Genomic DNA, 142,978 nt, shown 5'->3' on the forward strand with positions numbered 1-142,978 from the left:
TTAGGATGTTGAAATTCAGATCAGAACCAGTGGTTATAGATCTGTAGTCCTAAGAGCTCTGGAGTGAAGATGAGCACTGACCTCAAGTCTTTGCTCCTTAATACCAAATACCATTACTCTGTCTTTTCTTTATTTAGTTGGAGAAAGCTTTCTCGTCAGATTAAGTCAATTATGTTTTTAAACACTGTGTCCACTCTATTAGACACTCCTACCTCGTCAGTCCACTTTGTAGATGTAAAGTCAGAGACGATAGCTCATCTGTTGCTGCACAGTTTGTGTTGGTCATCCTCTAGTCCCTCATCAGTGGTGACAGGACGCTGCCCGCAGGACGCTGTTGGCTGGATATTTTTGGTTGGTGGACTATTCTCAGTCCAGCAGTGACACTGAGGTGTTTAAAAACTCTAGCAGCACCGCTGTGTCTGATCTACTCGTACCAGCGCAACACACACTAACACACTACCACCACATCAGTGTTACTGCAGTGCTAAGAATGATCCACCAACCAAATAGTACCTGCTCTGTGAGGGTCCATGGGGGTCCTGACCACTGAAGAACAGGGTAAAAGTGGGCTAACAAAGTATGCAGAGAAACAGATGGACTATAGTCTGTAATTGTAGAGCTATATATATATATATACATATATATATATATCGTGTTATCATGTACCAAAAATGGCCATTTCAACCTTTCAACCTCTCTTTATCCCTTAGAATTAAACAGGCAGTTTTTGTATCTGTGCTTTAAGACTGATACATGTAAATGAGCTCTGTTCTGATTGGCCCTGTATTGTGCCTCATTTAAAAAGCACGTAGAGAACACTCCTTAGAACTTCAGTATGAACAGGGCGGAGCTAAACCGCTGTAGGCTAAATAGGATCGGATATATGTAAGTGTGTTGTGGTGATATCGCTGAAACAATGAAATCAAAATAGTTTTCATATACAGACTGTGTGGACTGGAAAGTAAATTGTACATTGTATTTGAAAACTCTATTTCAAAGAAGCGAGGGAAATTCGGGCCCTTTAATTATGGGAAATGAATCCTGAGGATTGTGATCAGTGAGTGCAGACACTCTCTCTTTTTTGATTTTTGAAATAAATTACGTAAAAATCACCCAGAATTGTTCAACAACTAAGCACTACAAATTAGTGATCACATCAGAAAAAATAAATAAACAAAATTTCATAGTAGGGCTGCACAGTATATTGTTTGTTAGTTGTTACTGTGATACTGGCCTTTGCAATACTCATATCACTGTATTATGTAAATAAGACTAAAATCAAATGTTTTGTGTTATACTGACAGCAACCTAACTGAATCTGAGGTGATGCAGATGACGTAATTCCACAAATCTCTAAATCTGTTATAACATGCTTACTCGCATCCTACATTAGCGTGATTTTTCTGGTTTATAGACTTCTGATGATGAACTTCGAAAGTGGGAGGAACTTTTGAAAAACCTCGAGGTGTATGGTTTGGCGAATGCAGAAGAAACCCAAATGACTAACGATGACATCTTAGTGCAGCTGTAGACTGTCTTCAAATCCTGACTAGAGTGGAGAGAAGAGGTTACTCAAATGACAGAAATGACTGGTCAGATGAGGAGAACAAGTGAAAAGCTAAAGTTAGCCATGTAGCTACCTGGCTATCTAGATACCTTAATTCAGTTTGGTTCCTTTTCTCTGGCTGAAGGGGGAAAAGATCATTTTGTACTAAACAAAGACAATCATTTTCTGACAACTGAGGGGAGAGTAACAATACTGGTTCACGATGGTTGAATGATGTATTTGCGTGATGCATGCTGGGTATTGTATTGAGAGAACATTGACGAAAGAGAACATGAAAACAGGATAAAACAGATGGATTCTGTCAAACCGATAACGGAGAGGGAGATAATGCTTCACTACAAAACACTGCATGACACAAGAAGTAACATATAAAGTCTAGTTTGTGGCCTTAATGGCACTTTTAAATTATTTTAAGGTATGTGGAAATCGCAATATCCATCAGCACAGCCGCAATCGTGCAGCCCTGATTCTTGTCCTTCCCAACTGAGCTTAAATTTTTTCAGACACATTATAATACTGCAAGAGGTCTATTTGATCATGGAGCCCACTTGTGTAGAACATTTGTGGATCACCTGCCTCTGAAAGGGCCCAGTGTATTATATATGCTTCCAAAGAAGAAGCACAAGCACAAAAAAGTGCAAAAGGTGCAACGGTGATGGTGTTTGTGGGCCAACAATCCTTCAGGCAGTGCACAATAAGGCCTATTTAGGTTAAGCCAAAGTACTGGAGTGTTTTCAACTGAGGAAAATAGACTTCCTTGAGTGGTTCAGTCAATCCAGACTTAATCCCAATGAAAATCTATAGTATGACCACAAATTTGGTGTCCGTACTGGTTTCCCAGCTCAACACAGCTTGTTCAATTTGAATGACACTATCATGATGTACAAAGACAACAGAAGCTCTTAGTTTAAGTGTATTAACCTCAACTATTTGAAAGAAAAATGACACTACATTTTCTTATTTTCCATTACTTTATTTACATTTACATTTACAGTGTACTTTTCTGTGGATCTATGTGTAAAACAATGATTTCCATACTTCTACTGGGTGTAACCATGTAAATTGATAGTGTTTACTGGAAAACAGAAGTGATCAAAGGTTTGAGATGTTAAAAGTTAAATCAAAGCTGCTACATCAGGCAACAGAACCATAAAAACTACCAGGACTTAAGCAGCCCAAACATGCACACCCCCAAAAGGCGGTTCCTTAAAAACAAAGAGGGTGGGGAAACGTTTACAGAATGCAGTGCCTCATCTTGACTAAAATAGAAGTAAAAATTACCTAATGATCTGATTTGCAAGTACAAAAACAGTATGAAATGCCCATTTAGATTGAGTAGAGATACAAAGGAGAAGAGAAAACTGCCTATTTGCATTACATATGGTGAAGTAAACCAAAAACACCACCAGAGGGCGATATGTAGCCAAAAGTATATCTTGTGCTGTAATAATATAAATGTATTTTTGAAGACTTTTAAAGGCAGACAAAGTTTTTCTCTCTTTAAAATATATTTGTTGACTGTGTTTCTAACCATATGATGTCTTCAAACGCGCTATTTAACCAAATAGAAACAGAAAAAAATATATTTGCCATTCCATAAACCAGTTCCAGCACTATCCAAAACAACCACTAGATGGCAGCAGTACACCACAATGATTCAGTTTCACAATCTGAAAGTAACATAATGGACCCTAATTTTGGCAATGTGGGAATGATTAAAGAGGTACAAACGTCCTTCAAGTAAAAAGAAAAACATATTAAGATCTCCCAGTTAGATACAGTCATTTTCCCACAGTGTAAGTGCTCTTCACTGTGCTCTGTTACCGTACTTGGGTTTCAGTGTAGGAAGAAAAAGAAAAAAACAAGAGCACTGCAGCTTAAAGTAACTTAAAGATCCGAGCCGAAGTGTTTGATGCATAAATAACACAATATCAAGCATGTAGCTTTTTCACATTGGGGGTCTCACTCACTCCATCGAAAGCTGCACACTCTCCTGGGCCTGAGCCTGCTGGTGCTGCTGATCAAACTTTCTTGCTAAAAAAAAAATAAGAGCGGAAAGTTTTAGTACACTGAATAAAACCTTTAAGAAAGCGAAAGGTTACAGCACATCAGTACACTGATTTTCCCCTCAGTGGATTAGGGTGGTGCAGTGACTCACCAAGAGAATACATTTCCAGCTGTTGCCTTAGCCGAACTTTCTGCAAACTGTCGTAGAAGTTTGGCTCTGGTGTGGCTGCGACCGTGGGTGGCATTGTGAAGATGCGCATGATCTTCCTCTTATTCCTGCACAGAAATGAAAGAACTGAGTCACATGTTTTGCTGCCATGTATGTGCTGGCCAGCGCCACATTACGAACGTCAAGTAATACCTCCTGTTTGGATTGTTAACTCGCATAGCAGCCACAACACACCATGACAGATTATACAGGTTATATGCCACTAAAAAATACAAGCTATTATAGATTACAACTGACATAGGTTATAGATGCCTTTAGAGGTTATTTATTTGACATTACAGGTTATAAATTACATGCCATTATAAATTATAGCTGACATTATAGTAGAGCTGGGCATTTTTTATTTATTATTTATCATTATTGTAATAAGTTATGTTAAATTATGACACAGTGTATTTTGTTCTGAGCATATTATTTGTACTGTCTACTTAAAGAACACAGACCAACTGCATACTGCATTACAAAGGAAGCATAATTAAGCCTGTTTAAGTGGATTCTGTGCAGTGAACACTGAATAAAAATAATTGTAGGCCTACTCACAGATTTTCGATGCAAAGATAATACATATGCACACATTTTAAAACATAGGTGTCAGGTTTGTAATGCATATATATATATAGGAGCACTTTGTAGTTCTACAGTTACAGACTGTAGTCCATCTGTTTCTCTGCATACTTTGTTAGCCCCCTTTTACCCTGTTCTTCAGTGGTCAGGACCCCCATGGACCCTCACAGAGCAGGTACTATTTGGGTGGTGGATCATTCTCAGCACTGCAGCAACACTGACGTGGTGGTGGTGTGTTAGTGTGCGTTGTGCTGGTCTGAGTGGATCAGACACAGCAGTGCTGCTGGAGTTTTTAAACACTGTGTCCACTCACTGTCCACTCTATTAGACACTCCTACCTTGTCGGTCCTCCTTGTAGATGTAAAGTCAGAGACGATAGCTCATCTGCTGCTGCACAGTTTGTGTTGGTCATCCTCTAGTCCTTTATCAGTGGTGACAGGATGCTGTTGGCTGGATACTTTTGGTTGGTGGACTATTCTCAGTCCAGCAGTGACACCGAGGTGTTTAAAAACTCCAGCAGCACTGCTGTGTCTGATCCACTCAGACCAGCGCAACACACACTAACACACCACCACCACCACGGCAATAATACCTGCTCTGTGAGGGTCCATGGGGGTCCTGACAACTGAAGAACAGGGTAAAAGGGGGTAACAAAGAATGCAGAGAAACAGATGGACCACCTATGCACCTATATAGTAAGTGGAGCTGATAAATTGGACAGTGAGTGTAGAAACAAAGAGGTGGGTTTAATGTTATGGCTGAGGGGCGTGTATAGTACAGAATTCAGTTAAAGACTGCGTGTCATTATCAGTTACAGCGCTCAGGAGGGTTTCTATAACCGTTAAAATGATCAAATGTGGGTTCTTACTTTCTAGCGTACATCAGCAGCGCGAAGCTGACCAAAATAACTAGGAGGTAAACGTTGGTCGCTTCGTTCCAGGCTTCATGCACGGAATAATCTACGGATTCTTCATTCGCCATCACCCCGTAGCCGCCCATCACAACACAACACAACACAACACAACACAACACGGGCTCCTTTATGCGAACTGAAAGCCGAAATGAAGGACTGGGGCGATGTTTAAATGACCAACAGCTCCAAAACCAACACAAACCCGCTGCCCTCGCCCACACAGTCAACACAACAACACACAGCTCATTTCCTGCTGACGCTCCACCTTCGCTTTCTGTCAAAATAAAAGTCTAAATACGGAATGTAGCTACATTTCATAGTTTTATTTCAACTTACTGTACAACTGTACATTGGAATAGTGCAATACTAGTGTATGTTGTGTATATGTGTATATTCAGAGTCGGTGTTTATATATTTCTTTTTTCTTCTTATATATATAAATATATATATTTAAATTCTATAAGGGGGCTACGCACCTAAGATCTTCACTCACTTTCCACCTGTGTAAATGTGATGTGACAATAAAAGTGATTTGTTTTGATTTAAATACATTAACGTTGGAACATTTGAAACCCCTCCGCTGTCATCGCTTTTAAAAAGAGACCCCGGGCTTTTTGTGATTGACATCTAAAAATAGCTGTTAGCTTCTTTTGGCAATTTAGAATATACGATCTATTTTGAAATATGTATTTCCACAACAGCCCTATAATTTTTCCTTACTGTTATGTGTTTATTTTATTTTATTTAAATTGTGATCCTCCTTGAATGGATGTCCTTAGTTTATCTTTCTCCTTTCTAAATGTGACACTATTGTTGTCAGTGATTTTCTAACTTAATTTTAAAACGTCTGAACGTGTTTGAATGCGGTCATTTTTTTATATCATTATATGTTTTGATTAGCAAAAAACAATGTTTTTAATGTAATTGAATTTTTTGTTAATGTGGTCAAAAGAAAAGCACAAATTGTGCTAATTCAGACATGAAGGAGAAATTAAGAAAATTAAATAGTGTTATAAACATGTGGTTCTCTCAGTGGATGACAATCTAATTTAATTTAATTAAAACGTGGATTATTAATACGCTGTTATATTTTGCCCTGTTAATAACAGGAAGGAAAAAATGAAGAAGTTCATTGGTTAAACCAAGGGGGGCGTGGCAGAATTCTAATTGCTGATTGGCTGTGCTGTCACTGCAGGCGCGTAATGGTACAAAACACAGTGGATATAGTTCAGTAAACACAGTTTGTTTTGAGTCAAAAATGTCCTGTCAAGTTGTCGTGAGGACCATTCGTCCTCCTGTTGTGGGCCTTTTGGTAAGGAATGCATCAGGTTTTTTATTTCGAGCACGGCTAGATTTCAGTGTTCGTACAAGTTTTGTACGAGGCTAATTTTGGCTTCCTATTCAGCTTCTCGTTTGTTATGAGGCGCCAGTAAGTAACTACTGCACCATTTAAGGTGGAACGGAAAAATTGGAGCAAGAAGCTGTCGAATAAGCTCACTTCAGTTCTGTGTTTTTGTACCGTTTTGTTCTGCAATGAATTAAGCCAAGTAGCTGACTTGGACTTACATTAATTAACCTAAGCCTTAGAATACTTTGTATACCTGCCACATGATATTTTACTGCTACAGTAACTTTTTTAGATATAGTTTTTGTTATTTTTATGAGTTCTCAAATCTCTGAAACATGTGAGCAGCTCACCATCTAATAACCAAGCCAAAATGAGAAGGAGAAGGAAAGAGCAGAATCATTTGTTTGTGGATGAGAACTAATGCTTACACCTAAATGATGTTTTGATGTTTGGTCTTAAAATTATATATAATTAGATATATGATAATTCTAATGATGGACTGCAATTAAGGGAAAGCGATTATATCCATGCAGTTTTATTGCATAGATGTGGTGATAATAGGGCTGAAAATTTGTTTTTATATAGTTTTATATAGAAATCACAATTTAACACGAACTGCTTTTTAGATAATTGCCTGCATTATCAAAAACATTGTCTTAAGAGGAAAGTTAACCTTATAACACAGAGCTTGTGAACTGCCTGTAGATAAGACAGACCAATCAGATCCAGCCAAACATCCATGTGTTGTGACACCACAACCACAAGTTGCTGACAGTCTCACGCCCCAAGAAAAAGTGGATATTCTGGTCCTCTTGGCCAAAAAACAACAGGCACGAACCTTAATTTATAGCACATAATCACAATTTAAGTTCACTATTGGTCAGAAAAGTCACTGCAATTTATGATGCCCGCTTGTAACCCTCTCGCTCGTTTTCTCAATCTCATTCCCTCACTTATTACTTCACTAATGCGCATATAGCTCCTGTGTGTAGATATGAAGAGCCAAAATGTGCAAAATCCACAAAAACCACTGGAACAACTTATCCTTAGTATGGAGAAGGGCTGGCCTAAATGAACTCCTGTGGAAATGCTCATTTTCTGTCCAGTCCCCAATGATCAAGTGTGCCCCTTCAGCTCACTTGTGGAGATAAATATAGGCAGAGCACCAGGGCTGCAGTGTAAAAGTGATGCTTCATATCTATGACATTGAATGCGGCCTAGTGCAGGGATTCTCAAGCTTTACCACCTTACGGCCCACTTTTTTATCCAGGAAGCATGAAAGCCCCCCAGAAAAGCAATTTTCTGTGAAATATATTTTGAAATATGTTGGGAAATTTTGAACAATATGTGACGTGTATAAGTGAATATAAAATATCAACAGAATACCGATAAGTTAATTGGACTGTTTTCATCGTTTTTTTTTGTTTTTTTTTAGTTAGTTGAGTTGACAACTGAAACATCAGGGGGCATATATTTAGTTTTTAGAGGCAAGGGATAAAATAAAATTGACAAAGCTGCTTTTGTGCATTGTTTTTGCCAGGCTTGTATTAAAGGTGCAGCGTGTAAGATTTAGGCGGCTCTATTAGCAGAAATGGAATATAGTATACAAAACCATGTCTTCCTTAGTGTATAATCCCCTGTAACTATGAATCGTTGTGTTTTTGTTAGTTTAGAATGAGACCTTCTTATCTACGTAAGACCGCAATGTAGAGCTGCCGTGTTTCTACAGTAGCCCAGAATGGATAAACCAAATTCTGGCTCTAGAGTGCCTGTCATGGTTTTACATTGGAGCGGCAGCTTGAATTTGGTGGAAGACGTAGAAAGAAGAAGAATCAGTGATCGCTGCATGTGCTGGCCAACCATTTTGTGTTGTGAGACATTTGAGAACCTAAATTTTGACACAAGAAAAAGCAACGGAGGGAGAAGCGAAATGAAATTGCAGAAAACCTGACAGCCACCGTAGGTTCTTTGACACGCTTGGAAAGTATGGGGTATTCAGTTGGCTGCAATCTGCAGCCTCACCACTAGATGCCACTAAATCTTACATACTGCCCCTTTAATATTGATTACCATTTGAAAAAAAATCACAATATATTTTTTTTATTGTTAAGTGAATTTTTTATGCCATCACCGGCCCACTGCGGGCCACTGTTGCCACTCTGTATTGGCCTGCTTAGTGCCTCCCTGAGGTCTAGCTAAAAAAAAACACCAGACTTTGTTTAGCACTTAAGAGTGCTATAGTACAACATAATAGTGAGTAAATTTACTATTACGTGTAATGAGCTGTATGCTGCTGCAAACCCAAATATCTGTGTAGATACAAAGTTACTAAACTTTTTAGCAGTTGACCGGTCCCTCAGCTCTACTGTCAATTAATCTAATTCAATAAGGCCTTGTGGAATGAATGCATGTTCTTATTGTGATGTAAACACTAATGGCACATGATTACTGTTGGATCGTGAAGGATTCACTGATGCTGATGGCTAACAGTCCGTGTATGTGTGAACAGGTGCAGTCCTCTCTTCTGTTAAAGAAAGGTAGAGTGTGTCACAGGATGCCAGCCAGCCTCCGACACTACAGCAATGAAGAGGAGAGAATCAGCCGCTATCCAGTGCCTTACAGGAAAAACCTGCCGTATGATATCGTGGAGCTGATGGAGGAGGTCGAAACAAAGGTACACGTGTATGCAAAACATGTTGACCAAATGAGATATTTTGATGATTCTTTTACGTAAAAAGAAGTAAACACAGCAAACTATTAATTTTTTTTCTTTCTGCAAACATTAAAGCATAGTTATGCATTTGATTAATTGAAAAAAACTAATAATAAAATAGTAATTGTGGCATGTGCAAGTCAGTACTTAGCTACATGCAGATATCCCAGTAATTGTATCATGTACAAAAGTGTGGAGACCCTTCTAGTTGTTAGGTTTCAAAACTTACTTAATTTGTTAGGCCTATAAGAGCCCAGATCATAGAAAAGCAAATTTCCCTCTTTTTTTAAATAAAGGAATTTGAAGTAACATGTAAATATTGTTAAAATTTCCAAACATATGACTCCCCAGTCCATACAGTCCATTTTGAATTCACTGTTTGCGTGAAGTCACGACGACCAACTCATTTACATACATCCACCTTTTTCAGCCTATAGAACTTTAGCCCTGCTCATTAATGCCGAAGTGTTTCAGCTCCAAATGAAGCACAATAAAATATACAGCTTTTTGAATGATGCACAATACAGGACAGCCAATCAGAACAGATTTCATGTATCTTATATCGGTCTTAAAGACACTGTATCAAAAGCAGCCTGTTTAATGATATAATAATGATAAGATAAGGAGAAGTTAAAAATGGTCATGTGTAAATTAATTATGACCATTTTTGGTTCATAAAAACACAAATGTTATGAGCGGAACTTGAGGACTTGCTGGGACTGGTTAGGTATATCCAAACTTTCGCACATGCCACAATTACTATTTTTCATTTTCATTTAATATAAAGTAACTTTGCATTAACATTTGCTAAAAAATGTTCTGTTTTTTTTTTCTTTCATGTCAGAAATCAACTAAATATGTCATTTGTACCAAGCGTGCCCAAACATTTGCACATAATTGTATGGCATCAAATTAGCTTTTGCATCTGCTGACTGTATGTGTTTGTTTATCTGTGTATGCATTTATGTGTGTGTTCCAGCACTTTGTATGTATTGTCAGTATATCAGTGTTGAAAAGGCCAGTGCTACAGTATCATCTAGCAGACAGTTTACTGTGGCTTTTACAGGGTGGCTTCTTGCCCAACGTCTTCAAGGTCCTTGCTCATCGACCAGCAGAGTTCCGAGCCTTCTTCACTTATTATGACGCGCTCATGAACAAGGAGACTGGTAAGAGACTCAGTATTATTGAAAACTGAGAACATGAAAGGCCTTGTTTTCACTCGCCTGAATGCTGAACCGCTGCAGTGGAATAAGCCTTTGTGAAACTCAAGGAGTTTGTTTTTCATATTAAGGAAATATGGAGCATAATTCTGTCATTAGATACTGATTTGTTGAAAAACACGTCTCATTTCAAGTGTTTCTTGCAGGTGGTTTGTCAAAGGCAGATCGGGAATTGATCGTCGTTGCAACCAGTGCCCATAATCACTGTCTGTACTGTGTGGTATCCCACAGTGCACTGCACCGTATCTACTCTAAGAAACCCACACTAGCTGATCAGGTGAGTTCTTAAGGAAACGTTGCGGTGAAGTTTGCTCTTTAGCTTTGTAGTGAAGCTACAAGTAATGGAAGCTTATACCTTACTTATTAGCACAGTGCAAACTGCTTGCGAGTCTTTACGTACTTCCGTTAACCCAGACTAGTTGCTAAGTTATATCAAACTTAGTGAGTACTTCATTAGATACACCTACCTTGTATCTACACTCACTGTCCATTTTCTCAGCTCCACTTACTATATAGGTGCACTTTGTAGTTCTACAATTACAGACTGTAGTCCGGACCCCACAGGACCACCACAGAGCAGGTATTATTTGGGTGGTGGATCATTCTCAGCACTGCAGTAACACTGACGTGGTGGTGGTGTGTTAGTGTGTGTTGTGCTGGTACGAGTGGATCAGACACAGCAGTGCTGCTGGAGTTTTTAAACACTGTGTCCACTCAATGTCCACTCTATTAGACACTCCTACCTTGTTGGTCCATCTTGTAGATGTAAAGTCAGAGACGATAGCTCATCTGCTGCTGCACAGTCTGTGTTGGTCATCCTCTAGTCCTTTATCAGCGGTCACAGGACGCTGCCCACAGGACACTTTTGGCTGGATATTTTATGTTGGTGGACTATTCTCAGTCCAGCAGTGACACTGAGGTGTTTAAAAATGCACAGAGAAGCTGGTGAACAAGAAGCCAACTTCAGCTTCGTGACTTTTTAGTGTTTTTGAGTTTCTAGTTGCAGATTAAACATATCAGGAAACCAGCTGGAGTGATTTGTGAATGCAGTTCAGTCTCCAAATTAACTATGTTCAGCTTAAATCTTTCTCTTTGCCTTTTCATTAACTACTAGCTAGGCAAGACTGTTGTCTGTGTTGCTATGTGATCAGCAGTCTGCGCACCAACCTTCAGAGTTAAGGGGTGAATTAGCAGTTCTACATTAACTCCAGCATTTAAGACCATTTATTGTTAAACTGTGTTGAATGATCAGCAGAGCTTTATTTTACTGTAAAGGAGGATTATTTTATTTTTACCTACAAATCTAATTCTGCTGTGGAGCCACAACAGGGCAGTAAAAGAGCCGCATGCTGCCGACCCCTAGCCTTGCAGCTCCGGTGGAAAACTACAGAAGCGTTTCAGACACCTAACATGTTTCTACATTTGGGAAGAGGGGGAAATTCTGTAATCAGGTTTTCCACCAAACAGTCACTGTTAGATATTCCTGGTGTGGTGTTGCTAGTGAATGATTATGTCCTGTAGATGATTTATATGAATCTGGTTTATTCTTGTGTTGCAGGTGTCAGTAAACTACCAGGTTGCGGATCTTTCTTCGCGGGAGCGAGCCATGCTGGACTTTGCTCTGACCGTGTGTCGCAGTGAAACAGTGACAGACGAACACTTCACCTCGCTGGAGGCTCACGGCTTTGACCGAGAGGATATATGGGACATCGCTGCTATCGCTGCATTCTTCGCCATGTCCAACCGCCTGGCCCACCTCACAGACATGAGACCCAACACAGAGTTCTACAACATGGGCAGAGTGCCCCGAGAGAAACGGCCAAAACCAGACGAGCAGGACAGTGGGCCATAGGTACATCAGATCTGTCCGATCAGTCCAAATGCCGTCTTTTTTTGATTAGTAGTTCATTGAACAGTCAGTGAAACTGATTGGCCACAATGTCAACGAACTTTATGAAAGTTCTCAAAGAAAGACATATCAAGAAGCAAATAAAATTGGCTTAAATGCCATTATCAAAGATTTCTCTTAAAAAATATATAGTTATTTTCATATGTAGACAAATAACTTATCATGCAGTCTATTGATTACAGCCTTCAGTAGTTGCCAGATGTGTTTGAAATAGGCTTTAACTTTTAGGCTTTTCAGCTTAATCAACTCAGCACCTGAAGGTTACACTGAACAGGAGGAAAACACTAGCTTGTTGACCTACCTGCTAACTCTCACTCTGCCAAGTGGACGCCCCCAGTAGTGCTAACAGCGGCAGCGTCTAAATCACCGTTAGAAGTTACAATATAAGAGGGAGAGTCTAAATCAAGGATAATGTTATTGTAAGATTATGACTTTTTTTGATAATATAAAATTAGAAAGAGACTAACCATAATCTCAAAGGGCCCATAATCCAACATTTTTCTTGTATTTTATTTGTTTCCGTTGAGGTCCACTCATAACATTTGTGTGGTTTTAGTTACCAAAGATAGCCTGTTTATATGAATTTGAGCTGCTTTTGTTTCTGTGTCATTAAGACTGATATGTAAATAACTTGGCTGTCCTGTATTGTATTGTCCTGCAACGTGTTGGATCTTGTGACATCACAGAAACAGTGAATTCAAAACAGGCTGTTTTTGCAGCATGCATGGACTGGAGGAGTCAACAATACATTCGGTAACTTTAGTTTTATATATATATATATATATATATATATATGTATGTCTTTCAAAAAAGCTAGGGAAATTTGGTTTTCTATGATATGGGCCCTTTAGTAATAATAATAATAATAGTAATATAATAATGCATTTTACTCATATAGTGCTTTTGAAGGACTCAACGGCTGCGTTCACACAGCAGGTAAAAGTGGCCCAAATCTGATTTTCTCACTAAATCTGATTTTTTTTTGTTTGGCTGTTCACATTATCTTTTAAATGTGGTCTGTATGCGACATCAGTCTGAACAGATCAGCTCCTAAACTGAGCCGCATGCGCCTAAGAACAATGCTGCATATTGCTTCACGCGGCTCATCCAGAAGTAAACAATCACAACTGCCAATGAATGCCAGTCACTCTCGGAGCTTTCAGTTTCATCTTCACCAGCATCACAGGAGCCATCATAAAGCTTTATTAACTGACAGCTGGGCTCATCACCCAGAATGTGCTGGAGCTCGCCGTAAAAAGGCCTCGGTCACTTCTTTGGTTTGTGTCCTCGGATTCTTTAAACTTGGCTTTCAGACTTTTAACTGTTCTTTGACGCTGCAGAGTCGCTCTCCTACGACCGCGTTCAGCATTTCTTTCAAAATGTCTTCAAACGTGGAGGGTTTTGGATGAGTCTCTTCTAATTTTTTAGTACAGAAACATCAGCCTAAATGTTTGAGGTCTCAGCAGCGCACAATGATGATGAATATGGAGTTGGATTGACGTAAAAGTCGCATGAATTCCCATCTGGCTGTTCAGACTGAGTCGCATTGCCGCAGGTCAGATACAAATCGGATTTCAGTACCACATATAAAAGCATCTTAAATCGGAATTGAAAATGTCAGATTCAGTGTGTTTTTTTGCTGTTCGCACTGTAACAAAGATAACACATCTGTGTCACATATGAGGGGAAAAAAATCAAATTTGGGCCACTTTTACCTGCTGTGTAAACGTAGCCAAAGACGCTTACAAATTTTCAAAACACAAAACGATAGAGACAAACAAAAACAAACAAAACCATAGATTCACAAGCAAAAACATGACAAAACTTGGTAGAGAGCTAATAACTTTAACTTCTAGCTCTTAAACCCCTGAAGGTTTCCTTTTTTGAATCTCTTGTCTTACTTGGTAGAGTTAGAGCTGTGAATCTGCAGCCCCTTGCTGGGCAAATTGGACTGTGAAATGAGCATCAGTAGTGGTTGTGGTGGAAGGGGGGCCTAAAATCATGCTTCAAATAAAGATGCACTAAGCTTTTTTACGCTGATCTAGGACCAGCTGTCTTTATTCAAATCCTAGATATAATGCAATATCTTATGGCCCCAGTCTGAGGACCACGTTTAAAACAGTTGTTTTTTTTTTGTTTTTTTTTTTACTTGATAATTACTTGATGAGTTTAAGATCACTGTCATAAGAAAACCTTGTTCTGCTGAAATTACCAGTAACTACTGACCTTTTCTATGGGTCCATATTTCATAATAACAGTGTCACACAATGTAATAGACTATTGTTATTTTTAACAAGTGTGTTAAAATTTGTAATTAGACGACACTTAGAGTTTTAGCGGGGAAAATATAAAATGCCACATGTGGGATTTCCAGGGTCCTGCTGAGTAATCACAGATCCAAAAAATCAACATTTTCAACCTGCAGTATTTTGTGCAATATATTGTTGTGGTCTTTATAATCCTGGTTGGTTTTAAGGGATTAAGTGGTGAAGCATGCTTCACTTCTGCTGCCTTATTTTTCTTATCTTCGAGTAAAATTCTCAAACCAGACCTGTTTTCTCCTTTACATGAGCAGAATTGTGGGTTCAGAGATGGTGATGCTTCGTTTGACTGAGTGTTACATTTTTCCTTCAGTATGTATTGAAATCTTTCCTTGTCTAAACAGGAAAAGGCTACTTCAAACCAAGTGGTGTGTTAAAATAGCTGTGTATAAATATGTTTGGTCCATTTTGGAAAAGATCTTACTTGATATGATTGTTGACAAGAAAAGAATCTTAATCCGGTTGGATTAAGCCAGACAAATCTCATTAAAACAAAGCTGTAAGATAAGATTTCTTGTAGTTTCACCAGGAAATGTAGTGAGTAGTGTGGGCATAATGTCAGCAGAGGGAGACATACTGTTATGATGATCTTTTCACTGTCTGTGTAGAAAATAAAGTGCAGAGCAAAGTAACAAAGAGCAGTGTGTGTGTGTGATTCTGATCGCGTATGTAAGAAATATAAATAAAGATAATATTGAAACAGGTTTATTTGATTTTTTTATGTATATCTTAAATATTAAAGTGATTAATTTGTGGATTTAATATAATCATTGAATAAATATGTGTGATTATTACTGATTATAAGTCATGTTTACTTAATTGTATACATTAACGTGTCCCCTCATTCTGTATTGTACACACTGTAGTGGTCTAAAATCTGACCACTACCAAAAAATATTTTTGTTCTCATATATCTGCCTATTCAGCCTACAACAGTTTAGCCCAGCCCATTTTTAAATTACAGTAAGTGTAACTGCCTGGGCAGCATGACAGCAACTACTCTGAGACTTTGTCTACATAATACACAACAGAAAAAAACAGATAGTAATTAGTGAAGTTTAACACTGCAAACAGGCATTCTAAAGCCAATTATGTGTGCCAAAATAAAAGCCCTTTGACCGAAATGTTTGCAGTAACGGTATTGTCAAGGGATTTTTTTGTTCTCTGAGCTGCTGTGCACCCACATTACCCCCTGTGTGTGTGTGTGAGTGTGTGTGTGTGTGTGTGTGTGTGTGTGTGTGTGTGTGTGTGCGCGTAATCTACTCATAAGCCATGAAATAAGAGGCTTTTCCTGGAGCCTTAGTGTAAAAAAAAAATCAGGAAAAAGAAAATGTTGTCAAGTATATTATATTTTTTTTTGTTTACATAGTTACTCTGTAAATTAAAACATCCTGCTAAAATATGCAGAAACATGGGTTTAATATGATTATTTAATAAATAAGTACAATTACTTGATTATAGAGATTAAAATGAACATGTTCCCATATAACACTACATTGTTTTTTATCACAAACAAAACTGTTTTTAGATATTGATATTAGGTATAATAATAATAATAATAATAATAATAATAATAGTAACAAAAAAATAACATTAATAATTTTACTAGATTTATTATTTTACTAGAAAAGCTAATAGCACTTTTTGTAAAATTGTATTTCTCAAACATGAGAAAGGATTACATCATTCATCATTAAAATGCCTTTGCCTTAAAGATATTTCTGCACAATGAAATAAAGATGTAAACATAGTCATTTAGAGTGATTTGGTGTGAAATGCTCTGTTCTAAAACAGAATTGTTTCAGCAGTGGTGACTGGGACCACATAGCCGAAGAGTCGGAATGCCTAAGAGTCTCACAAGTTACTACACTCACTATGTCACCGATGCTTGAGATATTGTTTTATGATAGTAAATTACCAATGTTACATATGCAAACTCAGAATACACATTTAGATTCATTATCCATTTTACATAGTAAATAAAATGGCTATAATTGTATTGTAGACATGATTCTGGTTTTTATCACCATCGCTGTAAAGAAATCTACGCCTGTAAATTTCTCTACGATGAACCAATTTAGATCAAGCCACTCTGAATAATTCTGTTTACATCTCAAAGATGTAATTATGCATACATTTTGAAAAATGGTTGTAATCCCCCTTTTAACCATCTGCCTAACTGATGGCTTAAACAAGTTTTTGATTGATTGATTCTAGAATCCTCTGTAGAATTGAAGAGTCAACTTTGTTCCTGATCAGAGAGTGTTAAGATGCACAGTATGTGGCCTTTTTTCCTTTTCAAAGGTGGTTGAGATCCAGAACATCTCAAAAAAGAACCTTTCGAACTATTTGTATGCTTAAATGGTTCTTTGTATGGTGGAATGATTCTGACTGATAGAGAATGAGTTGTATGTGTTTCTTTTTTGGTTCTATACAGCACCAAATAGGATTTTGACATTGTAACTATAGCAGAATGCTTTTTGGTGCTATCTAGAACCATATGCAACCCAATCTCTATCAGTCTAAAGGACCATTTTACCATGCAAAGAACCATTTAAGCATGCATATGGTTCTTTGAGTGTTCCTGGTTCTATATAGAATCTTTGTCATTCTTTGTATTATTGCTTTATTATTTCACATCAAAACACTCTGAGACTTTGTTTATACCTCAGCTACTGAAATATGCAGATATCTATGTCTTCTATGAAAAAGTCATCCTGAGTGTATTATTACTTTATTATTTCACATCTCTGAGTTTCACGTTCTGAATGACTTTGTTTACATCTCAACTACTGAATTATGCAGAAGCTTTGACAATTGGGTGGAATTCCCCTTTAAAGTACAAAAAAACAGGCAAAAAAGGGTTTGTCTCAGTATTCTTGAATACTATACACTGTAGCTACCTTACTCCAGAGAACATGGCTTCACTGCCCCACACCCCAATGCTGGATCCCCTCTAGCAAAAGGGCAATTCCATTTCAGTTTCTCAAAAAAAAATGCAGAATTACATCACTAAGATGTAAACAAAGGGACTCAGGGTGGTTTGGTATGCTCTGTTCTACAGAAACTTTCTGAGTCATAAATGTTCACAGTGGTGGTGATAAGAAGCAGAATATATGAAATGTTTAATGTCTCTAAAATCCCCCACACAGAAAGTTATTACATAAAATGGCTAAGAATACACTGCCTGATACCTATGATGTTGTTTTACAACATCTCTGCAGCAAGGTTTTGGCCTGCAGTGTATATTTTAGAGGCATTTATGGCGGAGGGCTACATGCAGGGTGTTATAATGCAAAATAGTCTACTAAAGAAAATGTGTTTTTTCCAGATTTACTACTACAACATTATATAACAACTCAGAGACATATGTGTGGGTTCACCGGTGGCATTGGATAATAAATAAAATGGCTATGTTTACATTGCGATCCCTGGTTACTCTCAGTTGGTGGGTTTACACTCCTAAAAAAGATGAAGATGGTTCTTCAAGGGGTTATTTAGTAAAGACAGTGGTTCTATATAGAACCACAAACACTCAAAGAACCATTCATATGCTTAAATGGTTCTTTGCATGGTGGAATGAATCTGACTGATGGAGAATGTGGTGCATATGGTTCTTTTTTTTTAATTATTCTACAAAGCACCAAAAAGGGTTCCTCTGTTGTTATAAGTTTGACATCAAATAATAACAGAACCCTTTTTGGTGCTATATAGAACCATATGCAACACATTCTCCATCAATCAGAAGAACAATTTCACCATGCAAAGAACCATTAAGCATGGTTCTTTGAGTGTTCCTGGCTCTATATAGAATCTCTGTCATTCAGAATGTATTATTACTTTATTATTTCACATCAAAACACTCTGAATGGCTTTGTTTACATCTCAACTACTGAATTATGCGGACATTTTGAAAATTCTGTGGAATTCCCCTTTAGAGTAGCTGAGTTCACTCGCTGGAAAGGGGTGTCTGGACACTTTCGGACCTGTAGTGTGGAGACGAGGAGTATTTGTGATTAATGTCTGGTAAACGATGAAATATGACCAGTTTTTGATGGCGAAATCCACCGAAACGTCCAGTCACCGCTCCAGCGCTCCGAAGGCTTTCCCCGTGTTTATGTAACCGTCGCTCAGCAGTACAGAATGATGCGGTTGCTAGGCGACCGAGCCGTGTTGCCGTAGACTGGAGCGCTGCTCTCCGATTGGCTGCGGTTCCCTGAGCTGCTACAGGATTGGACGATCCTGAGTCAGTCAGAGCCTTTGTTTCCCTCTCGCTGTACGGTGGGGGAGGAGTCTATGCAGCAGAACGGACAGGCTGAGCTTCACTCCTCCCTCAGTCACATCAGCTTATCTACAATCACCTGCAATAATCCAGCGGACGGACCGACGGATGATCTGACCAGACGGGACGCTCGTGTCATTCACCAGCAGCTCCGGTGTGTGTGGGTGTCCGCAGAGGGTGAGCAGGTTCAGGAGAACATATTACTGTATACGTCAGTGTGTACATGACATGCCGTTCTTCGCTTGGAATTCCTTCTGCCCCATAAGGCTTTGCGGTGGACGGAGATGCTGATGGAGGAAGAATGGATGCTTCGCCGCGATCTGTTCACTCACACCATCACAGCGTCAGAGCTCGGCGGTGGGACTGAATGAAGAAGTCAGCAGCCAGAGATTTGAGCATTGCTGCCACAGCAACAATGTGACTGACTGAAGGAGGTGAGAAAGGAACATGTGCATGTATGAACGCATGTGCAGATGGGCATTTGTCTGATTCTCCTGATTTTACCATGGATTGTCATAGTATGGTAACCATGTGGGGGGCTAAACGTGGGTACTGTGGGGTCTCTAACGCTACCACTGTATTGAGATCATGGTCTAACCACTATTGCAATAGTATTTTGACCACAGTATTGCTACTACCCTTCACAGGCTTTCATGATAACGTGCTTTTACACTTGTGATGGCTTTACTTCACACGTTTTCCGCTTAGAAAATGATCTATAGCCTTATATAGCACAGTAATACTCTGTAATACATACACTACCAGTCAAATTTGAATATGCATAAAGTACATTATCCATATACCATATAGGAGCAGTTTTAGTTCTACAGTTACAGACTGTAGTCCATCTGTTTCTTTGCATACTTTGTAAGCCCCCTTTCACCCTGTTCTTCAATGGTCAGGACCCCCAAAGACCACCACAGAGCAGGAATTATTTCGTGATGGGTCATTCTCAGCACTGCAGTGACACTGATGTGGTTGTGTGTTGTGCTGGTACGAGTGGATCAGACACAGCAGTGCTGCTGGAGTTTTTAAACACCTCAGTGTCACTGCTGGACTGAGAATAGTCCACCAACCAAAAATATCCAGCCATCGTCTCTGACTTTACATCTACAAGGCGGTTATTTCACTATTATTCTAAAACGTTTAAAATAGTAAAAAATTAGGAAAGCCTTATGGCGTCTCCAAACTTTTGACTGGTAATGTATTTTGCATTTCTGTAGAAATTCCTGTTGTATAATTGTAGCTATTTTCCAAAAGCGTCCAGTGGTTCGGAGTCCATTGCTGTAACTCTCTCTTTTCCGTCAGGGTGTCTGCTGGCTTCAGCAAAGCAGTGTAATCCTCTTTAAACACTCCAGACACACTCTCCGGGATAGTTGATGGCCAGCGGACCAGACGACAGTCGTGCATGTGCGAGTCTGATCTGGGATTTTGGCTCATAATCTTCTGTTTATGTCTGATAAGGATTAGATTAGCTAATCTCAATCCTATGACCCCCCACCGTGTGTGTATGTGTGAGTGTGTGTGTATGGAGGGTTGATCTGTGATCATGCTGTGAGACTGACCCACATGTTTAAATAACTTGCTATATGCTGTTAGTAGATCCGCATGCATAGCTAATCTCTGTTGCTGTCTATCAAACCATAGTTTTTCACTAATGCCCCTTCACTTTCACAGGATTGGTTAAGCTGTAGACCCGCCCCCCATCCCACTCCAGAATGTTGAGCCCTGTTCTCTGTTCCGAGCTCTCGGCCCTGGAGCCGGAGTACACAGAGGGTAACGTACTTGTTTGTTTTATATATCATTGTGCTTGTTGTGTTTAAACTCTGCAAATATTGAACTCAACAGGGTTAAGATCTTGAAACTTCCAATGGAAAATTGTCTAGTTAGGAGTTTTTCTGCTGAATGTAAGCAAGCTCTCCCATTGGTTAGGCTTTCAGGAGCCGGACTGAAGGCCTTTCATGTTAGATTAACTACCAGCGTAATTAGGAAACGACACAGGATCTAACCAATCATGTTTAATTTATAGAGGGTGGGACCAGTATTGAGAGAAAAACATCACTCAAGGCCAGGGGTCGGAAACCTACATGTTAAGAATGGGCATTTTTTGTCCTTTCAACAATAATTAGTCCACCTTGGAAGCCACAACATTTTAAGTCCATTTCATTGAAGTAAAATTGTACCATCTTGGCTATACATATGTCGCAGTATGTGCTAATATCCTGGTATAAACCAAAAAATATAAATGAAAACATAGACTTACTTTGATCTACTTTAAGCTTTACGTGAGCTATAGCCGCTTTTCTCGCATCTTCGGCAGGAAACTTTTCCTCAAAATTAGAATAGTTGCTTCTTAAATGTCTCTTAACATTCAAGTTTTTACGAGGCTGAAGTCAGCTTCTCATTGGCCAGTTTCTTGTTTGAATTTTCCTGTTCCACCTTAAATTGTGCCTGAGGTGCCAGAATTTCCACCATTTAAGGTGGAATGGGAAAATTAGAGCAAGAATTAGACTTCAGCTTCGTGACTTTTTAGTGTTTGATAGTTTCTCGTTGTAGATTAAACGTATCAGGAAACCAGCGAGAGTGATTATAAATGCAATAGGTCTGTCGATTTGTCTCTAATTATCAATGTTTGTCTTAAATCTTTCTCTTCTTTGCCATGCTGTTAGCTACTAGCTTCGTGAGATTGTTGTCTGCGTTGCTGTGTGACCAGCAGTCTGCGAGGCAATCAAGGGTGAATCAGCATTTCAATTTTATCTGGGTACAGAACTGAACCACAGCTCTGCATTCACTTTTATTCTGGACAGCTAAACTGCTTGCATTTTCAGCGACACCCCCCCAAATTGTCTAGAGGTTGCTAAGGGAAGCAGTTTGTGTTGCTGTAATAAAAATGTAACATACCTAACATAACATTTCCTGTGCTCAACATCCTTTTTAAAGCTTCTCTTATATTAATATTTTTAGAAGTTGCAGTTATATAGTAATGAAAGCAGCACCCATACAATCCAGTTGTGTGCAATACTGCAAAATTTGTTAACAATCTGATTCCAAGTAAATACAAGGCCAGTATCGCAGATACCAATGCAGATACCGATACCTTTTACTTATAAACCAGCTTATGTACTTTCATGTAGGTGAGAGCAGTTTGTCATGATTTCTGAGCTGACTCTATCATCAATATGCTAAATCTGAACACATTGTCATTACCACTAAGTGATTTTGTGATTTTTGCTTTTCACTGTTAATTAGTTAATCATGTGCATGTAAAACCAAGGACAGCAAAGTTTTTAGGCAAATAAAAAATATTTTTTATTACTGTAATGAACATAATTTCCAGACATGAATTCTCCACAAAATTACTACTGAATGTGAAAAATGAATGTTTTAAAAGTTAAAATTTTCTTTCCTTTAGTCTGTGTTTTTTGTTCAGGAACAATTAAATAATAAGATAACTTAATCGCACAGACATGTCTACTTTTTGATGAAAGAAGAGCAGCGTATCGAACGTAGAGGAGAGAAGTATCGATCCCATAATGCTAGTCTCAATCTGATACCAATACCAACGTTGGTATCGATAGTATCGATATTTGGATCGATCCGCCCACCCCCAGTACAGTCCTTCACGGAGGGTTACACTTACTTCAGCCACCCACACTGTACCGAGCTCCAGTCTATCTCACGCAAACACGTTCAGGTGTGTCTGATCACTATTGAGGCCTGTTTCACAGTGGCAGTAGACCATTCATCATGTTGCCTTGCATACATTATCTCTTGTTTGTGGTGACACATTAGTAGTTACTCAGAAGATGAATAATCACCCCCACTAAGCCAACGTGACTGCCCAGATTTGATTAGCTCGAGTTTAGCTGAAAGCACATCTGGATGCTGGTTCTGGTTTTCTCTTAATTACAGTAACCATGACACTGTCCAAAGAGCACACGCGCACACACGCACGCGCACACACACGCACACGCTCAGTCGTCCCTGCAGGTTTGATGCGGTTTCAGCAGGATCTGAATGATGTTGATAGGACTTTTTTTTTGTATACAACAAAATGATTTGCAAGAAGAAGTGAGTGATATTTTATGAGACTTACAGCAGGTTTCTGTATGTGGTTGTCATACTGCATATGCCAGGTGACTGTACATGCCAATATTACATACTGTTGCTGTTATGTTATAATTGCTATATATATATATATATATATATATATATATATATATATAGTACAGTAATACTCTGTAATACATACACTACCAGTCGAAAGTTGTCCATTATCCATATAGGTGCACTTTGTAGTTCTACAATTACAGACTGTAGTCCATCTCTTTCTCTGCATATTTTGTTAGCCCCCTTTTCCCTGTTCTTCAGTGGTCAGGACCACCACAGGACCCTCACAGAGCAGGTACTATTTGGTGATGGGTCATTCTCAGCACAGCAGTGACACTGATGTGGTTATGTGTTAGTGTGTGTTGTGCTGGTATGAGTGGATCAGACACAGCAGTGTCTAGAGAACAACTAACACAAACTGTGCAGTGACAGATGTGCTATCGCCTCTGACTTTACATCTACAAGGCGGTTATTTCACTATTCTAAAATGTGTGAACAGTAAAAATACATACATACATATACATACATACATCATCTAAACCGCTTATCCTTCTGGGTTGCGGTGGGGTGCTGGAGCCTATCCCAGCTGTCATTGGGTGGAAGGCAGGATACACCCTGGACAGGTCGCCAGTCCATCGCAGGGCAAAAATGAAACATTAAATTAAAAATCTTAAGATAGTAAAGTGCCGTTACAGGAGAGAAGTGCAGCAGAGCTAACAGGGTTTTGAACTGAGCTGAAAGCTGCTCAAATAGGAACGTGTTCAGCCCAGATTTAAGAGTGTCCAGTGTCAGGGCTCTTGTAATTCTCTCTGTCTCCTGGTTCCATTTGAGAGCAGCACAGTAGCTAAACTCTGCTCCTCATGTTTAGTCTAGACTTACTGACTAGTTCTTAATGATCTGAGAGTTCTGTTCAGCTCATATCAATGTAGCATAGCAGATAAATATGCTGGTCCTACACCATTAAGCCATTTATAGATCAGTAATAGCATCAAAGTCTATTCTATAACAGAGAATGAGGGTGATCCCTTTCTTTTACTCCTAGTGAGACTTTGGCAGCTGCTTGATCAACTGAAGCTGTTTGATTTGATTTTACAAGGCTTTCTTATGACAGCGATGATATATTGAATGACCCAGACTAGCTATTTTACTGACAAGATGTCCAGACTTGATCCAGAGTTGTCTGCCTAGTTGCGTTGCTGCTGAAGGGCTTACTTTTGTGTCTGCTAGTATAAAGATATTGGTATTCTGTATACTTTGGTACAGTCGGTGTTTGATGCAGCACCCTTAAAAATCAGTGGTGACTATTTGAACTAGGCCTTCTGTTTAGGCCATAAATGTTAAAACAGGTCAAATACAAGGAAAAACACCTCTGTGTTAATGATAATTTCTGCTAGAAGCCCTACAGTGTTCTAGTAGTATGTTAGCACTAAGCTAGCAGTAAAACATTAACGTTCTAGAATAAACCCAGACCCAAACAGAAGGCCTTTTTCTCACAAAATTGTTCCCACCCTTCAGAAATTAAAGTATCATATACTGATTTCATTGTCAGTTGTTAATTATGTTAGTAGTTAATTTAAAATATAAGGCCTTCTGTGCAGCTCCTGAATTCCTAACCAATGGGAGAGCTCACCTTTACTAGAGACCGCTGAGAAAAAATCCTGATTGGGCACTTTTAAGAATTTAACCCTTTTTTACCAGCCAAAACTTAACAATGCATTTAATATAATACTTGCAGAGTTTAAGTACAACAAGCATGATTATTTTATTATATGAATTGGTTTTAGGCTACGTAGACGGCTACATTCATAGGCATGTATGTCATGCCGTAAACACTGGTATGGAGCTACCGTTGCACAGTAAATTGTTTTTGGATGTTCATTCTATCCCTGATTCAGCTGATGTCATCTCTGCGGTGGAGTTCAGCCAATCAGGAGAGTTCCTGGCCACAGGCGACAAGGGCGGGAGAGTGGTCATTTTCCAGAGAGAACCTCTGGTATGACAACAGTGGTGCAAAATGTGTCCCAGTACATTGTCAGTTTGTTACTGTACTAAACAGCAACTTGCTCGGAAACCTGTGTTACATATGTTTTTAGTGTCTCTCTCTCTCTCTCTCTCTCTTTCTTTCAGGGGGAGTATAACGTGTACAGTACGTTTCAGAGCCATGAGCCAGAGTTTGACTATCTGAAGAGTTTGGAGATTGAGGAGAAGATCAATAAGATCCGTTGGTTACCTCAGCTTAATTCCGCCCACTTCCTCCTCACCACCAATGGTGATGCTTTGTTTTGATAAATCAGAGCCACCTACGCTTCAAAAACTGTGCTTCTGCTTATCCACACGAATTATTACACATTTAACTGGATGTGCAGTGCTGGTCAAAAGCTTGGACACACCTGATTGAATGTATGTTTTTCATTTTCTCAAAGACATTTTGATCTAAAAGCTCATCATTACAGGGTCTGTATCATCAAGAACCCATTTTAATCGCTTTTTTACGTGAGACATTGATGTAGAATGTAAACATTGTTAAAGTATCAGAGTGTACTGTTCACTCCCCAGTCCATATATGGAAACTCAGCTGTTTAACAACCCATTTTGAATCCAGTGTTTTTGTGATGTAACAAAAGCCAATGCATTTACATATATCTGGTGATTCAGCCTGCGGCAGTTTAGCCCCACCTGTTTATGCTCAAGTCATAAGGAGTTTTTCAGCCTGGACTGCTTTTTGAATGAGACAGTACAGGGCAGCCAATAAGAACAGAGATCATTTACATATATCAGCCTTAAAGGCACAGTAACAGAAACAGCCTGTTTAATTGTAGGAGGTAAAAATGCTCAAAATGTACAAAATAAATAAATAAATAGTTTTAGTAGTTTTCGTGCATAAAACAGGACCTCAGGGCCAAAAAAATACATTAAAAAATATAGGATATAGGCCAGGGGTCGGCAACCCAAACATTAAGAAGAGCCATTTTGTCAAGTTTCAACAAAAATCTAACCACCTTGGGAGCCACAACATTTCATGTCTATTTAATTGAAGTTACGTTTCACCACCTTGGCTGTTTATATGTCTCAGTATGTATTAATGTCCTAGTATAGACTAAAAATATATAAGGAAAACGCAGACTTACTCTGCTCTGCTTTAAGCTTTAGCTCAGCTATAGCCGCTTTTCTCGCATATCTGGCAGGAAACCTTCCCACAAAAATAGAACAGTTTCTTGTAAAATGTCTCTCGACTTTTTATGAGGCTGAAGTCGCTTCATATTTTCCTGTTTCACTTTAAATGGTGCCCGAGGCGCCGGAATGTAGCTAACTATGTAGCTAACTGTTGCACCATTTAAGGTGGAATGAGAAAATTCAAACAGGTAGCTGGCGAGCGAGAAGCTGACTTTAACTTCGCGACTTTGTAGCGTTTTTGAGTTTCTCGTTGCAGATTAAACGTATCAGGAAACCAGCTGGAGTGATTATAAATGCAAATAAGTCTATTTGTCTCCAAATTATCGATGTTCGCCTTAAATCTTTCTCTTTGCCTTTTCGTTAGCTACTAGCTAGGCGAGACTGTTGTCTGTGTTGCTATGGTGACCAGCAGTCTGTGCACCAACCTTCAGGGTTAAAGGGTGAATTAGCAGTTCTACATTAACTCCAGTGTTTAAGACCATTTATTGTTAAACTGTGTTGAACGATCAGCAGAGCTTTATTTTACTGTAAAGGAGGATTATTTTATTATTACATGCAAATCTAATTCAGCTGTGGAGCCACAACAGGGCCACATGTTGCCGACGCCTGACATAGGCCCTCTAAATGATTGAAATCGTTTCTGAGATACTCAGAAATAGTGAAGTCCATGCCTTTGTATGGATTTATTATCAAAAAATTTACATTTAATAAAACATTTTAAAATGATCTCCCAACAAGCAGTTTTGTGAGGGGCTTCTTCAGCAGCCCATGCGGCTCCTCATGCAGCTGCTAGAGAGAACACAGCCAATGTGCAAAGCTCCATCAAGGCAGATTTGTTAGTGAGAAGAATAGTAAGAAGGTCCTTCCGGAACTCGTGTCCAAACTCTTGACAGAACTGTGTCTTTGTAAGGATGAAGTTCTACCTAATGTGTAAGTGTATGTGTGTGTTTTCAGACAAGACCATCAAGCTGTGGAAAGTGAGCGAGAGAGACAAGCGGCCTGAAGGCTACAACCTGAAAGATGAAGAGGGCCGAATGAAGGACATTTCTAAAATCACTTCTCTTCAGGTGTGTGTGTGATCACAGTAACAGTTATGAGATAATCACACTGCTCTACACTGTACACTGCTGTTCAGACGTTTGGAATCACTTATTATAACATTGACATTGTTAAAGTTTTAAAGTGTACCGTTCGCTCCTCGGTCCATACATGGAGGCCCAACTGTTAAACGACCCATGTTTAATCCAGTGTTTTTGTGAAAGCCTACAGCAGTTTAGCCACACCCATTCATTTTGAAGTTACAAAGAGTGTTTCAGCCCAGACTGCTTTTGGAATAGAGCACAATGCAGGGCAGCCAATCAGACAAGGTCATTTACATATATCAGTCTTAAAAGGGAAAGTAACAGAACACTCTGATCGATTCTGTGGGATAAAGAGAGGTTGGAAAATTGTCATGTAAAAATAAAATACAACTGGTTTTGGTACATAAAACCACACAAACGTCATAAGTTGACCTCGAGGGGGAAAAAATACATGAAAATGTAGGATATGAGTCTTTCAACCGTATTCAATAATAGTTTAGACAGTGTGCATCGAGATGTGAACTAGACACCAAAATGAAAACAGATGGTTTATTCACAATTTAAAGTATTTTGGGAATGACAAAAAGATATGACAGTAAATATACACAAAATAAACTGTACTTGTCAATTTGTAGTATTTGAAATACAATAACTGTGAGTAGATATTTGATCATTCATTCATTTTTGTTATTTTTTAGAAATATTAGCTTTATTTTAGATTCGTTTTATACATGTATGTGCAACACAACAGGTTTCATATTATTAAAAACATTTGAACACTAGTAGTTATGTGTATGTTTCTGTGTGCTGCTGTAGGTCCCAGTGCTGCGGCCGATGGATCTGCTGGTGGAGGCGTCTCTGCGGCGCGTGTTTGCGAACGCTCATGCCTATCACATCAACTCCATCAGCATAAACAGTGACTGTGAGACGTACCTGTCAGCTGATGACCTGAGGATCAACCTGTGGAATCTCGACATCACAGACCGCAGCTTCAGTATCCTACACAGTCCAGTGTGAGTGAGAGTGTGTTGGTTTTTGTACATCATGTAGGACCAGACTGTCCTGACTTTGTAAAAGCTAACCTGCAGGAACAACTAAACATAAATCAGTAGCCATAAGTAAAGGCAGTAGATAAGTAGACAAATCTTTTTAAAGCCATTTTCTTAAAACCGACCACAATAAAAACACTGTGCTATGATACCCAGTACCACACTGGATGAATTAGACTGTGGACAGCAGTCCAGTGTGTAATTTTCTGTTAAATGTATGTACTAAATACTTTATGTAGTACTCTATGGTCGTTTTTACTGGAAATTAAATGGGTGGGTGGTCTCTGACTTTTGCACAGCATTGTATGTTGCGTATGTGTGTGTCTCTGGGTTTCCTTTAACACATCTCTCAGATATAGTGGATCTAAAGCCAGAGAACATGGAGGAGCTCAGTGAGGTGATCACAGTGGCAGAATTCCACCCTCACCACTGCCACCTGATGGCCTTCAGCAGCAGCACAGGCACCACACGCCTCTGTGACATGAGGTCCCGCGCGCTGTGTGACCAGCATGCGAAATGTGAGTGTTGCACTCTAACATGCGACTTCCATCACTTAAGGGGTGAAAATATCCAGTCCAGTGGCCCATTGATAGAGTGGAGAGTCACTGATCAGTGACTCTCCACTCTATCATTGATGATTATCACTGAGCAGATAAGCTACAGTCAGAAATTGTAAACTGGTAGGTGTTTCTGATAAAATGGCCAGTGAGAGTAGGTGCAAAGTATTAAACAGCTAACTGAACATTGTTTGAGGACCATTTGAGTCATGTGGTCTAGGAAAGGTGGATAAAAACAGTTCCAAAACCAGTTTTTGTTGATTTAGTGATGCATACTTTCAGAACTGCAAACTGCCCCAGTCAGCAAATCCTGTAGGCGTCATGTGTTTTGTTAAAACAACAACTGTAAAACCAACAAAACTGGGTTTGTTAAAAGGTGCAGTGGTTTCTCTAAGGCCTAGTAAACACCAGTAATGGACAGATGTCATTTCTTAAACTCTGTATTACTGTGTCCTTGGAGGCTGGAGGTTTAAAGCATGTTTGTGTTTCAATCCAAACCAAATTGCTGTGTTATTTTGAAATCTGCCACTAGATGTCACTATAACTGTGCTTTAATTGGGGTTAACATCAAGCTTGCTAGACGTTTGCTGAGGTTAAAGGGTAAATTTAGCTGGTTTTTTAAAAACTCTATATAATTTAATTGTTGAGATGTAAACAAAGTCATTCAGAGTGGTGACATTTATAGACGTGGATTTCTTTACAGTGGCGGTGATAGGAACCAGGGGTCGTAAACACAAACATAGCCATAGTATTTGCTGTCCACCTTTACAACCACCTTTGAGTTTTCATAGGTAATGCTGATCTGAGAAAATAGGTTTTTCTCCTTTTTCTCTTACAGCACCCACCATCACTGGCTTTTAGAAAATATGTTTCAGGCCAAAACCTTCTCAAAACTATTATACAACAGTGTCTCAGGCACCAGGCAGTGCAATCATAACCATTTCATGTAGTAACTTTCTGTGAGGGAGCTTTTAGAGGCATTAAATGTCTTGGATGTCTGGTTTCTGTCACCATCTCTGTTAATTGTGTGATTTCTCAGAACTGTTGCAGATTTAAATGAGTTTAAGGGGACATCACCAAATTCTCGGAATGGGTCGTTGGGAAGGTGCTCAGTTAGACTGGAAAAAACACACGGCCTTTAAAGGCTTACTGCTGTTATAAAAGGCTGACAAAATACAATGATTAAATGCACCAATGTTCACTATGTAGTTTCATTCATTATTATTAATAAACTCGATAAACATTTTTTCCACCAAGCAGTGTGATTAACAGTAAGCTATGGTTGCCAAGCAGCATAAAGAGCCATAACTTCATGATGAATGGCTTCGAATGTTTCTCAGCCAGTCAGAACTGAAATTATCTGTTTTATAACTTGTATTTTATTCAGTATAATTTATTTTATTCAGTAGTATCAAAAATTTAGAATAGTTGCTTGCAGTGCATTGTTTGTTTTCGATGGGCTGATTCTAGTTTTAATGTTGATCTATTTTAAAAGGCCCATATCCTACCTTTTTTTTATGTTTTCAGATTTGTTCCATCTGAGGTCTGCTTTTGACATTTGTGTGGTTTTATGTACCAAAAACAGTCACAATTAATTTTTACATGAAAGATTTTCAACCTCTCTTTATTCCTAAGAATCAAACAGGCTTTTTTAATACTGTACCCTTATGTAATTGAGCTCTGTTCTGATTGACTGTACAATATTGTGTCTTGTTCAAAAGGCATTCGGGCTGAAATCCTCCTTATAACAGCATGAATAAGTCTGGCGTAACTGCTTTAGACTGAATAGATCAATTTCTAAACAGGCTGTTTTTTTTCACAACTTAGTTTTTCCATATAGATTGTATGAACTGGGGAGTGAATGGTACATTGTTATACTTTAAAAGTGTTTACATGCTGCATCAAACACCTTTATTTCAACAAAGCAAAGAAAATGTGGTTTTCCATGACACGAGCTTTAAAGTCCATTTTCAGTTCAGCTGCCTCAGCGCTAATCTCTGCAAAATGTGCCTCTGTGCATTTTCGTCAGCCAGGGTTTGTTGTAAATAATTCAATGTGACTTTAAATGCATCTGTTTCGGGGGCTGCTGTGTGTGTGTGTCTGTGTGTGTGTGTGTGTGTGTGTGTGTTTGTGTGTGTTGTATCTCAGTGTTTGAGGAGGCCGTGGATCCTGCCAATCGATCGTTCTTCTCTGAGATCATTTCATCTGTGTCGGATGTGAAGTTCAGTCACAGTGGACGCTACCTGCTGACCAGAGACTACCTCAGTGCTAAAGTGTGGGACCTCAACATGGAGAACAAACCAGTCGAGACATACCAGGTCTCAGTTACTCACACACTAACACTTACACATTTGTGTTTTGAAGTGAATCACAGGTAATCTTTTTTTGTGTGTGTGTGTGTGTGTGTGTGTGTGTGTTTACAGGTCCATGATTACTTGCGCTCCAAACTGTGCACGCTTTACGAAAGCGACTGCATCTTTGATAAGTTTGAATGTGCCTGGAACGGAACAGACAGGTCAGAACTTGATATTTCATTTCTAACGTTTAATAATAATAATGCTGCACTCATCAACTTACATGAGCTGAAGAACTGACACATACTATTCACTCCAAACAGCTGGTAATAAAACTGTAACTGCCAGTTGTTAGTGTTTCATGGTCAGCAGTTAGCAAATATATCATGTGACCAGATTGGTCAACTGTGTTCAAGTGGAATCATAAAGCATTGGCTGGTCATTTGTCACAACTCATAAATTTGGGTTATGTGCCTGAGCTGTTCAAAGGCAACATCCTTGTGGAAACTCATCAGACGGCTCTAAGCTTGCAAATCATAATTACAGAGTCTTTGCTTTAAGTGCTTTGTAGCTGTGAACACTGTCGGCAGGTTAGCTAGCCTGATCATCCCCTACTGTAAAATCTACATAACACAAGCAGTTACAGTTGAAAGCCTAAGCGTGATTTCTGAAAGTTACACTTAGGAAACAGACGTATTACCTGCCATCCTTTCCTCCACCAGGATAACAGGATAAATGTTAATAACAAAAAGGAAAATTGGGCAACAAATTGTATAATGTGCATTGGAATAAGGCATGTATAGTCTGGGATTAAATACTTATTCATTTATTTACCTTGTAACTTTTAACTTTTGCTTTTGACTAAGCATGTAGTGTAAAATTGCAGATAAGTTGCCGATCTTGAGTCTCATGTTGGGTGAAATGGGGTGAAAATTGGAAACCTCCTCTGGTTCAAACAACACAAAACTGTATTGAATTTAAAAGTGTTCGCAACAGTTTACCAGAGTTTTTAGTGACTGTCACAACTTAGCCCTTCCAGACTTTGGGGGTGCAAAATACTTTTAAAAAAGGTGATACTTTATTTTGAGTGGCCTTTTTAGGTGAAACCAACATTTTTTCTTAGTAACATGTCAAAAACGTAAGAGGGTAAGGGTTAGGTTGTGAGCTGAGGTTAAGGTTAGGGTTAGGATTAGGGCCAGGGTGAAGGTTAGGGCTGGGCTTTGGGTTGAGGTTAAGGTTAGGGTTAGTATTAGGGCCATTTATGATGTAAAAAGTTACATTTTTGGAGGTTTTGTTCAGACAGTGATGATATGCAGTCATCTGCATTGAGTTAAACATACTGAAAAAATGAAACGTAAAAAATTTAAGTATAAAATGTGCCATAACTTTTGCACAGACATTTTATATTTTGTATTTTACTTTTTTCCAATATGCTGAATTCAGCGAATAACCAGTAATTGTGCACTAAAATGCTTATATTTTTCCTTAGAAAATCAACAAAACGTATTTGACCAAGTGCCCAAATGTTTGCATATCACTGTATAACAGATTTCAGTGTAAAATATAATAAATATAATCAAATATATTGCATTGAAAATGTATTTCTTTATTTTTAAATGTTAACTTCGTTCACACTGTGAATATTGATTTATGTATCATAACTCAGAGCTCATGTGCAACCTTTAGGTCAAAACTTGCATGTACGAAAATCCCGAGGATAGCATCGGTCCAGATGTTTCCTTCTACTCATCGCTCTCTCTCTCTCTCTCCCTCTCCCTCTCCCTCTCTCCCTCTCTCTCAGTGTAATCATGACAGGTGCATATAATAATTTCTTCCGGATGTTCGACCGGGCCAGCAGGCGGGACGTGACTCTGGAGGCCAGTCGGGAGGTATGTAAGCGCCGGGCCGTGCTCCGGCCCCGCCGTGTGTGTGTGGGGAGGAAGAAGAGGGAGAGTGATGTCAGCGTGGACAGTCTGGACTTCCGAAAGAAAATCCTCCACACCGCCTGGCACCCTACGGACAACATCATCGCCATCGCGGCCAGCAACAACCTCTACATCTTTCAGGACAGGCACAGCCACCACGGGCACCACGCAGGACACCGACTAGAACAAGACAGGCCCCCACAATTACAGGACGCTCCTCCTCAGTGAAATGACCCGCCACTTAATGAGAAGACTCCCCTGTACCTACAGGACACGCCTTATCCATGAACAAACATGCCGACTTTGTCTTTATGACTTGGGGCTCTTCACTTGTGATGGGGCATGCCAACCAAAATGGGATGGGCTTTTGTTTTGTTTTGTTTTTATTTTTTCTTTTCTGTTTATTTTGTCAGACCCCAGGTACGTTAGCAAGTCACTATGATTTGTGCTTTTTCTTTGTAATATTTTGTGCAAGTGTTCAGTATGAATACATTATTAATACACTCATCATCCACTTAGGAACAACTACTTTGACTTCCACTTACTGGCCACTTTATGAGATTCACTTACCTTATAGGTCCACTATATACAGTACTGTGCAAAAATTAGAGACCACCCTTTCATTTGATTAACTTTCAGTCAAGATGACTATTAAGTACAAGGTGTCAGGAAAAGACAGAAAACATATTGTTGCTGTTGTCTGAAGAAAACCTTGTATCTCCACAATGGTGACTTTACAGGAGAAGAAAAAACATACTTTACTTCTAATGTAAGTCTATGGAACCAGACATTTTTCCAAGTCATTTTTGGTCATTTATTTTGGTCCATTCTTCATGAAATTTACACACAATATAAAGGGCAGCAGGCATTTTTAAATTATGTCACAAACTGAAACACAACAAAAATGGTTTTCTTCCGATAGCAGCGACATGTTTAACAGAAAATCACACAGAAGAACAACTACATATATTTTTTTTCAGTATTTACTGTGATCGTTTTTTACCTTTATTACAACTTATGTTCTTTTCAGGAGGTTTGCTTTCAGTTTATCAAAGAAATCTGCAGGGATATTTTTCCACACCTCCAAAGTTCAGTCTTAGAGGTTTTGTTTGCATTTTCTGCTTCTCACCAGCCCTGCAATGGACTGGCGACCTGTCCAGGGTGTTTTCTGCCTTCTGCCCAGTGACCACTGGGATAGGCTCCAGCACCCCCGCAACCCAGAGGGATAAGCAGCTTAGATAATGTGTGTGTGTGCTTCTCACCATCCAAGCGGTCCCAAATTTAGACTCATCAATCCATAAAGCCTTTTGAAATATCCAGTTTTGGTCTGTTTTAGTGCAAATGTTCTTTTTGATCTAGTAATGGCTTCTTGACAGCTACACATCCTTTCAGACCCACAGTGTTTAGTTGTCTTCTCACAGATGGACAGAAACACGTGGATTTTTTCAGATCTGAAGCAGAGTGGAGTTTGATTTTCTCTTACCTCTTAAAGATGAAAGCACAGTTTTGGTGGTCCGTCAGGTCTTGGAGGTGATTATTAGGAGTCTTATTTTCTTTTTTTTTATCATTTTTTGATTTTCTTGACTTTCCCCTTCCTTATGCAAGTGGATTATCTTATCTAATCTCTTATGAAATATACCCTTTTAGCCATTTTAGATGCAAATCTGAAGGGGGCCTGCTTTGGGAACCTTTAGTTGAGAAGACAAATTAAATACTGATCAAAAGGGTGGTCTCGCACTTTTGCACAGTGTTGTCCTGCACAGTTTGCCAGCCACCCTGTGCATCTCAGGTCAGTTCCTGTTCCACAGGACTGCTGTTGCCCAGATATTATTGGGGTGTTGCACCACTCTCAGCACAGCAGTGACATGGTAGTGACAGCATGTGGTGCTGGTGACGGGCGCAGCAGTCCGCCACCCAAAATATCCAGCCTAGAGGGACTCTATGGTCAGAAACTGGCCATTGATAAAGGATGGCTAACACAAACTCAACAGATGCAACAACAGGTGAACCTACACGGTTGGTGTTTCTAATAAAGTGGCCAGTGAGTGTACAAACACAACATAAATACTTCATTATAAATACACATGAGCCTAATGCCCTAATAATGTAATGCTGGATATTATAACTATGGTTATGATTGGGAATGTATCTCCTTGCTTCAGCTCTCTCGCATGTGATGTAATACAAGGAGACTCTAGTTACCCAGGAAAGAAAAAAAACTCACTGGCTGCCCGTCAGTGTCTGAATCACTATTGCATGTTTACACTACTATTTTTCATTAAAGGGGCTCATTAACTGATAGTGGTAATTGATTCATAATGGCGAAGATGAATGTAAATGAGTCGGACCCTTTATTTCGTCTGAACAGTTTCCACTGTCTGTTGGCTCTACTCAGGTTTTGCGTCTCGATGGGCCTGGGCAGGTGCGCTCAGGAGACATCTTCCTGATATCAGATATGATATCAAAAACTCAAGTAATACAATCGTCCGGACAGAAAGCTGAACGAGGATCGTTGTTTTAAAGGGAGATCCAGAATCTCTGTATTTTCAAGGACATTTTTTCAGCATGACAGATTGTTGCTGTGCTTTGGTCTGCTGATTTGATGTTATATGAAAGTGTCCACAAGAGGGTATCTGTGGTGATTTCTTTAAGTGTTAACTCTGGAATCTACTGTAAACTGATGGAAATGTCAATAAAGACAGTAATTTACTAAACATCACAGCTGCTCATTAAGCTGCAGGCTTAACAATGTTTCTTCATATTTCTTGAGAAAAGTGAACAAATGTTTATTTTCATACTGGCAAAGACCTAGATGTGGGAGGAAGGTCATACGTTTGGGTGCTCCTGGTCAATTGATATGTTTTGTTGGTTTTCTATATGAAAGGTTAACAAATCCTCTACATATGTATTTGGAAAACAAACATAAATTGTTCTGTTTGATTTTTTCTTGCAGTGTTGAATGAATAGAATCTTTGCATTAAAACTTGCAGGAAAAATTCCATATTTACTGTGTTCTCAGAAGAGGAGGTGCTAACTTATTTACACTTAACAAATCAACAAAACATGTAAATTACCAGAGGTGTTACATTAGGTTATATTAAACATGAGGCTAAACAGCTTAAAGAAATCGTGTTATCTTGCAGTACCGCCTACATCAGGGGTGTCAAGCTCAACTACTAAAAGTGTTTTTATATTTAAGCCATCTGTTTTTATTTTATTTCTAGTTAACACGTTGCCATGACCCCAAATGGTCATTGTTTATTCAAAATGCCGAAACTACAGCAGCAAAAAATAGGCACTGAATACTTGAACGATTCAAAAATAATTAATAGTAATATTAATAAAATAATAATATTAACAGGTATATTTTGGTTTTTCCATCTGAATTTACATGAACAAATCATAAGGCAAATTATTCAGTAACTATGAAATAAATGTAATTTTTTATTTATTTTATTTTTTTTTGTAAAAGCTCCCCTCAGATTAACAGAACATGTGTTTTATGATCACACATATTGCTATATGCTTACAATTTACTGCTGAAAGCCAGAAATCTTAGATGCTCTTTGTATTTTATTAATAAAAATAATTTTTACAGAGCAGATCACTGAAGAGACGCCATCTGTTTATAGTTTATAGCCCAGATTTGTGGAAAAATGGGTCGACTTTCAGAAGACAAAAAAATTGTGAGTTCAGCTTCTTTTATTATAAGGGTTTAAAATTACATTACCCATCTATTTGACTGGAAACAAGGCAGTTACAGCTCTCATATGACACTCACCCTTTGAATGAAGCTTATGAAATATGAAAGTTATGAAGAATATGACGAAGTGCGAGTTTTGGAACCACCGGTGGACTCAAGGAGTTTAAAAGGTTAAAATAAAAACATTTAGACCTCTTTAAATGTCCCCAGTGTACCGTAGGTCCATTTGCTGGAACTAGACACCTGGCACCTTTTTTTGTTTTGTTTTGTGGTGTTGTCCCACAGATCGTTGTTGGGGAGGGGGTGGGAGCACACATTACGTTGCAGAGCATGCTGGGAACTGTAGTGCAGCTCATGATGAAATGGGCTAATGCTAATAGGAAGTTAAAATGTTTTTGCGGCCGAATAGGATTGTGCCACGGGCCTGCATGCCTTGTGTTTGACGCATGGGGCCTACAGGAATCAGTTTTGAGCAAGTAACTTTGAAGCGTTTTTAACAAAATTATATGATCGTAATGATAAATTAAAAAAAACATTTTTATTAGCAGTACTAGCAATAGTTAGGTACTACTACTTACGTATTGTATCCGTCTGTATAGCAGCACATGTATAGTTGTATTGCTACTTGCATGTTAGCTTAGGGCTAAAACAGCAAGATTCAAAAAGATTCATCTGATTTCAAAATGATTTATTTCACTTGTAAATCATTACAGAACAATGCAGTAAACTGTAAATGGTTTAAGTGAGCATAAAGTTTATTATGTAATTTTATAAGTGCTCAATATGAACCTCCTCCAGCTGTACAGACAACATCAACACCATAGTCAAATTCATCCCATACTCGATTGAGCATGTCGGGTGTCGCTGCACTCATGGCTCTTTCAGTGCGATTTCAGAGATCCTCCAGTGTTGTGGAACCAACGACGAATGATCTGAACTGCTGGAGGTTCACTGCCCACGAAAATCACGTCACCCAGTTATGACGGATTCACTCTTATTGGAGAACGCTTTCTGCTCAGGGGTCGCATCTCCTCTCAGACTGAAGGGGAGCCATCTTCTGGTGACGGTCAGAAACTCTGTGACCCCCTCTTTCAATCGGATTGTGATTGGTTCCTAGGCGCCACACGGTTGTAAAAATATGGCGCTTTGAAATCGGATGAATCTTTTTGAATCACCCTGTATATCAGCTTGTAGCGAGAGCGTTAGATCTGGACACTAAAAAGCACAACTTTTGTTTCATATACTGTACTTTTGCCGAATGCTCTAATAAACTGAAAATGAAAACATGAACATATTAACGTAAAGCACATTTCAGCTGATTGTATTTATTGCTCTATAAAAATGCACCTATTAAATTTTCAATTTTGTGAATCTTCACACCTCAAAAAGTAGCAGTATTATTTTTAATACTTTGATATAATTTTTTTTCTTTATATCATGATATCATTATGACAACAATGCAAAATATTGTGATATACTCCACACTCCTCCAAAAACAGACTGTCATTTAATTTGGACTTTTTATTTCATTTAAAATAATTCATACAAATGCATACAGTCACAAACATTTCTTTTTGGATTCTGTTTAACAAAAAATAATGATATCTCATAGTATATATAGTATGTATATTGCTAGCCTACCACTTTACCAGGAAGGAAACTATGTAGGCGATGGAGCGCTGCAACTACCCCAGCAGCTTAGAGCTGCCTCATAAAACACGGTACAATCAAGTCACACAGAAACAGGCAAGCATGACGCCAGCTTTTCACAAGACAACTTTTTTTTTTCCGTTCAATAACAAACGGAACAATTTTTTTTTTTTTTTTACCTTCAAACACATAAGGTAGTACATGCTAAGTTAACAAACAAGAACAGAAAATAATACAAAATAAAAACATTGAATATACTTTTTGAAAGTACTGTACTAAATTAGACTACAAAAAGACACATGGGTACAAAAAACAATGCACTATGTGGTTTAATTCAAAAGGGAAGGAGGGGGGAAAATAATTTTCCTGAGAGGGTGTGCAAAAAGGGCCTCTTTCGGGGCTTTTAAAATCAAAAACAACAAACAAAAACAGAAAAAAAACTAATATAATTTTGTAATATCTATTAGTTGGTTGGGTACCTCCCTTTATGCTGTTTTTCTTTTTTTCTTTTCTACAAACCATTGATCATATTCTAAAAACTGTACACAAACAGGTTACATTCATAACTACAGTTGTATTTTTTTTGTTTTTTTTTAACAATGAAACCCATTGGACACAGAAAAACAGATAAAATCGCCCACTGCACTTGGACAGACTACAATCTAAACCAGCAGGGAGAAGGTTAAAGGTTGCTTTGTTTCAAATTCACAAGATTTTCTCCTTTTTCTTGTTTCCACATAGGATATTTCCCAAAAAAAGAGAAAAATAAAAAGAGAGAGAGAGAGAGAGAGAGAGAGAGAGAGAGAGAGAGAGAGAGAGAGAGAGAGACAGAGGGGTGAAAGAGTGAGAGAGCGAGCACAATCCACCACCTTCAGTTCAAATGGTCGGCTACTTCAGACAGAAAGTCGTGGTTGTGTTTTTTCGTGGCTGGTTCTGAGCCGGGGAGCCTGTTCCGCTCCTCTTCTTTGGGGTAAAGAAGGACCAGGAGAGTTCTCTAGTGGTGCGGAGAGCGCCGACACAGCGCGGCTACAACTGCTCGTTGGGGTGCTGCTCCCTGTCAGGCTCGACTTTGCCCGTCTGGCCCGGGGACGGGGCGTGGGGCGGGTGTGCTACGGGGGGCAGGCTGTGAGTTATGGGCACGGCGCTTGGCACAATTCCCTCCACTGGAGGTGGAAGACCCCCAGAGGGCAGGCTCACTACACCTGGGGGGTACCTGCAAACCCAGACAGCGGGGGCGGGGGATGGGGTGGGAGGAGAAGCATACATTTTTACATTCAATTTTCCATTTTCCAACTTCCGTATTTAAACAGGCTGTTTTCATTACTAATGTAGCACATCAGCCTAAGACTTTTATACATGTTCTGTTGATTTGCTAAGTGAAAATAAGCTAAAACTTAACCTAATTAAAACATAAAATACAGCACAGGCCATAAATAAATAAAATAAAAATTAAAAAAAACTTTTATAACAAATAAATAATAAAGAAAAAGAAAAAATGTCTGTTTTATTGGCTCTTTAGATTTTCATCAAAAATCACCAAATCACTCATCACCAATCGAATTGCCTCAATAAAAAACGGACAGAAATGTTTTGTGAGTTAATGTTAAATCGTGCGCACCTGTATGCTCCGTTGAGCTCGGGGTGAATAGCAGGGTCCATACCGGCCCAGTGTGTGGTCTGTGTGAGGAACTCCTTATTCACACAGTTCTTTAGGCTGTCTGGAATACGACCTGCAGGCAGAAAATGGCCCTGTTATACTGACTGTCCAGCACACCATGATTTATCCAAGCCCAGTATTTTCTGCAGAAATACATATTTTTCTGAAAGTGATATTTAATTTTCTCACTCATTATTCAGTAATAAAATGACGATCATTTGTAATGCGTCCGAAGTTGGCAATTCAACTGCATCTATATTCACCATGACTAATTCTAACGTTCAAAAATCTATTAATATTATTATAGTAGTAGTAGTAGTAGTAGTAGATATTATATATATATATATATATAAAATAAAACAATAATATTGGCTTATATTGTGTAAACAGTTTTAATAGTTATTCCAGTTACATTTGTGTATTCAGTGTTTAAATAATAGTACCAAAATAGTCAAATTGTCGTGAAAAGTTTTCTAAAAAAAAAATCATATTTACTTTATTCTCAATACATAACTAATCAATAACACTGTAATCAATTACTCCACTATTATTCAGATGAAAAGAATTGCACAATAGCACTGAAATCATATTTACCCGTACTATGGAAAAACGGAAAATTTGGGTAAAGCTAAATTATTACGCTAAAATATTTACGTCATTGCCTTTACCGCATTCACAACCCAGTATAAATAATTATTTGACTAAAATGTAATCCAGATAGTCCCAGTTCTCTACATACATACCATTTTATAAATGTTTGTGTATAGGCCTCAGCAGATATGTATATAAAAATATTTAGGGGTGGGCAATATGACAGTATTTTATCAGTATTTTTTTTTTTTACTGTGATACACAAAATGCTTCTTTGAGCATATCACTGATATGGTCTGTAATTAAAGAACACCCACCAGCTGCATGTTTTATTATAAAGAGAGCACAATTAGCCTTGTTTAACTAGATTTAGTGCAGCAGAGTATGTGAAATAATAGTTATAATCATTGTATTCAGTGTTTTTGATAGTGTCTGATAGTGTCTGATAGCGGTTTTCAGGGTTTCTGATAGTTTTGAAATGTGACAGTACAAGCACATTTTGTCTGTGCGTCAGAGTATCGTGATGGGTATCATGTATCGTGAAAGCATCGCGATATCCGTTTTTTTCCCCCTATATTGCCCACCCCTAGTTGGATATCAGCATCAGTCCACAATTCCCACATCGGTGCACCCCTACTGGACAGGGCAGCAGGTCTCTGCTTTACCGGTAATGGCTCTGCGGATCTCCCGAGCCGCTTCCTCTCTCATCTCGATGGAAGCCTGCTCACTGTACCAGGCAGCGTGGGGGGTGCAAATCAGATTTGGGGCATCTTTAAGCGGACCCTGGCTGAAACTAAAACATACGCAGCCGTGTGTTTAATACTTTACTGTGTGAAAATGGAAAATCTGCAAATCAAATTTACACAGTTACCCCAAATACTGTCAAAGCATGCATTCTGCAGAGCTCACCTAAAGGGTTTCTGTCCCTGTCTCACACAAACACACTCACCTAAAGGGCTCTGTCTCGTGGACGTCCAGAGCTGCCCCCCGTATTCTTCCCTCCTTCAGTGCCTGAGCCAGAGCTTTCTCATCTACCAGCCCTCCTCGCGCAGTGTTGACCAGGAATGCACCCTGACGCATCTACAACACAGGTCAAACGGTTCACACTAAATACAAATGCATGACAAATCATGAAGTTGCTGACAGCATGTACCTGCATGCACCCATCATTGTAATACTGAAGCATGTTGATGCCTGTGCAAGTGCACTTCCTGTTTGATTAGCTGTTGTTTGTGTAACTCTGTGCTTATACATATGGTGAGGTGTTTTTGCCTTTATTATAGCTTCTATTCTTTTCAGTAGTCTTGCTTTCAGTTCCAAATGAATCTGCAGGGATATTTTCCCACATTTCCAAAGTTCAGTCTTAGATGTTGGCTGCATTTTCTTCCTCTCCCGATCAAACACATTTAATGATGTTGAGGTTTGGACTCCGGTCTGGTCCATTGTTCTGAAAACACCAGCAGCTTCTTCATTTGATTCATTTGCAAATGTTCTTTTGTCTGTCTCCTTTGCTTCCTGACAGCTACGTATCCTTTCAGACCCATAGCGCTGCATTGTCTTTTCACAGTGGAAGGATGGACAGAAACATCTGTGGATGTTTTCAGATCTGAAGCAAGAGTGGAGCTTGACTTTCTCTTATCTCTTAAAGATGAAAGCTTTAAGTGCTGTTTATCTGATGGGGACAGTTGAACAGTTTTGGAAACTCCTGTTTTGTCATGTCATTTATTTTCCTTTGATTTTCCTCTACTTTATGCAAGTTGATTATTTTCTGTCTAATCCCCTACAAATATCTTCTGAAAATGTATAAACTACACATAATGCATTTGTGTTGCCTGGAAATAAAATAATAGGATGAATGAAGACTTTTGCACATTACAGTATAATATCAAACACCATAAAACCACATAAACACTGAACACTCTTGATCTCGTTCAACAGAGCTTGTGTCAAGTTTCCAGGCACTCTAGCACAGGGAGAATGTAACCAGTGAATAATGGAATCTGTTGACCAGACAGGTGAAAAGGTGGGTTTCTCTCAAACATCAGTCACAGTTTTGCGTTTGGTTATATTTAAAGCCATTTGACTACAGAGAACCCAACTCTGTTACCTGTTTGATGGTGAAGTCGTTGATGAGGTGGTGGTTGTGTTCGTTCAGACTGCAGTGGAGCGTGACGCAGTCGGAGTGGAAGAGCAGGTCCTGCAGGGTATTGACCCGCTGCAGACCCAGCGCACGCTCCATCCCATCAGACAGGTATGGGTCATAGAAAATTACGTTAAAGCCAAACGCTTTGGCCCTCAGAGCCACAGCCTGGCCCACTCGCCCTAAAACCACAGAGAACACAGGTCAAAACACTAATGACTTCTCTGGCTCCAATACTAAGTGCTTTCACTTCCTCTTCTAAATGCTTTCTATTTGCAATTCATTCATCCATCTTCTGACTGATCAAATAAAAAGTGTCCAGAGCATGTCGGTTACAGACTAATGCTGCCCTCAGCATACAGTCATATGAAAAACTTAAACATCCTCTGGTCAAATTACATATTTTGTTGATTTTCTAAGCGAAAATAAGGTAAGACATCCTCTAAAGACACCCGTCCTCCAAAAATTGTTATATTCAGCAAATAAACAGCAATTGTGCATTAAATGTGCAGAGGTATGTTCTCTCTAGAGGATGTGTTTCCTTATTTTTCACTTAGAAAAGCAACAAAACAGGAGACCAAGAGCGCCCAAACTTTAGAACTAAATTTCCACTAAAGGTGATCCGAGATAATCAGTGAATCAGTGAATCTCCCGTTTGATTACATTCAAAGCGACAAGAAAGGCCTGTAAAAACCCCTTTTAAATTCAACATGAAAGCTCCATATGCAAAAACTAAGAGCACACAGTGAGATTAACCCTTTAAAATGTATTTATATGTCCAATGACAAACATTAATATTAGCAGCATTTATGTATTTCACTTAACAGTTGAGCTACCTGTAATTACTGTAGAGTTACTGCAGTAAACATGAAGTGATATGTACTATCATTAACTAAAATCCAAAAAAAAAGCACAAATAAAACAATAATAATCAGTTAATCATTACAACTAACCAAAGTAGTTTGAAAGTTAAAATACCCAAATACAGTAAAAATAGTATATAATCCAGTTAAAATAACTGATTAGGCATGTTGATAGGTTGAGATGAAATACAGATTTGTATACCTGTATACTAATGCTGACAGCATTTTTAAATAAGAAAAATTTACTGGCAATGTAAACGTAAAATGTAAATGCAATAAAATATTCTAAATAAGACACTATAACAATAATACTGAACTAAAAAAATAAATTTCACTATAAACAGGCAACTCCATGCTTGCTTAAAGATGAAGTATTTGTTCTCGTTTTAATGTGTTATTGCTCACCAAGGCCGATGATGCCCAGGGTCTCCCCTCTGATGCGGGCGGCTCCTGACGCCACCTCCCGAATCTGCTCCACACTCTGGACCCTCGTGCCCTCACGGAGAGCCTGATGTAGCCAGGTAGTGCGTCTGTACAGGTTGAGGATGTGACATAGTGTGGAGTCGGCCGTCTCCTCCACCGAGGCTGAAGGCATGTTACACACCGCTATTCCTACAGTTCAGAAGAGAATCAACATCATCACTGATGCACGGCTTCTGATTCGCTTCTTTCAACCCCATTTCAGAATTTTACTTGTAAACGCAAGTAAATTCCAGCAAAAAAGGATCTTTCTTTAGTGTGACACGACTACACGACACATACAGTGGGCCATTCTAAGGTCACAGCACAACAGGGCTGCACAGTATCGGTATTGTGTCACTGGCCTTTGCAGTAACAGACAGCTGCAACATGCAAATGAGAAAATAATTTTTTTTTTTAACACTATGTTCTCTGATCAATCACAGTTCCAGTAAAATATTTTGGTCAAAAATAACAAAGGTCAAAGGCTTCAGAGTGACACAACTGTCAAACTCACAACCTCCCAACCTCCCAATGACAGGGCTGACACTTCCAGTGGTCTTCAAATACGGACCTGCAATCCAGATTCTGGTCCTGGATTGTGTATCCACTGGTAGGTATGACAGCAGGTGGCCAATTAGTTACAGCAACAGTTCAGTCATCTTCCAGTGATTGCAAAATCCAGGACTGGAAACTAGATTAAAAATACGGATTTGATAACCTCTAGAAATGTTGGCCCCATTTCTGGAAACGTCGGGAGGTCGCAAGTCCGACCCCTGATGATGCCGCAGTCATGTGTCGCCAGGAGTCCAACAGGCCTCAATCTGACTGGGTGGATAGGATGTCCCTCCCTTTCCCCATCACTCAGTGCAATGCTAGCCCATGTGGATGTCTATTAACTGCCTTAACAGAATAGGCAGTTAGGGCTCTCCTCCAAGTGTGTTGAGCTGTCCAGTGACACTGCAGCAGTTTGAAAATGCATGGTGGCGCTCTACTTGACAAAGAAAGCATGTGCAAGCCTTCACCCTCCCAGCACTCTTTGACAGGGGGAGACCTAACAGCAGCTTGAATGGATATTCACTAAATTGGGTGGAAATAAATAAGTAAATAAAAAAATTACCAGGCCAAAACATCAGTGATTCACTGATGCATTTTTAATATACCTCAAAGTGGACTACATTCGCAATACGTACCCATAATAACAATGTTAGCACTTTGCCTATATTGTGCAGAACACTATGTCTGAGAACAGAGGATTACCTAATTCTCCAGCAGATTTAATGTCGATATTGTCGAACCCGCTCCCGATGCGGACGATGATTCGAAGTGCTTTGAATTTCTCCAGGTCCTCTCGCATGAGTGTGATAGTGTGGTACATGAGGGCCCCCACAGCTTCATTCAGTACCTGCATTCAACACAGCACACAGAGAGGTCACATGAGGAAATACATACATTTCTCTGCTTTTATACTTCAGGAAGGAAGGATGGGAAAAAAAATCCTCATAAATCATACCTTATTACTCAAGTACAGTAACATTTTGGAAGGTCTGTACTTCACTCTAGTGCTGTTGAAACTGAACACTTGCGCTAACAGTCTCAGGGGAAAAAACAAAAGGTACCAAATTGTCACTGGTGAGGTAACCCTCACGTCACTGGAGTGGTACCCTTAAGGGTCCGTCTTCAGCGCCTTTAGTTAGAGAACAGAATTGTATTATATTTGTATGCAATAATACTTGTTTAAGTTACACTGACTCCACAAACTTTGTCTTGACTCCAGGCCTTTATTTTTCTAATATAAAAATGTTAAGAAATGTACAAATATACACTTCTGCTCTAGGAAAGTAAATGCAGTGTACCTTTTGAATTTGTTTAAGGTACACAACCGGACCTTAAGACAAATGTTTAACTCTAAGGGTGCATTTTGTTGCTGTCGGAACAAAAAGTAACTACAGGAAAAGCAAAAAAACATTTTCAACTTTAATCTAAATTAAGGCAAAAAGATTCATTCTACATCATTTCTGAGTGTTTGTCAAGTACTTGTTACAAATCTCAAAGGACCTGAAATGTCTCTTTCTTTGATTTTTGCCTCCTGCCTATTAGTAATGCTTCTACATTTTTTTTTATTAAAACATCCAACTAAATTCATATCAATGTAAACATGAAACTTCAAGGATCAGTCTTTCGTTTTAAGCTCCAGAAACACTCATCGCTGTATCACACACCACCATCCGGACTCTTAACACTATCTCTTTAAACATTTTTCTACTTTTATGTACTTGAATATACACCGTTCAGGCATAACATTATCACCTCCTTGTTTCTACGCTCATTGTCCATTTTTATCAGCTCCACTTACTATATAGGTGCACTTTGTAGTTCTACAGTTACAGACTGTAGTCCATCTGTTTCTCTGCATACTTTGTTAGCCCCCTTTTACCCTGTTCTTCAGTGGTCAGGACCCCCATGGACCCTCACAGAGCAGGTACTATTTGGGTGGTGGATCATTCTCAGCACTGCAGTAACACTGACGTGGTGGTGGTGTGTGTTGTGCTGGTATGAGTGGATCAGACACAGCAGTGCTGCTGGAGTTTTTAAACACCGTGTCCACTCACTGTCCACACTATTAGACACTCCTACCTTGTCAGTCCACCTTGTAGATGTAAAGTCAGAGACGATAGCTCATCTGCTGCCGCACAGTTTGTGTTGGTCATCCTCTAGTCCTTCATCAGTGGTGACAGGATGCTGCCCACAGGACGCTGTTGGCTGGATATTTTTGGTTGGTGGACTATTCTCAGTCCAGCAGTGACACTGAGGTGTTTAAAAACTCCAGCAGCACTGCTGTGTCTGATCCACTCAGACCAGCGCAACACACACTAACACACCACCACCACACATCAGTGTTACTGCAGTGCTGAGAATAACCCACCACCCAAACAGTACCTGCTCTGTGAGGGTCCATGGGGGTCCTGACCACTGAAGAACAGGGTAAAAGGGGTGCTAACAAAGTATGCAGAGAAACAGATGGACTACAGTCTGTAACTGTAGAACTACAAAGTGCACCTATATAGTAAGTGGAGCTGATAAAATGGACAATGAGCACAGAAACAAGATCATAATGTTATGCCTGATCGGTGTACTTCCGTCTCCATTCTTCCACATTTAATTAAGACTTTGACCCAACACCTATACTTCCACTTAAGTAAAGTTTATCTGTTTTTTCCACCCCTGCTGGGCAGTGTGCTGGGCAGCGTGCTGACATTTTTACTGATCTAATCTCTGAACCCCATGTATGACACAACTCCGCCCCAGTTTTATTTTTGTGCTTCTCTATGCTTGAATACCAACAGTTTCAAATGAGGCCACTTAACAGGACATTTTTAGCATCCGTCTGGGTACAAACACTTAGTCATCCGATTTATGAGGTCTGCTGCTACTTTGATTGCTGACCACTGAAAATGTACTCGATTCACTTCTGATGAACAAGTTATTGAGTCACAGTGCTGGTATGTCAACTATCTCAATAAGCTGTGAATTACTTGGAGGAAGCATTCAGCTCCTCTTTCATGCTTCCCACAGTCCCACCACAATGGCTTTAGCTGCTGGTCCACCTACACTGTAAAAATGAAAATCCCTTCAATTTATCACACAAAAATATTTGGACATCATGTACTGTCACCTATAGGTTTACTGTGATCTTAATTAAATAAACGATTCTGTGTGTACTCTGAGCCGGCTCTTCAACAGCACTCATTCTGTTGCGTTTAAGATTACCATGGGTGTGTATCTGCTTCCCTGGGCACATTGCTAAAATGCTTCCGCTGCAATTTCAGTATTTATTAACAGGTTGTACTCAAAGGTTGCAGTTAAACTGTCAACACTTTGAAAACAATGACTTTTAATATGGATTTAGCTTTTAATATGGATCCCACTGACTCCATGTAAAGTTACATTTCGGCATTTGGGTTCTAATGTGAGTTTTCTTACAGTACTGGGCAAAAATCAGAGACCACCCTTTGTTTATTTAATTTCCAGTCAAACCAGCTATTAAATACAAGCTATTAATTTTTCAGCAAGCATTTCACAGAGAATTACACAGTATGTTGTGTGTCCACTCATTCCCTTTATAACAGCTGCCGTTCTTTTCAGGAGACTCGATTTCAGTTTCTCAAAGAAATGCAGGGGATGCAGGGATATTTTCCTTCTCTGCTTCTCATGATCCAAAACATGCCAAACACGTTCAGTCATGTTGAGGCCTGGACTCTGGGATGGTCAGTCTGTTATTCTGAGAACACCAGCAGCTTCTTGGTTTCATTTTACATTTTCTTCTTCTTTATCCATTTCCTTTCCTCAGTAACAGCCCCTTGGCAACTACACATCCTTTCAGACCCATAGCACTGAGTGGTCTCCTCACAGTGCAAGGATGGACACAAATACCAGCGGATTTTTTTCAGATCTGAAGCAAGAGTGGAGCTTGATTTTCTCTTAAAGATGAAAGCTTTAAGTACTGTTTATCTGATGGGGACTGCTTTGGTGGTCTTGCGGTTTGGGAGAGTTTGAGTAGTTGCTTGTGAGGATATTGGTCTCTCTTTGAAGGGTAAAAACAGCAGTGGGTATGGCTTTTGTTGGGAGGTGTAACTGTTTGGTTTTAAGACTAAGAAGGGTACAGAAGGTTAAAAAGTGGACAAATTAAATATTGACATTTGATATTATACTTGGTGTTGTAGGTTTCTGTGTAATTTTCAGTTAAATATATGTTTCCTGCTTTATTCCTGATGCTGAAAAATGAATGACTTGTACTTAAGGGCTATTTGACTGGAGACGGAATAAACAAAAGGGCGGTCTCTGACTTTTGCACAGCACTGTAGATCTCGTCACTGCTGATAGAAGAAGGGGCCCAAAGACACCACACCAATGAATGAATGAATGAATGAATTCATGAATGAATACAGGTAATTTATAACATCAGAATAAAAAGAAGTCAAGGGAACTCCTGTCTATTCAACCCACATTCAAAACTGCTGCCGGTCGAGAAAATGCAACTCAGAGTCATCGCATATAAAAAGACTTTGAAGCACTCAATACGAAGTAACATCACTGACAATTCCAAGTTAATATAGATTGATGCTCTATGCTTTTCCACTGCTGTTTTTGTTTAACTGACAGCTGAAATGGAGTAGACAATGTGCACTTGTCATTTCGTCATGTACCACTGATTTTGATCCCAGGCAGACAAATAGCCCTTCAGTCTATAAGAGCTTCTTTTCATGCTTGAGGGAACCACGTAATATCCCTGTTGGTTCAGTGGGGGAAGTTAAAACTGGTAAAAGAGTCGTGTTCTTGCAGGCTTGTGAAAGAGGATAGAGAGGAAAACCGGAGAGCCATCTGTCTCCGCAGGCCCTGGGAGGGCACTTTTGAGACTCGACCTGGCGTTCCTCCAGAACTACACAAACACGTGCCAAAAGCAATCTGCAAATCAGCACAAAAACGGACAGCCACGGCCTTATTTAAGGTCTGACGGGTGATTTTTTTTCATTCAGGAAGCATAAATGTTCACATATGGGAGAATGTAAAACTTGGAAGAATGATTTATGAGTCTCTGAACATGCTGGATGCCTTCCTGCTCTTCCTGCATAATGAAATGAATAAAAGAAGAACAGAACAAATTATTTGATTTAGGGGTTCTTGATACTGTTGTACTGACATAATTATGGCAGTAAACTATAACTGCTATCAAAGAACCAGTTGCTACTTTGTCCTCGGGCAGTTGCAACAGTTAGATCAAGCAGGTAGACCCAGCCCAGTTTAAAAAAACTAAGCATTCAATATAAACTAATTTGTTCCGTATAATGCATGTAGCATATTTGAACATTCGTGTTTCTGGTTGCAAAAACAGAACAGAGGATACATTTGGGTCCCACATAACTGAACATTCAATGGCTTTTTCATGTAGTTAAACAGAATCAAGTCAAATGTGCTTTTGGTCATTTTCTAGTAATTCCACATCAAGGCGATCCGTTAATTCTGCCAGCAATCAGAAGGTTTTTCATTACTGAACTCGGTATATAAGTCACAGAATTCACCCCTTTATTGTTTTGATCTCCTTTTTGGAGCTTAAAACCATTTTAAAGGATATAGAACAATTAACAATTCACAGTGTGAGCTAGCCAGGCTAAAGTACAACACAACAAGGTTCATTTTAAATGCAGTGTTACAACTAAGCCTCCCCAAACCAACAATAAGTGCAGGCAACAGTAAGTTTTTCCTCATACAACTTCAAATCATTTCATTTTTCAGGAATTCTTTACTCACAGGCCATCAAAAAATCACCACAGATCAGCTGTTATGAAATAAAATATATTTAAATTTTATCATGCTGATATTTGCTGTTCTACTTTGCATAAAAATAAGTTTGGCATCCTTGATCTATATGTAGATACACTTTTGATGTATATATTTTTGTGTATTTAGTTGGTTAAAACAATGCTGAACTATATTGAGTTAATCATGTTTGCATCAAATTATTAGACCTTTCTAGTGACAGTTACACTTCGCTGCAGTTAGAAGAAAAACCTCCTGTCTCCATTTTTGTCATTTTTCAGTTTTTGACGTAATTTGAAAATGCCTGTTGGCCTTTACATTGTGTGTAAATTTCATGGTGAATGGAAAAAGAAATGGACCAAAATTACTAGGTAAAAACTCTGGTTCCACTGACTTACATTAAAAGTAAAGTAGGTTTTTTCCTTCTCTTATGAAGTTGCCATTTTGGTACAAGATACAAGGTTTTCTTCCAACAACAGCAAATTATTCTTAGGGCTGAATAATTTGGGCACAACATCCAATTGAATATACAACAACTGTAATTTTTTGACCAATATTGTTATTAAAATGTGATTATTTTCTACAAATTAAGGTCCAGGCCTGTTATTTTAGCCAAGAAGACCAGAATATCAAGTTCTTCTGCTATGAGCCTTAAACGTTGAACATAGTGTGCCAAACTCCCTGTTAGTTGTGGTTGTGATGTTAGTTTATCCTCAACTGAAAAATTTCAGCAAATTTTAGTGCAAATTTTAGAGTTTAATATACTGAAAAAGTATAAAGTATAAAACAAAGTGTGCCATACGTTTTGCACAGGCCGCATTTTATGACTTTTCCCCTAATATGTTAAATTCAGTAATTATTATTCACTAATTATTTAATTAAATGCATGCAACTGAAGACCACTCTCATATATTTAGGTGTTCAAAGTTCTACTCAATATAGCGCACTGTAACGTCTTTTATCACAATAATGATAATACGCATCGTGTCATATTGCCCAACCCCTTAACCAAACTGATTGTTGTTGATTGTGCAATCGACCTGTGGCAGTTTCTGCGAAAAGTCTTTTTTCCTCCCCCATTTAAAAGGGCAAATGATGACTAGGACATGTTTAGAAAGCAGTGTTCCATAAAGCTATGGTAGAAAATGTCATATTGAATTACATGCATATGGACTATATTTTATGCTCTGCTACCGCAAACATGCACTTCATCAGTTAAAGCTGTCAAACTCGTCTAACCAGCTCAGCTGTTAACACAATATGAGGTTTCTCTACCTTCTCGTGGATCTCCTGGGTGGACTGGGCATCGCAGAAGGCCACAGTGGCCACGTCCTTCAAGATGGGCATCTCCACTGTGCAGTCCCGACCGTCCAGCAGCGCCACCAGAGGACGAGGGTGCATGGGCCCATTCATTATGGGAGGCCTGATGCCTGCACAGCAAGAAATGACAGGCGTGTTATTTGATTTGGTCGTTTATCACTCTGGTATGACACTAACTCAGCAGGTAAAGACATCATAGGGTGGCTGTTCTGGATTCCAGGCATTTCACTAGAGATGTTGTCTCAGTATATACGGTTTATAATGACAGGATGGTGTGAAATGTTCATATCATGACATATGTGCCCAAAATTATCATGGTCTGTATTATTGTGGTATTCTTAAAATACACTGAAAAACTGTTAGTCGCAAAATTAACAATTTTGATTTCAGGTGTCACATTAAGCATGATTTATCATGCCATTCCATTTAAAGGACATACATCTTATATTTTATGTTGTCTTTTCTCTGTCCACTTGTAACATTTGAGTGCTTTTATGCACCAAAAACTGTCACAACTCTTTTTACATGACCATTTTCCAACCGCTATTCATCCCTCAGAAGTAAACAGGCTGTTTGTTGCTGTGTCTTTTAATGTAAATGAGCGCAGTTCTGATTGGCTGGTCTGTATTGTGCCTCATTCAAAAAGCAGTGAGAGCTGAAACACTCATAAATGAGTTTGTTCTCATGACATCACAGAAACAATGAATTCAAAATAAGCTGAATTAAAAAAAAAACGAGAAATTCAGCTGATGCTATGATATGGGCCTTTTACATGATAAAATTCTTGCATTTTCATAATATTTAAATCAAAATGTAATGACTTTTGCCTGCCTCGAAAACATCTTCAGAGATTACATCACCATGCAGCAGAGTCTGGTGGGGAAACAACTATGATGCATTGAAGCAAAAATCTTTGGGTGAAATTCAGGACACATTAAGCTGATAACTGAAACCGAAAACCAACAAAAGCTGACAAAACCTGTTCACACAAACATTCAAATATTATTACAGTATGCAGGGTACAGCATGTGACACGGAATCCAATGTTCTCAACAACATGAACCTCTGGAACAGAATTATTCTGCTAGTTTCACTTTGTACAAAGTCATTTGTGGACTTTTATCATCATTTAAAAAAAATGTGGCTACAGATGGAACTGAATTATGAATAAAGTCCTGGATTTTGACACTTTGCTGTTGGCCTATTTAACCTTTGTTTTTCTCAGTTAAGAATTCTGGCCATTTTTCTCTTTCACAATCAGAATCACTTCATTTTGCCAAGTTTATTACACACATGAGGAATTCGTCTTGGCGGGTGCACACATGTATGACGTATAAGAAGGTACAATAAAGAGCCAGTGTGAAAGGAGCTAAAGAGACATGATTATCTATAGCTATGCAGGTCCGAGTAGACCTAACTATTATACATAGAATATTACAGAATTATTTAAACATTTAAAAAAATTGTACAGATGTGCAAAACAATGTTATGTAAGAAAGCTGAAAGTAATAATTTTGTTTTGTAGCATTTTTCATATTAACCAATAATATCAATCTTTACCCACACCTATTACAGAGCAATGCGCTCAGCTAGCTCAGAACTCCCAATACAGTGTTTCACTTGGAAACCAATTCGAGTTGACTTTAAAAAGCATAAAAACACAAGTCATTTCACCATTATTACTATTATTATTATTATTATTATTATTATTATTATAGTTGTTGTTGTTGTTGTTGCTGTATTGTTACCACAGACCCTCCCCCAGGGGGAGAAGGCAATCCTTGGTCTAAAGAGCCTAATGAGCAGGGAGACCAGAGGCTCTGCATGGATGAATAGGAGTAAACAGAAGAAATACCTGCGTACCATTAACCAACTGCTGTTTTGCTGACGTAGACTGCAATATAGTACATTGTCTTCCATTGTAATTATAATAAATATCATCAAGATACTTTCTACCATATTTCCATTTTTTAACAAAAGGTATGATGTGTCTAATGTGAAAAAATAAAGTTTCTCAAGACGAGTTAAAGCTGATGATGGTGTTACCGTCAGGAATTATTTACTGCACTGTGCCAGTGTCTTGGAAAATTCTGTTTTCTTACATTACCAGAGACGGCATGACCAAAAAAATAAATAAATAAATACTGCTACATGCATGTATACTGTTCTTTTAAAGGGTAAAATAACTGATGGTATGTGGTGTAATTTCTCAGTCATTAGCTAATCATAAACACCTTGCAAAACAACCAACGAACCTCAAAGATTTAACTTAGCTTGCCAAAGAGTGCTTGGTTCATGACAAATGATAGCAATTTCCATCATTTATACCAGAAAAAACAGCTGAAGCGGAAAAAAGCAGCACACATTTAACTACCAGCAAAAATCCACACTGTGCACTTTCTCTGGTAATTTAATTTTATTTCAGAATCTCCAGACTATAAAGGTATGTTCACGTCACACAACACCTAACAGCAGACAGTAACACAGAAAAGTGTCTCTAACAGCAACTCTAAACGCTATTAAGGTTACTTACACTTTTAAAAAAGATGGTTCTTCAAGAGTTCTTTAGGAAAGGGAATGACTATTTAGTACTACGAGTTTTATAATAGAACCATTTTATGCTGGTTCACTGCCAGGTGAAATGGTTCTTCAGACTTGATGGAGAATGTGTTGTTTACGGTTCTACATAGCACTGAAATGGGCTGTTGTTACGATGTCAACCTTGTAATAAGAGAACAACCCCAGAACCATTTCTATGTAGAACCAAACACCACATTCTCAAACAATCTGAAGAACCATTTCACCATGCACATCCTGGTTTTAGCCTCTTGACCACACAGACAGATCACTCGGTCATTAACTATTAGTTAATGTATTACTACATTATAGTAGTACAGTATTACTATAATTACAGCCTGTATTGGAACCGACATGTAAGATCTGTTTGTGTTGTTCCTTTAATACTTCTGCACCTTTCATAAGAATAGAGTTTTCATAAAAATATGAATAAGATAGTTAGTAATAGTAACTGTAGCAATAACTAGTTTGTTTCAAAATGAAAAATAATGGTAACAAATTCTGTTGACCTATAAATAAAACATTAATTTTCCAGTTGATGCAAAACCTTGTTTTTCCCCCCCCACATTTACAGGAATAAGGTGGCCAGCGCAATGTCTGCTTAATTAACTTATCACCAATATTCTTTTAAATCACTGTAGCGTTTTATAATACTGGGTTATTACCTCAAAAACAATGCAGCAGTTCCGATAAAACTACGTTGTATTAGAGCTGTAAAACACTAAATCACCTGTTTCTACTTTGTTTCTTATCTAAATGTATCTTAACTGTAAATAACATCTAGAAAATTAAAGCGTAATATTTAGATTAGTTCAACTTGTTATTAATATTTTATTTTAACACATTGTTACTGATTTGTTACTGTTACAATTACTAACTTATTATTCAGTAACAACTTGAAAACTAGGTGGTAAAACATGGTATTTTTTGGTAAAGACTTGTTACCATGATTTTCTGTAAAGTGCAGCCAAAAATATAATCCTCATATTTTCATTTGCTGAATGAAAAAATCTTGCCACACTAATATCTGCAAGTATTTGTTTCCCAACTGATTTATTAATCAAATTCAACTAATGGATTATGATCCTTTGTTACAGCCCTAGTTTGTTTACCACAGTATGTCATTAAAACCAGCAACTACACCATCCTTAGTCACCGGTTTGAATTCCAGGCAGGTCACAAGAGATGCTGACTTCTACACCCACCGCAAGAGTCTCCTCGAGTAAGACACCTCAGCGTGAACTGCTGAAGGGATGCTGTATCCACATTCCAGATTCTAGCCATCATATTTTCTGGATGTGATGCAGTTTCACAGCCAAATGAGGTGGAGTGTGAGAGCCGGATTGTTTCTGACTGCAACTGTCATTCAGGCCAACAATTTGCGACTGTCTGCCAGTGCTAAAAGCTTGCTGTCTCATGTGTAGCACCGCTCAGATAGATGCCTCCTTCAAACGTTCATCTCTAACTAACTAGCAGAAGACATGACAAGAGACAAAATTCACAGCCGAGAGGAATCCATCATTTCTGTGGTACGCAATCTGCACTTGGCTGCTTCAATTAAAGTCCCTGGACTTCTAAAGGACTAAAGCCCATTTTCTCACATTTACGGGGATGATCAATTCCTTTTTGGTTGTGCAATGAATCACTGCAATATCCAGCTATTTCCAGGAAGCCGAGGCTACTGCCCACTTAAACCAAAGACTAACAGTACAGCATTAAAAAACAGCAGGATTGATCAATGTCTTAACATAAATAAATACCACGGAGTCCAAATGAGCTTTTAAATGGCCTAAATGTCCACAATGAACTCAGTGAACTCAGTGAACTCCACTGTATTCTTTCTACAACATCTGGACTCACAATTTTACAAAGGAATTGACTGGAGCAAGTCTGAATTGGTGGCGCTCACTAGGCCCATAAGACACCATTCGGGATTCCTCTACTCAATTCCACATGTGAAAGAAGAAGGTCGACAGATCGCACTTTATCACGCTTCCACAATTACGTCATTCCCTCACAGGCAACTTCCATCATCTGCTGCCCGTTCCCGAATTCTGCACTGAAGAGTTGTCTGAAAATTAAGCACTTATCTGAGCCTCAGTGATCGCAGCTATCTGGCCATTATGAAAGGAGAAGGTAATAAATTCAAGAACAAATGAGTCATTCGAAAAAGGGCCTTTAAAACAGCCTGGCTGTGGAAGCTCCCCTACCTACACACAACAGGAAAACCTAAAGCGCCCCAGCTTCAAGAGCAGCCACAAACATTCAAATTCAAGGTTAGTCACGCAGGGAAGATTCCCAAAATAAAAGCTCGCCCTGAAAAACAGGCTCTGTATTTTAGCATCACTTAGAGATACTTGTATAGTACGTCAGGGACGAAGCTGAGGCACATTTGTCTTTAACGTTTACGGCACATAAACACATTCCTAACAATCCCAAAGCACGTAACAGTACTCCATCGCTGTCGTAACCAAATCTTGCATCTCCTAAATGAAAATGTCACAGGAAGAAAAAGTTCTTAAGTTCTTAGGACTGCACCCTAAAAAAGCATTTAATGTTATTTGTCATGCTATAATATTCTGTAGCGCAGCCTTTCATCCCTCAGTCTTGTCAGAATTCATGTTTTTGTATGCTTGGGTTTTTCGTATACACACACACACACATACTATACACATACATACATACATACATACACACACACACACACACACATCGTTGTGGTTGGAAGAAAACCTCTAACTTTACAGGATAAGGAAAAAACATACTTTACTTTCAATGGAAGTACATGGAACCTGACATCTTTCCAAGTCATTCTGGGCTGCTTCTATTGGTCCATTCATCATGAAATTTACACACAATGTAATGTTACATATATATTATTGGATCATTCCTATTGGCCTCCTTGCCATTAAACGTTCACACAGTGTAAAGCATGTCTGTGCACTAATTGAAAAGACATTTTTTTTTTGGTGGGAATCAAGATTTTGATATGACAGCAATCAAAATCCAAATTACTGCCACGCAGATGCACCTTCAAGTGCCCTGCTACACACTTTGAAACAAATTACTTCGGTGTAAACAGAACATTATTTTACTGTAAGAATACATAATTCATGGTAACCCCAGAATAATGAGGAGAGATGTCACCTTCACAAAAATCAGATACATAATTTGCATCTACTGTTCATTATTAAGATTATCATCTCATTAGTCGATCCGCAGTCCGACTGGCATTATTACGGAATTGATCACTTAATGGCAAATCACATTAAGTCAGCTTCAAATGGCTACAGTACCTGGCTTAATTAGACTGCAAGTGTATAAAGAAGTAGGCCGTGCATATAAACTTAATGTAATAATGTTTTAGACCCTAATTAGAAAGATGAATTACAGCCATTTAGTCACAATTACGCATATACATACTGAAATTGTGTGTCTAATCTGCATTCCAAAGAGTACACAGTCATGGAAAAATTAATAATCATAATAATACGTTTCATCTCCCACCACCCCCATCCATCACTGGAGGAAACACTTAGCTCAGTCACCCTCCCTGATACTGTTTCACTTGGAAATATGTCACTGTATGGAAGAAAAATGCATTATGATTTCTGATTCACACTGATATTAAAGACTCCATAGACTAGGGCTGGGTGATATACCAACATACCACGATACTGATAGTGGTTTTCAGTTTTAATGATACTTTAGTAATATATTTGAGAGATATTGAGCTCAATGTCATGCCAAACTAACAGCAAACTGTGTGATCTTCTGGGTGCTTGAGACTGTTTTGAACTAACAGCTTAAAATGTATAAAAACTAAATAAATAGTTCTTTTCTGTAAATGTGCTGTTTATCCGAAAGCAGAGAGAGAGGCGCAGGGTGTACATCAGTGGTTTGATGCACCAGTTTCATGTGAACACTGTTGTCTCTCACCACACTGTATCATTTTATGAAACGTTCTGATTGATGTGAATGACCTAAAAAATTGGCATATAATTTTTTCACAACGTATATACATCGCTGTTGTCGGAAGGAAACCTCATATCTCCAAAATGATAACTTTACAGAAGAAGGAAAAAACCTAACGTGAGTCAAAAGAACCAGACTTTTTTCCAAGCCGTTTTGGGTCATTTCTTTTAGTCCATCATTTATTAAATTTACACACAATGTAAAGGGCAACAGCCATTTTCAAATTATGTCAAAAACTGAAAAGGTTATTTCTGACAGCATCAATATGTTGGTTAATATTCCGACACACCCAACTTAACTTCATTACAAAATGAAATATCATTGGGACAGTTTGTGAAATGCTAATAAAAACAGAAAGCAGTTATTAGTAAACTCTGTCTGACTTCACTGTATTTCTGTAAATACATGCTCATTCCAAATTTGATGCCAACAATACATTCCAAAAAAGCTGGGACAGGAGAATGTTCACCAGCAGGTTACACCACCCTTCCTTTAACAACCCCTATAAACATTTGACAAATGAAGACACAAACTGATCGAGTTTTGAAGGTGGCATTTTCTGCTATTCTTTTGATATATAAATCTTTAGCTGTGCAAGGGCTTCATTGTTGGATTTTGAGCTTAATAAGTCACACAATTTCAATGGGAGACAGTTCTGGACTGCAGACAGTCCAGTTTAGCACCCACATTCTCCGATTACGCAGCCGTGCTGTTGTAATGTGCAGGAGTGTGGCTTGCTGTTATGTTGAAATAAGCATGGGTGACCCTTTAACCTTTGCAACTCCTTGGGACCACCGGTGGTTCCAAACAAATTTCGTCATATTCTTCATAACTTTCATAATTCATAAGCTACACAAAGGTGGGTGTCATATGAGAGCTGTAACTGTCTTCCTTCCAGTCAAATAGATGGGTGATGTAATTTTAAACCCTTATAACAAAAGTCTCAATTTTTTTTTGTCTTCTGAAAGTCGACCCATTTTTCCACAAATCTGGGCTATAAACTATAAACAGATGGCATCTCTTCAGTGATCTGCTCTGTAATAATAATAAAAAAAAATGAAATACAAAGAGCGTCTAAGCATATAGCAATATGCGTATGATCATAAAACATATTTTCTGTTCATTTGAGGGGAGCTTTTACAATAAATAAATAAATAAACAAATAAAATAAAAAATTTACATTTATTTGCAGTTACTGAATAATTTGCCTTACGATTTGGTCATGTGATTTCAGATGGAATAACCAAAATATACCCTGGTGAATAAGAGAACGTGCCTAAAAGGCAGCAAATGTGTTCAGCGTTAACAGCACCTTCACGGATATGCAGGTTACCCACAAATACCCCATAGCATGAGAGACTCAAGATTTTGAACTTTATGCTGGTAACAATCTGGACGATCCTTTTCTTCTTTGGCCCAGAGAACACAGCATCCATTATTTCCATAAACTATCTGAAAGGCTGACTCATCAGATCACTCTACCCATTTCCAGTCCACATCAGTCCATTTCAGATGAGCTCAAGTCCAGAAAAGTCACCGTGCATAATACAGTCTTAACTTGCACTTGTGGATGCAGCAGTGTTTATTGACAGTTTGTCAAAGTTTCCTGAGCCCATGCGGTGATATCCGTCATCCGTCATGGCAGGTCGGTTTTTATTGCAGCACCGTCTGAGCGTTTGAAGGTCAAGGGCATTCAGTTATGGCTTTCAGTGTTGCCCTTTAAGCACAAAGAATCCTCCAGAGTCCCTGAATCTTTTGATGATGTTATGCACTGTAGAGGGTGAAATACCTAAAATCCTTCCAATCCCTCACAGGGACGTTATTCTTAAACTGATGGATTTTTTGCTGATGCATTTTTGCCAAAGTTTGACCCGTCCTCGCTCATTAAGGACTCGGCCTTTCCTGGATGCTCTTTTTATATCCAGGCATGGTTGCTTCACCTGTTTAAGATGTTTTTTAAACATTTCACAATGTTTCTAGTCTTAAACTGCTCCTGTCCCAACTTTTTTGAAACATGCTGTAGGAATCATTTTCAGAATTAAGGTATATTTATAAAAAACAAACAAACAAAAAAAAACAATCATATCTTGTCTTTGTACTGTTGTTGTTCAAATGCAGGTCAAAGGAAAAGCATGAATCACTGCTTTCTGTTTTTATTTGCATTAAACCTTCTATCCCAACATCGTGGAAATGGGTTTGTACAATACTGTGATGAATTTGGAAAATGTCATTATCAAGAATTTTATCAGCATCACCCACCACACAGCTAAAAAAAAATACACCGAGTCTTAAGCGATCACCAGCCAGTGCTATGATTCTGTTTTCTGTTCTACTCTGATATCCAGCCTTGTTCTTTCATCATGTGATGCAGAGACAGATATGATATTCCATTACGAATGAAGTAACAATGAGTCAGAATTAAATAATCATAAAAGGACTAAAAATCGAATAGTCCAATACATTTTGGAAATGAGCTGGTAACGTTATACAGTCTCCTAAGAGCCATAAGCTGTTTGAAATCTTTATTCCACCAGAGAGAAGAGAGGGGCCTGCGTCTTATCTGTTGGTCAGAGTGTCTTATCCAAAGAAGGAAGCAGAGAAAGACTACTAAAGCCGGCTAAACCACACCGAACAAGAAGCGCCCTGGGATCACGTAGCAGATACGATTAGCACCGAAAAGCAGTGATAAACATCAAGTTCAAGTTCATGTGACACTCATAAAACTCATCATTTAGTCAGCTTATGTTTGATTTTGGCTAAACAACTTAATTTACTAAGCTGAAAGATATGAGGTTAATATTCTTCAAATAACAAAAACACATATCACATTTGACAGAAAGGCTTCTCCCGACACTGAAGGGGGATACTGGATGCTCAAAAAGTAAAGCAAATCACTGCTGTCTGAAGAAAACCTCGAATCTTCCTTTCTGTCGTTTTTTTAGTTTTTGACATAATCTGAAAATACCTGTTGTCCTTTACATTGTGTGTAAATTCCATGATAAATGGACCAAAAGAAACGACCCAAAATGACTTGGAAAAACGTCTGGTTCCACTGACTTGCATTAAAAGTAAAGTAAAGGTTTTTTACTTCTCCTGTGAAGTTATTATTTAGCGATACAAGGTTTTGTTCCGACAACAGCAAAACTGACTATTCACATTAATTTTCTGCAACCCAAAATACTGTTCAAAACCAGGAAGTATGTGAAATCCTCTGTGGGAGGAAAAATTATTTCCAGGCTGATGCAGCGCTGTGTTGTCACACGTACTGTGCTACCAGGTGAAATATATGCATCTGTGAATTTGACGGGTCTGATGCATATCTATCATATTTAATCTGGCGTGTGCAGACACGGCGCGGCCGTTTTCCTCGAGATCTCTTCCACACAAACCCCTAAACCAGCCACCTCCCTCTGCACCTCTGCGCACACACACAAACAAAGATGTAAAGCAGTTTCATTTATGCAAAAACAGCTCATTTTGGTGATTAGGGGACTGGTTTACCCCTCTCACTTGCTTCATCTCCCTCGCTCTCTCTCTCTCTTTCTTAGTCACACATATACACAGGCCTTTCTTTTTCCACCCCAGGTGAATATATTCATCCACAAACCCCTAGACGCCCAGACCATGTGAAAACTAACAGTGTCTAGTTTTCCAGACAAACAGCCTTTTTTCCCCCCTCGATGTTCATTTTTCTGACAAGAAAACAAAATGTCAACATAACATAAGCCTCACTAATCCACGTCGTACATGAAATCGCGGCAGATATGAGCTAAGCAGAACCAAGGATGAGAGTGAAAAGATGAGCGTATCGGCACTCTCTACGCAAAAATGCTCATGTTTTCTGAATTCAAACAAACCCTGCCCTGAAATAAAAAAGAAAGAAAAAAAAAGCTGCTATCACGCTCTCACTACATGCTTCTATCAGAATGCTGCTGTGTTCACACTGCTCTGCCCCGGGGGGGTCGAGTGGTATCTGTTTGAATTAGCTAGTTCATAGCAACAAGAAACAACAGGGTCAACCTCACGCCGCGTCTACCTCCACTACGCACAGGCAATAATTCAAACTGACGTTGCTCTGTATTGTACAAGGCGCAAAAGTAAGAGATGCTGTCAAAGCGCAAGCCTTGATTAAAGACGCTAGGATCTTCTGCTATATTTGTGGTTCACGTTTAGGGTTCACTCTGCATGGATACGATACAGGGAACGCCAGTGGATGGCACTGACTGTGTAAAACCTTCTTAAATCAAGCATGACAGATTCATTACTTATAAAAAAGATCTACAGGAATTCGACAGGAAGTTCTACAGTACTCCTATAAGAACCTTACAGTAAATTACTGTATGCTACAGGATACTAGGGATGCACCATTATACTGGAAGAGACACATCTATATGACTCGTGTAAATTAAACAGCCAACTGACTTTACATTTAAGAATCTAAAATGTCAGTTTAGCCTATTACAGAGCACATAATGTTACTTCTATTGTAGCTTTGGCTAATAGAAAGTACTGAAAATGTGTTTAAGTCAACACAGCTTAAGCTTTGGGTTATTAAAAAAAAAGGGGAGGCAATGAAAATGGGGCACTGGCCAATTTGGCTGTAAAGAACTGGAACTGGCCATAAAAGTTCATTAACACTGTACTTCGGGATGCTACGTAAGAATAATATGTTACTATGTTAATAATGTATTTCTACAGCATTATAGTGCATTTCTCCCGTATTATTATAAGAATCTCATAGCAAGCTGGGAGAATTATTACAGTATGCTACAGAATCCTACACAAGGATTATTGATTACTATGTTAATAGTGCATTTCTACCATATTGCTCTAAGAACTTTATGGTAAACTGGGACAGTTACTGAAGTTTACTACAGAATCCAATACAAGAATTAAATATTACCATGTAAATAGTGTATTTCTGCCATATTCCTATAAGAATCTCATAGCAAGCTTGGAGAATTATTCCAGTATACTACAGAATCCTACCCAAGGATTATTGATCACTATGATAATAGTGCATTTCTGCCACATTTCCATAAGAATTTTATAGTAAACTGGGACTGAGTAATTACTATGGTACAGAAAACACAAGTATCATAGATCACTAAAAGAACACTATTGGAATATTCTAAGCAAAAATCTAGATTATTATAGATGTGTTATACCCCACCCAATGTCTTATAGGATCAATACAGCTGTTTTCAAGAGTAAAAATGAAGAGGAATTGTGATCAAACTCTTAAGTACTGTAATCACCATGGCCTCTCAGTGTAGCTACAGATGTGTCACCATTCGCTCCTTGTGATATCACTATTACAGTTCCAAATAAGGCCACCCGACCAAGATATTCAGGTTTTTAATACACAATGCTGGGCTACAACAGAGCCGAGGCTGCAACTCTAGGCTCCATAAATAAAATCTTTGTTATGCTCTTCCTGTTGCTCTGTTCGACTGTTCTAGAATGAAAATTTCCTCCTTCGAAGACAGAGAGAGAGAGAGAGAGAGAGAGAGAGAGAAATTAGGAAGCGAGTCAAGGCCGGAACTGGAAGCCACATTTCCACTGTACAATGTGCGGGAGGGCCATAAGAGAGCCAGCCATGTCCATGTCCTTGCCAGCCCCCTCGGATTTTCCACCAGGGGGACAGAAAGACAGACAGACAGCACGCTGCCTCTCCCGTCCTTCACTCCAGCCTGCTTTGCCCTGATAATAAAGCAGCTGCTCCCAGCCTGCTGCACACAAAATGGTCTCTAGCACTTCTTCTCTCAGGCTGAGAGAGAGAGAGAGAGTGAGAGAGGCGAGGCTGAAGTTAGGCTTCCTATTCTAATTTTCCCGTCCCACCTTAAATGGTGCAGCAGTTACATTCTGGCGCTGCACCATTTAAGGTGGAACGGGAAAATTCGAACGAGAAGCTGGCAAATAAGGAGCCTATAACTTCAGCCTCGCGAGAGAGAGAGGAAGCAGAAAAAAAGGCGAGCGAATGCGGCACTGCACGCGGATGAATGGCTGAGATGAAAGATAATAGGAAAGAGGGAGAGAGGATAGAAGAGGAGAGAGGAGAGGAGGAGGGAGGGAAGGAAGAGGGGGAGGGGAAGGCACGGCGGCGTACTGTAGGGCTGTGTTAGCCTCGACGCGCAAATATCGCCGCCACGGCCGCCTCACGTGCGTCCCGCATGCAGAAATGAGAGATTAATGGTTTACCTAAAGGCAAGCCTTTGTTCAGCAAGTGCGAGCTCCCCATCTTTCACGGTCCACCGACAGAAGCACGAGCGGCTCCCCTCAACGAGACATTCACCAAATCCTCAGCATATGGCGCCTACCTTCAATTTTCTTATTCCTTTTTTTCCCTCTCTCCCCTTCCCTGCTCTAGAGTAGAGCGAGCTTACGCGCGCGCACTCCCTCTCTCTCTCTCTCTCACGCGCTCCCCCCGTCTCCTTTTCTCTCCGACGTTCCCTCCCTCCCTCCCTTTCTCTCTCCCTCACTTTCTATTTCGACACTCTCTGTCTGACAAACACGCATGCACACAGAATGCAAGTGTCACTGCATTTGTGGGAGTGGGAGAAAGAGAAAGAGAGAAAGAGAGAGAGAGAGAGAGAGAGAGAGAGAGAGGTGGCTGCAAGAAAAAGAGAAGAGGAATGGGGTGGAGCTTTAGCTCGCGCAAAATTGATCTTTTGTTTCCTGAGAGGGAAAAAAAAAGAAGAAAAAATATGGAAATGCTGGGGAAGAACCCTGGGACAAGGAAAAGAGAACTTGCTGAGCGAGGACAGATTTGATGTAAAAACACAGGTTTTAATACTTTAATTCAAAAAAGTATGAGAGCAAGAGGATCTGATGGCAAAGCTGGCCGTTTTCTGGTCAGCCCACTGGTGGTCAAGCAGTCAAGAGTCCACTCTACTTACTTTTTTCTTCATTTCTTTCTTTGTTTATCCTTTGTAAATTAGTAAATAGTTCAAAAAGCAATGCCATAAAGCTGGCTATACAGCTGTAACCAATCTAGCTACAGCTTTTATTAAAAATCTTGCATGCAGAAGAGTAAAGGTGGTCTGAGGGTGGCCCAGCAGCGGCACACAGTCCGCAGGGCGCTGACCTTAGCAAGCCAGCGGGCTAATATACGCTTACCATCTAGGATCCTGAAATACACTTACAAATGCTGTAAAAATATGGCAAGTCCTTCTCTTTCTGCATAGGAGATTAAGAGCGATGCTGGCTCGAAGTTAATTACACCGCTGGCTCTGACAGCCAACACAAGCAAAACCAATTACAGAAAGCTGCGGATAAACTGGGCAACTGATCGTGAGCGTTCGGAGTCAGGATCGGACTTAGGCGCATTGACATTTAAATGAAACCGCTTGGCCAAAAACATCATATTTACATCATTTTCCGCTCACCCCAGATCAGCCTAGACATGTTCGGTGTCCAGATTTTAGTTTAGCTTAGCACTTCAGCTAGTGCTAAAAGGCTAACACTGCTAACAAACACTTAAAGCACAAAAAAAATTTCTGTGAAAACATCCCAAACACTTCTTTCAACCCACTAAAACTGCATCCGGGTTGTGCCGGCTTGTCAATGTGGTTTAGGAGACGGTGAGACTTACTGTGAAAAATAAAGATTGTGGGGGAAAAAAAAGATTTGGATGACTAGTATTTGTTAGCAATCTTAGCGGTGTAGCTCCAGTCCTAAACTAAAGAAGCAAACACTAAAAACACGTCTTGGCTAACAGACAAGTGGGGTTAGTGGAAAGTAGTGTAAACTGGAATTAATTCCGCCCCAAACCATTCATTGAAAAAGCTCCCAATATCCTTATTTAGGAAAAATATCCAGACAGGAAGAAGTCAGACATTTTGGCATACTCACTTGTGAGTCACAATTCTAGACCTGCACAAGTTAAATGCTTCCTTCAGGTGTATGGTGATGAAAACCTGGCTGTAATGGTGTCATACTGGTGCAACATTTATTCCAGTGTATGATCCGGTAAATGAGTTATGATCGTGCTGAGCTTCTGTCGGCGCAAACCTCATAAAAAATGATGTTGAACAAAAAGTGGCAAGAAGGCATTAATCACAGGATGGATAGTGAAGCAGTGCAGTTTATCAAATAAGATTATTCAATCACACAAGAAAATGAATTTGCTGTACTTCTGAATTACAGTGATGATGATGATGATGATGATTATGTTGATGGTCCCCTTATAACATTTGTGTAGGTTTATATACTAAAACCAGTTATAAATATTTTTACCTGAATATTTTCCAACTTGTCTTTATGCTTTAGGATCAGGCCGGCTGTTTTTGTTAATGTTGCTCATTCAGAAGGCGATCCAGACAAAAACACTCCTTAAAACTTCAATGTGAATGGGCGGAGCTAAACAGCTGTTGGCGGATATACACCGATCAGGCATAACATTATGACCACCTCCTTGTTTCTACGCTCGTTGTCTAGTTTATCAGCTCCACTTACTACATAGGTGCACTTTGTAGTTCTACAGTTACAGACTGTAGTCCATCTGTTTCTCTGCATACTTTGTTAGCCCCCTTTTACCCTGTTCTTCAGTGGTCAGGACCCCCATGGACCCTCACAGAGCAGGTACTATTTGGGTGGTGGGTCATTCTCAGCACTGCAGTAACACTGACGTGGTGGTGGTGTGTTAGTGTGTGTTGCGCTGGTCTGAGTGGATCAGACACAGCAGTGCTGCTGGAGTTTTTAAACACCTCAGTGTCACTGCTGGACTGAGAATAGTCCACCAACTAAAAATTTCCAGCCAACAGCATCCTGTGGGCAGCGTCCTGTGACCACTGATGAAGGACTAGAGGATGACCAACACAAACTGTGCAGCAGCAGATGAGCTATCGTCTCTGACTTTACATCTACAAGGTGGACTGACAAGGTAGGAGTGTCTAACAGAGTGGACAGTGAGTGGACACAGTGTTGCACCTATGAAAAAAAATGCACCTATATAGTAAGTGGAGCTGATAAAAAGGACAATGAGCGTAGAAACAAGGAGGTGGTCATAATGTTATGCCTGATCGGTGTATTTGCATGTGGTGGATTTTGTGACATCATAAAAACAATGAATTTCAAACTGTTTTTCTGCAGCTTCAAATTACGGACTGTATGAACTGCGGAGTGAAGGGTATCTTTTGAAACTTAAACAATGTTACATAATATATTAAAGTCTTATTTTAAAAAAAGTGAAGAAATGGGTTTTTCTTCTGTAATATTAATCATTTAAATAATAACTGCCCTGTATCCTCAGGATTTGGCTGCATTTCCTCTTCAACACCAACCCCCCCTCCATGTCCCAGAGCATTTTTTGTCCTTCAAATAATTTCTAGTCCTTTCCAAAGTGATTCCTCATCTCCACATTACAGTTCTAAAAGCTGAGGTCTTTTGTATGGCTGTGAACAGAGAGCTATTTATACTGAGGAAGACGGCTAGCTGCTATATTGTCTGGCTAACAAGCCAGAGTGTGAGCACAAACAGACGAGGCACGCGTGCCCCAGTGCAGAAGTCAGGCCGATTTGTGCTGAAGCAGAAGATGCCTTTTTCTGTGACTTCATTAGGGCCACTTGAGGCCTCAGGGGCTGTTGGTTTAGCCAGCAAGAACGCCAGCGTGGATCACGTGTCTGTGAGTGTAGCTTAGCATTGTGGGTAAGCAGGTTGATTCTACCTAACTAGTTTTCATATCATGATTCAAAAGAAGTACAGCTTTTTCCAGAAAAGTCCTTAGACGTGTCAAATTTGGTCCCATGCCAACCAGACTCCATGATGGTGACCAGGCCTTTTAAAAATAAAGATTTCTAAACAGTTCTTGGCTTGGACGTGTGGTTCTGTGTGAAGCCTTTACGCTATGAGGAGGTTCTTTAAAGGGGCCTTCTTCCCTAAAACTAGTATTAAGTTGGCTTTAACATTTAAAAAATAAAATATTTCTTGTCCCACAGTTTTCGAGCTAGAGCCACGAAACTTTGCAGAACAGAACACACAGTACACAGAGACTCACTCGCTTACAGCCTAATGCACAGCAATATCAGAACAAATAATGAATTTAAGGTGGCACTAAATTTAAGGTGGCACAGAATTTAAGGTAAAACTACATTTAAGGTGGCACTGAATTTCATGTGGAATTGCATTTAATGTGGCTGTAAATTTAAGGTGGCAGTGAATTTAAGGTGGAACTGCATTTAAGGTAGCACTGAATTTGAGGAATTTGAGGAGGCAGTGAATTTTACATATCAGTACATTTAAGTAGAATTGCATTTAACGTGGAATTGCATTTAAGGTAGCACTGAATTTAAGGTGGCAGTGGCAGTCAATTTAAGATGGAACTGCATTTAAGGTGGAACTGCATTTAAGGTAGCGCCTAGCAACACATTACCATCCACTTTGGATAACGTAGCAACCACCTAGCACCATAGCACAACACTTTAACCACCATCAACAGTCTTCCACCATTTTTAATTTTTTTCACATAAGTTTTAACATAATTAGCTGGCTTTTTCAAGCCAACTTAAAGTTTGTCCACAAACTTTCCCTTTCCAGTTTTATATGCTATTTGTCATGTTATGTATTATTCTGTAGTGCAGCACTGAATTCTCAGCCTCATGTGTGACAGAATTCATGATGCTGTATCCTTTTGTGTGTTTTTGTCTATTAATGTTTCTCACTATAATACCCGACGTGATAGCAGGAAAAAAATTCAAAACAGTCTCCCATTAGGTGACATGTGCATGCAGTTATTCAAAAATTACTCCCATCTTCAAAAAACATCATCGGAAGTGGGCTTTTCAATTTGCAGCATCACTATAGGAGGTGAGTAAGCGGATGTAGCGCTGGCTGATTTTTTAATGAGTCCCCTTAAAAGGTTCTTCCCATTTGTACATCTCATTTACAAAAGTGGTTCTTTAGGAAACTAAAAGTTAGTCATCTATGCTATCACTCCAAGTTGTGGGGTTAGAAGTGTAGGGACCGTTTTACCAGACCCAGATCATGACTAAGTCTGTGTCTAGACTAAAATAATTTTTTAGTGAGAATTCACCACTGGCACTGCGATTCAGCCCAAGACTCGATATAATAATTGTGCAGGAAACCAACTTAGAAACAGCTTTTCAATATTTGCTCTGTTAGCTCAAATATTAGGATTTAAAAAAGAAATGTGATTAAATTGTCTTTAAATGTTTATACAACTGTGTCAGTCTTATTGACTATTTTTCCATAAAAAACTGGCACCCTCTTTGATTTCATGTCAAGCTAAAGTCTTTAAATCACCCAAATCCTAACAGAGCAAAGAGCTGTTCATTTAAAAGAAACACTGGCGCTTTTACTTAAAAGCAGTACTTTCCTTGAGGAACCATTTCCACCATGGAAAATGGCACAAGGACACGGCAAGGTGAAAATGGTTCGGCAATGAAGCGCACACCCACACCGGTGAGATCAATCCAGAGACATGACACCAAAGGAAGACGGCAGAGGAAGAGAGCTGTCGGAGGCGATCCAACGGCTGGACGGGGTTTTAACAGCCAACTCCAGTGAAAACAATACGCCATTGTAAAGTGGAACAAGAGAAAGGGAAAAGCGGAGAAAGGAGGAGAGGAGAAGAAAGATGCCCCTGAGAAAGATTACGCTGTCTGAGGCACACTCTGCTACTGCCTCGATGACCACACACACACACACACGCACACGCACACACACACACACACGCACACGCTGCAGCGTGGCGAATGGGTAAACTCACACTGCCTCTCGTCACAGGCAGAAGAGCACAGGGATAATATTTCCATAAATACATCCTGAAATTTATTTCTGACTGAAAGCATCATATTAAACTGGTCCCCAGTGAAAATGAGTGCTGTTATCAAGCAATACTAAAATTACATAATTGTCATTATACTAAAGGTGTGCGATATGGCAAAAATGTCATCACAAGACATTTTCACAACACACAACATTATATGCCATGTAAATATGCAATAGATAGATATGCTTTCTTCCTTCTCTCTCATAGTTTACTGTAATTTGTCTTTTTTCTATTTCTGCCTAATTTATATCTGTTTTTTGTTACTATTTTTTGTTACTATTCTAATTTATGTAAGTTTATCTGCAATTATATGTCTTGCTACTGTAACACTGCAATTTCGCTTCAGGATCAAGAAAGTTCTATCTATCTATCTTTCGACAGGTAAATTACAGTAGTAGTGCAACATTTAAAAACAGCCATCCAAAATGATTTTCATTCACTGTTTCTGATGCTGCTCCACACTACATGCAATTAACCAGGACTAACTGTGCTCTCTTTGTAATGATGCAGTTGGTCAGTGTTCTTTGAGTGCAGACAATATCCACAATATGCTCACAAAAGCACATAACGATAACTATAAAATGTCATCATATTGACCCCCTTTACATTATTTTACTACTGCAAAGCCAATTTTCATTTAAAATGAAAGAGACACTTTAGTGTACTGTTATACATATTAATAAACATGTAGGCCTGTCACAATTATTACATAATTCCTCACTCGCAATTACTTGAGCTAATCACAATTATTTTCCACAGTTGTTTTCAAAACCATATATTTACACCACCATTTATATTTATATATTTACAAAAACATATATATCTCAAATCAAAGTCAGGAAAAACCTCAGAAAAACTAAGCATGATAGCGGCTCAGCGAAGGCTAAGAGACCAGAATCTTAACAATGGTGACCCGATTTCACGCTCTAAGAAATCCTCCAAAGGGTGCCATTTTAACAGCAGTTAGCTGGAACCAATCCTGGGCTGTGGTGTGTGGTACGTTTGGCCTGCTATGTTAGCTATCGTTAGCTTAGCCAAAACGCTACAGTCCACAACACCACAGAACTGGTTTGGTTTTGGCTTTCTGCCACTCCAACACCAGTCACTCGACTTTTGCTCTCCCTGACATTATCATATACATACATATTATAATTTATCATACACACTTATTTCAGCAAAGCACCAGTTAGTCAGAACCAAACCTGTACTGCAAAAACAGCACAAGCTATAATTTGTAACTGGTGCTATAACACGTTTAGAGGGCAGCAGTGAGTAATGTTTGTTTATTTGAGCTTGAGATCAGAGCGACAAGTATTGACAGCTAAGCAAAATCAGCTAATCAGTCAATTTGGCTGCATACAATTAATAAAATAAGACAATTAAATTATTAATCACAATTTTTTTACATTTATTAATTACAAGTTAAAATGTCATCATCGTTATGACTCAGTGCGACATTTGGACAATGTTCCACAAGTAAACGTGTCACATAAGCAAAAATGATGACTGAATGTGAAACCAGGAAAAGCAGCATTGAAGAAAACAGAGCAGTAGGTCTTACCAGCTCTCGAAAGAAATATTTACCCACAATACTAAATCACTCAGGTTTAGGCTCAACTGCCTTTTCGCCTTATGCAAGCTGAGAAATGCTCTATTTATCGTACTGCAACAGCACAGCTCTGATTAGACTTGACACATCCAGTAACTGAGCTATGTGTGGAAATCATCATGACCTGTGGTGAAATTTCTCCGGGGGAGGCGCGCCATCCTTTCCATTGTGTCTCCAAAGATGCCCTGATTTACAAGTTTAATATGTCTGTTTCTGAAAGGTTACAGCTTTCGGTCAGACGAAGACGTGAGATCAAATGAGAGAGGAGCTTTAACAGAGGAAAGCAGAGAGACTGGTTTCAAAAAACACTAGTAGTTTACTGTCAAATGTGGAAATTCTCTGTGGCTTTACAGAAGGTTGGGCTATGTGACAATGTTTTTGTTATCGTAATACACAATATGCATTTATGAGCATGTTGTGGCATTTAAAGACGCATTATGATTTACTTCTTTCCTGTTCAAAACGAATTTAGTATTCATTTGTTTATCTATCTATTTGTTAATACACAACAATGAGTGTGGTGGATGGGGGTCCCTCCAAGTAGGATGTCACCTAGAGCCCCCAAATGTTGGTGAATTTCACCAAATTTTCAAAATTTCATAATAATTCGGTCCTTAAGATGTAAACAGAGTCATTCAGAGTGGTTTGATGCGAAATGGTTTACTGTAGAGAAACTTAGATTTCTTTACAGTGGAGGTGATAGGAACCAGGGGTCCTGATGTCTACAACACACATATGGCCATTTTATTTACTATCCAAAATCAGCAGTGAACCTTCACGCGTCTTCTAACCATAAATCTGAAATTTTTTTTTACATTTTATCACAAAACTATGCACCACTTTGTATAATATTCTTCTGTACTACAGCTTTCAGAGCCCAACTGCATGTTGCATTACAAAGAAAGTATAATTAGTCCTGTTTAATTGGATTTACTGCAGCACCATGCAACATGTGAACTGAATAATAACCATATTCATAATTTCTGGTAAGTTTTTAATTGTAACACTACTAGCACATCTTGTCTGTGTCAAAATATAGTAATATGTTCCAAAATAACCAGTGAGCCTAAATGTGCATTCTGGGTGTTGATGGTGAAATTGTGGCATCATTTTGCCTTGCACCGTACATCTCTGCCATGAATACATTAAAAAAAAAGTTTTAGGCCAAAAGCTTAGCTTACAATTATTGCTTCAAAAATAAAATAAAGTTCTCATCCATCGACATATTTGTAACTATTTCATGCAATAACTTTCTGTGAGGGAGCTTTTAGAGGCATTAAACACTTTGGAGGTCAGAGGCCAGATTCACAAAAGTGTCTTACGAAACAAAATCTTTTCAAATGTGATTTTTCTTAACTTCATTACTCAGAAAAAACACTGACCTGAAATTTGTATTCTTCTAATAACTTTTTTTTAACTATTTTCTTAATAATAATTCTAAGAACAAGTGGTATTCATTAAAATATGTTCTTAATTGTCTTCTTAACCTTACAATAGCCTTGCACTTGTCTTTGGCTGTAAGAGTTAACAAGATGAACAATTATCATATTTTCCAATGAGGATTTTTTTCCTGTTGGCTATTTCTTCCACACTTACTTCTAGTTCTTGTTTGCTCATTTTTTTTAAATGCTTGGTTTTATGTTTATCCCCTATTTTGCTGTTTTCTATGTGGATTAAACTAAACAGCGGAAATACCAGTTCAAAATATAAAAATTCAAAATATATCTTGCGTTGTTTGTGGTACGGGTTAAAATGCAGTGTAGCCTACATAATAAAACAATGAAGATTTTCTTAATAAATAATTAAGAATACCTAAAGAAAATAGAGAGAACGGCACTTAAAAACATTCTTATGAACGTCTTAGTGTTTGTCTTAAAAACCTTCGCAAGTTTTCTCTTAAGAAAGCTTTTGTGAATCCGGCCCCTGGTTCCCATCACCACCGCTGTGAACAATTCTGTCTAGAATTTAATCTCTAACTCAATCTAATCTCTAATACATGCACTCAATAATCCAAACATGATCGGTTTTCTGCAGTTATTTGATTATTCAAATGGTCATGTAAACACCATACTCCGATCTAGAAATCCAATTAAGAAATCCGATAAACAGAGCTGGATTTTAGCTCAGTAATCAGATTTCTCAGTGCATGTAAACTCTTACTCTGATTTCTTTCGCATTTCTCAGTCTGCGCATGCGCTAAAACAGGTTGATGTCGCGAGACGGAGCAGAACACTTTTGGATCTGCGCTGAAACCAACGACAAAATAAAGGATTTAAATATTCTTCATCTTCTAGATCATCCGTGTTCATATTTTCAAGTAAAGTGGCGGAATATTAAAAAAAAATTGCGGCATGAAATTTGAGTTTTACGTTACGTTTACATCACGTCTTCTTCTGTCAGTTTATTGGCTGGTAGCAAAGTAGAAATCTGGTTACTGCCTGATTCATGCAGACCCAGAGTTTCCCCATTATTTACTCAAGAGCATATAAACGTGTTGATCGGATTATTGACAAAATCAGTTTTTCTGCAGTTATCGGATTATTAAGTGCATGTAAACGTACCTAATATGTTGTGAAGTCAGTGAAATTCTTCTTTAAGGCTCAACTGTCAAGCACAGGTGGGTCATTCTACAGAACCGTCCACTTTTCTATCTCTCCATAGGTGTCACTGGTGTTACCAATCCTCATTGGTGTTACACATTAGAAAGGTAACACCAGAGACATTTTTAATGAAAAATGCATTTTACAAAATAACTACTACAGAGCATCAAACCACATGTTGTCAATCATGGAATATCTACTAAAATACGTATTTTAATCCATCTGTATTCTATTTTTTCACAATTGCCTGAGAATAAAGTCGGTCACACCAGTGACTTCAACTAAAAGCTTCATATGAAATCATGAGCTAAATGAGAAAATTTCTGATGACTGAAAGACACAGTGGACTCACCATGTGCTTTTCTTCATAGATCCTCAGAAAATAGATAAAAGGAAGTCAAGTGATGTCATCAGTGTGATTTTTATTTCAAAATAAGAGATTTTTTGTTACGTGGTAACACCAGTGATATGTCTCCTGGGGACAACAACTTTCATTATATATTTTATAATATTTATTTGGCATTTGTTTCCTTTATCTCATTTAAATCATATATTTCATAGTAATGTATAGATTTTTGTAGTTAAAACTGCAGAAAAACATGTTTTTTTCTTCAAAATATGGCCTCAACCTTTACACATGACTGTGGAGACAAGCACTTCTGTGGTGCTTGGAATTCTAGAGTATTGATTTAAAAACCAATATTGCTAAATTGAGGCTCAAGAATGTGTCATTGTTAAAATAACTTGTTTTATTTAAATATATAAATAAATTGTAACCCTAACATGTTTTCCAAGTGTAATATATCTGTAAACGCTAGAGACACAAAAATTGACGTTTCTGTAGAATGACCCAGGTGTACTTTTATGGGTGAATATTTTAGACATTTATCTTCACACTCTCCAGAATGTGGTGTCTCCTTTCTTATGATTTCTGAGGAGATGAAACACCAAAAGGCTGATTCAATAAACGACTGCATACTCTATACTATCTAGTATACTATAGTATACTATCTACTATAGATAATCTATACTATCTACTATACTATCTATAGTATATACTTATTCTAATGCTTTGTAACGACTGGTACTGATGGGTTTTATGCAAATAAAGTGGCATAAAGGCTAAGAAACCTTAAAACTACAGTTTTAACATAATGTCTCATTCAGATTCCATGGTAAGCACATAAACCAGAAACCAGAAAGCAACGGTGCGAGAGCGAAGTGGGCTGACAAACCAACCCCTCAAAACAAGTCTGGTCTATTACACCCACCTCTAATTCCGCCATTCTGTTTCTTTTTTTCTACAACTACCACTTCCCTCAAACGCAGTGTGTCAGCTAGAAAGCCGGCCCCACCAAACCAGTCCCTAACTGCCTCTCCCTGCCTCTGGAAAAAAAAAAAGAAAAAGAAAGTCTGTGTCAGACAGTAACAAAGCTGAAGGCAGCCTCTTATTCGAAGTTTTCCGTTCCACCTTAAATAGCGCAGCGGTTCCATTCTAACGACTCGGCTCTGTTGTAGCCTGAACCGCCAGATTGTAACTGCTGCACCGTTTAAGGTGGAACGGGAAACTTCGAATAAGAAGCTGCCTTCAGCCTCGAGTGTCAGTGGGTCAGTGACACATGGAGGCCGGGCACTGACAAGCACACGCAGCTCAGAGTGGAAGCAGGAGGGGGGGAAAAGGGGGCAAAAACAATGACAAACCTTGCATCTCCCGCTTTGGAGGCGCAGTCCCTCAGCGTGCCTGGGATTTGGGTAAAACATGAGGGCCAGAGGAAAAAAACAAAAAGGGACCAATCAGAGCGCTCGACCGTGGGTCGCCTTTGGAGAAGAGCCAATCGCATCGTGGCTCATTGCTCGAGCGGACTGGGGGAGGGTTTAGTGCAGGAAACCGAAATCTGAGCACGCTGTGGGGTGGGGAAGGAGGGGGTAGGGGTGAACGGGTGTATGGGGGGTGGTTAAAGGGGAACGCCACCAGTTTTTAAAAAATGTCAACATAATTCAGTGGTTGAGATATAAACGAGGTCATTCAGATTGGTTTGCATGTGAGTAGAAGTGCAGAAGTAACAGGTAAAAGTAGCAGTAAAAAAAGCAGCAAACATCTCTTTCCTAAAACATTAGTAACTAAATGAAAATGAATAATATGTAACTGAATACAGGCTTCACAGGTATGTGTTTAGCATCATGATTTACTTCTGTCCTGTTACAAATTAGTTTAGTATTCATTTGTTTATCTACCTATTTGTTTATACACAATAATATGAGTGTGGTGGATGAGGGTCCCTCCAAGTAGGATGTCGCCTAGAGCCCCCAAATGTTGGTGAATTTCACCAAACTTTCAAAATTTCAGAATAATTTGGTCCTTGAGATGTAAACAGAGTCATTCAGAGTTGTTTGATGTGAAATGGTTTACTGTAGAGAAACTTACAGACTCTGATTTCTTCACAGTGAAGGTGATAGGAACCAGGGGTCCTGATGTCTACAACACACATATGAACATTTTTTACTATCAAAACCACCAGTGAAGCTTAACGCGTCTTCTGAGTTTTCATGTATAATGTTGATGATGGTCAAATAAGCATAAATCTGAAAAAAAAAAAAACTTTGGGGACTATTTAGCCTTAGAATACCCTTCATCATGAACAGATTAAAACTGAATGCTTTGAATACATTTTAGGCCACATTATATCACAAAACTCTACACCACTTTGTGTAATATTTTTCTGTACTATAGCTTTCAGAGGCGTTCAACTCTTCAGACGTCTGGTTCCTATCACCACCACTGTGAACAATCCTGATTCAGTACATTTCTCTAGAGTGGAGCATTTCAAATCACAACCACTCTGAATGCTTACATGTTAATGATTTAATTATGCACATATTTTGACAGAGAGATTCTCCTCAAAGACCATTGACTTAGGTTACTTTACGCTGCTTCTGAAAGATTTATACTTTGTCCTTCCAGAAAAAGAGCAAGACAGACGTGAAGCTAAGCCATCTGTAGAAATGGCCCAGAACAGCCCCATTTGGACCCAACAAACAAATATATTAGAAATCTCATCTTTACACAGCCAGATTCAGTCACGCTTAAAATGTACCGCAAATACATTTTGATAATTTACTAAAAATAACATAACTTTAGTTATAATCCATGGGATCCAGGGATCGTGCCTTTAGCCTTTGAGGAAATCAGTCAAAGAGAGACAAATCCTCATTTGAAGACCTGAAATGTTCCTGATCTGACAGAAATATGAGGACACACCCATTTTACAAACTTAGTGTTTTACAGTGGAGCCCTTTATGTGCGGGCTGCGTGCCAACAAGCGTGGGCTACTTGTGGTCTAAGCTAGTGTGTAGAACACTGGCCGCTGTTGCTAGAGTGCTCCAAACCAGTATTCCAGCCAAGTACACCAGAATTCAAATCGCACCCTTGGAGGACAGTATACTGTCTGTCCTTGGAGTACAGACAGTACACCTGGCAGGACTCGTATTCCCAGATGCCCCCTCAGTTGGAATGCTGTGCCCCCTCAGCTCTGAGTTCCTGTTCAGTCCTGCCCGGTAGTCCTTAAATTACATTCAGGGGAGTGATGTGGATTTCCTTGCTAAGCAAATTGATAAGATATTGCCTGATATGAGCCTTTCAGATGTATTTTCATTTTTCTACACAGTTCTGCACAGTTTGGTGATTTTCCAGCTCAAAGTGAAGTCATCAGTTAGTTTAGCTGTAGTATTAAGAGACGGAAAATCACACAACTGTGCTGACCCTCCAGGACCAGAAATGCCCCACCCCGATACAGACATACACCCCTCTCAGTCATAACAGTAGTGAAAGCAACTGTGGAGGGAGTGTCAGTAATCATCAGTTACTGATGAATTCTGTCAGTGAAGACAGTTGTGCACCCTTTTGCTCCTTTCCATAATGCAGACTAATGGATTTATATCACCCAGGGTTCTTATTACAATGTACTAGCTAGTGTATAAGTATGTAAAATTGTACTAAATCTACTCTGGTATCCTCACCAGAGTGTAATAGTTAATGTAACAGAATACAGAATGATTATAGATGTAATATAGCGAGTACTGCTATAGTACTAGTGTACCAAGATACAGAATGTTTTAACTCTACTCATACTGGCCGAAGGTGGACCACCCACTGGGGTATGTGTAAAAAAAGCTTTCAGGTCTAACACCTGTTAAGCATTATTCAGCAATAGGCAATATTCAGCATTAGCATGAGTACTTAGGCCTTTTGTGCTCTTCTCTTCTTAATGTATCCTTAATCTCAAATAAATGATAAACCTCAAAAGTCAAACGTGTGACCAATCACAAATCTGTACTGACGCTGCCACCAACAAAAACGTAATGATATAACATAATGAACCTAAACACAAAAAAAGGAATTAGCAACTAAATGTTGATGATTAGTTTAATTAAAAATATAATTAATTTCCTCACAAATATACTTTAGTTTTGTCATTTACATTTATCTGAATCTACTGAGTAAATGTAGAGTAAACGGACTGAGTAGATTTACACTAGACAGTGTTCTTATTCGCAGAGGTGAGTAGTAACTTTACATTTATTCAGTAAATCATTTTACTACAGTTGTTTCTTAAAGTGCCTTCCGCCCAGTGACAGCAGGGATGGGCTCCAGCACCCAGTCGCAACCCAGAGGGAGAAGCGGTTTAGATTATGTTTGTGTGTGTGTGTGTGTGTGTGTGTGTGTGTGTTTCTTAAAGGGGAACTGAACTTTTTCAAAGAGTCTTCATAATTAAATGGTTGAGATGTAAACAAAGCCATTCAGAGTGGTTTTGTGTGAAATACTGCATTCTAGAGAAACTTGCTGGGTCAGAATTGTTCACAATGGTGGTGATGGGAACCTGAGTTTAATGCCTCTGAAAGCTACCGGCCTGATGTCTGATACACTGTTTTATGACAGTTATGTGATAATTTTTTCACTTAACATGTATTTTAATCTATTCATGGTGTAGGGGTATATGCAGGGCGATGTAAGGCATAATCCCTGAAGAAAACTTATTGATTTCACTTTCATCACAATTTCACTTTCACAATCATCAATATTACATAGAAAACTAAAAAAAAAAACACGTGTTGGTTCGCTGGTGAATGACTTTGTTTACACCTCAAGGACTGAATTATTCTAAATTTTTGAAAAATTGGTGGAATTCACGATTGATCTTTGGGGGACTTGGAGGGCCCCCACCTACCCCACTTATGTTATTGTGTATAAACAAATTGATTGATACATAAATGAATACTGTATTCGTTTTGATGAGGAAGTAAACATGATGCTAAAACTCACGTGTGGAGGCTTTCTTTTCAGTTACATTTTATCTTTCTTTATATTTCTTTACATTTTAGAATAAAAATCTAATAAAAAATTAATTCTGTAAAATTCTTTAAGTTACTGCTACGTTTACCTGCTACTCTTGCACTTCTACTTAAGCTTTGTTGGGGGGGGACTTTTAATTCCATTTGAGTCATTAATTCACAGAAGTATGGAATTCAGGCTACTCAAGTACTTCTTAAATACAGTGGTCACTACATCACCCTTCAGACCGAACGCTGCCACGCTGCGTGTCAATAGGGGTCAGTACAGAAACAGGTCGCGGCTAAAACTACCGTGAGGGCAGCCGATGAGCAAGAGCGCAGACTGTTCTCCCCAAACGAAGATGGCGGTGCAAGAAACAGCTGCTCAACTCTCCATGGCTCTGAAGGTGCAGGAATATCCGACTCTCAAGGTCTGTGGACGCCTTTTCACCCCTTTACAGCCCACTGACTGGAGTGCGGGGGTCGGTCCTGCTGATCTAGGCTGGCGTCGCGGTAATCTGTCGACTGAACGGAGGTATCAGGGGAGCGAGAATCAGCCGAGGAGTCTGCGAGCTAGCGGATGCTAAACAAGTTAGCAAAACAAGTCAGAGACGGGGAGAAAGACAGAGAGACAGAGAGAGACCTGGGTGGATGGATTTCGAAGGGTTTTGACACTGTGAGGCGAAAAGCTAGACGGTTTTGTTTGTCTCTCGTTGGGTAGCAGCAAGAAACCATCGCGCTAGCGGCTGTGCTGTTACAGCTTTAACAGCAGCGTTTCTGTGCTGTGGCTGGTTTTGTTCAGTAAGCGGGTCTTTAGAGGCTGAGCCACAAATAACATTACTGACTGCCTGTCTGCCATTAGAAGCGACCCTGCTGCGGGCAAACGGGCCTCAGCACCCACTGAAATAGGCTGAAGTAACGTAAACGGCTATCTAGCTAACCTTACTCAAAATAGTGAACGGGCAAGTGGAGTAAATCCCAACATATGAGAATGAGTTCGTGTCAGTTTGGCTGAATAAATAAACAACGTTTAGCGTAGCAAACCGGATGAATATTAATTGTCCACTCTTGTTACCAATATAAAAAGGTATATGCTGGAATACATAACGCTAATAGCTTGTTACATACTCAAATAAGCCGCTAGGTCAGCTGCTGAAATGCATAATAAAATCACGAGGCTGAAGTTGGCTTCCTATTCGCCTGCTTCTTGTTCGAATTCGCCCGTTCCACCTTAAATGGTGCAGCAGTTACATTCTGGCCTCAGGCACCAGAATGTAACTGCTGCACCATTTAAGGTGGAACGGGCGAATTCGAACAAGAAGCTGACTTCGTTGGTAATTATCTAGGTTAGCTGCTGGAATAAATACACGTCCTGCTCGCTTTGTAATCGCTGCTGCTGTCAAGTAGCTAAGTAGCCGTTTGGCTAGCGTTAACATAGCTGGCTACTGGCTAACATGACGTAACCTGAGATGTGAGCAGTTAGCTTAGCAGACTGTTCCTGTTCAAACAAACGCCAGCTTGTCATGTAGAGTTACACAAGCGGCGTAGTGGTTAAGTATAGGGGCGATTTTATTTACAGAAAGTCCCCAGGTGTTCGTAGCTGTCATCGTCTACACAAGACGGTTAGTAAGTGACCTCTGGCTGGCGTTAGTCGCCAAGCCAGCCAGCCAGCCAGCCAGCCAGCCAGGCTGTGTTGTAGCCAGAGGAGCTGGCAGCTCCTGGTCACCCATGCTGGAGGAATGCACATGCCTGGGAGCCACAGCTCAGCCGGACGGGGGTAGGTTATGTGTGTTAAGGACATCGGGTTTAATAGCTATCTTACTCCGAATAGCAGAAAGTGCTCAGATCGGACGAGATGAAGGCGCACATGTAAACCTCTCCGTGTCTGGGCGTGATGGGAGCCCAACGTTTGATGGCTGGCATGCCACCTTTGTTCTCTGCGTCACAGATATTTTCCTTTCATACTGGAGGAATCAAGCATGTAGTCTTGAGGATAACGCCGATCGGGATGCTTCTCCACCGTATCTGATGAGCTGCTGGATTTTGTGTGTTATCTGGACTAAATTAGGGAACATTTGTTTCGCTGTCCTTTTCTAGTACCGGCACAGAGCACGCATCCAGAATATAAATGATGCAGGCTCTTCATTGCCTGCTGTCAGGTTTAAGATCAAGAGCAAGAAGCAAAAGATCATTTGGATGCCGTGTTAAAGATGTGTGATTTCTTGTAGCCTCGTTGGCTGTATTGATAATAATACTGATGCTGCTGACAGCATTACCTAACCAACTGACTGATAGGGTTAGCCTAGCCTTTGCATCACAACTGTGTAGGTGTGGTGGATATGGACTTATTGTCCAGGTTTACTGGACAGTGTTTTGTCTCACTGGTGCACAAAATGACAGAAAATCAGCTTTCCTGGTTACATTTACTGTAGCAATGCATAAAGTGCAGGCCTCATTTTAAACTACAGCTTTAGAACCAATAATTACATTGATATGGAGGGTAAAGCCTTTATTTCTAATGTGCATGTTGGGCTGAGCTGAGAATTTCTACATCAAGAAATAGAAGTCTTAGTGTATCACGTTACGCCCTGATCTGTATTACTTTGTTAGGCCAAACTGCTGCAACTTGAAAATGTTGGATAAAGCATTATCAGGAGGCTTCAGGTAACAGCCTATAATTGCATAAAACGGCTGCATAGGAATGAGCTGTATATTAAGGTTGTTAAAGTAGTCTGTTAATTAACTAATATTTAAGGTTAGCTAACATACTTGAATGACTCGCTGTGATTGTGTCCCGATGGGATGATTGTTTAAATGCATATAACACTTTAAAGAGATAAGGGTGCTTAATGTAGATTGCCTGACAGTTATATTCACATTAAAGCTGTAAATAATCCCATCTAGCCCAGTGGTTCTCAAACCACTCAGGGCCACCCAGACGTTGGAACATTTTTGCTCCAACCAAACTCACAATACATAGGGATCGAGCAAAAATGTAGACTGTCCCTCTTTTATGCATTATTGTTAAAGGACAGGTTAGCTGTTTTGTAGCCCAGACATTGTAAAACCCGTAGTTTTTCGCCTAAAGTGTCATGGATGTTATTGTATATAACAGTAATATCACATTTGATTTTTAGAACTAAAAAGTCTTACTTTCTGTTCTAGGTTTCTGTATGGCAAACTGTTAACATTAACTACAAGAGGGTTCTTCCTGTGTTTTTAAAACGCCATGCAAGCCTAATTTACCCACCCTGCCAATGCAGCCTGTAGAGAACATAGGCCATATTTACACCGCTGGCAAATCGGATTTGTGTCTCAAATCAGATCTTTTGAGACAACTGTCTGCACTCGTCATTTGCAAGTGATCAGGTGGGATTTGTGTGTCCAGACATCACCAGTCTATCTGCGTGGGTTGCTGTGGTAACGACATGGGCATCAGTAACTACATAGCTACGCTGGTGGCACTGATTTTAAATGCGGATGCAGGAGAGATGGAGGTGCATTACTTCACCCTCCAAACTCTTCAAAATTCTATGGCATAAGCTTGAATGTTTGGCACTCTTTTTGAATTCCAGCACTACCAACACTCTGGATTTGACATTGCCGTTGCTTGTTGCATTGCAAGTAATGCGAAAGACACTTTAAAATCTGATTCGAGCAGCCAGAGCGTCCTGACTGAGACGCATTTGAAAAGTCTGATTGGGTTCACGTTTCAAACCGCCTGCAAATGTGGTTTGGATCCCATCAGAAATGGGATTTCATGTGGTGCTTTGCTGTCCAGGCTATCAAAAACCAATCTGGATATCATCTGGACATGCCAGAAATCAGATTTGGGCTGGCAGTCTGAACAAGGCCTTAGTATGTCAGAATCTAAAGCCTCTGATTCATAATTTTCTGTCCATAAATGGTCCTAGAGCCTCTTTTCATGTAGCCATAGTATAATATAAATATATGTATATATTTGAATATAATTGAATAATGATTATTCAATTATTTAGATGTAAGCAAAGTCATTAGAATATAGTTGTTGTATTTAGTATCCACAATGACCAGTGAACTTACACATGTGTTTTCAGTGGTAAATCAGGAAAAAAAAAAGCTTTGGGGATTATTTTGCCTCACAACATCTGCATGTACATTTTAAGCCAAAACCATCTCTCAGAACTATCATAAATCAGTAATTCGAGCATTAGGCAGTGTATTCGTAACTATTTAATGTAATAACTTTCTGTGAGGGAACTTTTAGAGGGATTAAACTCTATCACCCTGACTGTGAACAGTTTTGCCTCAGCAAGTTTCTCTAGAACAGATCATTTCACATCAAACTGCTCTGAATGACACTGTTTATGCTTTAAAATATGTAGAAATTTAGAGAGGTAGATGAAATTCCTCTCTGAGAACAACTAAACACCACACACGATTGTGCTGTGACCTTCCATTGCTTTTTTTTAACCATAAAGGAATTTATTGTAGACTGATATGGCTGGTCAGGTACCTTAATAATATTGTTTATGCACAATTTAGGTTCCTTATGAGACCTTAAATAAGCGCTTCCGTGCGGCTCAGAAGAACATCGACCGTGAGACCAGTCACGTGACCATGGTGGTTGCCGAGTTGGAGAAAACCCTCAGCAGCTCCTTCCCTGTGGTGGATTCTGTGGTCTCCCTTCTGGATGGTGTGGTTGAAAAGCTAAGCGCACTTAAAAGGAAGGTAGGATGCTATGGGAACAATTCATTACTGTGGAATATTCCCTGACAGGTTATACAAGTTGTTAGCAGCCCACATAGCTTTTAAAAGCAGTCACACACTTTTATCTTTGTAACATCAGTGTTTTTCCAAGAAGATCTGTCATCTTTTCCATCTCAAGCACTGTTGACTGGAGAAGGGTTTTAACAGATTTTGATCTTTTGAAGGCGGCAGAGTCCATCCAGGCAGAGGATGAGAGCGCTAAGCTCTGCAAGCGACGCATTGAACATCTGAAGGAGCACAGCAGTGACCAGCCAGCCAACGTCAGTGTGTGGAAAAGGAAACGCATGGACCGTATGATGGTGGAGCATTTGCTGCGCTGCGGCTACTACAACACTGCAGTCAAGCTTGCCAGGCAAAGTGGGATTGAGGTGGGTCTGCTCTCTGCTGTGCTGCTATCTGTAAAGGGAAGGGGAGGTGAATAAAAGCAGAGAATGAAAAATTGGTAATAAAAAGTTGCCATGTTTTTTTTTTTTTTTAACTGTTGTTGCTGCTGTTTATGCATTATTCAACCAGGATTTGGTGAACATTGAGATGTTCCTCACTGCAAAAGAAGTGGAAGAATCGCTAGAAAGACAGGAAACAGCCACCTGTTTGGCCTGGTGCCATGACAACAAGTCTCGTCTGCGGAAAATGAAGGTAAGGCCGACTTGGTGAGCTTTAATTTAGTATTAAAAGGCCCCTATCATGGAAAACCTTTTTAAAATGGAAGTGAAAATCGAAATGTTCCTCTGTAGAAACTGCAAAAATATAGCCTGTTTTGAATTCATTGTTTTTGTGATGTCACAAAAACCAGCATATTTACATGTTCATTTAATCAGCTTACAGCAGTTTAGCCCACCACATTAATGCCGAAGTTCTGAGTGTTTCAGCCCAGACTGCTTTTTGAATGGAGCACATTTTCAGGACAGCACTCATCTACATATAGCACTGTTAAAGGCACAGTGACAACAACAGCTTGTTTAATTTTAAGGCATAAAGAAAGGTGGAAATGTTATCATATAAACATGATTTAAAGGAAGAAAAATGTAAGAATGTGTCCAGTGTGGGCCCTTTAAGGGATTAAGATAAGTTTTGTTTATGATTGATATGCCCATTTTATTTGCTGCCTGGTTCTATTATGGTTATTTACATGTTAACATGTAAACAATTCGATAGCGTAATTTATCGTGTTTCATTTTAATCCATATTATGCTTGTCTGTCATAGACTGGGGAGGCCCACTTTATAAGATTGAAATTTAAACTGAATGCAAGTTTAAATATATTGTTCTGAAGTGCATTGATTTGTCTTCTCAGAGCTGTTTGGAGTTCAGTTTGAGGATCCAGGAATTTATCGAGCTCATTCGACAGAACAAACGCATGGATGCAGTAAGGTACAGCAGCAATGAGAATACAAATGCCTCTGTAACCAAGTGGTCTGCATTTTTATTAGAAATGAACCCATGCCCTTTTGCAAGAAGTAATCGTCCACTAGAGCATTTATATCCGTGTTCTAATTGTATCCAGATATTGTTTGTTATCGAATGACTATTTGAAAAGAGGCAGTCTGAGATAAAATAACCTCTGTTTGTCCTAGACACGCGCGGAAGCACTTTAGCCAAGCAGAAGGTGGGCAGCTTGATGAGGTACGACAGGTGATGGGCATGCTGGCCTTCCCTTCTGACACTCACATTTCCCCATACAAGGTAAGGTTTCTGTCCTTTTCTGTTACCGAACTGATGTATGGAACTATGGTTTAGCTGTCAAGAGATGTATATGGTTTTAGGTATGGAGGAAAAAGTGATCCATTTTGATTAAGATTGTTGTGTCTCGTAGGACCTTCTGGATCCAGGTCGCTGGAAAATGCTAATCCAGCAGTTCAGATACGACAACTACAGATTACACCAGCTGGGGAATAACTCTGTGTTCACCATCACTCTACAAGCAGGACTGTCTGCCATCAAAACCCCGTATCCTTCCAGCAATAGTCTTAATAACCTTCGTTACTGTTTCATGTGTGTACAGAACATTGTTGGTCATGAGTAAATATTAGGGGTGTGAATCTTTGAGCTGATAGTGAATCATTTCGATTCACTGGTTCTCGACTTGATTCCAAGTGATATTTGTAAATGAAGAACGATTCTATTAGATTCAGTACGCTAAACAGCGTTTTGGTTTGGTGATTTCATTCAGCAGTTAAAGCACCTTTAAAAATTCTGTTCAATAAATATCGATAGAATTCAATGGACTAAAAAATTTCCCCTCATATTTCTCAGGCAGAAACAGTGCTGACTAACAATGATGCACACAAGCCAGAGATAGCATGGAAAAAACAAAACTTTAATGTTGGCTCATTAAAGTGATGTAGCCAGATTATTTTTAAAGGTAACGTCTGCAGTGTCTGCACACTGAGACTAAGTCAGTGGTCCTTGATGTAGGAGCTGCAAAATCATTTTTTGGAGGGTCATGAGGTGGTGAGGTGGAGAAAAAAGAAGATATATTTTTGGTAAGACTAGAATTTTTTTTTTTTTCATAAAATTTTCCAAGTGTATCACAGAAATGATACTGTGGCAGCACCTTTTTTGCTGCTCTCAGTATAAGGAGAGGATGTTGTGGCGGTGAGGCCAGTTGTTTTGTGAGTTTGCATTCAGTACACCTAGCGCACTGTGTGCTATTTCCCAGTAAAGAGCTTCTTTTGGGTTCACTGCAGCATCTCCTCCTTCATTCTTCACATTACCTCTACACTTTCATACTTTAAAAGCAAAAACAGAGTGACTTGCAGGTAATGTGCAAGTACAATTGTATGAAAAAGTGTCCGTGTTGTGAGGTTGAGCCGCTTTCAGCTAAGCAGCTAACTCTTTATGTGTATCAGCTTTGTGATTACTAGCCGACTACACTACTGAGAATTCCCATATGGAACGCTGGCTTGTCAGATTCTGATTAAAATATGTAGTGGTGGTTTGGTTTGTTTATAATCAGCAGAACCTGGTTAATGGTTTGTAAATGTTTGCCTTTGGACACTCTTATAGCCATTCACGTTCTATAATGCACTGCTCGGGGTAGAATATCTTTTTATTGTTTTGAATAACACATTTGTTTAAACAAGTTTGTTTTGTTAATAAATTACAGTTTGTAGCAGTTAAAATGTTTTTTTGAGTGATGCAAAGGATTCAGTACATAAGTTTATAAATTCTTTTTATAGTCAATGCAGTTGCTTGGGGCGGTATTACAAAAGATGCATCGAGGAATGAAACAAGTTGTTGCACCTGTTATCATTCTCTGTACAATAACAATTGTCTTGAAATGAGTCATTCAGAACAACAACGTGATTGCGGCGGAGCTCTCATCAGCGCCGCTGCCGCACATGGTTCCTTTTGTACATTAAAATCAGTGTTAGTTGTTGCTCTTAACTCACTGTTCACAGGCAGTGTTACAAAGAGGACGGAACCTCCAAAAACCCAGATTGCCCTGTATGCAGCAAGTCCCTGAACAAGCTGGCTCAGCCCCTCCCCATGGCCCACTGTGCGAACTCCCGTCTGGTGTGTAAAATCTCCGGTGAGGTCATGAACGAGAACAACCCACCCATGATGCTGCCTAATGGCTACGTTTATGGCTACAATGTGAGTAGAGAACTGTTGGATGAGCATCTGTTTTTCTTTTCTTCTCTCGTTGTATGAGCGCTCTTAATCGCGCAGCTCACTGACCTCTTTTGTTTTCCTTCTCTCTGCAGTCTCTCTTGTCTATTCGCCAAGACGACAAGGTGGTGTGCCCCAGAACCAAAGAAGTCTTCAACTTCTCCCAGGCTGAGAAGGTCTACATCATGTGATGAGACCTCCAGGGGGTAGTTCTTGGTTCTTTATGACACCGCCCTGGGCTGGACAAAATCCCAGCGTGACACCTCTAGTCCAAGGGCCTCAGTTCCCCAGCCCGTACTCCACAAGACTGAATTCAGTTGTCGACATGCCCTCTACTGGCCTGCCAAACCTTCACCGAGCGAAAGGTTTAGAATCAATTTGGAGGTTTTACAGCGCAACTGAACGGTGAAGAATAGGGAAGAAAGTATGTCATTTGAAAAGGCTGATATTTTGGCATTTCCTTTACTTGGTTCTTTACAGTTGTATGACGAAGACAGAAGGACATGGCTCAATATCATATTACATCTGAGAGCTTCTGCCTTTTTAGTGTGTTTAAAAACCTGACTATTCGTTGGTTTTGATCAAGGGCACCCATTTTGCACCCCTCTTTTTAGGCAGATTGTGATGGGGTCATTAATAGGGATACATTTCCAATGCCTTGCCTAAGCACCTGTGAAATCTGTTACCACTTAAAATTACTTGATACTGGCACATTTTGACAAATGAGCTCATTGTCATTGCAGTTACCTGTTAGAAAGTACAGTAGCATAATTTGCAATACTTCTCACTAATTCTTGGTTGATGTAACTAGGTGTAGAAAGACATCACAATCTGTAGGTAGCTGTAGTGAAGGGTTTGATATTAGCCTACATTTTACATTACATGCTGTGTTAGCTCTATCAGTGACTGGTATCATCATCATCATCATCATATGCAGTACATGTATCTAGGAAAGCAGCATCTCACGATCATGACCAAAGTCAAACTTGTTAGGTCAAGTGTAGCAGGATTGCATTGTGACCAATAAGTCTTAAGGTTGCTTTGTAAGGAATTCTGTATGTTACCATTCAAAACATGGTCATCGTCTTTTGTGGCACTATCCGTGACTTCATGCCAAATTTAGTGGTGTTTTTGGGATTAAAGACGAATGCATTCATTTACCAAAGCAGTCTGTGTTGTCTGGATCTCAGGTTAGATCACATCATACACAGTGCATTAATATGGTCTGACTCAGTATGTCCTCATACTTAGCAGGACCATTGTAGGTTACTTCCCATTTCCCTGCATAGGCTGTCTTCCTATTTTGTGTTAGGTCTTAACGATAAGCCGTACATGGGTTTGAGATTGATCTAGTTCTCTTACATAGTCTTAATTCATTCGATTACCTTTTTAAAAGTGTGCTTCAGATAATCATTTCGTGATAATTTCCAACAAAATAATTATTTTTTTGTATTGCTCTTCAAGCACACCTTTTCTATTTCAAAGCTCACAGTTTCTCAGATTTCACAGGAGCAACTGCAGGTAACTGATGGGTATTCTATGAGCACCCAGACCCTATTTTTTTAAAGCACACCACCATTTTTTCCTTTGTATTAGCAAGTTGCTTCCAAATGTGCTATTTTATTGTAAGTGTGGAAAGGCTACTTAGATACTGCTCCTGCATGTGTATATTCTTAGGGTAGTTGGGTTGTTAATGTTTAGTCACTAATAAAAATTTATTTGATTAAACACTGGCCATGTGTCTGGTAATGCCTGTAGAAACACAGTCCATTTCTTAAAGGTTACAAACATTTGGAAAACTTAATTGAATCATGATAATGGCAGTAAATTGCACTGACTGATCGACTGTATGATATAATATTTGTATATGATTTCAGAGTTCAAGTACGGGTCTCACTTTTGATTTGTTCTGAGTTAGAAAGGGGGGAAAATGAATAGCACTCTGGATGGGCCATACAATTGATTTCCTTTTATATATAATATCCTGTTACCAGTACTGGTACTGATACTTCAAAACAGTCTTTGTGCATGTAAAAAGGGGCAATCTTTGTACTGTGGAAACCAGTGATTTCAGACAAAAAATCAATAATTATGTTTGGGCATCTTTGCATTAATATTAACCCTTTACTGCATGGTGCTGTCATATGGCCACAATGAATTTCTTTTCAATTTTGCTCATCTACAATGTAAAATTCTCTCTTTATTTTAATTTTTTTTTGAGAAACTGAAACGGACCTTCCTGTTCCAGTCTGTGCTTTTTTTAATCACATTACAACACAGGATGAAATCTAGAGTTTAACCCGCTCCCTAACTTCAATAAAACAATTGTAAACTTTTTTGCAGAAATAAGGCCAGTTTACATGCTGTGGATTTATATAGTATGATAAAATATAGCCGTTGCCATATGGCAACAGCATGCAACAAAAGAACTGTCACATTGGACACTAATGTTCACATGATTTTATTTATTTTTTTCAATATAACCATTTTTTAGACCTTACTGTATTGTAAAAAAAAAAAAACAAAAATACACAGTACTCCCTGAAAACATGTTTTCATTTGTATTTCATAATTCATGCAGTAAAAGGTTAAATAAGCAGACCATTTATAGCCACATCTGGCGTTACTGTCTCAGGTGGCTATATATGTGAGGAGTGCGAACAGAGGGCTGAAGGAAAAGTAGTTCCTATTGTACACATATTTTCTACAGTCATTTTCCAAACATACAGTCACCTTTTTAGCCTTAATTACATGTTCATTTTCATTTAAAAAATAGATATTTAGTTTACTGCTTAAAGAAAACACTCTAAAACATTTGTGTGAGGATCCGTTCTCAAAAAGAAACATCAGGATTAGAGTTATCGATACTCCAGTATCAATCCGCCCGTCCCTGAACACAATACACTATATGGACAAAAGCATTGGGACAACTACACGTTAAACCTACAGGAGCTTTTATGACTTCTCGTTCTAAATCCATAGGCATTAATATGGAGTTGGTCCCCCTTTGCAGCTATAACAGCTTCCACTCTTCTGGGAAGCTTGCTACAAGATTTTGGGGAGTGTGTGTGGGAATCTTTGCCCATTCATCCAGAAGAGCATTTGTGAGGTCAGACATTGTTGGATGAGAGGGCAATCTTCATTCCAGTTCATCCCAAAGGTATTTGACAGGTTTGAGGTCAGGGCTCTGTGAGGGCCAGTCAAGTTCATCCACACCAAACTCACCCAGTTGTGCCTTTATGGACTATGCTTTGTGCACTGGGGCTCAGTCATGCTGGAACAGAAAAGGTTCTTCCCCAAACTGTTCCCACAAAGTTGGAAGCTACAATTGTCCAAAATGTCTTGCTCTGCTGAAGCATTGAGATTTCCCTTCACTGGAACTAAGGGGTTCTAGGCCAACCACTGGAAAACAACCCCATAGCATCATCCCTCCTCCACCAAACTTTACAGTTGGCACAATGCAGTCAGGCAGGTAACGTTCTCCTGACTTATCCATCAGACTGCCAGATAGAGAAGTGTGATTCATCACTCCACAGAATACGTTTCCACTGATCCAAAGTACAGTGGTGGCGTGCTTTAAGCCAGTCTTACACATTTTAAAGCCCAATTTGATCAACCTGGTGTAGCGGTTTGGCAATGGCTGAATCTAGCTTCTACACCAAAATGTTGCACTGTTTGTCCAGTATGGAACTCTGCACACGTGGCTGAATCTCAGAAGGTGATTTATTAGACATGTGATGCACTTTATGCAACTGTTTTAATATGTGGTGCAGTATGTTGGGAGCAGCCATTTGAGATTCAGCCAGTGTTTTGATCAGGACATCGGTGGCACAGCGTGTTGTTTTGTAGACAGCGTCTGTAGGGGCTGCGTTTCATGAGCAAATGAATCGCAGGCTTTGGCCGAACGCGATGTGCCATTCAAACGTACAGTGTGAGCTGTCACCAAAGAACAAGACTTCTAAAATCGCATAGTGTATACCTGGCTTTACACCGCTCACCAACCCCCTGCACTTATGACAAACATGACAGAATCACTGAACCACTGGCCGAGAGCACAGCAGGTTCGTCCGTTAGCTAGCTAGCTAGGTTAGCTGATGTTACTAGCTGTTTATGCGACACACCCGAGTTTCACCTTAAAATATGGCAACTAAGGGAAATCTTAGGGCACTGTTTCTGTTCATGTTTTGCATTCACGTGGAAAAGTAGTTTTAACTTTCACCTTTAGTACTTCTCACTGACTCTGCGTGGGCAATTTTACTAAATTATGTTTGGCTAACGAGCTAGCTTGCTAGCTTACGAGTTAGACATCAACACTGAGGTTTAGCGAATAAGAAGGCCATCGCAGCACAGCCTGGTTTGAAGCTGTGCAGACGGTTGTGGAGATACCCAAGGTAAAATATTACTCCAGTGAAAGCAGAAGTTCCTCCCTTTAGACCTCCACCTTAGTAAGAGTACAAAAGTATTTGCCTTCAAATGTACTTAAGTATCGAAAGTAAAAGTACTAAAAGATTAATTATGGCTCTAATGTCCTATTATCATTTTTGTAACAAGACTCGCTTCATTAACTCATTTTAGGTGAAAATGAGTCTTTTCAGTCTTTTAATAGAATGTCATTAATTAGTGACACTGATGTCAATTAAAATTATCATAAGCACAAAACAATGAAGACAAACCATCAGGTAGAACTGAGTGGCTCTGAAATAAATTTGCAAACAAGCAAAGTTTCAGTTTAAGATTTATTTGCAACTTCGTTACAAGTTTAGGTTTAATAAAAACTTGCTTTAAACACAGATTGATAAATGAGTTTCCTTTGCTAAACTGCATCTGTAGGTCTCTGTTCATAAACATAAATATAGCAAAAACTACTATAAAATGAAAGTGTTTGTATAAATTGAGGAAAAAGACACGCCAGTCACAACTGCATATGTGTACATATTTCTATATTGTGGTCTGTTTACACAAAGTTAGGTTAGTTCATCATTTATGTTGAATAGACACTCCCAAAATTTTACGCTGCTGCACTGACGTTAAACTGTATGCTTGCACTGGGTCGGTATGACCAACAGGTCAAAACAAGCTCAAAACAAAGTGCGCCCTGTGCCCTGATTGGTGTTCTTCCTTCACGCTTCTTTCATTTTGACGTGTTACGTTTTTATACACACAAAAGCCAAAAGGAACGACAGATTTCACATAATGTAGTGGAGTAAAAAGTAAGATATTTGACTTTGAAATGTAGTGGAGTAAAAGTAAAAAGTCACCCAAAATGAAAATACTTCAGTAAAGATATACAAAAAAACTACAAAAGTACAGTAATGAATTACATTTACTTCGTTACTGTCCACCACTGGTCCCCAGCGTGAAAAAATGTGAAATGCAATGAAATGCACGTTAACTTGTTTTCCTGACGCTTGACCTGTTTACTGAAAATAAATATATGAAGATTTAGATTTAAAAAACAAAATTCTAAACTGGCATCAGAATTGAATACAATCCACCTAGAAATGTCATGACTTTACATCTACAAGGTGGACCAACAAGGTAGATGTGTCTAACAGAGTGGACAGTGAGTGGACACAGTGCTTAATTCCAGTGTCTGATCCATTCATACCAGCACCACACACATACTAACATGCCACCACCACATCAGTGTCAGTTCAGTGCTGAGAATGATCCACCACCCAAATAGTAAATGCTCTGTGAGGGTCCATGGGGGTCCTGACCATTGAAGAACAGGGTGAAAAGAGTCTAACAAAAAAAAACAAAAAAAAAACAGTAATGCTCTGTGCCTTGTGATTCACATTTATCCACTGTAGTGTTTGCATTTCAATTGGGCACACATTCTCCATACAGCGAGTCACCTGATTCACAGTTTTAACAGTTGCTAAGAAGCATTTTTCAGTGCCAGTTTCACTTTTTGAAAACTCTTCACACTCCTGTCTGCAGAGACATGCAGCTCGGCACAGCAGTTCATTTAATACCCAAAGTGCTCGACAGCTACTAAAGCACTGCAGAAACATCAGCTCTAGTTTGTTTTGCATTGTTTCATTGAAAGCACTTATTTGAGCTGAATAGAACCAGTTAAATTACTCGTTACCACGTGATTTTTTAGGTTGAACTAACAAACCATTTTTACAGTGAATGAAAAAACCCCTTTTACCAGAATGGTATATTTTTATTCTGTAGTGACTTTCCTTGTGGCTGTGTGGAAAACAATGACTTTGTCTCCTAACAGGAAATTCTAAATAAGGTAGGATCCCTATCTTTTGTGTTAAAGGGGAATTCCACCAATTTTTCAAAATTTCTTAATATTTCAGTCCTTGAGATACAAAACTGGGTCATTCAGAGTGGTTTGGTAAGAAATGGTTCACTATAGAGAAACTTACAGACTCTGACTGCTTGACAGTGGTGGTGATAGGAACCAGGACTCAGAATGTGTACAACACAAATATAGCTATTTTATTTATGATCCAAATCCACCAGTCAACCAACATGTGTCTTCTGAGATTTATATGTAAAGTTGATGATAAAATAGTGACACATTTTTATTCTGTAGGAACAAATAAAGTAATATGAACTGAAAAAGACAGTACTTTATGTTATCTAGCAAAGAAAAAGAATGTAAATAGTCTGTACACATCACTGCTGTTGGAACAAAACCTTGTGTCTCCAAAATGATACCTTTTCAGGAGAAGGGAAAAAACATAGTTTACTTTTAATGTAATTCAGTGCAACCAGAGTCATTTTGGTCTATTTCTTTTGGTCCATTCACCATGAAATTTGCACCCAATGTTAAGAGCAACAGGCAGTTTCAAATTATGTCAAAAACTGAAAAATGACAAAAATGGAGATATGAGGTTTTGTTCCGACAGCTGCAATATACTGTAAATGCTCACTCTAACTGGTCTGCATTATTTGGCCTAGCACACCTAATGTACTGCTTACTTACATACCTATGAGCAAGCACTTGCTTATTATGAGCTGGGCCATAACAGACCATCCATTGTGAACAAAATAACCCCCGAAGTGACCCTTCTTTATTGATGGTCAACACCTGGGTAGGACTTCAGCTCAGATGGAAATGACCTTTAATTGGTCTGTTTACAGATATTATGTCTGCTGTTTGATATCCGGTTTATTTTCATGTTAGGTTCCGGAGATAAGTGTAACAGTTTTGTAACACTGTGTGCAATTATTTGCAGTTTGAGCTCTGAAAACACAGTTTTGAAAGCAGAAACTGAAAGAAAAGAGATTAAAGAATTAAAGAATTTTGGAAATTGCATTTGCTGCATGCATTTTGTATTTAAGCAAGGAAAAAAATATTCATGGTTTGATCCAAACATAATATTGTTGTGCTAATTATTTTAAAACTTTTGAAAAAGAGAACTCTACCAAAAATGTTTGTTAGCAGTTGTGAAAGAAACTGTAAACTCTGTTGAGCATGCATTTCACCTGTTGAAAAGGAAACTGAAGTTTCCTCTTGAGCACCCCCAAAATGAGCGACAGTTGAGAAGGTTTGCCATTAAGGCTTGCCAGAAGAGTACAAATGAAGTTTCGAGAATGTGGTGGAGTCAGATTGTATATGTAAAACATTTCCAGCAAATACACATTTCCCAGCACACCATTTCCATGTGCACAGGAATAATATTTATAATATAAAATATAAAACTTATAAAACTTATAAATATATAAGTTTGTACAATTCCAAATTCCAAAAAAGTTGGGATCCTGTGTCAAATGTAAATAAATGTAAATACAAACAGAATGCAATGATTTGCAAATTTCATAGACCCATATTTTATTCACAATAGAACATAGACCACATATCAGATGTTCAAACTGAGACATTTTACCATTTCATGAAAAACATTAACTCATTTAGAACTTGATGGCAGCAACGCATCTCAAAAAGCATCCCCTCTTCTTTCAACAACAGTCTGTAAACATCTGGGAAGCGAAGAGACCAATTGCTGGAGTTTTGGGAGAGGAATGTTGTCCCATTCTTATCTGATGTAGGATTCTAGCTGTTCATCAGTCCTGGGTCTTCTTTGCCAGATTTTTCGTTTCATGATGCGCCAAATGTTTTCTATTGGTGAAAGATCTGGACTGCAGGCAGGCAAGTTCAACACTCGGACTCTTCTTCTAAGCCATGCTGTTGTGATGGATGCAGTATGTGGTTTAGCATTGTCTTGCTGAAATATGCAAGACCTTCCCTGAAGGAGACGCTGTCTGTATGGCAGCATATTGCCAAAACCTGTACATTTCGTTCAGCATTAATGGTGCCTTCACAGATGTGCAAGACACCTATGTCATGTGCACCAGTGCTCCCCCATACCATCATGGTTGCTGGCTTTTGAACTGTGTGCTAATAACAAGCTGGGAAGTCTTTACCCTGGAGGATGCAGTGTCCATTATTTCCAATTTCAAATTTAGATTCACCACAGTTTGGGCCACAGGACATTTTTCCACTTCACCTCAGTCTGTCTTAAATGAGCTCTGGCCCAGAGAAGTTGGTGGCGTTTCTGGATCACGTTTATATGTGGCTTCTTTTTTGCATGATACAGCTTTGACTTGCATTTGTGGATTGCACAGTGAACTGTGTTCACAGACAATGATTTCTGGAAGTGTTCCTGAGCCCATGCAGTGATTTCCAGTACAGAATCATGCCTGTTTTTAATGCAGTACTGCCTGAGGGCCCAAAGATCACGAGCATCCAATATTAGTTGCAAATTGCTCCTCCAGCTGTTTTTTATTAGTACCACTTACTTTTCCAGCCTTTTGTTGTCCCTGTCCCAACTTTTTTTTGATGCGTTGCTGCCATCAAGTTATAAATGAGTTAATGTTTTTCATGAAATGGTAAAATGTCTCACTTTGAACATCTGATATGTGTTCTGTGTTCTATTGTGAATAAAATATGGGTCTATGAGATTTGCAAATCATTGCATCTGTTTTTATTTAGACTTATTTACATTTTACACAGCGTTTTTGGCATATATATAAATATTACAAATCAATGCTATTGCTTATATTGAATCCACATATGTGCTTTTATTACACTAACATATATCTGCATATATTTGTATATATTTAAATATTCAAAATGGCATATTTTAATGTATTTACTGCATGAAATCTATAACATTGCATATCGTGAATATATATTTTTAATATAAGTAAATATAAGTACGTATATTTTCTTTCAGATAGACTGGCAGCCAGTAGGTTCTTCAATATGTAAAAATATTAGAAAAAAATATATTGACCATCTCTATTTGGAGGAACTGAGGTCATAGATGATGGGTGGATGCACTGGCCCAAATCAAGTTACCACTGAAGTCAGTTTTATAATTGGTAATGCATTTTAATCATTTTCCAAGTATCCCCTGTATTTCTCACTGTGCCCACCTGTGTTGGATGTTCTGGTGTAGCTGGTGACGCCCACTAAGAGTCATCATGTGGCAAACGCATAACCATTTCGGGCATTGTGATTCGTGACTTGCACCCCCTCCATTTAATTTGTAGAATCCTTGGATTGAGCTGACTCACAAATAGAGGCTTTCAGCTTCTCTGTATGTTCAGTTGATTTGGACTGAATTTAAAATGCTTGTGTCTTCCATAAAACAGGAGGCAATAAATGCACTGCTGTCCTCTTTTGCTTGTGGCTGTGTGGAAAACAATGACTTTATCTCCTTACAGGAAATTCTAAATAAGGTAGGATCCTGATCCTTTGTGTTGAAGGGGAATTCCACAAATTTTTAAACTTTCTGAATATTTCAGTCCTTGAAATATAAACAGAGTCATTCAGAGTGGTTTGATAAGAAATGGTTCACTATAGAGAAACTTACAGACTTACAGGCTTTAAAGTGGTGGTGACAGGAAACAGGGGTCACAATGTCTGCAACACAAATATAGCTATTTTATTTACTATCCAAATCCACCAGTGAAACTACACGTGTCTTCTGAGTTTTGCATGTAATGTTAATGGTAAAATAGTAATAAATTTGAAAAAACAAGTTTTCTATGGGGACTATTTTGGCTTACAATGGCCTGCATGTATCCCTCCATTGTGGACAGAAATAAATAGATTAAAATACATTTTAGGCCAAAACTTTATGATAAAACAGTGTGTCAGACATCAGGCGACTTATCTCTAACCAACTTTCTGTTAAGAAGCTTTCAAAGGTTTAAAACTCCTAAGACGTCTGGTTCCTATCACCACCACTGTGATGGTTTCTCTACAATGGAGCATTTCACACCAACCACTCTGAATGACTTTGTATACATCTAAACCACTTAATCACTTAAGTTTCCCTTTAAGAAAAGGCCCATTCTTGGTCATCTGTGTACCCACCATTTTTGGTGGATACACAGTCAGACTGATTCCACACCCTCTGTCTTTTTGCACTGTCTACACTTATCTCACTTCTGTGGTTCATTAGTGGTCAGATAAATAGAGTGAATCACATGGAAATTGAATGAATAACTATCTTTCTTCTCTGCAAATTGAATCAGTGCATGTAACTAGATTTGGTTTTGCAACCTGGAACATCCATTGAAACCCCTCAAGACTTGGCCCCTCATTTGTAGTCAGCTAGAGTAACCCAGCTGCAAACTGACTGCTGCTAACATCTACTAACCCTTGCTCATGACAATTCTTGTTAATGGAAGAAACTGTGATGTTTCTGTATGTTATACTATGTGCATTGTACATTCTTGAACTACTGCTGGGCGATATATCATATATACTAGTGTATCGTGATATTGACCTATCATGACACCAATTTTCAGTTTTAGTGATATTGATATATAATTAGTGTTCTATACATGATAACACCCTGTTCCAAATTGCAGGGTCTTTTCTTTTCTTTTCTTTCAATACTATTTGATGCACTATATACATTATTATACATATCCAAGACCTGTCAGTTAACTGCATTGTTATTAGCTTCATATTCTTTTGAAAGAACAGTTCAGAATACATAAAAACTAACATAACACATTTCCTTTTCTTAAATTGTGGGTTCTGTCTAGTTAACAAGTACTGTGTAAGGTTCGCAGCGCTGTCGCCTCACAGCAAGAAAGGCCTGGGTTTGATTCCTGGCCGGGCGACCAGGGTCATTTCTGTGTGGAGTTTGCATGTTCTCCCCGTGTCTGCGTGGGTTTCCTCCGGGTACTCCGGTTTCCTCCCACAGTCTAAAGACATGCAGTCAGGCTGATTGGACATGCTAAGTTGCCCCTAGGTGTGAGTGTGTGTGTGAATGTGTATGTCTGTCTGTCTGCCCTGCGATGGACTGGCGACCTGTCCAGGGTGTATCCTGCCTTCCGCCCAATGACAGCTGGGATAGGCTCCAGCACCCTACCGCGACCCTGAAGGATAAGCGGTTTAGATGATGTGTGTGTGTGTGTGTGTGTGTAAGGTTCTGTTTGACATGTTTGTAAGGCATTCTTTTGGCATAAAGTCTTTTGGGCTGATTACTACTGCAAACTTAAATGTCATCTGATACCATGATGGCGCAGTGGGTAGCGCTGTTGCCTCACAGCAAGAAGGGCCTGGGTTTGATTCCCGGCCGGGTGACCAGGGTCCTGTTTTCCCTGTGTCTGTGTGGGTTTCCTCCGGGTGCTCCGGTTTCCTCCCACAGACGTGCAGTCAGGCCAGTTGAACATGCTAAATTGTCCCCTGTCTGTCTGTCTGCCCTGCGATGGACTGGCGACCTGTCCAGGGTGTATCCTGCCTTACGCCCAGTGACAGCTGGGATAGGCTCCAGCACCCCACCGTGACCCAGAAGAATAGATGGGGTGTGTGTGATATTATGATAGTGAATTTTATTAATATCACACATCATTGTCATTAATATACAAATGAAAGAAAGGTGAGAATATTTGAATATGTAACTTCACTTATAATATTTATGCCCAGATGGATAAAAATGCTGCAGATTATGATGGTTTTAAGCCCATGCACACCGAGCCTGTCAGAAAGGGAAATTTGCCATGGTTAAGTATCTGATGTCTACAATAGGAACAATCGAGCTCACAAACCGACATGGGTGCACCCCTCTGCACCTTGCCATCAAAGATTTTCTGTACTATATGTAACCCATATTCTGTTAGCTACAGTAGGGTGTTTTAATCAGAGATTAGCTTTACAATAACATTAGAATGTAAACTCTGTAAATAAGAGCTTTGATATGTGTATGTGGGTTCAGCCCATGGCACTGATTTTTTTTTTCAGGCACTTTAATATAATCAAGATCTTAAAGTCGAAGGGAGCAACTACTACTCTGCAGCCACAGATAATTGCCATGGACCTTATCAAGTCCGTTTCAACCTCTTTCTTTGTTCACAATCTTCTTTTAAGTGCTTCTGTAAAACTGGTAGTTTGTTATCTTTTTCCAGGGCAGTCAATACAGCAGACCATCATCTTTTTCGTGCCTGGTATTTGGCTAGTGCGAACATGGACCAGGAGGATTATAACAGCAGGACTGCTCTGCACACCGCAGTGAGGAACAAAGACCTGCAAATGGTGGCCAAACTGCTGCAGTATGGTACTATCCCTATGGTATACAGCACACAAATACAGATCATAGATGTGTGTTTGCCATATATCGGTGACATGTTTGGTACTGAAATCAAGATCTTAACTATTTTCCGAAATCTGTGTTGTTTAACTAGTCAACCCTTGGTCTTCTTTGTCTGTCATCTCTCTTTTAGGCAAAGGATAAATGCGGACAGACAGCCTTGGATGAGGCTAGAATGAACAACATGTCCAGCATCTTAACACTGTTTAATCCAGGCTTCACTGATATTCTCAACACCCAGCAAGATTGTTAGCTCTGCCTTGCCAGGCAGGTTGTGACAGAAGACAGTTACACATTCAGTTCACACTGGCACCACTTTATCCACAGTTCCATTATTCAGGTGTTTAACCTCAAATGCTGTCAACTTTATATAAAAATCCGTGAATGACGTTTCAGATTCACACATACCAGAAGAACAACATTAAACACCCAAAGTCTAGTGAATGTGCACAAAGACCAAGACCAGTCTGAAGTCGGTAAAATCCAGTTTAATCAGGAAAAGCATTTTATACATTTAGTGATTTGGTCATTAGTCCAAGGCAATGTAGATTAGAATTCTGTCCATGCAGAATTTGTATGTTTCATACGTCAAGTTAACATGATCATGTTACCTTGAACAGATTTTGGTCACTTTGCTTTCACAGTTTTAACTGAGTGTGTTCCAGAAAAAATGGCATTATTGGTAGAATGTCTGGTCTAGTAGACATAGCTGGCTGTGTAGAGGGACTGTGTGGCAGCCTTGTCAGCCTGGCCTGTGGGCTTGTACTCGCCTTTAGATGCCAGACTGTTAATCTGTGGGGGGGGAAACAAAAGTGTTATCAACGTGCCAGGTCTGCATCTGCTGCTTCATGCAGCATTTGTTTTCTCATACAGAGTCACTCCCGCCCAGACTGTGTGGTCGTAAATGTGACTGAAGACCTTACAATGTAGCTCTGTTTTTGTTTTATTGAGAATACCCAGAACAAAGGGACAGGCCATAGTAGGGACTGCTTCAGAAGCAATACAACCATCTCAGCACTGTGTAACCCTTCTAGTCCCCTCTGGGCCCTGATATGACTATAAACTAGATGGTCTAGAGTCATCGCTCACCTTAGCACGAGTGACGAAGGCCTCCTGTGCAGCCTTCCTGTTTTCCGCCTTTCCCTTCCATGCTGCAAGGGCTGAAGCCTGGAGAGCACGGCCATAAGAGAAGGTCAGCTTCCAAGGTGTGTGCAGTGGAGTCTGATTGATGGCGTTCAGGTTGAGTGAAGCTTCCTCCTCACTCTGGCCTCCCGACAGGAAGCAGATGCCTAACCCAGACAAAAAGGTGTTCAATAAGTAACGATGAAAACAAATCAGTTATTTGCTAAGAAATCTTCCAAAAGGCTAAAGCTTTCTTTTACCTGGTACGGCAGCGGGTACGGTACGTCTGAGGGCACTGACGGTTGCCATGGCAACCTCTTGTGGGGTATACTTCTTAGGGCAGGAGTGTCCGGCTGTGACCATGTTGGGCTTGAGCAGAGTGCCCTCCAAATAAACGTGGTGGTCAGACAAGGCCTTGTATACAGCAGCAAGAACCTGAAGAAACAAAAGGGAAGTCAAAAGACAGTGTCAGGTTCCAAGCCTGTAAAGTGCATTTTATAATCCCATCATCTTTTTTGGTAGACCTTTTACAGTGTCATCTTGGAGCAAGCTCACCTTCTCTGTAGCGTACTGGCAGCGCTGCAGGTCATGATCTCCATCTGGAAGAATCTCAGGCTCAACAATAGGCACCAAGCCATTCTGAGAGAATGAAGAGAAAGATACTGAAAAGAAGATATTGAAAATTGAAAGGAAGCATTTTATAGGGGAGAGTACACCAAATGCACTCTGAAATGAATGCTCCGGTTTCAGACTCATCTGAGAGGGGCTGGGGTCTATGAAGTGAAAACCACTTTGGAACGTTTTTCTCTCAATATCATTTTTTTCCTTCTTTCTCACATCAGCACCAGCTGTTCTTGTCGCATCCGGGAATGCACAGGCTAGCACATGGGTCCTCTGTTCCGCATTACTGCTACCATTATCTTTTTAAATTAACAGCAATGCAATACTGAGGAGCACCTGACTACACACAAGTGTAGACAAGTCCATCATGTCCCCTTATTTCCCTTTCAGACAGTGGACATTATGCTTATTATGACCCACAGGGTTGGAACTGTGTGATTAGTCAGCAGCTATGAGAAAGTATCTTTGCAGACCCATTTGCCCTTGGTGGATGAAGAACATGCGTCAAATTTTCGCTGCACTTTCCCATGGCTGCTTATTATTACCCCATTTGGTGTTTAATGTAATAAGCAAATGGCTGTTGGGTAAATAAGGTGAGCAGATGCCAGACGAGCAGTGCTTTTACCACTTGGGCTAGAGTCAAAAGAAATTATGCCAGAAGAACAAAGCCAGTTTGTGCTGTGGGAAGTACCTGTTGGCAGATGCTGGCATATCTGGCGAGTACATTGGCGTTTTCAGCAATGGCAAGCGCAGAGGGGCAGCTGTCAGAGATCTTCAGCACACAGCGCCACTTAACGAAGTCACAGCCGTCCTTCTTGTACTGAGCACAACGTTCAGACAGACCATCCAGTCCTGAGGGACACAGACATTAAGATGTCAATTAAAAGCAGACAGACTTTCATACTAGTGGAAAGTTTACATTGGACACTGGACACCAATATACCCGAGTTTATGGAGTGTGCAGTGTGCATATGAAGGTAGAGAAAGACAGAACTCAAAGATAGGAATTTGGGAGGTTTGTTTATCTCAAGGATAGAAATGTGGGAAGTTTGCATATCTTTGTCAAACAATACTGTACTTCTGATATTTTTCAAAAACCTATTTGTAAGTCCTTTTAAGTCCTTCCATTTCCCTGTGGGCTGATGTTCACTTTCTAATCATACATTATATTATTTAGTGTAAAAATATTTTTTTTTGGCTTAAAACCACTGTAAAACAATTGTAAGGGATCTAGTCCCAGATTCAGCACTTTGCTCTATTTGCATACTTTCAAACCCCTTAAATAAAAACAGCATTTTTCCAAAACCCTGAATAAAGGACTGATTTGTTTTACTTATTGCCTGCCCTCTAAGTCTCCTTGCATCAGTGTGCATGTTAGTGCCCAAAATCCTAAGGTACAGAATGTTGTGCTGAAGTGTTCAGCATGCATCTATGCATTACATCATGTTAGATTTACCCTGTGTTGTTGTCTCTCCATCTGTTCCATTCAGTCCTGCTGTGCCTTTGTCCACCTAGTGACACAAGAGCACAGAGCCATATGATACATGATAGACAGCAGGACATTTCCAGACACATATGACACATTGGGATGAGTTTCAATTGACTGTCTCTACTAACACTGCCAAGAACATGCTTAACATTTGTGTGGAAGACTGGCCTTATATATTTAGCACAAATTTGTGTCTTGAAAACAGGTCCAACCTGTTCCATACGTAGAACATAAACAGCCTCATGATGAAGTGAAGGAAGAAAGAGAGTGAATAACAATGCTATTGTGCAATCACTCCACGCGCACTTTGGCCCACTGACCAAGCAACTGCTGATCAAGTGTTCATGCAAGTGCGATCATGCAAGTATGAATAAAGAAAAACTTATTAACTTGCTTATTAACAGAATGGTCACAGTCTTTCGCAAGCAGTTCTTTGCCGTAAATGACTGGCTTTGGAGGGAATAACTGCATAAACACAGCAACTGATCTTGCACACGTATGTGCAACATTACCTTTATGCCCACAACAATGCCCTTCTCCTTGATGAGCTGGGGGAAGGGGACACCCTTGTCTGATTTCTGATACAGTGTCTCATGGAAGAAAATGATTCCTCCCACGTTCTCAGAAATGGAGGGATCAACGGAGAACAAGAGGTCACGGAAGTAGCGGCGGTTCTCCTCAGTGTTCTCCACGCTGATCTTCTGCAGGCGCTTTGCCATGGTGCCTAAAACATGAATTGTATGGTTGATTATTAAAAATAAAACTGATGAAGTGAGCTGTCTTGCGCTCCTAACAGCTAACAGCTACTGTTTCATGAGCTGTGGTTATTCATGCCCCCATAATCACAATTCCAGCAGTCATGAGGTTTGTCATACTGTCTGGATACACTATCATTTCCATCTAAATGAGGAGCAAATCTGGTTGGAAAGGGATGTCGTGTGAAGTATGAAGCCATCTATTCCCTGAAGTGGCATTTTTTCAAACTGAAATCCAGGCTGTGCTGTAACCATCTGCCACTGTGACTTTTAGCACTTACAGCAGCAAATCATCCCCATGAAGAAATAATGATTAACCAAGGTTAGACCGAGATACCACACTTTCTCACCTGTGGACTCATCTGCAGCCAGGATACCCTTTCCAGGGGCCACGATCCGCTGGGCGATAGTGGCCAGCTCCTTCTTCTGCTCTGGAGAAAGTGATGGGTACTGGTGGGTCATCCTGAAAAGACAGAGAAAGGAGACACATCAGATGAACTGAATTAAGAACCAAGTTATGATCTCCTGTTTATCAGCAGTGCTATTGTTAAAGCTGTGCTCTCTTGCAGGTTTAGCAAATATTTGGCCTGACCAGGCAGTTGAACTTCAGTCAAGGAGGCAGATAAACTTGCTCCTCCCTCTGACCAAACTCTTCCACAGACCTTCTCTTTAAGAAGAAGGCGGGCTGATCAGTGATCAGTTTCAATTCGCCTCTAAACCAGAGGTGGAGACAGATTTCAACAGACAGCCTACGTGTGCAACGTTGGCTGTGCTCTGGCAATGCGTTTCCTAGCTAGAGCTAAAAAGTTTCAATATGCCACTGTGCGAGGAATGCAGAAGTCAGCCGAACACTTTTTCTTATCCAAGAGAGTCCCACGACCATTTTGCAGTAATATATGGTGCAACATAGTAGCAGGTTACTTATTTTACTCTAAAAACGATCAAATGAAAAGCTAATGCATTCCAGAACAGCCGTGTATAACCGTTGACCGAGGCATATCAGTTACTAACAGTGTTTCTTTGCATGAACGACTGCAGCAGCGCTATATTCAAGCCTTATGGAAGTTATTAAGCACTCTTACTTGCTCGTTGGTAGGTCTGCACCGCAGGCGAGGAGGAGTGAAGCAGGCACTTGCTCTCTTGCTAAAGCCCCAGTTCAGGCTGCACCGAGCTACTGGAACAAACTGCTATTTATCCGCCCCAGAGGTGGGACGAAAACGCTGGGCGAAACGGGCGTGGGCTGTGAGCACTCTGACCATTGGCTAGAAGAGTGGCCCAGGGGCGTTTGACTAAGCCAGGCCAGAGCTGCAAAAGTCTAAATGTGTGGCTAAGCATGCTTCTCCACAGTTTAAAACCATTTTTCATATTTGCAATTTTGCAAAGGTCTTTTTTTGCCAGCTTACTGTTCGAACTTTCCGTTCCACCTTAAATCGTGCAGGCAGCGCTAAGATTCTGTCGCCTGTAGCCGCGCCAGAATGTAACTGCCGCGCCATTTAAGGTGGAACGGAAAATTCGAATAAGAAGCTAGTATATAAAAACTAACTTCGCCATTTTTTAGCTGTTTCCATTAATGACCATTGGCTAGAAGAGTGGACCAGGGGGGTTTGAGCACGAAGCTAGACCAGAGCTGAAAAAGTCTAAATGTGTGGTTAAGCATGCTACTGCTATATTTTCCCGTTTTTCATATTTGTGATGTTTTTGCCAGCTTCTTATTCGAATTTCCTGTTCCACCTTAAGCAGTGCCTCACTAACAGTCTGGCGCGTGTACAGGCGTATGTCATTGCCGCTCCATTTAAGGTGGAACGGAAAATTCGAAGCTGGTATATTAGAAAGCAGCCTAAACCTCGTCAGTTTGCAGTTTCCAGTCATGGTACATGAGCCCATATTTTGTAAGGCTGAAGTAAATGTAGGCCTACGTGCAAAACAACCAGAGGGCTCTTGTGGTGAATGTGATGTAGCAAAATACACGTAGCCATTTTTTAAAATGGTTCACTGAAAAATCATATTTACACAACTTTCTCCTCACCCCAAATGCAGCCGTGTTTGCTACACAGAGGTTTCTTCTGTAGTTTACACTGTGGCTCATTAAGTTAAATGAAGTCTATGTCACCCAAAATCTTTTCATTGACACAGATTTCTTTTATAATAGTCTTGTAGCTTCAGTGCAAAACTAAAAAAGCCACCAAACATGTCTTGGCTGATCAACTACATTTGGGGTGAGGGGGAAACTGTGTACATTTCTTTTCTGTAGAGCTTTTAAAAGCAGGAAATGAGAACTACAATAGACTTGCTGTTCAAGTTTTCTTGGTTTCTGCATTGCTGTACTCTCTGCTGTGAGCTGTGGTGTCATACTCCATGTTATGCAATAGACAAGTGATAAATGAATGTTTTAATAATGACCAAGCAGCACAAGAGCTACTCTCTTGACAAGGTCAAGCTTGCCGTAAACAGATCCTTCTGATAAGGATATGGTGTGATAAAAGGCTGATTGTTATTAAGGCAGATAATTTCTGATTTGTGCACTGTGTGCTATGAGTCATTTGGATGAGCTCTAAGGATTAATTTAAGATTCACGCCGCCTGCAGTTCGGCTCAGCAGTTTAGCAGAGTGACGATCCAAGAAAGGAGCCAGGTATGTATAGATTAGGGTGGAGTGGTGGGTGGAGGAGGATTGCATAGTAGTCTACGTGATCATATCAGTAGAAAAGAGATCATTGGAACTGAATGGGCCTGGGGGGCTGGGAGAAGAGCAAACAAAGAAATACTCGACAGTGATGTAAAAAGAGCTGACTGCTTACGTGCAGGCAGTTACCCCAATGGTAAAAGAAAGATGAGGTCTTTCACAATGTGGACTGTGGACCTGGGGCCAATAGTCTGAAAAACACTCGGGGCCAGAGTTCAAAACACTCTTGTTCATGCCTAGAGCACAGAACGTAATGCTGCAGACAGGCTGATCACTAAACTCTGGGCAGTGATTACGCACATATGCAGTGCTGTCTTGAACTTGAGCATTTATGCTATACGTAAAGCATTGGGAATGTTTTAACGTCATGCTAAAACAGTTGGCAGTAAGTTTGATGCAGTTTTGTAAGACACACACACACACACAATTCATATTTTATTACATTTTATTTTAGGTAGTTTGACTCAGCATAATTTAAGCTGTTTTCTTTTTTCCACTAAAGTAGTTTTAAGGATAAATTATTAATACTAAATAGACCAAATATTTAAATTACTTAAAAATTTATAATAATTTTGTATACATTTTGTAGTTTTAACTGCACAGAATTTAAGCCAGTTACATTTTTTTAATTTGAAGTAGTTTTGAGGATTTTGTTACACTTTAAATAGTTTGATTCTACAGCCTTTAAGCTAATTAAAATGTGTGATTATTTGTTGACCTAAATATAAGCAAATATAAAGACACAGATGTAAACATTTACGTTTGTTTATTTATTTTATTTAATACATTTTAAGTAGTTAAGTAGAAGACGCCCCTGAGAAAGTTGCGGCTGTATCACTTTTCCCCAAAACTCTTCTGCTCCGTCCAAAACCACATACAACTACACTAAATAGTATGTCAGAAATAGTACACCGCCACTAGAAGTCCATTCATCAGTGTAGTGCGTGTAGTGTGGTAGTGCGCGGTTTTGGACGCAGCCTTACGCTCTTTTTCTCGTTGAAAGGCGGTCCTACCAGCACTGGGTGGCGCTGCTGAGCTCGAGCTCGCCGCTGCGGGTCGGGTCCATTTCCGAGCGGTAGCTTTAGCCTGGCTCCGCTTAAATGATTCTCAACATCAACATTTAGAAATTCATCCGTTAAACACACCTAAGCGAGGTTGGTACACATAGCAGGAAAACCTCTTACACTCCTCCGTAAGGTGTGTGTTAGAGGGCGGTCTGCACTGGAGTTGTTTTTATAGCATTACGACTCGTTTCATTCGCTGTTATCATGTTAGCACGATAGCTAGTCGCATAGCAGTGGCTCGCTGATTGCGAAGAGCGAACCAGGTTTAAATTCGTTATACTATGAAATAAATACGACATTTTGTCAGTAATAAGCAGTACAACGTGTGCTATGGATGTTGTTATAGTTTCGAAACTCACTTCTAGTTTAGACTGTTTATTAAAGACGAGGCTAACGTTGGTTTCCTATTCGCCAGCTTCTTGTTTTCATTTCTCCGTTCCACCTTAAATGGTGCAGCAGTTACGTTCTGACGCCTCATGTTTCAGGACTCACGTCTAGTTTAGACTGTATTAAAGACGAGACCAACGTTGGTTTCCTATTCGCCAGCCTCTTGTTGTAATTTCTCCGTTCCACCTTAAATGGTGCAGCAGTTACATCCTGACGCTTCATGTTTCAAGACTTCTAGTTTAGACTGTGTATTAAAGCCACAGGCACCAGAAGGTAACTGCTGCAACATTTAAGGTGGAACGGGATAATCCGAATAAGAAGTGTTAAAGGGGTTAAACAGACAGGAACAAATAGCTGTTGGGTATCTAACGTTAATTCAGTAATTTTGTACTAAAGCACGATTTAGGCAGTGTTTACAGAAAAACAAATTAGAGTAGAGACTGAATAACAGTCTCTCAGTCGCATCCCTTGTGTTCATTTATGCCCAGCATCAGTTGAAGGCACTGTACACTGCAGCACATTGCTACGAACCATTTCCACGTCTTTCTTAACATTTTCATGTTTTCTTCTTATATTTCAGAGTCATGTCGGCTCAGAAGCGCCCCAGTGAGTCTGGGGGTTCAGGCCCTGCGGAGAAGCGCCGTGAGAGGGATGGAGGAGAAGAGGGAGAGGGGCAGAGCACCGGGGCAGCCGCCAGCACTGCTGTGGAGACTGTCATCAAACTGGGAGGCATCGCTAACTCGGTAAGACCTGGGTTCACCTGTGTGACAGCTCTTGCCACACATAGCTTTCCTTTTAGTTAGTGAATTCAGCTTATTTAAGGTGCATCTACTCGGTTGTGCACACACAGCATGTGTAATGTACATAAAGCATTGCTAATGGGATGGGACACTTTGGAGCATCCGAATGTGTCACCATGCCTAATGCCCAATGCCATTAGCTAGAGGGGTAAAACGCCCCTCAACAGGGCCGTGGAGCAGTGGAACTGCATTCTCTGGAGTGATTTAACTCCATCCAGTGTCTTTGGGATGAGCTGGAGTGACATTTGTGATCCACAACAAATCATCCAGCATCAGTACCTGACCCCACTAATGCCCTCGTGGCTGAATGCAGTCATGTACCAAAATCTAGTGTAAAGCGCAGAAGAGTACACGCTGTCACTGCAGCAAAGGGGGGACAAACTCCCTATTATAATGGTTTCTAAAGAAACATTGGAAGCGGAGGTGTCTACAGACCTTTGGACATACAGGGTATGGGGGTGAGAGAGATGAAAAGACAGACATTGTACATGTTTGTGAAATTCTTGTCAGCTATATTTACTCACCATTTGCTTTGTTAGAAACCCTTCTTTGTGCTCTGGTCAATGTCTGGTTTATAATTTTTTGCCTGCTTTATGGTCAGTTATATATTACAATTACAGATCTTATCCCATCTGTTGTCATATATCTGACAGAAATTCAAAATTCATGGACCTCTGGAGTTGGGCAACGTTCTGTAGTTGTTTTATGCTCATATTAGGAACTCCATGTCTAAGCTGGTTTTTCCTATGACAAAAATAAATGGTGTTTTGGAAAATTGCAGCTGTGGCGTCCTGTGGTAAACTAAAGTGCCCAGAGATATGTTTTGTCCTGTGTACATATTACCGTCAAAGGAAACATGTGTTGGCTTTGGAACATTTAGCAACCACAGGACATGACCACAGCAATTTCCAAAACGCCTTCCATTTTTCTCATAGAGAAAACCTGTGTTTCCTAATATGGGCATAACGCTGACTACAAAATGACACGACACAACTTCAGGGGTCTGTTGGTCAGTTTATGACCACAGGAATGCTGTTCAGCGGATATTACTTGGGTAGCATTCTTTAATACAGCAGTGACGCTGACTTTGTAATGTCATGGTAGTGTGTGTGGTACACACATCTGCAGACAGGTTGCCGTCTAGCTGTCAGATTAAATTCAAGTGAATAATGTAAGCGTCACAAAAGAATTATGTGAATTAGACTAAACGTCCATTAGCTCTGTACAAGAGAACACGTCTGATAAGTATGCAGTGAGTTTGCGGACGAAATCTTTAATCTTCTGCAGATTCTTGCTCCTTGTTTTTGTTTTCTGGCTGTGTTTTACATCATAAGAGCACAAAGACAAAATGTACTGGCAGCAGCTCAGGAAATGTTGGCTGGAGGCATCTCAAGTCCATTTTCCATCTAGTATCATGATATTGCATGTCATGTTTATTACCAAAAAAAATTACCCACTTTAAATGATCATACACATTTTTAGGTAAAGTGTGTCGAATTTGTGCAGTATTTGCCGTTTCTATAAAGGTTAGGTTGTTAAAGTGGTACACCATGATAAAGTGTCCAGACGAGTGACCGAACAGTAACTGACCAGTGCCTCTCTGCATCATTCACATCCCCTATTGTCCATTTTTTATGCTCTTTAAATTGTTTGCTCTTTTTTCTTGATTTGAGTGTCATCTTTTTTTAGTAGCAAATCAGTTCAACAATGGTTTGACAATCATGTCTATGGCTGTGTTTCTTACAGGAAGAGCAGGATATTAAAGCACTGCAGGTGAAAAACAGAAAGCTAGGAGAGGCCCTGGACCAAAGACAGGTACATGTGAAATACTGTGTACACACATGCATATATATAATATATTATAAATATATATATATATATATATATATATATATATACATACAAGAATACTAAAATGTGACCAAAAGCTGGATTCATGCATGTGCTCTCATATACTCATGCATACTCCTCCTGTTTTAAGGTTATTGAGGATGAGTTGAGAGAAAGAGTGGAAAGGCTTGAGACTCGCCAGGCTACAGATGATGCTAGTCTACTTATCCTCAACAGATACTGGAACCAGGTAAATAACCCAGCAGATGGCAAATACAATTCATGTGTTTGTATCACACCAAGTGTATGATACAGATATTTTTTTTCATTGTAACCCTAAGCATATGTAGTTTGATGTAGTCGCAGTTTATTTTCTGACGCCAGTTCTTCTTCTTCTCCATGCTGTTTACAGCTCGATGAGAATATGCAGTTGATGGCTCGCCGTTATGACCAATCAGGGAGTGAGCCTGTCGACAGCCAGCCTGCGGAGGGGCGCAGCCTGAAGCCTGGAACACCAGAGCCAGATGGAGATTCCAATCAGGAGAGAGCGAAGGACCGAGGTGAGGCAGGGCGGTGAGGGGATGACCAGTTATGAGGACAGTTGCCTTGAAAGTTGTGAAAAGAGTGGTATCAAGATTCTGATGTGTGCTTTTATTAGTAATTTGGCATAATGAAGTGCACCAAATTAGTAGAAACGTACTGCGTCTCTCGATATTTTGAGGTTAGCAGTGGTCTCAGCATTTGCACATGACAACATTTTGAAACCACAAACCACCAGAGAGGAAAATGTTGCTGCAAAATTTAAGCAGATTAATGGAGAACAGTTGTGACTAGAACTGTCTTGTGAATGTGTATGTTTCCTTTCAGGTCAACAGGGGGAAGGGGCAAGCTCATTCCTTGCCATTTTGGCCAGTAGCAGCAGTGAAGAAATGGAAGCAGAGCTGCAGGAGAGGGTGGAGTCCAGTCGTAAGCAAGCCAGTCGTGTGGTGGAAATTTACGAGAGCTTGAAGAGCACTGTAGATCAACTGAAGAAGGACTTGGAGTCTGGAACAGGTGAGATGTGCAGCATGGGACAATACAGACTAGTCTGGTGGACAAAATGCATCTCAGTGTTGACTGAAAATAACTCTTTATGTAACACACAGATGGAAACACGGCTCTCTGGGAAGCTGCTGCCCGCCTCAACACTCTGCTGGCTAATGAAAATGAACATCTTCGTCAGCTGACTGATGACCTCATGCAAAAATATACTCACATGACCAACGAGGTCAGTAAGCAGTAATTAGTTACATTACTGTGTCTGCATGTGTGTATGAGGTATGGTGCAATATGTTTATGGTTACTCAGTGTGTGATTCTGGTCATTTAAACATGTTTCAGTCTCGTTCCCTGGGCCGTGCCGCTACTCGTGCCGATAACAGAATCAGTGAGCTGCAGGTGCTGATAGAGGAGCTTCAGTGGGACACAGAAAAGGTCCGCCGACGGGAAAACCGTCTCAACACACACCTGGGAGAGGTGCTGGAGAGGGTAAGTGTGTTTGAATCAGTTTTCACCTCGCAGTTCCTCTGGGATTCAAAGCCATTCACCCTCCTGATGTGATTGGGAACCTTGAGGCTTGAATGCGCTTAAGAGCCTTGGCTAGATATCATGGAGACTTTAGTGAACTGAATTGAATCCAATCGTGGATTTAATTTTCATTAGCGCACTGTGATAGGCTTCTGGGCCTTTGGGCTCTTTTGGTTAATCTGAAGTTTGTCTAATGATTAGGTTCGCTATGTGTTACGGTTCATTATTCTCAACAACTGTTGTTGTGTTTTGCTATGTGTTGTCGACCAGAGTTGGGTTCTCGTTTTGAGTCTTGGTTCCTCTGAAGGTTTCTTCCTCTTGCTCTAGGGAGTTTTTCCTTGCCTCTGTTGCGCTTGGCTTGCTTACTATAAGCTTGAATCCATATTTCTGTAAATCTGCTTTGTCAAACAGCCATATCTTAAGTCTTATCTTGACTGAATTGAATCATTTTAATTGTTTCAGTGCAATAATAGTTTGTACGTTTCCCCTGAGATGTGTGTATCTTCTTATTCTAGGTAAACAGTAAAGGCTATAAAGTGTGTGGCGAAGCTAGCAGTGTGTGTGGGACCATCACTATTAACAAGAGAAAGGTAAAAGAAATGCAATGAGTGTTGAGTATTCTGTTTTCTATGTGTTTATAGCTTGATTTAAACAGCCTTTTAAACTTTTTTTTGTCGCTCACTCTATTTTTTCAGTTTGAGGAGATGAACAGCGAGCTGGAGGAGAACAGGGAGCTAGCGGAGAACCGACTCAGTGAGCTGCAGAAACTGCAGCAGGACCTCCAGACAGTTGTCCAGGAGAACAATAACATGAAGGTACACACATCTGTCTACCTTGACGTCATCCAGTCTAGGTTTTCACTTTAGGTCCTGCAGCGACAGCCTCTTGGTGTAACGCCAGCTGATTTATCATGTTATTTTATTTATTTCTTATATTTATTTATGTATTTCCTAGAGTGATGTTAGCAAACTTTAGCCAACAGACCAGTCTAGCAGGAGGTACCACTACGGTCACTACATCATCACCTTAGCTGCTGTGGTAGTTACAGTTGACGAAATCTGACAAAACTTATTTGATGCCATTTGGTCCTTGTCAGACCAAACAGGTTTATTGAAAGGGGAAAAGAATGCAAATTAATCAAGTATCTTTACATGTTAATGTAGTGAGTTTTTAACATAAATTATTTGAAATAAAAACTCTTAGAACATTTCTATTGGTTCGGTAGGCTTGAACCTTTCACATAATGTAAATGACATCTGTGCTCGAATTATATAGAAAAATGAAAATAAAAAAAGATACATTTGTCGTTTTTAATATTGAGGTAAACAACAGTAATTTCTTAACTTGGTTATTAATGTTGCCAATTTGTTGACATTGCTGCTCTCTTTTTGTCTATGCAGACTTTAACATAGTATTGTTTTTCTCTGTATTTGTTTATCACTCAGATGGAGCTCCTGTGCAGGGCTGAGGGACTTGTGAGGGAAACAGCGGAATATCGATGTTTGCAGTCACAGTTCTCCGTACTTTATAATGAATCTTTGGTGCTGAAGGCCCAGCTAGACGAGACCAGAGCTCGCCTCAACACCACCAGAGCAGCCCGCCTCCGCCAGCTTGACCACATGGAGGTACAATGCCGTTTGTGTCCCTCTCTGATTATGTACCGTAATTATATGTTAAAACATTGCCATAGAAATAGATATGTGAATAACTTGGTATTTACCGAGCAATATTGCTAATAGTAAAGAGTAAAATCACATTTGCTCTATGTGCTCTGTGTCAGAATGATGAGGTGTCGCTGCAGCGTAAGGTTCGTACTGAGGTCATTCAACTGGAAGACACACTGGCTCAGGTGCGGAAAGAGTACGAGATGCTGAGGATCGAGTTTGAGCAAACACTCGCCGCCAATGAGCAAGCAGGTATTTTGCACTTTTAATGTTTTGGTCCGAAATGTTGTCCTTCTGTTATCTCTCCAAAACAAAGAGACTGCTTTCTCTCTGAGCATTTCTATTGTTCTGTCTATAAGGTCCAATAAATCGGGAGATGCGTCACCTTATCAGCACGCTGCAGACCCACAACCAGCAGATGAAGGGCGAGGTGGTCAAATACAAACTCAGATTAAGAGAGGCCCAGCAAGAACTCAACCAGGTGAGAAAGAATAAAGAGGAGAGATGTGGTTGTAAGAGGAGACTGGCTATAAGTTAGTAGAATAAAGTAGGTAAAATATTTCATATTAAGATCTTTTTGTCCAACATAGCTCCGTGCTGCGAAGGGCAACCCTGCTGTCCAGTCACAGTCGAGCACGGAGATGGATATAAAAGAAGAGACTGCCTCCCCTTTACCACCTGCCACCTCTGGTAATGTCATAGTGAAAGCAGAGCCAGATAATGGTTCGGCCACGCCCACAGGTACTGGTAAGACCTGAGTGAAAATCTAGTTTTTTTGTTGCTTTAAACTAATAAATGTTCATACATTTATTTGTTTTTATCTGATTAAAAAAACGAAAACATCTGTGTGCTTAATGTATTGGTGAAGAATGAGGAGTATAGTGAAGAGACTAGCAGATAATAGACCATTATTTATTGATTGTCCATTGTTTGCCTTTCTTCAGCAGTCTCAGTGAAGACAGAACCTGGAACTGAACCAGAAGTAACAGTGAAAGAAGAGGAGAAAGAGAAGGAGAAGGAAAAGGAGGAGAAGAAAGAAAAAGAACAGAAAGAAAGAGAGAGGGCACCTCGTGGGAGTGGTGCGAGTGGAGCAGTCAAAGAGGAGAAGGAGAAGCCAGGCACTAGCTGTAGTCAGTCAGAAGACTCTCCAGCTGAACGCTGCACAGTCATTGGAGGACCCAAGCGGAAGGAAGTGGAGCAACTGAAGATTGTCAGGGCGGAGCTGAAGTAAGTTTTGCTGATGATTTTAATGAAACTCGATACTTACAGGGATCATTACAGGAATTGATGATGTACTGATAACGGCCTAATTTGTGCCTAAAATGAGGAGGATAATAAACAGTGTTCTGAAGTTGTTAATGGTGATGATTATGCAGGAAAGCCCAGGAGTCTCAGAGGGAGATGAAGCTCTTGCTGGACATGTATCGCTCTGCGCCAAAAGAGCAGAGGGACAAAGTGCAACTCATGGCTGCGGAGAAAAAGGCCAAGGCTGAGGTACAAATACACAAACAAAATGTCACTCTTACAATCTAACACTTTGTCCTAAACAGCAAGAGACACGAGTGAGCAACAACGGCAAAACCAAACCGCTCTCATAGTCGACGAAGCTGTCTACACCAGCTGAGAGCAGCAGAGCGTGATTCAGGGGGGATAATGCTATTTTACCTATGTTATTTAGACTGCTGATATTTAATGTTGAAATAAACTATAATCTGTCATACATACTATAAAATAAATGTCCCAAAGCACAGCTGGCAAGCTCTGTCAGTAAAGCAGCTGTTTTCTGATGGGTCTGTGTTTCTTAACGTTTTGACTTGATACGCACTTGATGTTTCCAGTGTAGACCTTCTGAAGGCTTTGCGACGGGATGCAATACAACACTTAAATGCTGTTAGGGCATGGTATGAGGCATCTACCCTATCAAGTTTGGCTCCAAACCTAATCAAAAACACCTGATCCCGGGTAAAGAGGGTTTTCATAGGCATCTGAATATTAGAGCCAGGTATGCTGGATTGGAGCTTTCCAGGGTGGTAGATGTCCAGAACCAGGATTAGGCATCCTTGATCTAAGGCTTTACATTACAAGTCTCATTGATTCACATTGATCTTGATCTAAGGTGTCACATTACAAGCCTTATTGCTCAATTACAATGTTTTGCTCCAATCCAATCTTTCTAACTTGTTCACACAGCAGGTAAAAGTGGCCCAAATATGATCTTTTTCCTCATATGTGACACAGATGTGTGTCTATGTGACAGTGTGAACAGCAAAAAACACATTGCATCTGACAGTTTCAATTCCGCTTTGAGACATTTTCCTATGTGGGACTGAAATATGATCCATATCCGATCTGCAGCAATGCAACTCAGTCAGATCGGAATTCATGTGGCTTTTATGTCAGTCCAACTTGACATTCATCATAATCCTGCGCTGCTGACACCTCATAAACATTTGGGCTGGTGTTTCTGTACTAAAAAAGTAGAAGAGACTTATCACAACCGCTCCGTGTTCAAAGAGATTGTGAAAGAAATGCCGAACGCAGCCAAAGGGTGAGGCTGTTGCGTCAAAGTACAGTTAAAAGTCTGAAAGCAAAGTTTAAAGAATCCGAGGACACGAGCCAAAGAAGTGAGCGTGGCCAAATAACATGCCTTTTTTATGGTGAGCTTGAACACTTTCTGGGTGATGAGCCCAGCTGTCAGTCAGCAAAGCTTTATGATGGCTCCTGTGATGCTGGCGAAGATGAACCTGAAAGCTCCAGGAGCGACTGACATTCGTTCATAGTCTTGATTGTTTACCTCTGGATGAGCCACATGAAGCAACATGAAGTTCTGTTCTTTTGCGCATGTGGGTCGGTTTAGGAGCTGATCTGTTCAGACTGATGTCGCGTACAGATCACACTTAAATTTGGTGAGAAAATCAGATTTGGGCCACATTTAACTGCTGTGTGAACGTAGCCCAAGTGACTCGTACCTGTCGTTAATGTGAACTTTATCTTAGTCAGTAACATCACATGAATGAACCACATACACCATGAACAACAAATAAAGTAACAGAACAATCAGGCATCGCAAAAACAATTTGCTTTGAACATTTTTCACCTGTTCATTACCAGAGAAGAAGGAAAAAAGTCGTAATTGTTGCTTTTGTAGTGTTTATTGGCACTCTTCAGGTTAGGCACTGCTACCACATCAATGCTGAATGATGGTTCATGTGCGATTGGAAAAAAAAATTGATCTGTGAAAAAAATCAGATCTGCTTGTCTATATTTAGACCTCTGTCATGCCAAGGCAAAAAAATTGGGTTTGTGCCACTTCAGCCTGGTAATGTGAACGTAGCCTGATAGACACAGACACGCATACAAGCAAAAAACTCACTAGTTTAAGATTGCGTCAAAAGAGTTACTTTGGGGATACATAAAATTGATGTGCGTCTGTTTTAAATATATGTGGTTTTATGTGTTTATGTTAGGCAGAGGAGCTGCGCCAGCGATTGCGAGATTTGGAGGAGAGAGAAAGGAGGGAAGGGAAGAAGATGGCGGATGAGGAGGCTCTGAGGAAGATCCGCTCAGTAGAGGAACAGATTGACATCCTCAACAAGAAGCTCTCCCTCGCCAAGCAGGTGTGTGTGCATGAAAGACCACGTGAGGCTAGTGGTATTGCGGTGAGGCTGTATGTGTGTGTCAGAGTAGTTTTGTTATAGGCAGATTAAAGATCCCCTAAATTTCAGCTGCACCTGATGAAGATTTCTGTAAATAATTATTCTGTCTGCTGGTTTAGCCTTACTTACCACCATCATAACACAGTTCTGTCTGTGCAACAAGCCATTTCTTTTGTAGTCTAACACTTCTTGTCTTTGGAGGCCAAAAGTCAGTGTTTGTGGTGGCCTGAGGGCCATAAAGACAGACATTAAACAGTATACAAATGAGGGCAGGTAGGTTGGTTTACACAAATTGTTGTTATTTGAATACTTAATAGTGCAGTTTTGAAAGGAATATAAGAGGTTATATCTGGTATAATGCAAGGGGGTGAGGATAGGGCAACTTTCTGACAGGCCAAATCAAACATGCTGGACGTCACTTTGGGTAGCACTGGTATAACGACACAATAGAAGCCAAATAACATACTTCCAGCAGTGTATTTAGTCAGAACCTGTTACTACCACGTTCCACACTCCATATGAGGAACATTTTTTTAATATCTCGGAGGATTAGTAGTGGTCGATATACCGGTACATTTGGTTTACCATTTGAAATTGTTTTTACGGTATTTTGTCATTATTGTTATACCGGTTTGCAAATACATGCTAGGTAACATGACATACAAATACTGATTCCCTCAATTCTTGGGTAGTGACTTGCAGCCTTAGGTAAGTTAGTCCAGTGTATTGCCAAAGGAGCAGACATCAGATTGTAATGAGTTAATGGAAGGAAAAGCCAGTCTCTTATGGTTAGCTGTTAGCCATTAACCCAACATGGAGACTAGCTGGTTTCTGTGTGCACCAACTTTGGCGCTCCTTGCTCAGCCAACTGCGGTGATGCTGCAGGCTTAGCCTACAAGCCGAGGTGTCTTAGCCAAAACAGACAGTATGAACGGCTTGTAATATTCATATTAAGGTTCGAGTGCAAGAGATGCGAGTATGAGACAAATGACTTTCAAACATAAGACCTAATTTAGCGCCATTTTGGCCAACTTTGAGAACGCCCTGTGGGCTTTACATACGCTCACCTTTATCTTTAGAAAGAAATATTGAGCAATATGTGTCGCATTGTTCATTTTTGTTTATACTATTTCACCCAAAACATTTTAGATTTACTTCAATTGTTAAATATCATTGCTATTAAAAGTGAAGGGACGATTCACTTAATTGTTGACTAATAACATTCGTTTATTGGTCAAAAGATTTGGCCAAAAAGCATCTCTTACTGGCCTTTGATCTGAATGTTCAGATGTCAAGAGCTGTGATTCATCAGTAAACATGCTTTTTGATAAAACCTAAGAGGAAAGCAGAAAAAGAGACTGTTTTCTTTTTCTCCTTTCCAGCAACATTCCTAATAATAATACAGCAGTGCTGATGGTTATGGTTAGTGTGGTTTGTGCTCTTCAGGAGGAGGACGCCCTGCTGAGTGAAATGGACGTCACCGGGCAGGCCTTTGAGGACATGCAGGAGCAGAACATTCGCCTGATGCAGCAGCTCAGAGAGAAGGATGATGCCAACTTCAAGCTGATGAGCGAACGCATCAAATCCAACCAGATTCATAAGCTACTGAAAGAAGAGAAAGAGGAACTGGCGGACCAACTTCTCACGCTCAAAACCCAGGTGGGTGTGCCAGGAAACAACAGGGGTCTCCAGGATTGATTACCAGATGGCATGTCATTAGCAGTGTGTGAATAGTAAATACTTAAATAAAGATAACAAGTTTTGCTCTTTGTATTTCAGGTGGATGCTCAGCTTCAGGTTGTGAGGAAGCTGGAGGAGAAAGAGCGCCTCCTGCAGGGCACGATAAGTGCTGCAGAGAGAGAGCTGGCCCTGCGCACGCAGGCCCTTGACATGAACAAACGCAAGGTACACACCCTCCACAATCATACTGAAAATATGTAGGCATGTGTTTAGTTAGATTTACATTTTCAAATCTGCAGATGTTAAAAAAAATGTTTATTTGCTTTGGCTTAATAATGGGATACAACTCTCTTATGTCACTTAGGGGTAGTTTAAGAAAGTACCCTATGTACTACCCTGAAAAGTATCTGGTTCTCTCTCTGCAAGGCACAGGAGTCTGCTTTGCTGTCGGAAGAGGTACGGTCTCAGCTGGAGGCAGTGCAACAGAGGCTCACTGCAGTCAGAGAAGAGGTCATCGAAAACAGCATCTCCAGAGAAAAAGAGTCCTTCAATGCCCGTCGTGCACAGGTACACATAAGAATGCGGACAGAGACGGTGGTGACAGCTTTTTTAAGTACTACAGTAGTTCCTACCTTGGTTATAAAGGACTATAACACCAGAATATTTAAAATTACAATTACTGAACTACTACAACAGTATATTCAAGCGAAAGCAAGGGAAGCAGTATTTGGGGTGGAAATTAATGATGTAAGCCTATGTTTTATATTAATTTCTTTTTTTTGTTCATTAGGAGGACATCTCCAAACTGCGCCGGAAAATCGAGAAGGCCAAGAAACCTGCTGAGAACATTCGCAATGGAGATGAAATACTTAATCAGGAAATAATTGAATACAAGGTACAAAAGGCAGCTTGTTTGGTCTTGGTCCCAAAGTCACAGATGTTTGGACAAATGACATGTTTTTGTTCATTTGTAAAGTGAAAAGAAGTAAACACACATCTCTGTAACCAAATATATTTAAAAAATAACATTTTCTGCAAATGTTAATGCACATTTAACTACCTTGAATAGGAAAAATGTTATTGTAGCATTTACAAGTTTGGACAAACTTCCAGTTGTAAAGTCTCAAAACTTACTGAACTTGTTAGGCTTTGATCGGCTTGTTAGGACTAGTGAGGCAGACCAAGAATTGTCACTTCTCTGACACTTCAAGCCTTGCGCTAACACTCCAACCATGGGCTCCTCTAAGCAGCTGGCTGAGGAATAGCGGTCGAGGTTGTGTTTAATCTTTCGATTAAAAAAATCAATAAGATGTGTAATTTGGGCACGAGTGTGTTTGCATACAACTTGTATTGTTCACACTGTTCACTTGCATCAGCATCGTTAATTGCTGGGGAAACTGAATGCCTCTTGTTCTTGCAGGCTCGTTTGACGTGTCCATGCTGCAACTCGCGCATGAAGGACGCCGTATTAACGAAGTGCTTCCACGTCTTCTGCTTCGAATGTGTGAAGACGCGCTACGACACTCGCCAGAGGAAATGTCCCAAGTGCAACGCGGCCTTCGGCGCCAACGACTTCCACCGAATCTACATCGGATAAGCCGACGATCCACCACATCCACAGCTTACTGGTCCACTGCGCCACCATCGTTTCTGCCTGACTGGAGTGGTGCCACTTAGATGTAGATGGATTTGCTGTGCAGCGTGGTTCTTGACCAGCCACAAACATCATCAGCTGAAACTCTACATTCCATCACGTTTCCAGGTTATGAAGCAAGTTAGCCATTTAGGGTTCAAGGAGGGGATTTGGCCTGGTTGCTCAGGCCTGTCTCAGCTGTCCGTCTGCCAGAAACTGCTGCTTGTATTCGAGGGAGCGTATCAGTTGGATTCCTTCAGGCTGGAACTGCTCCAACTTGCTCTTGCTCTCCATTCCAACCCATTTGCAACCGGTTTTGCTTCATAGCCCTCAGTGGAGCAGGGGCTTGGCATCAACGTTATTAGTGATAGTCCTGAAGAACTGCCTGAAAGACTGCTGAGTGATTCATTTGAAGTCTCTTAGACACTTTTTTTTTGTACTTTTACTTTTATTTTCAAAACTGCCTAGTTAAGTATGATGGTTAAAGTAATTGCTGTGTTGCAATTCATTAAAAGTGCTGTCAAACTGTGTATTTCGTTTGCCTTCTTCTAAAACATGGTGCGCTCCCTGTATGGTCTCCTTCCCCGAGTGAACACTCCTCCTTGTTTGGGGTTTTAATCCTCCATATGCCTCCCTCCCTCCCTCCTTCCCTCCTTCTGTTCTCCATACAGCCACACTCTCCAGTAAGAAGGCTTCGAGTTCAGCACCTGCACACTTGTCAAAAGAGGACAGAAGCGGCCAGTAAGGAGGACCAGGAGTTTTAATTTTTTTTTATTTATTTTTTTAAGGACGATATCATTCTTTGTGAGAACAGAACTAAGTAGACTTCATGTGAGCAGCTTTTATCTCCTGCGTTTGCTGCAAACCGGGCAGGTTTAGACGCTTTTCTGCAGCGTGGAGCGTTTATTTGTGACCCTTTGCAACCAAAAATAACAAGATTTTCTTCTTAAAACTGACGAAGTCCAAATGTGAGGATTATTATTTTTTACTTCGAGCTAATTTTAACTCCTTCAATACCAAATATAGTCACCGGGGGATTATTTTGAAGTGGCCTGATCCGGTGCGCTTTATTAAGCTCTGCCCAATACAGAGTGGGAGAAAACCCAGCGCCTCGCTGGACTGCATGATTTATTAAGCTCAATAATTAATAATTAGTCTAGATTTCTGGCGGTTGCTGCGTGTTTACTGATTGTAGCACTGAAATAGCCTGTTGCCTGTTGCCTGTCTTGTGGCTATATTTAAAGCACTGATTGATGTAATCTAGAAAGCTATTGGTGCTGGCTGATATACTTTTATAGTATAATCTTACCTGTTCTACATTTACACGTTTACCGTTTCACAAAAGTCAGTTTTTGTGTGGTAAAAAAAGAAGAAAAAAATAAAAAGGCATGTCTTGCCACACCGGTGCCTTAACGTGGTGGAAGACCTGGCTGGGCCTGCTCCTCCTGGGTGTGACCGCGGGGTGCCGTGAGCACGCCTCCCCGCCTCAGGAGCCCCCCAGCGCGGCTTCGCCCAGCTTCGCCTCCTACTTCACTGAATGCCTGGACCCGGTTCTCGGCTACGTGGAGTCCGTGGTTGGCACCCAGGTCATGAAGACATGTGGTGAGGTGAGCTTTAACCAAACGAACCCTGCTTTAAGCGCTTAAAGGGGAACTCCACAGAATTTTCCAAAAAAAAAGAAAAATTACATAATTAAATGGTTAATGGGTAAACAAAGTCATTCAGAGTGGTTTGGTGTGAAATGCTCCGTTATAGAGGAACTTACAGAGTTAGAATGGTTCGCAGTGGTGGTGATAGGAACCAGACGTCTGAAGAGTTTCATTGCTCCCAAAGTTATTACTTGAGTGGTTAGATATGCTGCTTGATGTCTGACAAGTGACAGTTTTATTATTTATAATGTTTTGTGATGCAAGTTTTGGCTTAAAATGTATGTATGGGGTATGTGCAGGACGTTTTAAGACGATGTGATGCCCCAAGAAACTATTTTTTGAGATTTATGACTTATACCATCATTAATATTACATATAAGACACGTGTAGGTTCACTGCTGGTTTTGGACAGTAAATAAAATGGCTGTGTTTGTGTTGTAGACATCGTGACCCCAAATAAACCACTTTAAATGACACTCTAGACCTCAACGACTGCTTTTTAAAAAATTGGTGGAAAGGTTTACAGTGAAATAGTTACTGGTTAACAGCCTGGTGTCTGAGACATTGTTTAACAATAGTTTTGAGAGATAATTTTGGGCTAAAACTATTTTTATTAATAAATCAATTCCTTGCGAAGAAGTGTGCGCGGAGGCCTGGAGAGGCCATAAGGTAGTTATAATTTTTTGCCTTGTTATCTTGAGATAATGAGTTAACTATCTTGTGATCTCAAGATAACAGTTATCTTGAGATGAATTAATTATCTCAAGACAGCTTTACCTTGATATCACAAGATAGTTATCTCATTATCTCAAGGCAACCTTGATATCACAAGATAGTTATCTTGTTATCTTGCAAAGAAGTGTGTACAGAGATCTGGAAAGGCCATAAGTTAGTTCGAATTTTTTGCATTGTTATCTTGAGATAATGAGTTAACTATCTTGTGATCTCAAGATAAAAGTTGTTGACATAATGAGTTAATTAACTTAAGATAACTTTATCTTGATATCATGAGATAGTTATCTCGTTATCTCAAGACAACCTTATCTTGACATCACAAGATTGTCATCTCATTATCTCAAGGCAGCTTTATCTTGATATCAGAAGATAGTCATCTCATTATCTCAAGACAGCTGTATCTTGATATCAGAAGATAGTTATCTCGTTATCTCAAGACAACTTTGTTTAACTCTTATGCTTCCTGACCCCCACCATCTCCTGGAATTCCTCCTAAGATAACTTTATCTTGAGATCACAAGATAATTAACTCGTTATCTCAAGACAACAATCCAGAAAGTTATAGCAACAGCTCATGGCCTCTTCATATTTCAAAAATTTTCCTAATTTACTGCTATTTTACCATTATCAGCATTACATACAAAAACTCAGAAGACGTATAAGTTCAGTGGTTAATTTTGAATAAAAAAATAAAATGGCTATATTTAACATTGTATTTAACATTGCAGCCCTGGTTCCTATCACCACCACTGTAAAGACATCTGAAGACGTTTCTCTGCAATGCACTTACTCAAGTTTCTCTACAATTTCACACCACAAACCATTTTAAACTATTCTGTTTACATCTCAACAAGTGAATTTTGTGCAAGGTGGAGTTCCCCTTTAACTGCCTGTTTCCTCAGTTAAATCCTTAACTCTTCCCATTTCTTAACAACTACTGATTCAGATTACATTTGCGTATTATTTTATTCTGCTGAATCCATCTGGGTTGTATAAACTTGTTCATTGCTCTCTCCTTCCCTCTCTTTATGCCCCTCTCATCTCGCCCTGCATACCCACTAATCCTCCTTTAACCCCCTTTCACGCCCCTCCTCTCCTTTGCCCTAATTTCATCCTCTCTTGCGCTTCCCCACCCCCTCCATCTCCTCACCCAACTCCGTGCTTCTCTTTCCGACCCAGAAAGCAGTAGGGTACCTTGAATCAGTGTTTGGGCCAGACAACGTCAAAGCTATTGCCATGGTAAGAGCTGCAGAGCAACCATGTGGATTGACTGGTTAGCGTGTGCCTACATGCTCTGTTTTAGCATGTGTGAAATGAAAGCAACAGGTGTTGAGCTGTATTGTGCGGACACAGTGGCTCCTGTGCACTGTGATTTTATTTAGTCCAGCTGGCCATCTGTCATATTGAAGCATAGGCGAATGTGTGTGTGCTTGTAGCAGGTGTTAAATACCATAGTGTTCAGCAAGCGAGCAGCTGACCTTGTATCAGAGAGGGCAGTATATTTGTAAGTGTGTGCAGTGTCAAGTGCATGTTTGTCATCTGTATGTTTGTGTGTAAAGGGGGTGCGGGGGGTGTTCAGCTGTCACTCTGACAATCTTAAACAAATGTCCTTTACAGACTCCTCATTGTGCTCACGCTACACAAAACACATGCACAACACGGGAGAAATGCACATTCTGGTACACCCAGCTTGTACATGCATTATTTGGCCATTGTATTGGAAACACCTGCACTTTGTAAGTTTACCGTTACTGACTGTAGCTCCTTTGTTGCACTCATTTGCCTCTGCCCTGCCTGTCTATGGAAAGGGACTAACACTGGACAACCCTGACCACGGACTGTTCTCGGCATGGCAGTGACATGGTAGGAAAGGTGCGCAATATGACGATATTTCATTTATCCATAATAAATTGCGTCACTATGCTTTGAGAAGGTCATGGACGCGTACTTAAAGAGCGTCGACCAGCTGCCTGTTTCGTTATAAAGAGCACAGTTACAGTTGTATGCAAATTTTTGTATACCTCCGGTCCAGTGAGGTGGGTTGTAAATTTATAAGTAAGTTTTTAACACATCCTTTACAGAGAACACACTTACATACAGCATTTTCCTGCGAATTTCAGTTATATATTGAACGAGACCTCGTATCTCCAAAAAGGTAACTTTACAGGACAAGGAAGATCGTTTTAACTTTAAATGGAAATAAATGGAAAAAATGTTTTTTTCTAGTAATTTTGGATCATTTTTGAATGTGTTGTTTCAATCATCATTACATTTTAACACAACATGAAGGGCAACTGCCTTTTTCCAAAAATGTGAAAAAAACAAAAAAAACGTCCCCACAAAATTGGAGATACAAGGGTTTGTCCTGACAGCAACGATGTGTGCATGTGTGTGTGTGTGTGTGTGTGTGTACATATATATATATATATATATATATATATATATATATATATATATATATATATATATATATATCTATATATATATATATATGGCTGTTGTTGGAACAAAACCTTGTATCTCCAAAATAGAAACTTTACAGGAGAACGAAAAAACAATATATATACACATCAGAAGAAAACCTCGTATCTCCATTTTTGTTGTTTTTGACATAATTTGAAAATGCACGTTGGCCTTTACATTGTGTGTAAATTTCATGATGACTGGACGAAAAGAAATGTCCCAAAATGACTTGAAAAGACGTCATGTTTTTTCCTTCTCCTGTAAAGTTTCTATTTTGTAGATACAAGGTTTTATTCCAACAACAGCCATATATATATAATGTTAAATAAATGATTGATTAAATGATCAGCACTTGCATATGAACAGTATAACAGTTTACCTTACCTGCAAAACTGACTAAAACTAAACAGAACTGCTGAGAAAAAAAAATATTTTTTTGTTGTCATTGTTTTCGTGTATGAAAGAGAGTTTAGACGTGGATCCTTTCTGTGTTCGTCTTTAAGGAAAGCTGGAGCCGAGCTCAGTCTGTTGTAGTGTTAATTTATTCTACCCTTACCAAACATCTACTGTTACAGCACTTATCATAATACTAAAAACTAAAACTAACAATAAATGAAATAAACATTTCTACTATAACTTTAATAAACTACAATAACCCCGAGCACAGTATTTAAAACTCAGGTTTTTTTTTATATATTATAAAATAGATATAATATATTTTTCCATCTCAGCTACTGCAACATGGTAGGAGTGAAGTTAAGTCAAGTGGTCTTTATTGTCATTCCTCAATATAACTTGCATGCTTTGGAATGAAATGCCATTCTTCAGGGCCCAAACACACAACAGCAGCACATCACACAGGACTACACAGTTACTGAACCATAAATACACAAGCCAATAAAAACTAGACCGGACAAAACTATATATACACATATATGGGCATCATATATATGTATGCATGTGGAAGGAGGTGTCAATGGTGGCTTGGGGAAGTCCCAAGCACTGAGACAGTGCAGTTCCCATATCAGGCAGTGAGACAGCTGGTCAGGACGTTCTCTTCTGTCCCCATGAAGAATGCAGTGAGGATGGAAGGGGCAGGTTTTAGAGGAAGTGAAGTCCCTGCTGGCCTTTCCAGTGGTGTTGAGGGTCCTGGTGAGATTGTTGCTGATGTGCACACCAAGGAAGTTTTTGCTTTTGTCTTGTTTAATAGTTAAACCATTGAGGTGAGAGTGATCACCGCGAGTCCGGAAGTCAACTATCGTCTCTTTTCTTTTATCAACATTAAGAGATAGATTGTTGTCTCTCCACCTCCGCCCTGTATGCTGACTCGCCGGTGTTGCTGATAAGACCCACCACTGTAGAAAAAGAGCACTAAACTTTTCCTTAAACTCATTAAAGGAACACAAATGGTCTCTAAGGACAGTTTTGTACTTCGGGATACTAATATGTCCCTGTGTTGACAGTGGGTGCTCTTACGGGACCCTCTGACTCTGACAGTGTAGTGTGTATGTTGCCCTGGTATGAGGGTATTAAGTACAGCCATGTACATTAACTATCCACTGTGACAGACGTACCTTGGTTGCACAGGTGTAGTTACAGACTGTTACTACACAGTTTGTGTCAGCAATGTTATAAACTTCATCAGTGGTCAGTGTTTTCTGACTACAGGATTCTGTTGGCTGGATATTTTGGGTTGATTGACCGTCCTCAAACACAGTAGTGACACTAATGTTTTAAAACCTTCTACAGTCATACCACTGCAATACCCACTACCATTGGTTGGTGTCACCGCTCTCTTAAGGATGGTTCACCACCCAAAAAATCACTGGTGGTCCCATAGTGGTCGCTTTCTATTGGTGGACGGTGTAAAGTAGGGCTGAGAAATTGTGCAGAAGCAGATTGGCTACAGTCTGTGATTGTAAACCTACAAGTGCACCAATGAGGTAGGTGTTTCTGATAAAAAGGCCAGTGAGTCTAGGTACAAAGTAGGTGTACTTGATGAACTAGTAACATTTATTTAATCTACACAAACCCAAATCTGGTTCAACTGATGCTTTTATCATGTCTGTGCTTATTGACTCTCATTGTGTGGCTAAGTGACCCCAGCAGCGTCTGGTTAATGATCACTGAAGCACAACTGTTATCTTGTTGCAGTTAAAGCCCACCCCATTCACAACCCTCCACTCTGCCATGCTCTTAAAGTGGACACGTCACTGATTGGACCCCTCTTTCTGTTTCTCTTCCCTTTTCTGTCCTTCCCTGTGTAGTTTGTGGAGATGGTGCTCCGGTTTGTGGCGGAAGGCGCTGCCAGTGGACTGAATGTCATCGCTGTTTACGTGTCCGAGATTCTCCGTGCAACCGGACTGGGAGGTGAGTAGCCCCAACTTTTCTTCTTTAACAAGGAGGTTTAGCACGCTGGATCTGAGGCTTGATTTTCGAGAGAAACATTTCAGTTAACACATACAGTATAACAATGGGATCGTTTGACAGTGATCTGTTCCAGACTAAACTTGATTCGCATGTGGTTCTCACGCCCAGACAGGTTCAGGGTCCGGGGTTGCGTAAGAAAGCAGTGAACTTATTTTGTTAGCGCCTCAGGGGACTGTCCAAACCACCCAATCTACTGACTTCGTCTCTGAGAGTGCGTGCCTGAAGGACAGGAATGTGTTTTTCAGTGCAGTTTCTAATTATGAGGCTGAGTTGGTGACAGAGAAAGGAACGCCCTTTTTCAGTTGCCCAGTATTTGTTTGGTCTGTTTTTATAAATGTTTATTTGGTGTTAGATATCAACCAAAAGTGCTCTTCATATCACAAAAGTGTATTATATTTACCACTATTACTACTACTACTACTACTACTACTAATAATATGTTAAAATGTTTCTGACTTATTTTGGGTGATTCTGAGATTGGGGTGCCATTTATGTCCCACTGATATTCCATTTACTAATATGCATGTAAAGTAAATGTAAAAGATTTTTTAGACAGTGGTAAACTGTCCTTCACAATGACATATGTGCATGTTTCAGACAAATAAACCCACAAATCTACAGCACCTAGTATTTCTGCATGGCCCAGCCCACAATAACACTTTACCTTGAAATATAATCATCAAGCTGCTCCAGAAATCGTATTACTGGGTATTTCAAAAAGATTCATCTGATTTCAAAATGATTTATTTCACTTGTAAATCATTACAGAACAATGCAGTAAACTGTAAATGGTTTAAATGAGCATAAAGTTTATTATATAATTTTACAAGTGCTCAATATGAACCTCCTCCAGCTGTACAGACAACATCAACACCATAGTCACATTCATCCCATACTCGATTGTGCACGTCGGGTTTCGCTGCACTCACAGCTGTTTCAGTGCGATTTTGGAGATCGTCCAGTGTTGTGGAACCAACGCTGAACGCTCTGATCTGTTGGAGGTTCACTGCTGACGAAAATCACGCTGCACAGTTATGACGGATTCACTCTTATTGAAGTGGAGAATGCAGAACGCTTTCTGCTCAGGGGTCGCATCTCCTCGCAGACTGAAGGGAGCCAGTCAGAAACTCTATGACCCCCTCTTTCAATTTGTATGTGATTGGTTCCTAGGCGCGTCATGGTTGTAAAAATATGGCGCTTTGAAAATGGATGAATCTTTTTGAATCACCCTGTATATTAAAACACACTGGTGTCAAGATCGGCCTCTATTATTTTAACCCAAATTATTATATAAAGTTGTTTGCAAGAAGCCAATTACATGTTTTGTGAATTTTAATGTGTTGTTTTACAGTACCGTATCATCGCGTGCCTCAGCCTCACTGGTTTGTCAGAATTCACAACTTTCTGTTGTTTGTTTTCGTGCATTAGTGTTCTCACAATACAATACCCAGCATGCATTATGCAAATACGTCATACAAGCGTTGGGAATCACTGTGGTGTCAACCAACCCTGACTGCTAGCCTAGCTACTCAAAATCATAAAAGAAAACAGAAATTCTGTCTTTATTCAACATAAAGTGGAGGTCAGAGATGGGTTTTTACCTTTTCAGCCAAAGAAAAGAAGTCAAACTCAGTTATGATGTTTAGATAGTCAGGTTTAACAGCTGAGTTCACCAGCTAATAGGAAAAAAAACTGAAATAACCTTTTTGTCATTTTAAATTACTCTAATAAATCCACCCAAAACTAGCTGTAGTTTATTTTTAAGGGCTTTCCACCTTCAAGATACATCATCAGAAGCAGGTAATGGCAAGTCTTTAAACAGAAAAATCTCACTCTGAAGACTCCTGCAGCTCCACTGTGGGATGCCAGTAGATATGTTTACATTTTAATTTTAGCTGGAGCTTCTTTTTTTTATATTTTATTTTTTTCAAATTCTAAATCACTTAAAATAATATAATCCCCCCCCAGCATACCCCAAAAACCCATTAATTGTTTAAAAAAAAAATGGGGGACAGAGAATGAAGAAGGAAACAAAAAATGCATTCAGGGTCATTTTAGATGGACCCCAAACCAAGTTAAAATGCCTCTGTGCTCCTGAGTCACAGCTACACAACCTCTCCATATAATAATACAATATGAAACATCTATGATAACCAGTGTTTAAAACATGGTGGAGAAGCTGATTTCCAATATAAAAGACCTTTTAACCTTTTCAGCCACAAGCATGTCGGCCATTAAGGCTTGTTGTTGAACACATGGAAGGGTAAACGTTGAATTAGAGAATCCACAGATCACAGTGAGAGGGTCAGGATGTAAGTATGTGCTAAGCATTTCGGAGAACCACTGAAAAACACTTCACCAGAAGTTCTGCAACACGGGCAAGACCAGAACAAGTGTCCTAGAGATCCTTCATCTGTTTTGCATTTAAAACTGAAAACTGTAAATTTAGCTTAATAGTAAAGCCTATGAATCACCTTAAACAACATATATCTAGGATTTATAGAGCAGCCCTATATCCTGGACAGACTCCTCAACATTTTCTTTTTCTTATCTTACTCTGTTCTGATGTTCCAGATCCAGTGTCCATCCCACACTTCACTGCTGAGGGCGTGTCCTCGGTGGTCAAGTACGCATTGCTGGGGGTGATTGCTTACTGGCTGCTGTGTGCTGTGCTGCGTGTTGGCGTAGTGTTGCTAAGGCGAGTCTTCTGGCTCGTGAAAAGCATCGTCGTCGTCTGGCTCTTCGTCCGGATCATCAGCGACCCGACCGCGGCGCCCGACACCACAGCAGTGCGGGTGTCATTACTGGTCATTTTCTGTGCTGTGGTGAGCGTGGCCTCCGGGAGCATTAGTGGGACAAACTCGGCCTGCCTGGAGAGTCGGCTGAGCACCTTGGAAGGAAAAGTCAAAGTGATGGAGAAGAGGAAAACGGAGTGATGTGCGACTAAATAAAATAAGAGATGGAGGAAAAGAGCTGAGGGTGGCGATGTAAACAATGGGACTTCATATACTGCAATAAAACAATATTTTGGTGTGTTACTGTTTTTTGTGGATCCCTGAACTTGTTTTTGCTCGTTTACTTTAGTGTCCACATAAAGACTTTATATTCAGTTTAGCTCCTTAAGTTAGCAGAGGAACAGTTAAAGCGACACTTTAGTAAAAAAGAATAATTTCACTGTTGTTAAAGAACTATTAGATGAATTTGCACCAATTTATGATTAGCTCATGTCAATTATGAGCAGGTTTGGTGTCTGACATTCTTTATTTGTTTAGTTTTGAGCTGGAGCTTTGGGGATAATGTAGCTAACAAGTAATGGAAGCTCATAATTAGCATGTTTATATTACTAATCACCTTTACTGTTTCAGAAACATGTTTTCAAATCACTAGAAGGGACCAATTTGGAAAGTTTATCCTAAAACCCTGCTGCAGCATCAGGGTATGTTTACAGCTGCAGTTTGTACTTTTGTCCACCAGGTGTCACTAAAGTGAAACAGTTTAAAAGCTTTAAAGCAACACTATGTAGGGTTTGGGGATTTGGAGACCTCTATGGTGGAGTTATGTAATTGCATGCAATGTGCTAAAGAACTTTGTGGTATGTTGCTTGTGCTTCGGACCCCGAAAAGCAAATGAATCTGACTTCTGAGAGTGTGTTGAAAGAGAATTCAAAGAGAACTCAAAAAAGTCAAGACTTGGTGAAGGACCTAAACATCAAACCAGACCTTCTTTTTGAGTTTGTGCATGTGACATTAATACATAAAGATGTTTGATGTGGTCCTAGAAACTTGCGCCAAATCCGTCCCGGGTCCTGTGAGTTCATAAAGGTTATTTCAGGCTTTACTGGGCGACTCACAGCAGTGCACAAGTTTCAGTTTTTAACAAAAATATTACATAGTGCTGCTTTAACTAATTAACCATTTTCTGATACAGTGTAAAAGAAAACTTCACTACTTCAGAAAGCTTGATTTGGCCACCTGTAGCAACTGCATGACTGAATGATCATGCACTTGTTAAGTAATGTCAAATATATTTGTTTATGTGGTTTCAGACATCTTGGCTGATTAGCTATTTTTGGGAAAAGGGGAAAATTGTGTATATTTTATCATCTTTAAAGATGATTTCATGACTTAAATAGTTTAAACAGACATAAGTGCCGCACATGGAATAACTAATGGATTAAAACCACTCAAGACTTCTGTGTCATTGGAGGTTCAGATTTGTGTTTGTGGCTCAGTTGTAATCATGGCATTGTGGACCTCAGATACTCTCTGAATTCACTCAAGAATATACGTCGCACATTTCCTCAGTGTGCGCATGAAAGGTGTTACTGGCATCATCAGGGGTCAGTTTCTGTAGGCAGTAGTGAAGGGAGCTGTGGGAAACCATTGCCCTGCACATTTCATGTTATTTCCCTGACCTAACACACCTGGAGCCTCTTTTATAAAACATTCATATGCGCAGCTTTGATCCTAAAAATGATTTATAAAATGAATTTGACATTAAAATATATGTACATTAATGAAATCCAGCCTGATGTATGAAAGGCAGTGCCAGTGTGCTACAGGCATTATAGTCCACAATTCATAAACACTGCATTTGCATAAATCAATTGTATGTAGATGCTAAGAACTTATGAGTAAACGTAGAATGAAACTCAGGTATGTTTTATTAATGAGACCCCAGATTCCAACATAGGCGTCAGTTAACAAGTCCTTAGTGAGTTGGATCAGATGTTTGCACGAAGAGCCATATTTCAGACATTAAAGCCATGATTTGTCTCAGTTGTCCTCTTGCTGCAGTTGAAAGCGTGTAATGATTTAGTGGTCATTGCCACTGGAGCCTGAGTGCTACAGTAAACTGTGTTGCCACTACCATCAGTCTCTTAAAACCAGTGGTGGATCGGACACAGCAGTGCTGCTGAAGTGTTTAAACACCTCAGTGTCACTGCTGGACTGAGAATAGTCCACCAACCAAAAATAGCCATTCAGCAGTGTCCTGTGACCACTGATGAAGGACTAGAGGTTGACCAACACAAACTATAACACATGAGCTGTCATCTCTACAAGGTGGACCAACAAGGTAGGAGTGTCTAATAGAGTGGACGATGAGTGAGCACAGTGTTAAAAAACCACAGCAGCACTGCTGTGTCTGATCCACTCGTACCAGCACAACACACACTGACACACTACCACCACATCAGTCTTTTGGTAGAAGTGGGGGGAGGGAGGGGTACGGCCAACAGAATTTTTCATTGGCTCGGCCATGTCTTTGTTTGACCTGCAAGTGGTTTTAGGCCTCCATTACTTGTTATCTACATTAGTCTTGTATCTCCTTTGCAGAACTAACAGAAATGGACAGAAGTACTGGGACAACTACACATTACACGCACAGGACATCCCATTCTAAATCCATAGGCATTAATGGAGTTTGTCAGACACTGATGTTGGACAAGAGGTGTTTGATGGGGTTGAGGTCAGGGCTCTGTGCAGGCCAGTCAAGTTCTTTCACACCAGACTCACCCAGTCATGCCTTTATGGAGCTGCTTTGTGCACTGGGGCTCAGTCATGCTGGAACAGGAGAGGTTCTTCCCCAAACTGTTCCCACAAAGTTGGAAGTGTACAACAGTCCAAAATGTCTTGTTATGCTCTATTCAAGGGTTCTAGACTAACCCCTGAAAAACAGCCCCATATCATCATCCCTCCTCCACCAAACTTTACAGCCGGCACAGTGCAGTCAGGCAGGTAACGTTCTCCTGGCATTCGCCCAACCCAGACTTGGCTATTAGACTGACAGATAGTGAAGTGTGATTCATCACTCCACAGAACACGTTTCCACTGCTCCAGAGTCCAGTGGCAGCGCTTTACACCCCTCCGTCCAACGCTTGGCATTGTTCATTTTGATCTTAGGCTTGTGTGCAGCTGCTCAGCCATGGAAACCCTTTCCGTGAAGCTACTAATGCACAGTTCTTTTACTGATGTTGCTTCCAGAAGCAGTTTGGAACTCTTTTGTGAGTGATTCAACAGAGGATCAGTACTGTGCACCTCAGCACTCGCTGGCCCCACTCTGCTTCGTGGCTAAGCTGCTGTTGCTTCCATTCCACAATAATAGCACTTACAGTGGTCTGGGGCAGATCTAGCAGGACAGAAATTTCACAAAACGCCATGTTTAAAGTCACTGAGCTCATCAGTACGATCCTCTACTGCCAGTGTTTGGTAATCGAGACTGCAAAGCTATGTGCTTGATTTTATCCACCTGTTAGCAACGGTGTTTCAGCCACACCTGACCTCAATAATTAGGAGGTGTGTCCCAGTACTTTTGTCTATGTAGTGTATCTTGGCTTATCGACTACATTTAAGGGGAGAATTGTCACTTTTTATCACTTAAATGTAGTGTGCTGCACCTAAACAGACAGAAATCACATGTGGGTCACAGTTGTGATGAACTTGCATTCTAAGTTCACAGTTATAAATATGTGTGCCTGAAGCTGCACTCTAAGCAATGTTCAGCATTAACGGCTCCAGCTTCATTCAGAGCATAACTCAGAAGACTGAACTGAGCTCTCCTTCTTGGATGCTGTTTTTATGACCCAGTTCTCACCACTTTGGATTTTTATAGACATGTTTTTCACTCTCGCTGTTCATCTACACCATGAATCAAAAAAGCACGACAAGCTCCTGCTGGGAGGAGAATCTGTTTGCTTCCATACAGCGCTATGTAAAGGTTTGTATGCAGATAATGAATGAGAAATGGTTGATGTGTTACACCCTGTAATACATGTCTGTCGCTCCTGCACTGTTACTGTCGAATTATATACATGGCAGTTAAGTAGCACCTAATTATAGTCCACACCTAAACCTCAGGATGAAGAAAATAAACAAGCAACAAACAAAAACAGGTAACTGTCAAGAGGACCCGTCTGCTGGTCCCCTACTTAAGTGTGGACTGCTTATTTGCTGTGACCTCTTTGGTCACACAACAATGGTTGTGTGAGAATTCAGGTGATCATGCCAACACAGCTGTGTTGAAGGAGAAAGAATTGGTGAAAACATATAAGTGGGTAACGTGTTTGAGTCTCCCAGCAATAAATAAAAGATAAAAAAGCCAGCTACACATGACCAAGTCATGGATTATGGGCTAGGCAGAGGGTCACCGGGCCGATTCTAGCCAGGGGTTTCTTCTTTCATTATCAAATTTCAAGAACTTGCATTTGATACATAGATGAGGACCAGAATTGCTATCAGCTCCACTTAAAAAATCTAAAAACATAATAAATAAATAATAAAAAAAACATAAAAAAGCTAAAAAACATAACAAATAATTGCCGAAGTTCAGAGATACATTATCCAAGCATCAGAAGGCTTTAAATTATTCTATTAATTTTATTATTCTATCATTATTATTACATCTATTAATAATAATAATAATAATAATAATAATGAACAAGATTGTTATAGCAATTACCATAGAGCAATGACTATTAGAGCTAGGGCTTCAGTTCAGGCCACAAAAGTAAAAAAACAGCTCTGTTAATGTTAGATGTTCATTTCTGCTAGCTCCCCTATGGGATTTTAGTAGTATGTTATCGGTAGTACTTTTTCTAACCCAACCCTAAACTTAGACATTTAAAGAGACACGTAAAGAGATTTTATTCCAGGTCTTTTTGCTCAAATGACATAGAAAAATGAAAAAAAAATGGAGATACTACGTATTTTTCTTGACGGCAACAATATAATATTCCTTGTAGTAGTTTTATAGTGGCAATATTAAACTACCAACTGGATGAAACCCCTGAATTAAACCCCTACCACTTGTATTCACAGTCAGAGATGTATCTAGGACTTCTAGGTCTAGACTGACACAAAATTGGCCCCACCCACTCAATCAAAATGTGATTAGGAACTGACAGTGGAATCAACTAATCATATTTGTGGGAAATCTGAGACACTAGGCCTTCAGTTCAACTCCTGAAGACCTTACCAATGGGAGAGCTCGCTTGGCTGTATCTGGATACCACAGAGGGAAATAATCCTGCTTGGACAATTTTGTTTCAAGAATTTAACTTGCAATTAAACAATGAAATGAGAGTTTTACTACACAGAGTTTAAACACAGCAAGCATGATTATTATATAAAAAAATGAACTAAAAATTACAGACATATTTTTTATTTCACCGAGATTATAAACGCTGATGGTTCCCCACTGCCACAGATGTACTGGGACGCATAAGGACCCCTTAATGCGTGTGTTATTGAACAATATTCACGTCTCCACTTCCCGCAAAATAAATAAATGTAATTAAGAATGTAAAAACAAATGAACCAGATAAGACATTTTTGGTGTCCAAAGTTTGCTTCTTTAGTTCTGCTGTGGAGCAACAAGGATAATATGAATGATGTTACTGGCATCATTAGCTTCGCAGTTCCAGCGCAAAACCATACTTTGGACAGCAAACATGTCTCAACTGATTTATGACTGGGTTGTGATAACAGGGAAAACTGGGTAAATTACATTTATCAGTAGATTTTTCGCTGTTCCTTCAAGCTGGCAGATGAAATTAAGGAGACGAGAAACTCTTTAAGATTTTTATGTACAAGTCACAAAACTGTGCACGCAAAGGTAATACAAAAATAGAACAAAATTACATAAAACATATATGAAAGAGATAAATAAATACAAAGACACCTTCAATTTCTTCCAAACATGATTAGTGTTACCACAATTACAAAGGCTACTGGATTAATGATCATATTTATTCCTTAATAAGAGCAGTTAGAGTCGTTTTTTTCAATTAAACTGCTCTTTTTGGGTGAACAAAAGCAACAACGTCCATGAAAGACTTTTTTTTTTACATATTAGAAGAGATTTGTAGAAAATGTACTGTTGGATAAAAAAAAAAGAGAAATAAATTGAGTCAAATTTAAGACCACCTTTTCTGAATCAACTATTAAAACCTCTGCTATCAGGCCTGAACGTGTAACTTAAAGACAAAAGAGTACATATCTTAACCTTTTTTGTCAAACGCTTTCTTCTGAAGGGTCCAATTCCCAAGTCTCAGGCGCCAAAACGGTGAATCAGTTTCAGATTATATCGCGTACACCCACCACAAGTCTGTGTTTATCTGTGTTCTTTTGTGCAAAAAAGGGTGAAAAGAAACATCTGGAGTACTGGGACGAGTTAATATCTGTGTGCAAACATCCTGTATAGAAGCGTGGCATGCGTGGGCTCAGCCTGCCCGGCTTCCTGTCTGGTTTTACTGCACAATCTGGGGCATTTCGCTCCAGGCTTTGGCTTTCTTCTTGGCCAGAGCCAGCCATGGAGGCTCATCCTGGGATAGAGGAGCTGGAGTTGGGTGGCTGATGGTTCGCTTGTTCTCCTTTCTCCACCAAGGCTGGTTTGGATATCTCCAAGGAGCAGGACACTGGTCAAAGAAAAAAAAGGTTACATACAGTGACAGTTATTTGGGTAATACTTTATCTGAAGTCTGCTTACACAGTGACTTAATAACACATGCCTTAGTATTGAATAGCAATATAAAAGCAATACGTGAATATTTATGAACAGCTTATGCCAGCAAACGCAAGATGATTCAGGATGTTTAATGAAGTCAATGACATTGTATTGATGTAAGAAGCCTTAAACTAAAGGGCAACACTTTATTTGAATGCTACCTGCATAAGGACTTTATAACACATGAATAAGTATTGGATTAACCTTTCATATGTCACATGCAGTAACTGGCATTTATAACAACTAAATATAAAGTGTCTTTTTAATTACACCCTTGTTAAATGCTGTATCTGCCTTATATTTGCCCAGTAACAGCAAATAATGTATTGTGAATAATATTAATTCTAAATTATCAGAGTTATTGAAACTGTTCAAAATTAATCAGTAAAAAGTGCTGCAAGACAGCACAGACAATAGTGTCAGCACAACAGCAGCACTGGACTCTTTCTACATGTGTCCACTAGAGGGCAGCAGAATATCAACTTTATTTCTAGATCAGTTCTCAACACATTTGGCACCCTGTAAGCTGTCCTCAAAGCTGTCCTATAAACAGATTAAAGCTTTCTGTTGTTGTTGTTGTTGTTGTTGTTGTTGTTTGTTGGTGTACTTTGAGGTCCAAACAGAATAACCTTCAATAACTAAAAGCCTGTACTGCTAAGCTTTCTAAAATAGGTGAAGCAGGAACATTTTTACCTTTAACAGGTGAAGCAACAGGTTTCAGTTGATCTTTGGTGACTGGACTTGACAAATCAGGCAACGAACCCTTTTTGTTGAATTCCTCCTACAAAAAAAACAAAAAATTGTAAAGAATTTTACAAAAAAAAAATTCTTGAGGGCAGGGTAAGTGAAGCAGTTCAGAAAAGGTATCTTCTGGCCATGCATAGTCAAAACATACTGACATGAACACACAATTGACTGTCGATCGTCTGTTGTGGTTTAGATATTAAAAAGATAAGTGCGTTTATGGAATTCCCCGGATCTAACCACACAGCATATTTCCCAAGTTACGACATGGAAAGAATGAGTGTACTATAAATGGTGGGATTATGATTGATTGTTGTCTTAAGAGGAATAACAAACAGCAAACGCAGCTGGGTTTGTGTTGCTTGGATCGACAGCATGACTACAGCCATGCCGTACATACCTGCACCAGTGTCTAAAACAGACAACACATCATTTAAGGTGTTGGTTAATAGATTATGAGGCCTACTAAGTGTAGTAAAGTGGTGATGAAAGAAAAAATACTCAGGTGGATTCAGCAGAGAGCACGACTGTTAGTTGTTTGAACAGACTAAACCATGATTCTTACATGATCAGGCCCAAAATTATTACCACCATCAATGTGAACAAGGTCATATTTAGCAATTTTGCGAGTTGGGATAGGAGCACTCACCTTTTTTTCGGGGGATTCCTCCAGAGAGCTGAAGATTTTCTGCTTCTGTCTGGCCACAGAGATCCAGCTTGGAGGCTCAGAGCTCTCAACCGGCACTTTACCCACTGCCACATCTGTACAAAGAACCAAAACATGGCAAAAGATTCTGTCAACCATATAATTTCATGCATTTATTTCTTTATTTATATTGACCGATAAATAGAGACCTGTCACAATTATTAGTCAGTGGTTATGGTACCTTAACAGATGTGCAATATACCCATGCTATTGGCACTTGTACCCCTCCGCCCCATAACATGACAGATCCTAGCTTTTGAACTTGAACCCATGGTCTATTATTTCCATTAAACAGTCTGAAGGTGGACTTTGTCAGATCTCAGCATGTTTCTACTGTGCATCAGTCCATTTCTAATGAGCTCGAGCCCAGAGAAGTCGGCAGCGTTTCTGGCAGTTGTTGACATATGGCTTCTGCTTGTAGTGCTTACTGACAACGATTGTTAAAGTTTTCCTGAGCTCACAAGAATACAGAGAGGCATGCCAGTTTTAAATGCAGTGCTGACTGAGGGGTCGAAGGTCACAGGCATTCTGTTGTGGTTTTTGGCCTTGCTCTTTAATGCATGACTTTTCTTGATTCCCTGAATCTTCTGATGATATTATGCACCCTAAAGGGTGAAATATCTAAAATCCTTGCAAATCCTTGCAAACATTTTTCTCAAACAATTGATTTGCTGGTGCATTTTCTGGCAAAGTGGCGAGAATAACACACCCTTACCTATAATGCACCGTGCGTCTTTTCCTGGATGTTCCTTTAATACCCACACATAAATATAATGTTTTATGAACATTTAACCACATTCCAAGTCCCCTATCCCAACTTTTTTGGAACATGTTGCAGGCATCAATTTTAGAGTTAGCGTATATATATACAAAAAACAATGAAGTTGGTAATATAAAACATTAAATGTCTCTAAATGCTGCTTCAATATAAGGCTCAACTTTTTTGGAGTGCAGTTTGTATGTATTAACTTGATTAAGTCCATGTAAAGTCATCACTGTGGATAAAATATTGATTAAGTCATCTTTTTAGTGTAATCTTCAAAATACATTTACTAAACTGTGTTTCAGATGTAGTTAATGTAAAGCTGTGGGATTGTACGGCTCAGAATTCATTCCTCATCCATTTTATTTTAATGTTTATGTGTTTAGTGAAGCATCTTGCATAAATTCAATCAACTTCATTTTGTCATGGCTATTTTTACTGTCGTAGGATGGACGAAAGGACATTCGGGTTGTGTGATGTATAGGAATGTGAAATATCATCCAATATCATCATCATTACATCTGAACCAGTTTTGTATCAATAATTTTTTTATGTTTTTAAGAGATAAATGACAAATGCAAAATGGATATCATCTGAATGTCATCTGCTGAAATGTTCCCTGAAAAGCAGAATATGTATGTTCGTGTTATGTATAGAGGTAATGTGTATAATGTATATTTATAATCTTACATATTATACACTAAACATCACAGAGTGAGTTTTCAGTTCATTATATTGTGTGATTGCTACTGATTGCTAATAATGATTATGTAATTGTAATTAAGTGTTGGTTATGTTTATGCATATGCAATGAATATTTCATATACATGTAGTTCCTGTAAAGCGTTACAATACAGCCAACTTTTAGTCCAAAATCAGCCCACTAACAAAATCCTCAGTCGAGAACAACCAGGTCCTACCTGAGGTTCGCTTGGGCTTCACCACACCATCAACCAGCTGATCTGGCTTCTTGGGCAAGGCAGGCTTTCTGGCAAGCTGGTCCAATATTGGGGCCTTATGTGTCTCTGCTGGCTCTGGTTCTGTGGTGGAACCGGTAGTGGAACTTTCTCCTTCTGAAGCATAGCGGTGCAGAATTGCAGTCTTTCTCAGACGAACTCCAAAAGGGTTCTCTGGGGTCACGTCTTCATTAGCCTGGCAAATCTCTCTCTGGATGGGCAGGGACGGCACACTCTGAGTGAGGACGGGGCTGCTGGGACGCTCAGCTTTTACAGCTTCAAAAGGCTGATCTGTGCTCAGGGATTCTTTGAATACAGGTTCCTCTTCTGCTGTAGAGACTGCCACATCTAGGGAAGGCTCCTTGGCAGACCCACTGGACAGTGACCTCTGCCAGGCAGGAGCGATTGTAAAACGGGGTCGACTTTCAGCGGCGTTTGGCTGGTGCTTATCGGTTGACGGCTCCTGTATCTCCTGATGGTCATCAGCCAACTGAGGGCTTTCCGAAGACTCTTCTTGAAGTCCTTCCAGATTGTCCCGCTGCTCATTGGCCTCCTCTTGCAGATTTTCAGGCTCATCCTCCTCCTCAGCCTGCTTGGGGATATTTGAGGCTCTACTAGGAAGACTGAGATCAAGAGAGGTGGTTACCACAAAAGAAGGCTGCTCGATTGACCCCTGTGTAGGAACATCTTCAGGCTGGCTCACAGTCTCTGTTGAGACCAGGTCATCTTCAACCGATTGCTCCAATTCGTGGATGCTTTCAACTTCCGTGCTCATGTCTTTTCTGACCTCATGTTGTTCTTCAGTCTCAAATGGATGCGCCTCATCTTCGGTCTCATTTTCTTCTTCTGCTTCTGGTTCATCAGCATCTTCCTGCTTGTGTTCCTCAACGACCACCTCTTCCTCTTGCTCGGCTTCTACATCCTTTACCTCTTCTACATCTTCCTCAGTCCCCCTCTCCTGCTCCTCATTCCTGTTGTCCTCCACCTTTTCTTCATCCTCTAGTTCCACCCCCACTTCTTCCACAGCTTCTTTCCTTGTCTCAATCTCTTCATCCAGGTCCTCCTGCAAGTATTTTGTGTCATCCAGGTCTTCCTCATCCTCATCCTCATTCTTATACTCCTCTTTCTCAGCCTCACCTTTGGACACTTGCTGATCTTCTTCAAATGACGCTTCCTCAGTAAATTCCTGTTCCTCTGGCTCCTCGTGTTGCTCTGGAGCTTCTTCTACCTCTTGCAGATCTTCATCTGATTCAGAGAGACTGTCTGAAGCTGGCGTTATATGTTCCTTAAGAGTTAAGG

At 39.7% G+C, this 142,978-nt stretch overlaps 9 protein-coding genes across 15 annotated transcripts in view; 5 read left to right on the forward strand and 4 right to left on the reverse strand.

Moving 5' to 3' along the window:
- Window positions 1–2,528: 2,528 nt before the first annotated feature.
- Window positions 2,529–5,521, reverse strand: smim19 (small integral membrane protein 19). Its single transcript, XM_036568843.1, has 3 exons — window positions 5,236–5,521; window positions 3,726–3,850; window positions 2,529–3,601 (listed from the first exon to the last, which is right to left on the reverse strand). The coding sequence occupies exons 1-3, from the start codon at window positions 5,364–5,366 to the stop codon at window positions 3,534–3,536; spliced, it is 324 nt and encodes a 107-aa protein (XP_036424736.1). The 5' UTR covers window positions 5,367–5,521; the 3' UTR covers window positions 2,529–3,533.
- A 944-nt stretch (window positions 5,522–6,465) lies between these two features.
- si:ch211-175m2.5 (uncharacterized protein LOC568697 homolog) lies at window positions 6,466–15,495 on the forward strand. Its single transcript, XM_036568844.1, has 5 exons — window positions 6,466–6,592; window positions 9,138–9,302; window positions 10,408–10,507; window positions 10,708–10,838; window positions 12,120–15,495. The coding sequence occupies exons 1-5, from the start codon at window positions 6,539–6,541 to the stop codon at window positions 12,411–12,413; spliced, it is 744 nt and encodes a 247-aa protein (XP_036424737.1). The 5' UTR covers window positions 6,466–6,538; the 3' UTR covers window positions 12,414–15,495.
- A 3,631-nt stretch (window positions 15,496–19,126) lies between these two features.
- ppp2r2cb (protein phosphatase 2, regulatory subunit B, gamma b) lies at window positions 19,127–33,928 on the forward strand. Of its 2 annotated transcripts, XM_036568846.1 has the most exons (11): window positions 19,127–19,227; window positions 19,340–19,507; window positions 20,751–20,849; window positions 25,079–25,176; window positions 25,311–25,452; window positions 27,312–27,424; window positions 28,256–28,433; window positions 28,842–29,006; window positions 31,194–31,363; window positions 31,469–31,560; window positions 33,141–33,928. In XM_036568846.1, exons 3-11 carry the CDS (start codon window positions 20,792–20,794, stop codon window positions 33,490–33,492), a joined length of 1,368 nt encoding a protein of 455 aa, XP_036424739.1. In that variant the 5' UTR covers window positions 19,127–19,227; window positions 19,340–19,507; window positions 20,751–20,791; the 3' UTR covers window positions 33,493–33,928. The 2 variants fall into 2 exon arrangements, with proteins under 2 accessions (XP_036424739.1, XP_036424738.1); XM_036568845.1 differs by having other exon boundaries at window positions 19,133–19,507.
- Window positions 33,929–39,203: 5,275 nt separating this feature from the next.
- Window positions 39,204–76,300, reverse strand: LOC118807056 (C-terminal binding protein 1). Of its 2 annotated transcripts, none has more exons than XM_036568848.1 (9): window positions 76,219–76,300; window positions 51,921–52,075; window positions 45,588–45,732; window positions 44,274–44,480; window positions 42,973–43,187; window positions 41,815–41,945; window positions 41,531–41,658; window positions 40,236–40,347; window positions 39,204–39,830 (listed from the first exon to the last, which is right to left on the reverse strand). In XM_036568848.1, exons 1-9 carry the CDS (start codon window positions 76,223–76,225, stop codon window positions 39,644–39,646), a joined length of 1,287 nt encoding a protein of 428 aa, XP_036424741.1. In that variant the 5' UTR covers window positions 76,226–76,300; the 3' UTR covers window positions 39,204–39,643. The 2 variants fall into 2 exon arrangements, with proteins under 2 accessions (XP_036424741.1, XP_036424740.1); XM_036568847.1 differs by lacking the exon at window positions 76,219–76,300 and adding an exon at window positions 64,719–65,006.
- Window positions 76,301–80,145: 3,845 nt separating this feature from the next.
- Window positions 80,146–89,414, forward strand: maea (macrophage erythroblast attacher, E3 ubiquitin ligase). Its single transcript, XM_036568849.1, has 9 exons — window positions 80,146–80,276; window positions 84,370–84,555; window positions 84,759–84,962; window positions 85,108–85,230; window positions 85,889–85,965; window positions 86,169–86,277; window positions 86,408–86,541; window positions 87,996–88,191; window positions 88,302–89,414. Exons 1-9 carry the CDS (start codon window positions 80,172–80,174, stop codon window positions 88,395–88,397), a joined length of 1,230 nt encoding a protein of 409 aa, XP_036424742.1. The 5' UTR covers window positions 80,146–80,171; the 3' UTR covers window positions 88,398–89,414.
- An 11,835-nt stretch (window positions 89,415–101,249) lies between these two features.
- Window positions 101,250–105,982, reverse strand: aldob (aldolase b, fructose-bisphosphate). The gene is made up of 9 exons (XM_036568850.1): window positions 105,851–105,982; window positions 105,119–105,231; window positions 104,526–104,737; window positions 103,981–104,035; window positions 103,216–103,376; window positions 102,459–102,542; window positions 102,164–102,338; window positions 101,871–102,070; window positions 101,250–101,573 (listed from the first exon to the last, which is right to left on the reverse strand). Exons 2-9 carry the CDS (start codon window positions 105,228–105,230, stop codon window positions 101,478–101,480), a joined length of 1,095 nt encoding a protein of 364 aa, XP_036424743.1. The 5' UTR covers window position 105,231; window positions 105,851–105,982; the 3' UTR covers window positions 101,250–101,477.
- Window positions 105,983–107,309: 1,327 nt separating this feature from the next.
- On the forward strand, window positions 107,310–122,259 carry rnf20 (ring finger protein 20, E3 ubiquitin protein ligase). 4 transcript variants are annotated; one of them, XM_036568852.1, is made up of 22 exons: window positions 107,310–107,399; window positions 109,482–109,644; window positions 111,448–111,516; window positions 111,683–111,781; window positions 111,944–112,091; window positions 112,399–112,584; window positions 112,677–112,798; window positions 112,911–113,057; window positions 113,612–113,686; window positions 113,792–113,911; window positions 114,542–114,721; window positions 114,877–115,012; window positions 115,120–115,241; window positions 115,351–115,507; window positions 115,705–115,987; window positions 116,137–116,254; window positions 118,228–118,377; window positions 119,863–120,075; window positions 120,196–120,321; window positions 120,523–120,663; window positions 120,887–120,991; window positions 121,517–122,259. In XM_036568852.1, exons 2-22 carry the CDS (start codon window positions 109,486–109,488, stop codon window positions 121,691–121,693), a joined length of 3,033 nt encoding a protein of 1,010 aa, XP_036424745.1. In that variant the 5' UTR covers window positions 107,310–107,399; window positions 109,482–109,485; the 3' UTR covers window positions 121,694–122,259. The 4 variants fall into 4 exon arrangements, with proteins under 4 accessions (XP_036424745.1, XP_036424744.1, XP_036424747.1 ...); XM_036568851.1 differs by lacking the exon at window positions 107,310–107,399 and adding an exon at window positions 108,495–108,604; XM_036568854.1 differs by lacking the exon at window positions 107,310–107,399 and adding an exon at window positions 108,495–108,604 and having other exon boundaries at window positions 115,351–115,501.
- Window positions 122,260–122,370: 111 nt separating this feature from the next.
- On the forward strand, window positions 122,371–132,049 carry si:dkey-74k8.3 (transmembrane protein 109). Of its 2 annotated transcripts, XM_036568856.1 has the most exons (4): window positions 122,371–123,336; window positions 125,293–125,352; window positions 128,844–128,946; window positions 131,581–132,049. In XM_036568856.1, exons 1-4 carry the CDS (start codon window positions 123,118–123,120, stop codon window positions 131,940–131,942), a joined length of 744 nt encoding a protein of 247 aa, XP_036424749.1. In that variant the 5' UTR covers window positions 122,371–123,117; the 3' UTR covers window positions 131,943–132,049. The 2 variants fall into 2 exon arrangements, with proteins under 2 accessions (XP_036424749.1, XP_036424750.1); XM_036568857.1 differs by lacking the exon at window positions 125,293–125,352 and having other exon boundaries at window positions 122,373–123,336.
- A 5,522-nt stretch (window positions 132,050–137,571) lies between these two features.
- The window catches only part of zgc:66433 (uncharacterized protein LOC321250 homolog), a 56,170-nt gene continuing 50,763 nt past the window's right edge, over window positions 137,572–142,978 (reverse strand). Inside the window, 5 exon segments of the mRNA XM_036568858.1 lie at window positions 137,572–138,379; window positions 138,381–138,421; window positions 139,204–139,291; window positions 139,904–140,016; window positions 141,644–142,978. The exon segment at window positions 141,644–142,978 is cut by the window's right edge and continues 67 nt beyond it. Coding sequence (XP_036424751.1) covers window positions 138,254–138,379; window positions 138,381–138,421; window positions 139,204–139,291; window positions 139,904–140,016; window positions 141,644–142,978 — 1,703 coding nt within the window. The 3' untranslated portion in view covers window positions 137,572–138,253.

The sequence above is a fragment of the Colossoma macropomum genome, unplaced genomic scaffold (assembly GCF_904425465.1).
Source record: "Colossoma macropomum unplaced genomic scaffold, Colossoma_macropomum, whole genome shotgun sequence".
NCBI classification, from domain to species: domain Eukaryota; kingdom Metazoa; phylum Chordata; class Actinopteri; order Characiformes; family Serrasalmidae; genus Colossoma; species Colossoma macropomum.

Excerpts from the sequence above, each read along its gene's own strand:
- ppp2r2cb (XM_036568846.1), top strand. The coding sequence starts at position 20,792 with ATGTTGAGCCCTGTTCTCTGTTCCGAGCTCTCGGCCCTGGAGCCGGAG. Across the intron at positions 28,434-28,841 it reads CATCACAGACCGCAGCTTCA|ATATAGTGGATCTAAAGCCA; the intron begins GTATCCTACACA and ends CACATCTCTCAG. Across the intron at positions 31,561-33,140 it reads GCCTGGAACGGAACAGACAG|TGTAATCATGACAGGTGCAT; the intron begins GTCAGAACTTGA and ends CCTCTCTCTCAG.
- si:ch211-175m2.5 (XM_036568844.1), top strand. The coding sequence starts at position 6,539 with ATGTCCTGTCAAGTTGTCGTGAGGACCATTCGTCCTCCTGTTGTGGGC. Across the intron at positions 9,303-10,407 it reads TGGAGGAGGTCGAAACAAAG|GGTGGCTTCTTGCCCAACGT; the intron begins GTACACGTGTAT and ends TGGCTTTTACAG. Across the intron at positions 10,839-12,119 it reads AACCCACACTAGCTGATCAG|GTGTCAGTAAACTACCAGGT; the intron begins GTGAGTTCTTAA and ends CTTGTGTTGCAG.
- si:dkey-74k8.3 (XM_036568856.1), top strand. The coding sequence starts at position 123,118 with ATGTCTTGCCACACCGGTGCCTTAACGTGGTGGAAGACCTGGCTGGGC. Across the intron at positions 125,353-128,843 it reads ACGTCAAAGCTATTGCCATG|TTTGTGGAGATGGTGCTCCG; the intron begins GTAAGAGCTGCA and ends TTCCCTGTGTAG. Across the intron at positions 128,947-131,580 it reads CCGTGCAACCGGACTGGGAG|ATCCAGTGTCCATCCCACAC; the intron begins GTGAGTAGCCCC and ends CTGATGTTCCAG.
- maea (XM_036568849.1), top strand. The coding sequence starts at position 80,172 with ATGAGCAAGAGCGCAGACTGTTCTCCCCAAACGAAGATGGCGGTGCAA. Across the intron at positions 85,231-85,888 it reads CTCGTCTGCGGAAAATGAAG|AGCTGTTTGGAGTTCAGTTT; the intron begins GTAAGGCCGACT and ends TTGTCTTCTCAG. Across the intron at positions 85,966-86,168 it reads AAACGCATGGATGCAGTAAG|ACACGCGCGGAAGCACTTTA; the intron begins GTACAGCAGCAA and ends TGTTTGTCCTAG.
- rnf20 (XM_036568852.1), top strand. The coding sequence starts at position 109,486 with ATGTCGGCTCAGAAGCGCCCCAGTGAGTCTGGGGGTTCAGGCCCTGCG. Across the intron at positions 111,517-111,682 it reads AGGCCCTGGACCAAAGACAG|GTTATTGAGGATGAGTTGAG; the intron begins GTACATGTGAAA and ends TCCTGTTTTAAG. Across the intron at positions 120,664-120,886 it reads TCAATGCCCGTCGTGCACAG|GAGGACATCTCCAAACTGCG; the intron begins GTACACATAAGA and ends TTTGTTCATTAG.
- LOC118807056 (XM_036568847.1), bottom strand. The coding sequence starts at position 64,758 with ATGGGGAGCTCGCACTTGCTGAACAAAGGCTTGCCTTTAG. Across the intron at positions 52,076-64,718 it reads GAACAAAGGCTTGCCTTTAG|GCATCAGGCCTCCCATAATG; the intron begins GTAAACCATTAA and ends CTTGCTGTGCAG. Across the intron at positions 41,946-42,972 it reads ACGACTTCACCATCAAACAG|ATGCGTCAGGGTGCATTCCT; the intron begins GTAACAGAGTTG and ends CCTGTGTTGTAG.
- aldob (XM_036568850.1), bottom strand. The coding sequence starts at position 105,230 with ATGACCCACCAGTACCCATCACTTTCTCCAGAGCAGAAGAAGGAGCTG. Across the intron at positions 104,738-105,118 it reads GGCTGCAGATGAGTCCACAG|GCACCATGGCAAAGCGCCTG; the intron begins GTGAGAAAGTGT and ends TTCATGTTTTAG. Across the intron at positions 103,377-103,980 it reads TGGAGAGACAACAACACAGG|GACTGGATGGTCTGTCTGAA; the intron begins GTAAATCTAACA and ends TGTGTCCCTCAG.
- smim19 (XM_036568843.1), bottom strand. The coding sequence starts at position 5,366 with ATGGGCGGCTACGGGGTGATGGCGAATGAAGAATCCGTAGATTATTCC. Across the intron at positions 3,851-5,235 it reads CTGCTGATGTACGCTAGAAA|GAATAAGAGGAAGATCATGC; the intron begins GTAAGAACCCAC and ends ATTTCTGTGCAG. Across the intron at positions 3,602-3,725 it reads GCTGGAAATGTATTCTCTTG|CAAGAAAGTTTGATCAGCAG; the intron begins GTGAGTCACTGC and ends TTTTTTTTTTAG.